At 40.1% G+C, this 144,179-nt stretch overlaps 3 protein-coding genes and 1 long non-coding RNA gene across 15 annotated transcripts; 2 read left to right on the forward strand and 2 right to left on the reverse strand.

The window, feature by feature from the left end:
- Positions 1–22,658: 22,658 nt before the first annotated feature.
- On the forward strand, positions 22,659–62,226 carry LOC148876497 (FAD-binding protein). 6 transcript variants are annotated; one of them, XM_088967003.1, is made up of 8 exons: positions 22,663–22,875; positions 24,016–24,102; positions 24,289–24,356; positions 24,439–24,579; positions 26,261–26,302; positions 36,870–37,006; positions 61,662–61,763; positions 61,863–62,226. In XM_088967003.1, exons 2-8 carry the CDS (start codon positions 24,029–24,031, stop codon positions 61,995–61,997), a joined length of 699 nt encoding a protein of 232 aa, XP_088823129.1. In that variant the 5' UTR covers positions 22,663–22,875; positions 24,016–24,028; the 3' UTR covers positions 61,998–62,226. The 6 variants fall into 6 exon arrangements, with proteins under 6 accessions (XP_088823133.1, XP_088823129.1, XP_088823131.1 ...); XM_088967005.1 differs by having other exon boundaries at positions 22,664–22,875; positions 24,021–24,102; XM_088967004.1 differs by having other exon boundaries at positions 22,842–23,030.
- Positions 62,227–65,783: 3,557 nt separating this feature from the next.
- LOC148876498 (uncharacterized) lies at positions 65,784–67,862 on the forward strand. The gene is made up of 2 exons (XR_016105955.1): positions 65,784–66,781; positions 67,313–67,862. It is a non-coding gene; the product is annotated as an uncharacterized LOC148876498 (long non-coding RNA).
- A 1,333-nt stretch (positions 67,863–69,195) lies between these two features.
- KEA3 (K+ efflux antiporter 3) lies at positions 69,196–112,896 on the reverse strand. 7 transcript variants are annotated; one of them, XM_088967010.1, is made up of 21 exons: positions 112,759–112,896; positions 112,453–112,625; positions 111,065–111,439; positions 110,709–110,810; positions 108,056–108,136; positions 107,038–107,139; positions 99,459–99,536; positions 95,799–95,867; positions 95,568–95,618; positions 89,452–89,568; positions 85,051–85,164; positions 84,851–84,952; positions 84,629–84,763; positions 83,363–83,544; positions 83,137–83,272; positions 82,638–82,709; positions 82,392–82,493; positions 72,135–72,296; positions 71,668–71,757; positions 71,404–71,568; positions 69,196–69,849 (listed from the first exon to the last, which is right to left on the reverse strand). In XM_088967010.1, the coding sequence occupies exons 2-21, from the start codon at positions 112,486–112,488 to the stop codon at positions 69,574–69,576; spliced, it is 2,547 nt and encodes an 848-aa protein (XP_088823136.1). In that variant the 5' UTR covers positions 112,489–112,625; positions 112,759–112,896; the 3' UTR covers positions 69,196–69,573. The 7 variants fall into 7 exon arrangements, with proteins under 7 accessions (XP_088823136.1, XP_088823138.1, XP_088823139.1 ...); XM_088967012.1 differs by having other exon boundaries at positions 112,762–112,876; XM_088967013.1 differs by lacking the exon at positions 89,452–89,568.
- A 15,562-nt stretch (positions 112,897–128,458) lies between these two features.
- Positions 128,459–134,378, reverse strand: LOC148876500 (phosphoenolpyruvate carboxykinase (ATP) 1-like). The gene is made up of 13 exons (XM_088967017.1): positions 134,148–134,378; positions 133,278–133,568; positions 132,885–133,057; positions 132,313–132,466; positions 132,126–132,210; positions 131,093–131,193; positions 130,484–130,782; positions 130,115–130,288; positions 129,943–130,008; positions 129,543–129,721; positions 129,195–129,364; positions 128,901–129,069; positions 128,459–128,779 (listed from the first exon to the last, which is right to left on the reverse strand). Exons 2-13 carry the CDS (start codon positions 133,550–133,552, stop codon positions 128,636–128,638), a joined length of 1,989 nt encoding a protein of 662 aa, XP_088823143.1. The 5' UTR covers positions 133,553–133,568; positions 134,148–134,378; the 3' UTR covers positions 128,459–128,635.
- Between the last annotated feature and the right edge of the window lie 9,801 nt (positions 134,379–144,179).

The raw sequence follows: 144,179 nt of genomic DNA on the forward strand, positions 1-144,179 counted from the left end.
GCGGATTTTTTGAGCTGAAATCACCAGTGCGTACGCTATTTTTTCTATCTGCGGGTATCTCGCCCCTGCTCCCTACAGAATTTTACTAACATAATAGACGGGCCGCTGGACCTGATCTACTTCCTTTATTAGTACAGAACTGACCACCTCGTCGCTCACCGAGAGGTATAGTTCTAAGACCTCGCCCTCCTCGGGTCTGGCTAGGGTTGGCACAGTGGCGAGGTAGGTTTTTAGCTCGTCGAACATGAGCTGGCAATCTCGGGTCCATTCAAACCCTTTGCCTTTGATTGCCTTAAAGAAAGGCAAGCAGTGGTCTGTCGATTTGGACATGAAGCGGCTCAGAGCGGCTATGCAGCCGTTTAACCTCAAAATCTCTTTTACTTTCTGGGGTGGTCTCATATCAAGGATGACCTTTATTTTGTCCGGGTTGGCCTTGAAAGAAAGGTAGGATCCATCTAATGGATGCCATAAAGGTTGCGGAATGGGTGGGCGAATTTCAAAAATTTCCTACCTTCTCCCAACTGGGAATCATATTCCCTAAATTTAGAATACAATATTCAAGGATCCTACTTGAACCATAATCAAACCAGATCTGTACCAAAAGATAAATGGGAGGATACCTGATCCGGAGAAGCTGTATCTCCCAAAGTTGGTGTTCACGCCCAAAGAATGCTCCAAAATCCGTTCCTGCTGAAAATGACACAGCTGTGGATGGAACAGAACCAGCAAGGTGCGTCCTACACACTAGATCCTTCACAAGAATCCTTTGGAAACACTAAACACTGAATCCTTTTAGTCTTTGTTGCAAGACTAATGTCAAGAACAGATTTCTTGACTTTCTTTTTCTGCAAAGATCTAATCTTGCAAAAGAGATGGCGGCGGCAGGAGGAGAACTCTAAAGGCGAAAAGGCTGAACTGCCTTTTTTCTTTTTCTGGAGTATGAAAAATGAGATCCTATCTTAATTCGCAGGAGATATCCTATATCTCTTCAAGGTGGTTCGAAATCTGATATTTCTCTTTCTTGGTTACGGTTTCTCCTCCTTTCTTCTTGATCAAGAATCCTCCTAATTAGGAGTTATCCCAATCCAAATCAGTATTTGGATAGGGGATAATCTTAATCCTATCTGCAGATAAAGTTAGCTTACTCCTGATCTTATCAAGAGGTTACCATATTCAAATCTAATTTGAATTTGGTCTCCAAGAGTGGATAAGGCTAAAGGCCCAATCCTTTTACTAACATTAATCTCAGATTCGCCCCAAGGATGGGTGATCATATCAGCCCACCTCGAAATGGGCTTCTGGCCCATTAAGTGTTCAGTGTCTAATTACTTTCCAATCTGCTGCCCAGTTGGGCTTCTTTGTATGGCGTGGAACCCAAGCATTAATCTACACACCAATCACATGGGTTCGGCCCAGCCTTTAATACAAGGCCCAGCCGAATTCATTGAAAAACTCAATGAACCCCTTGAGTCCATCATATGGACCCTATGGGCCCAACACTTACATTAAGTGGTCCCTGGGCCAAACCATCTTATAAAAACCCAGGGATTGTGGGTAGGTGCAAGATTAGCCCATCAGGTATTATCCTCAATGGTCTTACACTTAACCTCTCAGCCCTTTATGATCAAGCACTGCCCGACAAGAGAGGACCTCTCCCTCGGCTGCAAGGAACAGTGCCGCACTCTCCTCTCACATGGATCCCGGAAATTAAAACCATTTGCAAACAATTCGAAACCGTACATATATATATATTAATTTTGCAAAACAAAATTCCAACGATTGAAATCAACTGCCAGCAGTTTGGTTTCCATCAGAGAGAGTGCATTCCTGATCATTACCCTTTGCCCGACAAAGTGGCTGATTCTGTCCCTATGAACACCCACTCAGATGAATTCTCAAACTGCCCCAACATACCCAGGTTTTGATCCCCGTTAAGGATCTCACTGATTGGCATATCAAAGGCAGCCTGATCCAACACCTAGTGAAGTGTCATAATCGAGTCTAGGGGTCAGGTGTAACTTTCCAGTTTTGCCCATCTATCTCCAAGGTCCATAGCAATACTGGAAATCTGGTCCGGTTCAAGGATTCAAGTAATCCCATACTGCATGTGCCTCGGGTCTTACCCTGGTGGCTGAGACAGGCCATCCCAACACTTGGTGGCACACCAGTATCAGCCTTGGCAGGATAAATCTCCCCAGACTTATCCAACGGCTGTGAACATTTAAAACTAACACGAGTCTCTATAAAGGTCCAGTTTTAGGGTTTTACACAGAATTAAACCAAACAACATGAATCAAACATGCACTTTATTTATTTCCACTAAATAACAAAAGCACATCAAATCAGATTGAAGCTAAGGGCATACAAAAACTGTCTAACAGGCCTCAATACCACGTCGGTTGACAATGTACCCTAGGAACTTACCCGATGTGACACCGAAGACACACTTGCTTGGGTTCAGTCTCATTCTATATTGACGCAGAATTTGGAAGACGAATTATTAATTCCTGTGAGAACTGTGTTTTGACGACCATATCGTCTACATAACATTCTATTTTTGTGCCAATTAAGGGCTGAAAAAGCTTATTTACAAGTCTTTGGAAAGTCGTCCCAGCATTCTTTAATCCGAAGGGCATGACCTTGTAACAGTACAGGCCAAACTCGGTTATGAAGCTGGTTTTTTCCTCGTCGGATTGGTCCATCTTGATTTGGTTGTAGCTTGAGTAAGCGTCCAGGAAGCTTAGCAGCTCATGTCCAGAGGTCGCGTCCACTAGGCGGTCAATTCGGGGTAGGGGGAAGTAGTCTTTTGGGCAAACTCGGTTCAGGTCGGTGTATTCGACGCACATGCGCCACTTACCGTTAGCTTTTTTCACTAGCACCGGGTTGGCTACCTAGCTCGGGTAATGAACTTCCCTTACGAAGTCCGTTGTGATGAGCTTTTCCACTTCTTCGTCAATCGCCCTCCAGCGCTCCGGGGCTAAGTTGTGTTTCTTCTGTCTAGTGGGTCTGATTACAGGGTCTGTGTTAAGTTTGGGAGTTATAAGGCTAGGGTCAATATCGAGCATATCCGCTGTGGACCATGCAAAAATATCTAAATTTTGAAGTAAGAAACTCACCAGTTCGGTTCGTAGAGGCTTCTTAATGGAAGCACCGATCTGTAGCGTTCGCGCCGGATCTGTAGTCGATGTCAGGACTGTGACTGTTTCCTCAGTGGGCGAAGCTCGTTCCTCGCCCTACTCCGTAGGCCACTCTAATTTGAGGTCGTCAGCTACCTTGGTTTTTCCCTTTAGGGCGGCAACATAGCATTTGCGGGACTCAAGTTGGTCGCCCCGCGCTACCCCCACACCAAAGTCCATGGGGAACTTCATTGCCAGATAATAGGTGGAGACCACTGCATGCAGAATGTGTGTAATTGGCTACCCTATTATGGCATTGTATGGGGAGGGGGTCGCGACCACCAGGAAATCATGGTTGAGTCTTACCACGCATGGTCATGTGCTGACTTCCACAGGTACTGTTATCTTCCCCAGGGGCATGACTTCCTCTCCGTTGAAGCCCACTAGAGGAGTGTGCGCGGGCTTCAACTCATTTTTCTGCAACTGTAATTGGTCGAACGCCGATTTGAAGAGGATGTCCACTGAACTGCCTGAGTCCACAAGTATGCGCCGGACTTCGAAGCCACTGATCCTTAGTTTTATGATGAGCGCGTCGCCGTGGGGATAGTGAACACCTCGCGCGTCATCTTCTGTGAAAAAGATCGGTTCTTCTGTCTTCGGCCTCTTTGGAGGGTTCTGCTCCTCTCGGGCTGCCTCGTGAACTGGCGTCCGTTCTGCTCCACTATTATGTGGATGGTTCCCCGAACTGGCCTCTCTTCTGGGGGAGGTCGCTGCAAGGCTTCGGCCAGTCTGCTTCTCGACTCGGGGACATCCTTTCCGTGTTCCCCTTACCGACTTGCTTTATTATTATTGTCATTATGTACAAAATTTCTCAAGTACCCGCGACAAATGAGTCCCTCTATCTCGTCCCGGAGATTATTACATTGCTCGGTACTATGACCGCGATCTTTATGAAAACTACAGTATAGATTTTTGTTCATTTCGTTTGGATTACTCTTTAGGCGAGGTGGCCACTTTATGTAGGGGGCGTCCTTGATCGTCATCAAGATCTCGGTCCGCCTTGTGTTCAATGGCGTGTAATCCGTCCGAACTGCTAAGGGAGCTCAGGACTGCTGGCTTGGCTTCACCTCTCAGGTCTGGCTTCTTCTGTTGCTTGGGTTGGAGGGCTCGCCTTCTCTTTTTCTTTTTTCAACCCCGCCTTCAGTTCTTTGGTTGATCTCTTCCTCTGTTCTCATGAACTTGTCCACAAGTTTGAGGAAGTCGGCCACGGTTGCTGGCTGGCTGGCCACCATGTGTCATTTGAATTCTTTGTGCGTTACCCCTCTTTTGGCTGCTGCGAGCTGTACCGCGGGGTCTAACCGTGGGATCTGCAAGCATGCTTCATTGAACCACTTGATGTAGCTCCATATGGGTTCTCCTTCTCTTTGGATTACCCCGAAGATACTTTCCTCGGTTCTGGGGCACCGCTTGCTGGTAACAAAGTGTGCGGTGAAGATCTGCAACGAACTGGGCCTAGCTTCTTATTGACCCGAAAGCTAGGTTCCGGTACCAGGTGCGGACCACCCCCTGAAGATGGTGGTGAAGGCCACGCACATGCATGAATCGTTGGCCCTAGCGAGGTGCATTTGTGACTGGAATGCGTTGACGTGGTCATTGGGGTCAAAGGACCCATCATATTTGTCCAGAGATGGAAGTTTGAAGTCTCTGGGCAAGGGGACTGCCAGAAGTTCTGATGAAAGAGGGGAAGGAACTGAGAGAATTGGAACGGTTTTTATCTCGTCCGATTGCCACTCCTAATAGACTCCAAAGCCATTATTGTGATTAGAACAAGACAAAACATCACACGCCAACATTGTAACCTTATGATATCTCATTTCACCCATCTTCCATCATTCCAACACATAATTCATCTTCATTTTCTATATCAAGCGTAGACTCCTCCAAATAAATATTCAAAATAGATTTCCTTGATTGCACTTTAAACTTATAAATCTAATATTCCAAGCATTCATCCTATTTTTTAATCATTTTATTTTTCAAAATAGGTTCATCACTTAGGGAATTTATTGACATCATTAACATTAAGAGCTAAATTATGAGCTCAGTCGACTACCTACCTCCCCTCAAAGAGTACGTTAAACTTTTGGGAGAGTGACAATAGGAAACATCAAAAAGGTGAAAAACCATACTAAAGAATTATAATAATACCATTGGCAATCCCCCATACAAAGTACATGCAATGTCCCACCCAAGACACGTAGTTGGACACTTGGATGGCGGCCTGTGGGCGTGGTGATGGCACTTGATGGCATGGCAAAATTGTCCCTTGTGACATTCTCCCCCACTCAATCCTGTCTTCGTCCTCGAAGACCAGTTTCTACTCGTGTCTTGAACTTCTTGTTGGTGAAGGAATGTTCCTCAACTGCTCCACGGACAGGGTTTCTTCCAAGGCCAGATAGGTGGTTGGGCAGGTGGCTTATGGATGTTTTTGATGGTGGGAAAAACCTATGGCTAGGCCCTAAGTTAAGTCCCTGCCTGGCTGCTTCAAGGTAGGATTTTGGGTGTTCCCCAATGGTGGTAGGAAAATTGGTGGCCAAGGCTGGGTCAAAATGATGATTTGGATTTTTCGGGTATTGGTTCCCCTGCATTTTTGCCCAAGGATGACTACTCACCGTGCTACTACGTGGTTCGGTTTGAGAAAGGGTGATGATGTGGTTTCTATGTTGTTTGGGTGACACTCGCTCTTCCCAATGATTGAGGTAGTGGGTACGGTTATAGTTGATGTTGGCCTTGGGTCTTCTCTTAGGCCCACCAGTTGCAAGCATGTGCGACTTTTGCTGCAAGGATGGCTTCCGCTGCTGTTGCTGGTACTGTGGCGGCATTGGCACTAATGCTGGCATTGACTTCGTCCTGGAGTTGCTACGATCACTTCTGGATGCAATGGCGGTGGTTGTAGATCTCTTAGCCATCAAAGGTTGAGGTTGTTGTTGGAGTTGCAAGGCCGAGACCTGCTTCTTCTTGGTGCTGGCTGTGCGATCATGTTGACCATGCAAGGTGACTGCTCGTCCAAGATCATCAGGATGTCAAGGTGAGGTGTTGGTGCCACTTTCGCCTGTATCATAAAGTCCATTCCGAGGACAACATCAAAATCATCCATGTGAACGACGGAGAAGTTAGTCTCCCCATCCCAAGTACCGAGTTGTAGTCTTACTCGGTGAGCCATGCCTTCAGTAGGTTTGGCACCTGTGTTAACTGCTTTGAGCTAGTCGGGCTCTTTGGAAATGGCCAAATTAAGTCTCTTGGCCTCTGCAATGGATATGAAGTTGTGAGTGGCCCCTGTGTCAACTAGGGCCCTAGTTGGCCTCCCCCCAAGGGTTACATCAACATACCTCAGTCCTCTCTTAACTGAGGCGGGCTGTTTGGAAGTAGCCTTTTTCTTCATCATGGCATTGAAAAGTTGGAGGGCGCTCACTCTTGTCGCATGGGTACCCTATTCCCCATCGCTCCGCTCATCATCACTTAGCTTGGCAATGAGGGCATTCAGCTTCGCTCGCTTCGGGCAAGAGCATTATATTGTTTAAAGAAAGCATTCAAGGCTTCCATCACTTCATCTGAGCGTTGGTTAAAAGATTCTCTATAAATTTTGTCGAAACAAAACTCCACCAATTTTTATTTATATTAGGGTTCCAAAATAACAATAATGGATAAAATTACACTATAACTATTCTAATACCTTTGAAATTTCTTCAACATTGATTTATCCACATCAGCCAAAAATGAATTCGAGGTTGAGACATGTCTTAAACATGTATATAAAAAATTGCCTAAAAATATAAATTAGTAACTAGATAATTTGAGTAAGAAAACATGTTAGTTGAATCATTGAACACATTAAAGAAATCACATAAAGCCTCTCCTTTTAATTATTCTTCTTGAGATGTAGCAAAATGAAAGTTTGGATCATGAGATCGTATAGGATAATTTGGCAGTTGGATGATCTGTTTTTAACTATCACGTAGGATAATCGATGTGTATGTGTCTCTTTAAACCTAAACGATATTGTGCAACAATATCATTAAATTTTAAATACATGGCCCTAACCCATATTTTGGAAACAAAATCCTCTAACTCATTCACCTTATCTTTAACAGTGAGGTTCAATATATGTGTACAACAACAAACATGAAAATAATCACCATCACATAACATACCATCATTACTCATTAAATGACACTTCAACACATTTTTCATAACATCATCCACACTACAATTGTTTAGAGTAATAGAAACATTTTTTTATCAATACCCCATTTAAATTAGCAAGATATAATTGTTTGGGTTATGGTTGAACTAGCCAAAAATACCATGTGGCGGCCTCCGCGGTCATCCTCTCTCTCCAGCCATGTCGGCACAAGGCATGACGAAGAATCACGACCAAGAAGGAGTGTCTTGCACGAATGAAGAAGTTAACTCCACTAGGAAGAGGAGACATCCCAAATACCTTGGTGGGTAATCTCATCCCGACAAGCTTGGAAGCCTCATCCGTTTAGAATATAGACATCCAATTATAAATAGGTAATCCTCGCTCAAGGTAAGGGATTTTTTGGAAGCATATACTCTGAAAATACCTCTGCACTATCTCTTTGGCTCAGACCAGCATTGCTCTCACTTGCTCGGCCTGACCACTTGACTCTCTACTCGACTAACTTGAGCGATAGAGTGCCTATCCAGGGAATAACTCCTAGGGCCTCTGACTTTCCCTCTTGGTTGCAGATCCTAGTGCACGACTTCATCATTCCACCTTGGCTTCGTCCCGTTGGTAAAATTATCTGACTGTTTCCTCGGTTCAGAATACCTTGCATCAGACAACATCAATAATGGCATCATAAACAATTATACTAGTGTGTAAGTAAATACACTCAAAACATATAATTCTTTTTTTTTTGTAATTTCCATTAATCATTAATAAAATGTATTGTTACTATCAAATACTCATTTGCTGGCTTGCTGCCCTAGACTTCCACATATCTGCAATCAAACAAATCCTTACAAGGATTGAAGCCAATAAATCATGCAATTTCTTTATATCTAATTGGTAATAATTCATGATATCCAGCTTAATAACTTGTCTAGATGCCATGTTGAATTCTAGATGGGCAACTTTTGTGTACAATTTAAAACCCGAGGTTTCAACAAAACCAAATGGAAACTTTGTTGTTGGTAACATATGACCACTGCCGCTCTAGATTAAATATATGATTTGATAGCTTACTTGATCCATCTAGTTTATTTTGAAACATAAGCATCATTTATTGTATGTCTTGATTTTAATGTTTGGCACATATTTTTAAATGCCTACACAGATGACTTGTCCGATCTTTGTAATCAGCATAAATTGCAAACCTTACGTTTGCTTTTTGCTTAAACGTTCTAGTAGCAAAAATTTTTTCATATTGTTTTCACACAAAATATCTATATCTTTATTTTTGTTTTTTTTTTTGAATCGGGCCTCATGGCATCAAAATTTGTATTTTCATCCATATCATCATTAATGTCCACATCCGAAATAGGAATAGGCTCAATGTTGTTACTATTTCTTTCACTAGCCATTAACATAATTAGTAATTATATAAAAATTAAATTAAAGTATATAAAAAAAATCACAAATCATATCATTATTATCAACACTTTAGCATAATGAATTAGTGAGAAAAAAATAATTAATAACTAATAATGCTAACAAAATATCAGAGCATAGTAGAAATAGCTAAAAGGGTGAAAGCTAGAAGCCATCATCTGCATAACTAGCAAAATAGTTAATGAATTTATTTGCCAATAAGATTTACAATCCAAATCAATGTGTGGCAATGAACTAGAGAACATAACCAACAAAATTTTAATAATAAATCCTAACAAACCAAACAGAACCAATATGTGAACTTCATTAAGAAACACAAATTATCAATCAATTATGCATGTAATAACACAAAAACTAAAATAGAAAAAGAAGAAGAAGAGCATTGGTCCATGAGTCCTTACCTAAAACTGGAACCAATTCATCCTCTAGAGAAATGGCTGAAAGCAGAAAGTCTGATACCACCTCCACCCTTCTTCTTCTTCCTCACCGAGCACTGTTAGTCTATCACCAACTCAAAACAGAGGTGAAACTGCTGTGACAAATTAAAACTACAAGCACAGCTAGCCTTAAACTCTCAGGTATTTCGTATGCATAGTAGAAGCTAAAAGCCCAATAGGGTTTTTAAGTTAATATTTCCAATGTTTTTCTTTCCTTTGAACAAGCGTTTTGGGTTTTGCCATTTTGGCTCTCGAGTAGTGAATGCAAGAGTTCTACTAGGGGTGTTCACGGGTCGGGTTGGGTCGGTTTATTGGGGTTTTCCCAACCGACCCGACCTGGTCGGGTTACCTGAGGTGGAAACCAAAACCGACCCACTGATAGGCCAAACCGACCTGGTCGGTTTGAGTCAGGTTGGGTCGGTTTCAGTTTTGCTCCTGTACAAAAGGACACCTAATTGAATTCTAATTGTAATTGCCTAATGGGTTGCCTATTTGGTGTAAAAGATTATAGAAAGTTAGAAACTAGAATAGATTGCCTATTATAATTGTAATTGCCTAATGAGCCTTCTAGTTCTAGTAGAAGACTAGTTATAGTTAAGTAGGAAACTAAAACTAGGAACTACCAAACTAGTAGAAGACTAGTTCGGGTTGGATCGGGTTGACCCGATATATCGGTTTATATATTTGCCCAACCCGAAACCGACCAGTACTGATGAAAACCTGGCCGACTCGGGTTGGGTCGGTCCGGGTTGGTCGGTTTGGTCAGGTTGGGCATTCTTATGAACAGCCCTAAGTTCTACACTTTTATTTTTTTAGATGACTAGTTCACTTCTTTTACTTTTGGGAATTAGTATATATATATACTAGTAATTATGCACGTGACAATTAAAAATATAATATATATATATATATATATATATATATATATATATATATATATATATTAAAAATGGTGCCATAAATGGGATACAACATTAAAAATATGGTATCATGTCAAAAGAATAACATAACATGAATAAAAGCCTTAAAGACAAGAAATGTACACAAGAGTCTTAGCATGCCTTTAATCTCAACAAATTGCCCAACTTTGGTGATAAAACCTTAAATTATCTAAAGAAATGCACACATACAAAGGGAGAGGAACCAATTTGTCTGTTTCTTTTGAGGATTTACACAAGAGTTGATTACTTGATTAATTGCCTCCAAATAGAAAATTTTACTTTTGGAGGAATGAGACCATGTCAAAGAGCTTTGAATAGGGAAGGGTTAGAATTGGGGTTTGGGTGAAAGGTTCTATAAAAATATGTAGGCGAACCATCAAATTGGCATGAAACAATCTCACTTGATAATTTATTCTTAGTTAGGATATTCAACACAAATTTTATATGGGCTCAGCAAACCCAAGAAACATTCACTTGAGTGGATCACTTTCATTAATCATGGCAACATCTATCCTTAGGGAGAACCGTTATGTTTATAAAGAAACTCTCAAGGGATAAGAAATTTATCATGGGCAATGGATATCTAACGTATTTGTTGTTGTTTCTGGTGTGTTTAAGGGGATGTGGTTAATTGTTGCCTAAAGAAAGGTGAGGGAGATTTTGCTTTTGCTCTATCATTCTCAATGCTTTAGTAGTAGTAGTACTTGGGTGAATCGAATCTATTTTACAAAGGAGACAAGTTAAAGAAACCTAAAAACCCAAAAATAGTCACTAACTGAAGCAACGAATAATTAGCTTCAATTTACTGGTTAGCCTTATAAGGAAAGTGTTGGGAGGTATATTGGATAGTAAATTTGAGTGAAGAAGTATTGTTATGTCTTTAAGTCAAACGGGATTTTAAGTGTGTTCAACACTATCCAAAAGCCTCTATTTGTTTAGTATCTATACATTAAGCAGATAATTCTAATTGCACATTCAAAACCTACTTTCTCTAGAATCTTAATATCAACTTTAAGCATAGGATATATGGAACAACCCATATTCATGGACCAAAGGTAGCAATAATAAAGGATAGTTCTTTTGAGATTACATGTTAGATTAGAATGAAAATTGTATTAAATCACTACAATTTTGTAAGAGCTATTTTAAAATGCTCAACGATGAGTTTAAGGGTGGATACTGGATAGTGGATTGCTTCCACCTTTCCCTGAGTTGTTTATAGGTAACAGGGAACTTATTTTACTCTTTCTTGGATTCACTTCAATTTTATATAGATAGCAATTGGGTTGGGTGGTGTCTGGTTAGGATTGGGTCAAGACACCTCATGTCAATTTTCGGGTCGGTCAGCAAATGCTAGACCCTAATCCTAAATGTTCGGGTTAGGATTGACCCATGGATCAATTTGGATCATTCCTAAAAGTAACTAAAATTTTAAAAAATAAAGAAAAAATCATGAAAATGTGGGTTTCTTCTCTTTCACTTTCAATGTGGGTTGGGTTAGGCTTCACTTTCAATTTTATGGGGTTGGGCTGCATTGACAACGTGGGTTTCACCTAGACTTATTTATATGGGTACCTCCCTAGGATATAAGGCACTCACTTAGGCAGAACTTAGGTGCATAGGCAAAAAAATTCAAATTTATGAGCAAGCTCATAGAAAAAAACAAAAAACACACTTAATTCCAAATTGATCATAGTTTAGAAAAAATTGCATGACAACTTGTAATTGACCATATACATGTCTATAAGGAGATAGGTTATAGAGCAGACTTCAAATCATACATGGGATGATCAACCAATATGGTGCTGCCTCTACTTTGATTGTTTTAATTTCTATTGTAATTGGTGTTGGACAATATTTAGAAATATGGACTTTGCATTTTCAGTCAAAAATTTATGAAAAGGTTTTATGGTTGAAAAATATTTTGGATGTCTTATTCTTAGAATCTAGTGGTTGAATTAAAAGGCTTGTACACATATGGAACGTTGGGATGCATGTGTGCTACAGATCTGTACTTGGCTAAATTAATGAAGAAAGAATTTGAAGTTACAACTTTCCTTGGAGACTTGAGGTAGTTATATCGATTTAATTTCAGGAAATGTTCAATTGCTCTATTTAGTGTTTATTGCCAAAGTGCTAAGTTCCAACAATGTTATTGAAGCTTGTTAGTGGACCGGGCAAGGAACTTAAGCAGTGTAGCATCTTTTCTTCATACTTGTAACATTATTTTATTATTATTATTTTTTTTTGTATAAGGTGGCTCCCTCTATACTTTGTTTTATTTCTTTTTTTCATACTTGCACTTTTCTTTTCTTTTTTTTTTTTCCTTTTAATGAACTTTTGCTTGGCTATTCAAGATGAAAGAAAATAGTGGTTTGAATTGAGACTACATCTTTGTGATTTTATTAGTTTATCAGCTAGCTTTTTATATTAACCTCATAAAACAAGGTTTCCCTTTCCTAGTTGTAAAATGTAATGCCAATTCTTTTGACATAATTATTTTTAGTTGTTTATTTGTTGTATGCTCAAGATTTTGCATTTATGTGGTTTAGGATTTACCCTATATGTTACACTAAAATGTATTGATACTTTCTATTTTTCCTCAGTTTTATTTGGTTTATCTTATTTTACCCCTCTTGGGGATTACATGAGATTTATGGTGTTTCTGTCATGCTTGTCATTAGATTTTTTCCTATGTAGGGGTTTGTTATTTTCCAGACTTAATCTTTCTCCAGGAGTCACTACATCTATTCTTTAGTTTTCACTAATTTGAGTGCAAATATCAATCAGCTAATTAAATGTAAACTGATTGGTTTTAGAAACAAAGCTAATGCAACCTTCATGCTTTTTACTAAATATATAATAACATGAGAAATAAAAATGGGTAAGAAAAAGGGGAAAGAGGATAAGATGAAATGCAAAAGAATTCTCCTTGATTACACCTACCTTTGCAACTTCCATCTGCTTAGATTTTGTTGATTGAGATTTGTGTGAGATACTCCTACAGTTGTGCAAAATCCCATCGTACACATTCTGGTTGTTTCCATATGGTTTCATCTCAGGAAATGAAAAAAGTTCTAATTACTCCTCAGAGGGGGAGTCAAATAGTGCTCGTTTTTTATGATAATCCAAGAGGCTGATAAACACAAGACCCATGATCAACATAACCATTGTCATTTAGGAAGCTTCTGATGAAGGCATTATCAATAATCAATCTCCTCAAACGTACAAAGCCTCTCAATCTCCCATTCTATCAAGGACAAAAAAAATAGTTCACTTCATGTAGCTTGCTTAACTCTAGAAACTTGATCCCGTGTTCCACCATGAAAAGTTAGCAATCCTAAACGACTGACTATTATTATAGAAACATATCTAGGAGCAATAGAAAGAGACCCAGTAAATAATAACTGACTCAACGAATTTATTCTTTCTTTTATTCTTGTAAATGGAAAAAAGATGAGGATGAATAAGCATTGAAAATCCATGTCTGCCGTTTCTTACCCAAAATCGAAAAGTCATCATCCAAACTGAAAGCCTTAATTGCATGCATCAATTATTGCGATAGCATTTGTTTCTTGGCCAAAAATGGAAAGACATCATCCAAACCAAAATCCGGCTATATTAATTCATTAATCATTCTTCACCTGCATCAATTACTGTTGAAGGATTTTTTTCAAATTACAATAACATGCATGCCCTCCAAAGACATCAAGATGTAGGGGTAGAAGCTGCCCAATAAAAATTTTAGAAGCTAAATACCCCATTCACACTTTTATAACTAGTATATATATATACCCACGTCATGCCTTTCTCCTTTACCCCAATCTAGAACTCTCACACACTCTTAATTTTAGCCTTTCTTGCTCCCTCATGAAGCCACCTCATCACTTCCTTCTCCCTCTCTCATAATGAATTATTTAATTTATTTAACTAATTATTAGTATTAATTAACATTAGTTTATTTTCTTTAATTATTTAATTTATTTAATTAATTAACAGTATTAGCAATAGATTATTTAACAATATTTATTAATTAATTATGGTATTTATTTAATTAAATATCATAATTAATAAAAAATACTATTACAAAAAGTACATCTAATATTGTTATATCATTTATTAATTAAATTAATTAAATAATTAAATAAATACTATAATTAATAACAAAAATATCATAACTAATTATGGTAATTAATTAATTAATTTTATGTATTTTGGTAAGCTCAAGGAGTATTTTAGTCAACTTGGATCTAATGGGGCCAAAATAAAATTCTAATCTAATGGTGGGTATTTTTGGTTAAAAAATGAAGGGTGGAAATGGATTTGAGTATATATAGTGGTTTTACATGCACGGGCCAGTGAGATTGGCCAAAATGAAATATTTTTATATAGAGGTAGAGGTGTAAATTGGACCAGGCTATGGGTGGCCCGGCACGAAATTGGCCTGGCCCAGCATGGCACGAAGGCCCACAGGCCGTGCCAGGCCCGACACGAAGGTCCATGTCGTGCTGGGCTAGGGGTTCGAGGCCCACGAGGCCTGTAGCGGGCCGAGCGCGGCCCATCCGGAATATAGCCATTGGTAAGGGGGATCATTTCAACCTGACCCAAGCCCACATCAGGCCTATAAATTTTAGGGCTGGGCTTAATACTTCAAGCCCGACCTGGCTCACATATATTTAAACTTACACATTTTGTGTATAATGCATACATATGTATGCATGTTATTTTACATTATATTATATATTTTATATATAAATATATACCATTATATAACATGACATGTATAATTTATATTATATGTAATATTTTATATTATATAATGTATAAAATAAGTTTATATGCATGTTATGTTGTTTTAATATATAGATATGTAATGTTTTATGTATGAGTGGCATTGGCTCGAGCCCGTATAAACCTGGGCTTAGGCTTATGTTTCAAGCTTGGAACCCTAGGCCGGGCCGGGGCCGGGGCCGGGCCTAAGCTATAACCCTTATCATAAGTGCAAAGCCTAGCCTGGGCCCGGCCTAACCTGGCCCATGATCACCCCTAGCCCAATGGCTAGTTTAAGCTTTTATGGAGGGGTTTACAGAAATACCCCCCAATAGCTATAAACAACCATATTATGGGGGTATTTGTGTATTTTGCATATGAGGGTTAAAAAAATAATATAAATGCCCCCTTACAGCTATATAACAACTAGTTCAGTGGGCTTTTTGGGTAAAGTTATAAATAACTTTACAATAACCAAAATACCCCATCCCAACAACTAAAAACAATTAGTTTTTAGGGTATTTTGGGCAGTTGAATTATTTTCAATTCCTATAAATAGCCCTATCCTCCACCATTCTTCTCATCACACCAATTCAACAATTCTCTTATTAAGTTATTTTCTTAATTTCTTCAATCTTCCCTCTCCCGCTCTCTTAGCCTCTCAGTTTCTCATACATTCTCTGCATTATGACTATTTGAGTAAACTCTGATAGTCTCATAGTTTGATTGGCTGATTGTCTAATTCTCCAAGTTTGCAATTTGGGAGGCAGAGGCTTGGAGCCTTGGATGTTGTTACGTTGAAAGGCTTTAACCGTTGAAATCAAGTTGGGATTCTAAACCAACAATCTGGGACCGGGGTAAGTCTAATTAAATTACTTTTATTTTTTAGAATTTGAAAAAAAAATGGCCAGATCTTCCCAAAACCCCAAGTTTAGTAGCTCAATTTGGAAAATATTTAAAATAGAGGATATTGAGGGAAGGGGAAAAGAGCAGTTTGCCAAAAATGTAGAAAAGACTTAGCTATTGTAGCAGGTGGTACTGGCCATTTGACCAGACATTTTCTTACACATGAGAAGGAAGAAGAAATAACCCACAATTTAAATGAATTGTTGAAATAAAGGAAAATGATCTACTAACCCCTTCGGTGTCTACAGGCTACAGTTCCATTGGAGTCTTGATTAGTTGTTTTAGTGCAGGACCTACAGGTACCACTGTACCAGGGTTGGCTAGATTGCAATTATGAAGTATGTCTAACCATTCTATATTTCATAATTTCAATATTTGTATGTTTTGTAATTTGTATCATTATTCATTCAAATTTAAATGAAATAAAATTCATATTTGAATTATTGTATACTTTTATTTATTTATTTATTTGGGTAATCGACAATCATAAATTCGTTATTCATATTTTGATATGAGATATCCATTCAGTCTAGCCCATTTTGGCCCAAGCCCAAGGCCTGTCCTGTGGCCTAGCCCAGTACGGCCTACAGCCCAACTCGGCCCAGGCCCGCGGCATGACACAACATGGCTTGGGCCATACTAGGCCGGCCCCCAAAATTTTCAATAGGGAGGGTGGCATAGCCTGTGATGGCCTGCACTTTGCACGGGGCGCTTTTCACCTCTATATAAAGGGCAAACAAGGGTATTTTTTATTGAATTTTTATATGATGGTGTTTTTAGGCATTTTGATTCAATTGGTGGGGTCAAATTGGCCTAAATAGGCTCAAATTAGGCAGATACAGAGGGGTAGTCATTCGATTATTTTATTAATTTTGAAACATAATCTTGGTGTGATGGAGGTGAGAACGAGGGAATTTTTTGTTGAAATTTGGCAGTGTGGTGTTTTTGAGCATTATGGGTTGATTGGTAGGGTTATATTGGCCCAATTATGCTGAGATCGAGCAGATTTAGAAAGGACTTGATCTAGTCAATGCGAAGCTTTAAAACAAAATCTTGGTGTAATAGAGGGCCAAACAAAGGTATTTTGGGATGAATTTTTGTGAGTAGGGTTTTTAGGGTGTTTAGGATCTTATGGAAACATCTGATTGATTTTGGAGGGCCAAAATCATGGAAATTTGGATCAACAAGAGCATCCAAAATGAAATATTTGTTCCATAATGGGGCAAATGGGGGAATTTTAGGTTGAAATTTTATGGGTATATGTTTTGGTGTGTTTAGGGTTCAATTATATGATTTAATTGATTCAAATGTGTTAGGATCAAGGAGATATGGGTTATGGGTGCTTCGAGCTAACGAGAGGGTTTGAAAGGGAATCTTGGTTTGATAAAAATAATAAATGGAGGGCAATCTTGGGTTAAAATTTCAGGGGTAGATATATTAGGAGGTCCTAGGTCTGATGACAATGTTCAGGGATTTTTAGGTACTTCGAAAGTATTAGAACAGTTTGATGAGGTGTTCGAGGTAAATTGGGGTTTTGATGGTGAATTGAGCAAAAATCAGGTACTAACAATGGGGTTTCTAGAGGTATTGGTTTATTGGATCATTTTTTGGGGTTTGATTGGCCCATAAATGGTATGATCAGGGGCATTTAAGAAATGAATATCTTGGTCACTGAGATAGCCTAAATTAAAACCTTAGTGTGATGAAGGGTTAATTGGGGGATATCTATGATGAAATTTTGTGGTAAGGTGTTTGTAAGTATTTAGGGCTCTTTAAAACCCCATTATCTCTAATTTGCAAGTCAATTAAAATATCCCATGCATTGCATGGATTTCGACTAATATATATATATATATAGTTTTTTTGTTTTCAGTTTTAATATACCATTTTATTCTAATTGTATCGTAAGGCTTTTAATTTCATTTATTTATTTCATATACAAACAATTGTATACGTAAAAAAATCATATAGAATAAAACTTTAAGAGTTTTTTCAATTTCTTGTCTATTTTTTATTTTATTTTAAAATTTTCATTTTTTTTATTTTTTTAATATGCCTCTCACGGTCCAACCCGATTTGGGCATGCTTGGGCTCGTGTCGTGGGCCATGCTGGGTTTGACCTTTGAAGGGTTCTAGTCCAGGCAAGTATGACCCACCTAGGCCTTGGCATGACAAAACCCACTAATGCACATGTGACCCACAACATATTAAAATATTTTGTATTAATATAAAATATACAATGTAAACATAAAATAACATAAATATATATTATATGTGTCATGTTATAATTTTTATATATAAAAATACACATATTTAAATATATGGGTTGGATCAACCCTAAACACAAAACCCATGCCAAAACCTGGAATTTTCAAGATGATTATTAAAATTTATATATTAACAAATATTAAGATAAATTATTTTGATTTTCTAAAAATTAATATAAAGTACATATGTACATGTTTTAGTTTTCTCATCAATTTCCATTAGTTGCCGAATGTCTTGATCTCTCATTCTTTATGTAAACATTAAAGTAAGGTTTTTTTTTATGTTTAAATAAATTATTTATGGTAATATATAGTATGTTATTGGTGTTATTAATATATTTTTTAGGATTTATTTGTGTTTCATATCATATCCATGCGTATATAGGTTTTTTGTTCTTCTTTATATGTATCAAAAACATATCCCAATATGTCTCTTAAAATTACCTTTTCGATATATTTTGAGTTTCTGATTCTTTAAACATTGGTAGGAGATGCATAATCAAATAGTCAAGATAGAGGTATCAATGGATTGGGTTTGGGTTGTAACCCATCCAAACCTAATGTGTTTGGACCAGGCGGTCCAAAGAATTGAATGGAGTTGGGCTAGTTGAAACATAATGGTCCATACAAACATTGGAATGGAATTTGAACAAAATTGATGTGTCCAAAGCAAGGTTTTAAAAAATGGATCGGACATGGACCATTTTGGAGACTGGTTCACGAGTCAAATGGTTCAACCACCTATTTTGGGGACTATTTTGATATAAAAAATCTTACCCATTAATAAAAATAAGAATGCTTCATTGGTTATTGTCAAAAGGCCCTGATTTCATACTTCCACTTTTACCCCTGTTATTAAAATTTGTTTTCATTTTTACCCCTTGTTAAAACATAAAAAAAGTTGGTTTATACATGTTAAAACAACTATAGAATGGGCGAACATGAGAGATAAAGATTTTTCTTTTGGCACTTGTTGCCATTGGAATACAAAGTGTTATTCTACTTTAACTTTGATAAAGGGTCGATTATGTTAAGAGGTTTAAATCGGTTTTGTTTCTTTTTCATCAAATTCGGTTTTGTCGGAAAGCATAGTTGAATGATTGTTGCTTAGGTAGGACAAATAAGATGCCACTAACGTGGTGATGAGACTGAAAAGAACCCTATTTTTGTCCCCTAATTTTTAACTTTTTACATTACTTTAGCACTTAAATGAATTCATTACTCTTGTATTTCGATTCAGGGCAATTGGAAGAAAACAGGGCAAATCGGGTGATTTTGCACAGCTTCGGCGATAGTAATCTAGGCCTAACTCTCAATTCCGGACTTTGAATTGGACAATTCAAGAAGCATTAGAATTATGAAAGGAAGACCCACAACTTTTATGTTTTGGGTTTTGAAAGATTCGGCACGCATCGGGTACGAAAACGAGCCCAAAGTCGGAGCAAGTTTGCAGCCAGACCCATTTCATAACTGAAGCCCAACTTGCAAAAGTACCTTGAAGCAGCCCAAGTTTTAAAGCAACCCAACTCGAATTCAAGAGTCAAGAGTCCCAATTTCGAATGTAATCTCCAAGGAGAGAATCTTATCAGATCTAAAGTCTTGAATGTAATCCTAGAGAGATAAGAAGATTGAGATTAGATCATTAGATAAGAGATATGATATGATTAGTTCAAAGAAGATCAAGACTCCCTGAAGATAGGATGATCTCCTAAAATGAGTTGGAAAACAGCCATCTCCTTTGGCTATATAAAGAGGGGGGCGAACTAATTGTCACGAATTAATGTTGGTGTTAATTAGTTTGACAAACTGAATTAATGTTGATTTTCCTACTGCTATCCATGATTTCGGTGATCCATAATTGTCACGAATAATGGTACAAGTAACAATTAGGTTAATATCTTTTTGGGTCAATTGTTCGTAACAGCCTTTGACCAATGTTTTAACATGGTTCAACCTAAAGGAATCGATGGAACAAGATTCAGTAATTGCAGCTATCTCAATTATTGTTATTTTGGTTTAACTGTTTTCACAAATCTTAATGCTATCACTGTTTAACATGTAACACTATCGTAACCAGTTGAGTGGTGATAAGTATTAATCGACTGTTGGGTTTAGTCAACTGAATTAGAAAAACACAAGGTTTATTATGACTATCCTAATAAATCTAAGGTTAAATGCTTGAATTGCAAGAATGCTGAAATTTACCTAGGATCGATGGCCAATCGATTCAACCCGAACCCTTGAACCAGAATTCGGTAAGACTGATTTTCTCTTGTTCGTTTAATTTGTTATTGCTTTCTCATTCTTTTAATTTTAGTTATTAAATATTTCCACTCAATTACTTTATCCATTCGGCTAAGAGATTACTAATTTGCTCCCTGTGGGATTCGACCTAGTACCACTTTTTACTGCAATTATTTGATTGTGAGACCAATACTAATTTTGAGGGCTTCGACAAACCCATCACGTGGTTTAGGCATCTAGCAAATAAAGTACTTCTACCTATTGTATTTTTAATTTTAATTATAATTTTTCTCTAAAACTAAAGGATGTTGTAGAACCCATCGAATTAAATTTAGTCATGCATATTCAGACTTCAACGAAGTCTTGCATGTTCTTATTTTCTTAAACAAGTCAATTTTAAATGCAAGACATTTTCCTTTAAGTTCTGATGACACTCTTTTTAGAAGATAGACTCTATATGCTAAGTAGTGAGTTTATTCAATTTATTAACTGAAAAATCTAGATGGAGTCTAGATTAGGTGGCTATTAAAACCCACTCCATGTGTTTGGTTGATTTCTCCATAGACATTATATGGAAATAATCTATAATTCTGCTACTAAGGCTTACTTTGAAATTTATATTATTTGCTTTGTAGATTTTAGCGGGTTGTAATCTTCTATTTTATTTAAATTAATATTTGCATTTAAATTAATATTACCTATTTGAGTATGCTGATTATAGGACTTCAGCTCTTTGAATTGCTTACTTGAAATTTTTATTATTTGAGTTTGTTGATTTTATGAGACTACCGTATCCTGTTTTGCAAAATAATATATGAATTGGTATTTCAACATTCAAATTTATATTATATTATTTGTTAATTGGCTACATGATTTTATCATTGCTCTTTAATTGCTATCAATTGTTATACTTAGGAATTTTAATACTTCATTTCCTAATTTATTTTGAATACCTTAGTAGTGTTCTTATTACTGTGAGGCTAGAGCAAACAAATTTCTCCCCTTCTCATTCGACATCTCTTTTTATGATTGTCTTGAATAAAAACTTACTAGCTGAGAAGTAGTTAGAGTTACCAATTTCTCCCCCTACACTAAAACCCATTCTAAAGAACACAAGCCTTGCATATTTAATTAGTTCAAAGGAGCTTAAAATCAGTTGATGCATAAGTGGAAAATGTTGGTTAAATCATTAAATTCAGAGGCTCTACCAAGAGTCAAGTCATCACAAGTGCTTTTAAGTGCCTTTTTAGTCTTCAGATTTGTTTCACTATCAAGATTTGCAGTTTGTGGTAGAGGAGAAAAAACACGATATGCCATATAGAAACAGAGATATCCTTCGGTCTTGTTTATGTTGAACTAAAAACTAGTAAATAACTTTTTCAACTAAAAGAGATGAAGAAAAATCTTAATGTAGCAAACATCATCTGGATTTGTATTTGAATGGAACAATAGATATTTAGGAAAGAAGCCATCATGCTTAACCAGCAATGATGCAATATGTAGCTAAGATCTTATGAAATGCATGCCTCAAGGGAAAAAACAAGCTTGGTAAAGTACAATGCTATTTACCTTTCTCATTCCCTTGAATAAATTTATGGAGTTAGAAAATTGATATTGGAATTTGACATCCTTGATCTCCTAATAAAGTCAAATTAAATTTTGATGGTTGCGGTTATGGAAAGAACATAGGTATTGGATACATGCCCCTTGGATCAGTGTGTTATTTTTACATATCCCTTGGACCAGATTGTGTATGTAGTTAGAGTGGGAATGGATTTGATCGATTTCTAATATGGAAGAATAGCTCCTTCATTTTGTACTTTATATTACTTAGATTTTACTAAGTGACTCTGAAATAGATAAAACTATATCTTGTCCTAACTTCAAACTCTTTTCTCTTTCACGTTTGTTTGTTAGTTAATAAGCTTTATGCTGAATGCTTGTTTGATTCTGATATATTAAGCATGAGAACATTGTTGCTCATCATTTCTAAAGGCAGGAATAAGTTTCCACATTATGTCATTTACTTCTTAACCCTATTTGTTTACGAATCCAATGTTTGAAATGGTGAACTTCCACGTGCAATGCACGTTGCCTACCACTAGAAAAATGACAAAAAACCGTTATTCAGGTTAATGGGTCAGCGGTTTGACCGCTCAGGTCAGTGAATCGCTGACCAAATCATTGGTTTTGGCCCAGTAGCGATTTTAGGGTGAAATGAAACCGCTTGTCTGACCGTTCTCGGTTCAACCGGCCGACCGTCCGATCCGCCCGATTTTCAAACCCATGGTCCAAAGGTCCTGGTCCTCTCGTTTGTATAGCGAATCAGCGATTGAGTTGGAATGGGGTTCTCTCCGGTCTCCAGTCTCCAGCGGTTGAGTGAACAGCGAACAGCCAAAAAGGGTTCTCTCTCCTGCGATTGATTTTCTCTCTCACTCTCTCCAGCGACAGGCCATGTCATTCGCTCACTCAGATATCCTTCTTTGTTTTCGATTTCTTTGATTCTCTTTGGTTTCAATAATATCCTTATCATTCTTGAGAGTGATATCTAGAAAGGTGCGTGATGGTGTCGATGTGTGTGCGCACCATTCAGGCTCTGTTGTTTTTTTTTTTTTTTGGGTTAAATAATCATTTTTCTTATTTGATTGGAAAATGAATGGATGATTAGAATCAAGCGATTTCTGAATGCATTGAACTTCAGGAGTGACGATGTGCGTGCTGTTGTTGTTGTTGTTTTTTTTTTTTCTTTTTCTGTTGTGGTGTCGTTTTAATGTTGTTTGAGAGGAGAAGAGGTCAAAAGGTTACTTTCAATCAAAAGTTTAAATATATTGTCTCCAAATTAAGTGATATGTTACAGAGGAGCATAGCCCTCTTGAATGCTGTAGTATTTGAAAATGAGCTTAAGCGGTATGTTACAGAAGCCAAACCTGGCAAGATCAACTATACCGTAGCAGATGCTTTGAAGTATCTAAATGTCAGAGATGTTTTGTGGTCGGAATCACATTCAGATTAGATCCTTGTTGATCTGATACAGTTATGGTCTCATATGGTTGAAGAGGAATGTCCACTAGGTTATAATTTTGTAGTTTCTTTGAAAGGAATGTTTAGGTGAACATGTGATTTTTTTTTTCTGATTTTTTTCACTAGGTTTTATTTTTCTGCAATACATTTTTGCAGAAAAATGTATTTTTTAAATATTTTATGGTTTTTTCATGTAATTTTTGAAGTGTCATTTAGTTTAGATCAGATTGGACCCAATCCAGTTCACTCGCAATCCAATTGGACTGAACTGGACTTGGTTTGTATGGGTTTGGACTGGATTGGGTCCAGTCCAGTTGCATATGGATCCATGTCAAGCCGAGCTCATGTTTATAGCTCGAATTGAGCTTGAGCCCAAACTTGAGCTTCATGTTTTTATGCCAAGCTGAGCTGGAATAGCCAAATATTTGGTTCATCTTGGCTCGAATCCACCCTTAAGTTGTGTTTGAGATGAGTTGGTATTCAATCCACATCCAACCCAACCCAACCCAACATATCCATTTGCCACACAATGCAAAAGTCCTCCCAAATGGGCACAAAATGCTTGGCGTCTGTTACACTGGAGTAATAGGAACTTTAAATACAATTATGTAGTAACAATTTTGGTTATTGTTTAATGGCATCAATGAGCAAACTTGGTCTTAACCTTTCATACAGTGCAGTCAGAGGAATGGAGGAAGAAAACACAGCATTATTAGAACTGAACAGTAAGGCTTTCCACATTTTCTCAGATTTCATGACGAGGTAATCCATATGAACAAGAAACAAAGCTTGCTTTTTTTTTTTCTTAAATTCCCAAAACATGCTGATCACTTTCATGTATCTTCCCAAAACCTTTTTCTATTGCTATATTTCTGTTTTAGCTGTTTTAAATTTGTTTGTTGCCATAAGTCATAACTTATTGGGTTTCTTGCTGTTCTGTAATTTCAGAATTACACAGCTTGAGGAGTTGGTTTCATTAGGAAGCAAGTTACTTTGTGGGTTACAGGAATCCTTAGGTGGGCACATCAGAGCTATATTTGACTTGGCATAAGTTCTGATACATTGTTCATCGTCATTGATATCATGTGTTTGAAACAGAGTTGCTTCGAAGGCCTCTGGTAAACAAGAAATCTGAAGTTGTTGATGCCATCATTAAAGCAAATGAAACTACGAGGTTAAAAGCATATCTTGAAGCTGGATGTATAACTGCAAATGATGGTGTACAAAGTATAAGAAAGTGTAAGGTGCAATGTTTTTTGATTTAGACTATCTGTTGGATAACTTAGAACCTGAAGACATAGATGAATTAGGGTTTTCCTTTTAAGTGAAAAACCTTGTCTTATTATTAATATTATTTTTTTTTCAAAATTGGTGCATTTCATAGTTGTTAAGGTGACTAGGTGATAGTGGGGTGCCTAGTTGCTTAGGTGACACCTAGGCAAAAAGAATTTCATAAAATAAAACTAAGATATTCCTAGTTCTCTAGCTTATATACAATTCCACATGGATATTAATTGGAAAAATAACAATTTTATTTATTAATAACATTAAATTTCCTCTCAAAAAATCATGGCAAATCAATATATCTGGAACGAGTATTTAATAGAGCAACTTCATATCAAATTAGAAACTAATGAAGGTTATAATTTTATATGATAAAATTCAAGACAAAATAAGTAAAGAGAAAAAGAACAAGGACGGGGATGCTGTTTCATTTAATGAGAGAGAAAGAGAGTAAAAAAAAAAGGAAAGAAAGAAGCTTCTTTATATTTCTATTCTTTTTTTTTCCCTTTTTCTCTTCTCAAAATCTTTCGGTCTTTTAGACTTCAATGGTAAAACTTTAAAACACAGTATAAATGGATGAAATAACATAGTAAGATGTAGCAATATGATTGGTATTGTAATAAGGTGCTAGCTTTGTCATTTTAGTTGCCTAGGTGGGACTGTGGGTGCCTTATCGCCTAGGCAGGTGCATAGTTGCTTAGATGGGCGCCTAATTTCTATAAACAAGGTGTTTTAGGTGAGTCACCTAGTCGGCTAGTTAACACCTAGGCAGGTGCTTAGATGATGCCTTGATGACTATGGTGCATTTTATGTAACAGACTATCCTCTGGTACATTGTTATGAAAAGATATATGTCTTTCATTTTGGCATGTTTTGGGTTTTGATAGACATAGGTACTCCTTCCCGTTCTGGAATTTTCATTGCCTACTTTGCTATCTTTAGTGGTAAAATACTTAATAGCATTATTCCTACCCAATAATAATCCTGGTTACTAGGGTCTTAGGAGGGTTGGATTGGACATGAACCTAACAATTGGCTTATTTTTTGGTACAAATTGGCGGTTCTCATATTTGAGATTCATTCTCATGCATGTTAGCCTGAGGTTTTAATATTGCACCGAGGCCTCTCACTATTTAACTTCTCACCATGAAAAATGAATTGAAATGATCATCTTCAGTGTGAACAAGGGTTGAAACAATTTGGTAGTTTATTTATTTATTTCTTCTTTCTCCTTTTGGTGAGTAACAAAGTAGTATTTTTTTTTTCCATCTAATACCTATTTTTCTTTTTTGAACTATCCTTAATTCTAGTTATGCAGCAACTTGCAGGAAAAAAAGTGGTTTTCTTTTATTCCTCTTTGAAAGGCTTCAGTCATGAGGAGGACTATTATTAATTATTTCATTTGAGGCATGGTTATTGTTGACAATTGCTTTTTCTAAGCTTCTATTGTCATATGTGAATTATAGAGTTGTACCATTTGTTAACGTAGCTAAATTATCCAATTTAGCTAGTTGCCTCTCTTGGTTTATTCTATCTCATATTAATTTTCTTATATTATTGTTTTTTTACTTTTACTATGAATTAACTGACAAGTTGGCCTTTTTTTCCCTTTCTTGGTAAATAATGCACACAAAAGTACATGAATGCAAACGAGGACTTCACGATCATTTGAATAAAGGTATTTCCCCTGCAAACACTAATAATTTTATAGTGAATATGGTTGCTAGTATTAGACGATATGACATATAGTCATAATTGAGCAAAAACAAGAGAATATAAAAACAAATTGTTTGCTAGGGGTGCAACTTGGGCCAGGCAATGTTTTTAAATTTGACCTGAAAATGGAACCATTTTTCCATCTAGGTGGTGGACTAGTGGTTCAATCATATGAGGGGTGCAACTTGGGCGGACTCGGATTGTGTTTTTGTCAAAATTTGAATGGGCCTGGCCAAAGGCCGTGAAATGCTAACATGGGCCAACTGGGATTGTACCACTCTTTGGGTCAACTAGGTCAACCTATGACATCATCATTTAAGTAAAATATAAATAAGTGATTTAAAAGGCGTGCCTAGGCGCATAGGTGGGGTGCATTTTAGGGTATGCGCCTCGCCTAGGTCCTAGATAGACCTGTTCATGGGTCGGGCCGGGCCGGGCTTTGTCTATGTATCAACAGAACACATTCAGGCCCGAGCCCGAGCCTGGCCCGACCATCGGGCCTAGGTCTTGAGCCCGAGCCCGACCATAAATTTGAAAACAATTTTTTTTTCTTTATTTATTCAATAAAAAAGTGTTTTCTTTATATTAAAAACCTTCAAAACTCAAAAATAATAAACATCTCACTATTACTTGAAAAAAAGAGAAGAACAAAGAAAAAATATTGTATATATTTTATTAAATAAAATATATTTTTTATTATTTAATATATAGTATCATATCGGATTCGGGCTTGGGCCGGGCTTTTTTGAGAAAGCCCGAGCCCGACCTGAAAAAAATTTGGGCCTGGTGCTTTAGGCCCGATCCTGAGCCCGTGGGCCTAAAATTATGACTAAGCCTTACTTATAACGGGCTGGGCCGTCGGGCTACCCGACCCATGAACAGGTCTAGTCCTAGGCACAACCCTTTCAAAAGGCGCATGCCTGATTCACCTTGTGTCTCAACCCAGTCCTAGGCACAACCCTTGCACCTTGCGCTTTTAAAACACTGATATAAATAGATAAAAGTATAGAAAAAATGTAGAATGTTACAAATTAATTAGGCATGTTTCTAATATTATATATTCATCATATTAAATGAAAATAAGTGCGATAAATGATAATTTTGTTACTAATGATGGAAATGGCTAATTACTACAAAAAAGAGAATAAATGTCTAATCCACCTGTTGACCAGGTCAAATGGTTTAGAGGTTCAACTAGATGCTTCACCTAGTCCTTGGTTGAGTCAATGGTATTTTGTAAGTGAGCAGTTCTGGGGTGAAACGAACTGGAGAATTTGTCCTGGTGACTGGTCAACCAGTCCAATTGGATGGTTGAGTGGTCGTTTTGGCCTGTCTTGGTCTTTAATCATTGTGATGGCTACTTGGTTCCTAGGCACAAACTAGTCAATTAAAAGAGATATGTTCTAAATTTACAAGAAAAAGACAATAACTGTCTAATCTGTGACCTGTTGACCAGGTCAAATGGTTTAGGGAGTCAAGTGGCCAAAACCCAATCATCCACAAAAGACAATAATTGTCTAATCTTTGACCTCTTTAGTCTTTAGTTATTTATCTTTTTTTTTTAAAGATAAATAAAAAAGAGCAGTGCACTGGGGTGATAAGCTATCATCCACAAAAAGCCAAAACCCAATCTTAACCACCAAACCCACCGACCCAAGAAAATGAAAAAAGACTTTTCCAAATTTTAAAAGGAAAAACTTCCCAAAACAATTGCCCCTAGAATCCCCAAACCAACCAACCCTACCAAATCTCACTAAACCAAATTCCCTTAAGATCTTTCTCCAACTGGATTATGTCTCTCTTCCAATTCCCAAAAAACGTTTCTTGCAAATTCTTCCCCTCCTAAAAAAGAAAGCCCTAAGGTCTTGCTTATTTCAGTTTCCAGTACCATTTCCAAATCCACTTTTTGTTGTTTTCCTCTTTCAACAAAAAATCACCTCCTTGTTTTCCTCCTCCCCTACATTTTCCTTTTCCTCTAAATCTTCCTCCACTCCCTGAACCTCCTCCTCACCTAAAGAAAAACTTCCTTTTGATCATCTAAAGAAAGAGCCATTTCCTTCCTTTCCACCCTTCTCCAACAACTTCGCACCAATACCGTTTCTTGCACTACTCTGTGTTCTAGTTCTATCCTTAATCCTCTTCCCTTTTTTAAACTCTTAGACTTGATGCAAGGGCAAGTATAAGAGAGTTCAAATGATGAAAATTAATCCTTCCTTCAAACGATAAAACACTTATGTGACACGAATCAACTGGCCAACATTAGATTCTTTGTTTTTATTTTTTCAAGTTTACTGAAGGAAGATCACATTTTTTGATTTATTCACCCACACTAACATCTTTTTTCTCCTTAATTCCATCCCCAACTTTCCATTAAAAACATTTGACAAAGATCTATTATCCTCCTTTTTTTAGAGGAAAGTAATGTATTATAACAAGCAAAACAAAATATACAAGGCCCTACTCAAAAAGAATTTGAAACAAGGAAAAAAACTGAAAAGCTGATTACACTGTAGATCTAGATACAAAAGATTCCTAGAATAAAAAAAAAAAAGAGTTGAAAGGTATATCCTTTAGTGTCTATGTGAACTGCAGCCCATTATCCTCTTCCTCGAAACTGCAAGAGCTCTAAGGATCTTTTGAAGGCTCAATTTCTTCTACCCCTAGCCAATCATTCCTTCTTCCCTTCCTGATGTTACAAATTCCTCTTGTAAAACAAACTCCTTAAATAGTACTGCCCTTCACAACCTATTTTCCGAAGTTTGAAAACGCTTTCTCTTCAAGAATATGGTCCCCAAGGGGTTGATTGCAACGAGCACTACCATCGTCCACTCCTAAACCCTGTAAAACTTCCTCTATAATGTGCTCATTGATTACTGGCGCAACCCAACCTGACCCTAATTAAGAATAGAGATCATATCCCTTGAGCACAAAATCATGTCAAAAAAAGTGTTGTTATCCAATCCCATAAATCTCCTTACGCCAACCTTCATGCTTCCTAGTAGGGGTGGATTCGAGCCGAACCGAGCCGAATAGTACGGGGTTCGAGCTCAACTCGCCAAGGTAGTACAAGGCTCGAGGTAGAACCTTGAGCTTGAGCTTGACTCAAGTAAAAAAACTCGTAAGCTCGAGCTCGAGCTTGGCTTGGCTCGAGCTTGACTTGAGAAAAAATGTTCTATAAAAATAAAAAAATTATATATAAAAATATTTTTTATTTGATATTTAAAAAATTAAGAATTATAATTAGTTATTATTATATATAAAAATAAAAATATTATATATAATATTTTTTATTCTATTATATATATTATTTTCAATAATTTTATATTTTATTATTATTATTATTATGTAGCTATTAGTATGTATGTATGTATATACATATGTAGCTATTAGTATGTATGTAGCTATTCAAGCTCGGATCGCAAGCCTCACGAGCCGAGCCGAGTCAAGCTTTTCACGAGCTGAGCTTGAGTAGCTCGTGAAGAGCTCGACTCATGGCCACCCCTACTTCCTAGAAAGATGTTTTTTTTTCTTTTTTTTTTTTTTTATTTAACAACCTTCCTACCCTTAACTAAACTTGAAAATCTAACTTTTCTCCTAATTCCTGTAGCATTGAAGGCTTTGAAAATATTTTTGAGGAAGGCGATGCTAGATTATACCTGTGATCTTCCACGTTCTCAAATAAGTTATTAAGTGACATGAAACAAAATCCCTTTTTGGTGGACCAAGCAAATCAAGGCCCATTACATGGCTTAGGTTCGACCTAGAACAATTGAGCCAAGCCGAGCCGAACTTTGGCATGTCTTGGTTTGGCTTGACTCGACTAATATACCATTAGGTTTGAGCTTGAGTTTGGGTTTGATTTGTATTTTATTTTTTATTTCGAGCTCGATTTGATTAAATATTCAATGAGCTCGAGTTTGGCTCGAAAGCTCAAACATGAATATATTTTTACATTTTATAATGTATAGTGTATTCCAGAAAGACATGGTATCGGAAGAGTTTTGACCAATCAAAGCATTTATGTGAATATTGATTAATACCACCTGATTGGTCATCTCTTTTAGGAGTGTCAATGGTATTCGAAAGTCTGATTTTGAATTCGAGATTCAACATAATCAAATCGAACTCGGATAATTCGAATATCATAATTGGTCGAATTCGAATATCTATTCATACCATTTAACTAATCGAATCAAATTCGGATATGACTTGATTCGATTCAATAAATATTTGAATTTGACCGATTATTTAATTCATATAAATAATATATAGACTATTTAAATACTTTATATAATTTATATATAATAAATATATATAAATAACTTATATACTTACATACTTTATATAAATAAAATATTTATTTTATATATTTATTAATTAACTAAAATAATTAATCGGTTGATTTCGAATTCGAATTGAATATTCAAATATTTAATTGAATTCGAATTTGAACATTGATTTTCAATATCCGTTAGATATTGAATCGAATTTGGATGTTGAATTTTCTAATCGGTTCCGAATTCAGATATTGCGTGATTTGATTTGAATTTGATTTGTTTACACCCCTAATCTCTTTTATGATACCAGTTGATTGGTTGTGAGATTTTTAGATATCATGTATATATATGTGTGTGCACACACAAACACACACCAGGCTCGTGAGCTTTTGAGCCGGATTTTTTATTGGTTGAGCTTTGAATAACTAGCCGAGCTTACCCTAAGATTCGAGCTCTATTTGAACTTGATTAGAATTGAACTTGAACTGAGCCTATTTTTGAACTCAAGCCCAAACTATTCGATTAGAGTTTGACTTGATTGCACCCCTACCACTTGTTTCTTCCATCACGTGATCCTTAACAAAACCCCTGTCGGTTCAACCGGTTTGAGCTGAATACCCACAATCCTAGATGCCCTCAACTTTGGGCCGTCTAAGACATTGGTATGTGTGGGATACTGATCTTCAGCAAAATCCAGCTGTCCTTGTTCCGATCTTACACACAACTGTCTGTCCATCTTTCTCTGAAGACAAAATTGCTAAGGCAACATTGGGAACCTCAGTCGATGCTTTGAACACACTTCTCTTCTTTTGAGGTTTTTTGTAGCCTATCGACTATCACTAGAATCGTGGACTTGCCCTTGGATTTTGGTAATCTGGAAATAAAGTCCATGGCAACTTCATCACATACCTTTTCTGGTATCTTAAGTGGTAGTAGGAGTCTTGCTGGAGACTGAGCTGCATACTTTTATTGTTGACAGGTATGACATGCTGCCACATGTCTTAATGGCCTGCTTCATTCCTTGCCACTAATAGTGGGAAACAACATGCCTGTAGGTTCTCAGTATTCCAGAATGACCTCCTAGTAGGGAGTCACGGAATAATTGTAGTAGCTGTGGTAAATACTGAGAATTTGCTGCTATGACCAATCGGCCCTTATAAAAAAGTGTTATCATTGGTTTCAGTATAGCCTGGTACTGATGCTGGATCATGTGTCCATTTGTCACGAATGGCCTGTAGCTTGGAATAAGCTGAGGGTTCACGCTTTATAAACTCCACTAGGGAATAAACTGGTTTGGATACTGTGGTCATGTGAAGTTCATGGACCTGAGAGATGGCATCAGCCACTCTATTAGAGGCTCCTGGCTTGTATTCGATGACATAGTCAAACCCCGTTAATTTGTAGGCCCATTTTTGTTGGTCTACAATGTAAATCTCTTGTTCTAAGAGGTATTTTAAACTTTTTTTATCAGTTCTTGTGATGAACTGGCATCCTATCAAATAAGCCCTCCACTTCTGCACCGCCAACATGAGTGCCATGAACTCTTTTTCACAAGTAGATTTGGCCAAAGCCTGACCCACCAAAGCCTTGCTAAAATAGGCAATGGGCCTCCCTTCTTGCATGAGGATTGCCTTCACTCCACCTGAAGCATCACACTCCAAGACAAATGTCCCAGAGAAATCAGGTAATGCCAATGTGGGTCTGCTGGATACTGCCTAATTAAGCTTTTCAAAAGCTTCTTGGGCTTCCTTAGTCCAAATGAAGGAATCTTTTTTCAACAATTGTGTCAGCGGCCTGGCCAAAAGTCCAGAATTTTTAATAAATCTTCTGTAATATGTCGAGAGTCCTAGCAAATGTCTTAGACTCTTGGTTGAATTTGGTTCTGGTCAAGAGTGGATGCATTCTACCTTACTAGGGTGGGCCATGGCAGTCACTTGGCTTACCTTATGTCCCAAATACTGAATTTGTGTTTTAGCAAACTCACACTTTGATGATTTAGCAAATAGTTGGTGTTGGTGCAACAAGGATAATGCACTACACAAGTGTAGCATATGTGATCTTCAATTTGGACTACAATATGAATTTGTGCATAAATGGCCGAAATACCTCATTCATCAATGCTTGGAAGGTGGATGACGTGTTAGTGAGACCCAATGGCATGATCAGGAATTCATAATGGCTGTTATGTGTTTGGAAGGCCGATTTGTTGATCTCATCTGGGTGCAATGTGAACTTGATGATATCCAGAACTTAGATCTAACTTTGAGAATATGGTGGCTGATTGCTACTCATCCAGTAGCTCATCAATGAGTGGAATTGGAAAGTGACCTTTAACTGTAATTTTGTTGAGCGCTGTGGTTGATGCAAAATCTCCATGTGCCATCTTTTTTCTTAACGAGGATAATTGGTGAAGAAAAAGGTCTGGATCTGGGCCGAAGGACTTCTGGAGGAGTTCTTGTACTTGTTTCTCAATTTTAGCCTTTTGTGAGTTAGTGTAATGGTAAGGCCTGGCATTTGCAGGGGGTGCACCTGGCATAATTTCTATGTGATGTTCCTTCACTCTGTGTGGAGGAAGCTGTTGTGGTTCCTTGAATACATCAGCAATTTGATCTATACTTGTTTCAACTGTTGCTGGCCCAAGTCAGATCTAAGAACTGGTCTGGTGGGATCAAGCCCCAACTACATGAATACATTTGGTTGGGCTTTATGAAAGCTCCTCATGATGGTTTTCAGGCCTTGGGCTTGCATTAGGGTTGGTTGCAAAGGAGAACTCCATTGTTATTTTTTGCCAATCATAGAGTACTAGGCCCAACTGTTTGAGCCAGTGGATCCCCAGTCTGATTTGTAAGGGGTATAAGTTGGCTCTCACCTTGTAGTCCTGAATTTGAATTGGTACAACTTTCTTGACCCCCTCACACCTTAGGTGGTTGCCATCTGCTACATGCATCTCAAATGAAGGGACAAATTGTGGTTCAAGGCCCAGCTGCTTGGTGAGGGCTAGGGTAACAAAATTTAAAGTGCTGTCCCTGTTCATTAGTATAGAAACATGCCGGATTAGCAGCCCGACTACCCACATTGTTTGGGGTGACCCTTGACTTCCTAAGGCTTGTGTGGATACCTCTGCTGTTGTTAATTCCATGAGGTTTTCTCCTTCATAACCATCTGTTAAGGGACTGGAAGAGTCTATCTATCCCATCATTGGTTTGTAACAAAAAAAATTTGCTGGATCTTACAACGATGACCTGGTCCAAATTGTTCATCACAATTATAACATAACCTGCGATCTTGTTGAGCCTGCATCTCGACCCGCAAGAGTCATTTGTAAGGGGATCGCTTGTGTATTACTAGTTCGGTTCTTTAGTGGGCCTGCCTCAATTCTTGGTGGTTATTTGAAAATTGGGCCTGGTTGAGGTTCAATCTTGGGTGCTGGTGGTTCAACTCGAATGGTTGTGGGTTTGGTTCTGGTAAACCGTCCCCTTCTTAAACAGTTGAGCCGTTCTTGTATCTGCATGAGACCCACGACAACTTATATGGTGGTAGGCTGCATTGCTTTTACCTCCACTCGAATTTCCTCCCTCAGTCCTCTGATAAAACATCCTAACAGGGCTTTTTCCGGCCAACCTTGCGTCCTAGTTGCTAGTCTTTCAAGTTCCAGTTGATAATCTCTGATAGAGCCTTCTTGTCGGAGTTTTGATAGGGCTTCATCAAAGTCCTCAAATCCCATTAGTCCAAAACAAACACATAGGGCTTTGGTGAAGTCAGCCCAAGATACTTGTGGGCGGGATTGCCGGAATCATTGGAACCATAAAATGGCTTCCCCCGCCAAGTGGAATGAAGCAACAGTAACTCTTTAATGATTGGGAGTATCATGAAATTCGAAGTTCCTCAACTTTAAAATCCACAGGGTGGGATCGTTGCCAGCGAAGGTTGAAAACTCTAGTCGCGCAAAAAATGGTCGGTGCCTTCCAGTGTTGCCTCCTGACCACCGTCTCCACCAGTTCCCTCCTGTTCACCGTCACAATTGGTTGTCTCTTTTTCCAACTGTACCACTACTGTTGTTAGGGTCTCCTTGAGGGAGGGAGGGAGAAAGTACATGCTTCCACTTACATAGACTTCATTCTTGGTTAGTTACAATCTCAACAGATTATTCAAATTCTTTGTCTACTTGCTAAATTGCTAACTCATGCTGATGTGGCCTTTTCTTTTTCCTTCTAGAAGTGGAAATTAAAAGTAAACCATTCATCATCAACTAAAGGACTAAATTTGCTTCCTGGTAAGTCTCCTCTCAATTTCCTTCAAGTCTCAACATCCATTCACCTTTTCTAGAGAGGAACTTTTCTCTTTAAATCTTCCCTATGAAGCCTTAGCTGAAACCAGATTTGTTTCATCCATCCTCCATATCTAAGTTTCCTTCTCATCCTAGAAAGCAATTTTCTAAAATTCCCACTAGTAGTAGAAACCTTAGTTCTCAGGAGGATTAGTTCTGTACCATGTTTCATTCACCTGCTACTAATGGTAATGCATGAGACTAGAGTTTGATTTTCAACCAAAGAAAGTGGTTTAAAACACATGATTCAGCATAAATGTTGTATGCTTCCAATTTGATGGAAATTGATCAGACTGCCTTGCTTCCCCTGTTCCTTTTGGATGAATAAGGGGTAACTACTAGTGTAGTTAGTCAGTGTACATGCTATATTGTAGTAATGTAGTTAGTCGGTGTGCTATACAGCTTTTTACTTTGCTATATGACTATACTTTTTACTTTACTAATGTAGTCAATCACTGCTCTATAAGTCTCTAGCATAGTTAGCCATAGCATTCTACTTCTATTAGTGTAGTCGGTCATGTAATTAGTCCTAGTGTATTAAATCATTGTACTATACATCTTTCGCTATGAAAGTTAATGGTCTGATTCCTTTGGAGCTCAAGGGCCTAAGATCCGTTTGAATTAGTTCTTTGTTTAAATTTTGCATTAGCACATGAAGACCAAGTTTATGGTGGGGATACAACCAATTTAAGAACCTTTTGTGGTTGCAGATCAAGGTGAATATGCTTCTTGTAGGAAGGCATTTTTGTGTGCATGAATGAATGGTATTTGTCCTTTGGTGGTAATCATTCTCAGGCTTAAGAAGTTTCAATGTCCTGGAACAGAGGCTTGGTAGGCTACTTTTTGATGATGAATCACTTGAAATTCCTTTTTGTTCCATGACTACAATACAATCTTTGCTCTGGACAGATGCTTTTTCTGAAGAAATCTGTTCCAAAATCTGTCTCTTCTGGATCTTCTGATTTTGGAACAGGCTGGTTGTGTGGTTCAAGTCTGATTTCTAGATCTAAACTAAGGCAGTAATAATTGAGCATAGCAAGGAATCCCCTTTGCTGATCCTATGTTCTCCTGGTGGAGGGTGCTGCCTACTGCTGCTCATCAATTGCTGGAGCATCCAGTAGCCATCCTGGATTCAAAGAGATAGCATATGGCCAAGCTACTATGATCCCTAGGACAAGTAACTGGCTTGGGGTATGCCACCAGAGTGAGTGCATGAAGAAGAGCATTTGGTTTGAGCCACTCACTGAACCTTTCCTACTCAAAGGATCATAGGTTCATTTTACTAACTTGTCTATTGGTTGGATTGACAACTTGTAACTAGAGTTCCTTTTATAGTTAAAATGGTAGCCAAATTTTATTTGGTGGATTAATGGGACAAAAATTTGTTTGAATTGGTTTATGATTTTTCATAAAGCTAGCAAATAATGCTAGGGTAAATCTAGTGCTGCTACAGACATGGTTCCCCATGAAAAGAAGTTTTAGAAGACAACATTCAACTTTTCATTATTCCTACTATGTCTGTAGCAGTACTATATATACTTTTGCCTAATGCTTGTTTTTGTTTCTGAATTGCTATCTTGTCTCTTGTGGAGGCTGTGGATGGCCTTATCACTTAATTTTGTTTGTTGAGCTATGACTTATGGATTTATTGGAATGCTAAAAAAAATTTAGAACATGGTTTGCAAGTCATGCATTTTCTACAGTATATATAGTGTTCTGTTTTTCTTTTTGGTACCTTACATGCTTGACCTAGGTTTTCACACACTGGCATATGTATGCCTATTTGTATATTGAATATTTTTTTTGCCTTCATTGTGCTTTGGCTTCATTCCTGCATTCATACTTTCTACCTGCAGTTTCCTATAACCAATTTCTTTTTATGGACTTGAGTCATATGTTGATATTATTCTTTTCCACCATTGCAGCCAAGAGTCTTCTGAATGAACTTGAATCCCTCATAGGGAATATGGTTGATGTAGTTCAAGCTGCAAATGAAATTATTCCAGATTTTGGGAAACATTCTCGTGATGAATTGGTCCATCAAGCAACAAGTTTTGAAAAGGTTATTAAGTTCTGCCACTTGTCTTTTATTTATCTGTATGTCTTTTTTTTTTTTTTACCAGAGTAGACATTCAGGACTGCTATCAGTCTTGAACCCTAATGGATTTCAGGTTCGAAAATAGAAGAAAAAGTATAGAAAAGAGAGGAGAAAGAGAGAAGAGAGAGCAGTAGAACACAAGAGTTGAAAGGAGGAACAGAAGCATCATATTCTGCCGCTGCCACTTTATTTAGTATTTATAGGTTATGCTCATTACATGGAAAGGACAGATCTGCCCTTAGTATTTACATAACAAATAGAATAAAATAAGACTGAAATAAATAACAACTGACATAACTAACTGACCACCAGCTAACCCTAGGAAGACTAGAACACCTTCTACCCTACGAACACATTGGGACCGTAGCTGTGGGGCCCACATCAGTGTTATCTACAATCAGTACATAAATCCATTTAATTAATTAAAAGTTACTTTGAAAGTACAAGGCAAGTCATCTTTAAATGACCGAGGTTACAATATATTACAAAATTGCCCAAAATAAAGTGGGTCTATCAGCTCTCTGCTTTGCTAGAGTATCCACCAAGCTATTTACTTCCCTTTTGACCCTCTTGTCCAAAAGCTGAAGTGAAGAGAAGAGAGAGAGAGAGAGAGAGAGAGAGAGAGAGATCAGAGAACAAGAAGAGTTGCTGGCGATGCCAGCTTTTCAGTATTTATATTAGGGTGACTAAAACATAACATAAAGAGAGGGGAATTACAATAGTACCTCTGTGACACTAATAGAAATAAAAAAACAAAGAAAACAGCTTATAAACAACCTTTTAACACTCCCCCTCAAGTTGGGACTAGACCTGTTCATGGGCCGGGTAGCCTGACGGGCCGGCCCGACCCGACCCCTAGACGGGCTTGTGCATAGATATTAGCCTGCGGGCTTGACCTCGGGCATAAAAGCCCGGGCCCAACCGTTTTACGGGCCGGGCTCAGGATTTGCCACAAAAGCCCTTTCTTATTCCCTAGCCGAATAAGTACCCTTTCTTATTCCCTCTCTTCAGTCTTCTTCTTCTATCCTCACTCTCACTCTCAAGAACCAACGCAAATCTAGATAGGTAGCCACCATTGTTAATCTCAGAGGCGACACGTGAGCTCAGACGCTGGCGATTTCAGGCACCGGTCATCTCTCTCTCCAGCGGTGAGTCTTCTCTCTCTCTCTCTCTCTCTCTCATCTCTCTCGCAGTTCTCATTCTCAATTTCTCACTCACTGTCGCATATTTTCATTTTCTCAGGAATCGGCGCCACCAGTGAACTGCGACGATGAGTTTGCCATCTCTCTTTCTCATTTAAAGCTATTAATTCAAAATTCTTTGAATTAAAGTCAAGCTATTTAGGTGGCCCTTCCTATGCTGACGTGGCCAGAAGGGGAAGTAACTCGGTGGGTCTCAACAGAGATACTCTATCTGAACCGGCTATAAGAGCGGGTGAACCAAAATGTGGACCACATGCCTCCACTAGTGGTCCACGTGATGACTTAAGGCGTCATGTGGGGGCGGGACTCGAGAGAGACTTAGAGAGATTGTAGACGAAAACTCTCGTCTATCTTCTTCTAGAAAAGGGTCGGCCGAACTGAATGAGTCACAGAAAATGCTAACAGAAGGAGGAAAGCGTCCCATGAGTTGGACCCATCGTCTGGACTTTGACGAGCAGGCTCTCATTGTAGTTGATTGCCCAAACCTGCGCTACATTAGAGACAAAATAGAAGAAAGAGAGGACGAAGACCAAGGGTGGATAAGCTATAGTTTGAAGAGTGATATAGAGGGGAGTTCAGAAGAAATTGCAAGTATTGATGGTTCGGTAGAGGAAGGTTTCTATGAAGGCCAAATCAGAGAGACATTAAACTTGGAGCATCTCTTTCTCGGAGATACGGCGGGAGTACATAAGAAAGACTTGGAGGCTCCGGTGAACATGAACAGGGTGGGCCAAAGTCCAAAAACGGATAAGCCTTTACCAAGTTTTAGCGCCATGCAAGTAGCTGAAAAGGTGCTAGCTCAAACTAACCCAGATCTGAACAAGGGTACATCACAGAGAAGTGGACAATTGGGTAAGGGAAAAGGTATTTGTGTAGACCATTTGATAGGGAATAGTTCCCTCCAATCCAAGGAGACAAAAAGCTCCAATTGTTCTTTATAGGGTTTGAAAATCAACCACCCTCATTTGCCCCTATCTCACAACCCTTAGTCGAAACTAGGTAACTCTGTCAACTCTGTCAATTCAATTTTTGCTACTGATGAGTGTTCTGTGTCCCTTGTTCTAGATTCCCTTTCCAACCAAGAGTCAAAGGCCCATGGACAGGAAGCCACAATGAGGATACAGGGGGAGGAGGGGGAGACAGTAGTGGGAATAAATTGCAGGGATAAAAGGATCTGGGGTATCATTGAGAGAATAATGGGTGAAGTGGAGAGGAATGAATTGCAAAGGGAGGGTACAAGTGGAGCAAAAAGAGTTCTTGGTGGAGAGAATGAGATAAGGAATGAGGAGAGGATTAGAAGTGGAGAGCTTGGAAAACTAGATAAAGGGGAAACTTGTAGGGAAGATTCAGTAGCAGAATTTGTGGGAAAGTTGGGGTGTAAACTAAAGAACCCAAATGATTTAAAAGCATTTCTACAAAAAAAAAAGAGGATAGAAAGATTAAGAAAAGAAAATTGAGTGACGTTGAGAGATTAAAAAGAGATATTGAGGGGGATAAGAAGTTTGGGGCAAGAGGGGACAGAAGGAAAGGGTTTAAATAGATTTTGGTTGTGATAGGGTTGCTTTTTACAAAATTGAAATGAGAATCCTAAGTTGGAATGTGAGGGGGCTGAGTAGTGCTAGGAAGAGAGCAACAATTAAAGAGGTGATTAAGAAGTTTAATCCAGATGTGGAATTAATTTAAGAATCCAAAAGAATGGATTTTGATTGCAGATGGGCAAGAAGTGTTTGGAGAGCTAGGGGGATTAAGTGGGCAGCTGCTCCGTCGTGGGGGTCCTCAGGTGGGATTGTGACATTGTGGAAAGAATATGTGCTAATAGGAATGGAGGAGTTAATAGGTGATCATTCTGTTTCTTTAAAGTTCAAAAGCAGGTGGAAGATGGTTTTGAATGGGTACTAACAAATGTTTATGGCCCTAATGACTATAGGCAGAGAAAGAAATTGTGGGAAGAGTTGAGTGATATTAGGGGCCTTTGGGAAGGACGATGGTGTGTGGGAGGGGATTTTAATGTAGTGAGATTTACAGAGGAAACCAACAACCCTAGACAGAGAGTGACAACAAGTATGAGGAACTTCAATCAGTTTGTGGATTCTTTTGAGCTTAAAAAATTTCCACTGCTAAATAATACCTTCACCTAGTCCAACCTCCAATCAAGTCCAATATGCTCTAAGCTGGACATGTTTCTATTTTCTACAGATTGGAAGGAACATTGGGGTAGTTTAACATCTAGGGTACCTTCCTAAACTTACCTCGGACCACTGGCCTATAGTGATGTGTAAGGAGTTAATGAAAGGTGATGGTCCTACCCCTTTCAAGTTTGAAAACATGTGGTTGATCCATTTGGGCTTCATTGAGAAAATTAGGGAAGGAATGAGGTTCCACAAAAAAGCTTCAGTTCTTAAAATCCCAAATAAAGGAGTGGAATAGGTTGGAGTTTGGGAGAGTGGAGAAAATGAAACAATTCCTGTTGGAGCAAATAGAAGAGCTGGATATGAAGGAAGAAAGGGGATCTTTTGGAGAAGAAGACAGAGAGAGGAGATGGAGTTTAAGGAAGCAAACGGAGGATTTGTTGCTTAAGGAGGAAATAAGCTGGAGGCAGAAATCTAGATGTAAATGGTTAAAGGAGGGGGATAGAAACACGGGTTTTTTTTCACTTAGTGGCAAATGGTAGGAGAAAGAAGAACTTAATCTCAAAATTGGAAGTTGAAGGAGCAATCATATCCCACCCGTAGAAATACCAGAAGCCTTTGTAAGTCATTTCAAATCTATTTTCAAAAGACCTTTAAATGAAAGGATTTGGTTGGAGGGTTTGGATTGGCTGACTTTAAGTACAGAAAACAGAGAGTGGTTAAAAAAGAGATTTGAGTTGGAGGAGATAAAGGAAGTAGTTTTTTCAATGGATAGAACAAAAGCTCCAGGTCCAGATGGTTTCACAATGGCTTTTTATCAAGATTGTTGGGATATTATGGAAAAGGATCTTGGGTTAGTGTTTGAGGAATTTCACAAAAGGGGAATAATTAACCCGGGTCTGAACTCCACATTCATTGCTCTGGTTTCAAAGAGGAAAGAGGCATCACAACCAAGGGACTTTAGACCTATTAGTCTGGTGAACAGTCAGTGCCTGAGGCGCAAGGTGAGGCGTTTTTGAGAGTAGGCGCCTCGCCTAGGTCAAGGTGGCGATACTTCAGTAAGGCGCTCGTCTTTGCGCCTAAGGCGTGCGCCTCAGACCAGGCGCGCGCCTATGTTTGGTTGCCCTTTGTTTTTTTATTTGTTTTTAAATTGACTTTTATAGATAGATTATAATCATATATGTATAGATTATTTCCTTTTATGTGCCAAAATGGTTGGGATATGGTATAGCAAATACGAAAGAAAGAATTCATGACCCTCTCGAGAGAAAAAACCTGCTATGCAAGGCTTCTTAGGCTCCCAGTATCAGTCGAAGTCTCGAGCCCTCAGCCCCCAGCCCCCACATTCTTCTTGGATCATCAAGTTCAGGCCATCTTTCAATCGAACAACCACCTTCAAAGTTTTATCAGAGGCCATCTCTCAGTCGGACGACCAACTGCAACGTTCAGGCTTTCAGCAATCAGCATCAGGTATTTGTTTTTTCTCTTTTTACACTGAAAACAGGGGTTCCGCCCGCCCCCTTCTTCTTCTTCTTTTCTTCTTCTTCTCCTTCTCCCTCTTCTTCTCCTCCTTCAGTTCTTCTTCTTGTTCACAGAAAAACAGGGGCTCCACCCACTCTTGTTTTTTTTTTTTCATTGTCTTTCTTTTTCTGAAATATTTTTACAGTAAAACAGGGGCTCCACCCCCTTCTTCTTCTTCTTCTTCTGAAATATATTTACAGTAAAACAGGGGCTCTGGCCCCCTTCTTCTTCCTCTTCTTCTTCTTCTTCCCCTTCTTCTTCTGAAACTGTTTTACACTAAAACAGGGGCTCCGCCCCACTGTTCCACGATATTTTTTTTATCAGCAGCAAATATTAGTTTGAAAACAGTAAAACTGGGCTTGACCCCTTTCCTTTTTTTTTTTTAGTTTTTTCTTTGCTTCTGCTTCCCCCACTTATTCCTTCATCATCATCTTCTTTCCTTGTCTGTTTCACACTAAAACAGGAGCTCCGCCCCACTGTTGCACAATATTTTTTTTTATCAGCAGCAAATATTAGTTTTAAAACAGTAAAACAGGGCTCGACCCCTTTCTATTTTTTCTATTTTTTAGTTTTTTTTTTTAATTTTGTGCATTTGGAACTTGTCGCTTTTTGTGCACCTTTCGCTTTTAAAACACTGTGAACAGTTTGTATAAAATAATTGCAAAAGTGTTGTCTCTAAGGGTAAAGAAGGTTCTTCCTACCATAATTGCACCTAACTAAGGTGCTTTCGTGAAGGGAAGACAGATTACTGATCAAATCTTGATTGCAAATGAGAGTCTGGAGAGTTTTAGGAAATCCAAGAAGAAGGGAGTGGTTTGCAAACTGGACTTGGAGAAGGCTTATGATATGGTTGATTGGTCCTTCTTGTCGGAGGTCTTGAAAAGTTTTGGATTTGGTGACAACTGTGTGTTAGGAGTTGCCACCACTCTATTTTGGTGAATGGAACTATGGTGGACTTCTTCCCAAGGTTTAAAATGTCGATGTCGATGGAAATGTTGCTTACCAAAATATAGGCATATGTCGGAAATGGCGAGGGGAAATATTGTAAAAATTAGAGACATTGTGGAAATATTATGGAATATGTGGAAATATGCAATGCTATTTTGTAAAATGATAAAAGAAGCATTAATACACATTTCTAGACTATTATCTTATTCCCAACCATTATATAAAGCTAAGAAACTAAGATCGATAACAAATTAGTAAATGACGATTTACTGATTTATTATGCATTTTTATGTTTTTACAAGGTTATTTGATATTTTCTTTTCTTATTTTTAATTCTGATTTATTATAAATTCTAATATATTTATTTCACACTAGTAAATAGAAATACATTTATTCTGATTTTTTTTTAAATATTTAAGTTATAATACATTATGTTTTATTATAAATTTAATAAACTGATTCTCCTTTTTGTAGTATTAAGATTATTATAATTCTGATTTCTTATAAAACTAAATGAACTTATTATGATTTTTATTACTAAACTTATAATAAATTATGATTTAGTATAAAATTTAATAAATTTATTCTGATTTTTTATGTAAATGTAGAATATGATTTATTATAAAATTTAATAAACATTTTCTGATTTTAATAAATATTTAAAAAAATACTAACTACTTAATATTTTATTACTTGAAAAACATTTTATGTTTTATATTATAAAGTAATTAATTTATTCTTTTGTTTTTATATTTTGTTAATTTTTTTATAAATATTTTATTTGAAATATTAAATAGAAATTATTAATGGAATAATTTGGACCGACATAATAGGAAAAACTGTTTTTTTTTTTTGTTTTGGTTATTTGGACCGATTTAGTCGACATTTCCGAAATATAGGAAATGTCGACCGAAATAATGTAATTTTTATATTTCCATCCACTTTCATGTCGGTGAGCCTCAACATCGACATATGTCAGGCGTCATTAGCGACATTTCACAACATTTGAAACCATGCTTCTTCCTCGCCTTGGGAGGAATAAGACAAGGAGATCCACTATCCCCTTTTCTTTTCACTATGATTGCTGATGTCCTTGGGAGATTGATCCATAGAGTGGACTTGAGGAATTTAATGATAGGCTGGAGAGTAGGAAGGGAGGAGGTACCACTTACACATCTATAGTTTGCAGATGACAATTTTGTTTTGTGAAGGTGGGGACACCAATTGGATCCAAAATTTAAAATTGGCAATACAACTCTTTGAACAGATGTCTAATCTCAAGGTGAACTTGGATAAGAGTAGTATGGTGGGTGTGAATTTGAAGGAGAGGGAGCTAAGTGAATATGCAAGTGTGTTAGGTTGTGAACCTTGGTTTGGCTTATGATTTACTTAGGCCTCCCCTTGGGGGATAACCCTAAGAAGGTAAGCTTTTGGAGCCCAGTGGTGGAGAGATTTGAAAAAAGGCTTGATTCTTGGAGAAAATTTATCTTTCCTTGGGGGGTGGGGGAGAATCACTCTGATTAGGTCAACCCTAGCTAACCTACCTGTTTACTTCCTATCGGTGTTTAAGATCCCCACAAAGGTTTCTAACATTTTGGAAAAACTTATGAGGGATTTCTTGTGAGAGCCTGGAGAGGAAAAGCGGGACCATAGGGTGAGATGGGAAGTGGTAACTAGATGTAAAAAGCTAGGAGGTATTGGGATTGGGAATATTAGGAAAAGGAACATGGCATTGTTGGGGAAATGGTTATAGAGATTTCCATTGGAAAGAGAGAAATTGTGGACAAAGATTGTGGCTAGCATACATGGGTTGGAAGACAATGGTTGGGAACTTGGAATTTTGGCAAGGGCTACAGCTGCCTCTCCTTGAAAAGCCATATATAAGTTGCTTCCAGTCTTCTCCCCTTGGATCAGGTATGGTCTTAACTCCGGTAGTAGAATAAAATTTTGGGAACAACATTGGGTTGGGGACTCACCTTTGATGGACCAATTTCCCTCTTTGTATGCTCTATTAGATTTGAAAAGTGAACCCATATCGTCCTTCTTAAGCCCTTTAGACTCTTCTTCTGGTTTTGGGTGGAACTTTGGTTTGAGAAGGGCAATTAGGGATATAGATTTGGGCCACATCATGTCTTTGTTAGCCATCATTGAAAATGTTTTCTTGGACCTTAATAAGGAGGACACCAGATTTTGGGTTCCTTCCTCATTAGGTGTTTTCTCTTGTGATTCATTTTTTGAGACATTAACTCAGCCTTCTGATCCTATTGGGTTGTCTTTCCCGGTTAAAGAAATTTGGAGTAGGTCCATTCCTCCTCAGGTTGGTAGTTTTTGTTGGGAAACTTTCCTAGAAAAAATTAACACAAATGACCTACTTCAGAAAAAGAGACCCAATTCTTGTTTACTTCCTAATAGGTGTACTCTATGTAAAGCTAATGGGGAAATTGGTTACCACCTTATGGTTACTTGTTCGGTTGCTAAATCAGTATGGGAGTGGGCTTTTTCCCTTTTTGGGTGTGTTTGGATTCCCCTTGGGAACACCCAAAGCTTGTTCTCTTCGTCTTTTTTCAGATGGCCGAAGAAGAGAGGGAAGATTATGTGGAGAAGCATTAGGGCAGCAGTGTGTTGGACCCTTTGGGAAGAAAGAAACTCACGAATATTTTTAGACAAGGAAAGAACCCTTGAAGACTTATTAGATCTAATACTATTAAGGGTGTCACATTGGCTGAAAACTATGTAGCTGTTCTTAGATTATTTTGCGGCTGATTTGGTAAGAAATTGGAAAGAGATAGCTTCCTCTGCCCTATGTAAGAGGACTTGTAGTCCTTCTTGGTCCCCTCCTCCTTCTGGGTTCATAAAACTGAATTTTGATGGTAGCTGCTTAAGGAACCCAGGGCCTTCTGGGATTGGGGGAGTGTTTAGGAATGAGGATGGGGCTATCATTGCTATGTTCTCAGGCCCAATTGGGGAAGGAGACTCTCTTAGGACTGAGATTCTTGCAGCCCTGGAAGGTATCCAAAGAGAAAGGGAGTTGAAAATCAGATTTTGGTCTTTGAAGGTGACTCGGAAGTGGTGATTAAGCGGCTAAAGGATGAAGACAACGGTTTGTGGAGTTATAACAATGAGAAGGAAAAATTCAAATGGCTGAGTAGGGATATTGTGGTGCATTACAACTGGGTGAAGAGGACTACTAATTCATTTGCTGATGGGTTAGCCAAGCAAAGGGTAAATAGGAAATCTATTTTTTGGGCTAACTTTTGACTTTCTTCCATTGTATTCTGTTGGTGGGGAGTTAAGACATTTTACCTCCCCCTTTTAAACCTTAAGTTTCACATAGTTTCATATCATTAATAAAGTTTATTGTTACTGATAAAAAAAAAAAAAAGCAATGTCTGGCCGAGTCATGGAGAGATATAGCAGTCTTCCTACAAGCCTTTGAAATTGCTTCACATCTTTGATGAATTCATCTGGACAATCACTTAATTTATGATTAGGATCAATAGGAGAATCAATGGGTTTCACTCCCAATTTTCCTTTATCTTGTAACAGATCTAGGACATACTTTCTTTGAGAAATGAAGATACCCTTTTGTGAGCGGACAACTTCAATTCCAAGGAAGTATCTCAAAAGACCTAGATCTTTTACCTCAAACTGAGTAACAAGAAATTCCTTCAATCTTTGAATTTCATCTTTCCAATCACCAGTGATAACTATATCCTCAACATACACTATTAGGGCTGCAATTTTCCCTTCCCCCTCTTTTCACAAACAATATATGATCAGATTGACATTGCTTGTAGCCCTTTTATTGTACAACTACCTAGAATTTGCTGAACCAAGCTCTTGGTGATTGTTTCAGGCCATATAATAACTTTTTTTAACCTGCATACATTTTGTTCATTACCTTGAGCCCGGAAACCAAGGAGTTGTACCATGTACATTTCTTCTAGATCACCATTTAGAAATGCATTCTTGATGTCCAATTGGTGAAGGTCCAAATCAAAGTTAACAGCTAAAGAGAAGAGAACCCTAATGGAGTTCATCTTAGCAATTGGTGCAAAAGTTTCTGCATAATCCACCCCATACACTTGAGTGAACCCTTTTGCCACTAGACGAGCTTTATACCTCTCCAATGTGCCATCAACCCTATGTTTCACTGTAAATACCCATTTACATCCAACTAGTTCTTTTCCCTCAGGAAGATCCACCAATTCCCATGTACAATTTTTATGTAATGCATTAATTTCTTCCTTCATTGTATCTATCCATTCAAGCACTGAGAGAGCTTCTGCCACATTCTTACGAATAGGAACATTGTCAATGGAAGAGAGGAATGCTTAAAAGGAAGGTGAAATGTTTTCGTAGGAAACAAAATGGGAAATGGGGTGCTTGGTGGTGCAAGACCTAACAGCTTTTTGGTGAGCAATAGGAAGGTCAAGATCATCAACATTGGAGGTATCAATAGCAATAGGGTCAGAAATATCAATGGGAACTAAGGTACCTGGCTGGATAGGATCCGTCCCCGGAGAATTTGATGGCATTGGTGGTACAACTTCTAGATGCTCCATAGCTCTTGAACTTGGATGGCCTTTATGACGACGACAGAAAACACGAAAGGGGGGAGGATCAGGTAGAGGAGGGAGCTGAATCTGAGGTAGAGGAGGATTTTGAACCTATTTGTCCTTATGCCTACACTCCCCCTAAAGAGAAACAGGAAAGAAAGGTTCACTCTAAAAAAAGGAGACATCCATGGAAACATGATATTTCCGAGAGACGGGATCAAAGCACTGGTACCCCTTCTATTTTGTAGGGTACCCCAAGAATATGTAAGGAATAGCATGATGATTCAATTTCCCACGAGTGGGTAACAGTTTTGAACAAAGCAACGTCAACCAAAAACACAGAGAGGAATAGACAAAAGAGGAGCCTTGGGAAACAAAAGTTGATGTGGGGCTTTGTACTCTAACCACCGAGGGGTCATGCGGTTAATGAGGTAGGCAGCACAAAGGATAGCTTCAAGCTAAAATTGTTTGGGGACATTCATATGAATCAATAATCCCCGAGCTACTTCAAGAAGATGGCAGTTCTTTCTTTCAGCAACACCATTTTGTTGTGGTGTTCGGGCACAGGAGCTACGGTGGAGTGATCCCCGTGAAGCAAAAAACTCCATAAGATCATTATGGAAGTATTATTTGGCATTATCAGATAGGAAGATTTGGATTTTGGTTTGAAATTGGGTGAAAATTATTCTTTGGAAATCTTGGATAATTTTTGGTACTCCATCCCTAGTCTGCATGGGATATACCCATGTATACTTGGAATAGTCATCAATAAAGGTAATAAAATAATTGTAGCCACTTTCAGATGGTAAAGTAATTGGGCCCCAAACATCGGAGTGAACAATATGAAAAGGAAATTCAGATTTATTATTCTTTGAAGAAAAATGAGTTCTACAATGTTTATTCAACTGACAAGTTTGACATATCAACTCTGACATTGACATTGACTTAAACAACTCTGGAAATACAATCTTTAAGGAATCAAAGGATAAAAGACCAAGACGACTATGCCATAAATAGACCTGACTCTTACTAGATTGACTCTTAGATTCTATGACCACCAATCATTTTCCTCGAGGCCAAATCCTGAATCACACAATAAGAAGGGAAGAAGGCTACTAAACAGTTTAAAGGATTGGTTATACTACTAACAGAAAACAAATTAATAGGGAATTGAGGAACATGTAAAACATTAGAAAGGGTAGGACCAAAAGGAAGAGAAATGATTCCTTGATCAGCTATGGTAGAGAATGAACCATTAGTTAGTCTCACTTTGTCTCTTCCAGAGAGAAGATGATAGGTCTAAAAGTAGGTAGGCTTATTGGTCATATGTTTTGACACTCCAAAATCAATTATCCAAGGAGAGTTAGAGGAATGAGACGATACACGGAGAGCTGTGGTAGAATTACCTGATGTAGATGCATATGAAGTTGATGGAGGAGGAGCATCCATCTAGCGAATTGCCCTACCATAAAGTTCTAAATGATCATAGAAGGAATTAATGATATCCTCCCTAGGGTCAGAACCGGTGGTGTATGTCTGAACTGCAGTAGTAGTAGGGGGCTGGTTCTTCTGAGTAGCTATGTTTGCTGTAGTGAATTTTCTTGAACCTTGCTGTCCTAACTTTTTATTCAGATCTGAACCCTGTTTCTTACTCAATTCCTGAGCCCATTTCGGCTTCCCATGAAGGTCCCAACATGTGTCACGAGTGTGTCGAGGCTTCTAGCAATGGGTGCACCATAATTTTTCTTTGTCATCCACCCTTTTTTGAGAGCCCCCCTTCTTAAAGGGATTTCCCCCACTTGTAACAACATTTCCTTTTGTTTTCAACACAATTGCATCTCCCCTAGAATTATTCATCAAATTTCTTCTATTTTCCTCTAACTGTACTAGAGCATATACTTCTTGGATAGATGGGAGATCCTTGCTGCCAAGGATTTGCACACTAATGGATTCATATATAGGGTTTAGGCCAAGGAGGAAGGCAAAGACTCTCTACTGTGAAACAAGAGACTTATATGATTTAGCATCTTCATCACACTTCCAATCTACACTCTGATAGTGATCCAACTCTTTCTAGATGGAAGACAAGTCTGAGTAGTACACAGAAAGACTCCTCTCCCCCTATTTTCAAGTAGAGGATTCTGCCTGTAACTGATAGATTTTTGCATAGTGTCTCAATTCAGAATAGGTTGACTTGGTTTGTTTCCAAATCTCATAAGCGGTTTCAGCCTACATAAAATTTCTTCTCACTTGAGGTTGCATAGACACTAAGAGCCATGACATCATGCTGTTCTCTTGGTTCCATCTGTCATGCTTAGCACTCCCAGAATTAGGTTCTTTAATTCTTCCATTTATATATATCCTATTTTTCCCCTTGCAGTAATGTATAGCCTATTCCCCTTCAACCATTCTAAGTAATTTAAACCATCAAGAGGTATGACAGCCATAGGGAAGGATAAATCCATACCCCCACTCAGTCTGTTCTGCATTGAGGAAACACTGGAAGTGGCTGAATCTTCACTATTCATGATAGCTGGTTTAGATCAAACTAGAAGTGGTTGAATCTTCACCAAAAAAAAAACACCGTCCGACCTGCTCAACCTATTTTACCTTTTGCACATTGTATTATATTTGAAAAAAAAACTGCACCAGGAAACTACAGGCAGCCACCTTCTAGATCGACCATAGTACTTCAGTCACTCAGAAAAAAAAATACTGCTGTTACAGTACCTATAGGTCATCACCGACCTACAAACTACCCACTGCACTGCTGTCACAGCACACACAGGTCATCTCCGACCTGCAAACACTCCACAAAGCTGCTGTCGCAGCACATACAGGTTACCTCTCACCTACAACCACCACAAGGATCACTTAATCCTACAAAAAGGAAGGTACAGGTGCTGATAACCTCACATCCGTTGATTTTTCCCCCTTTTTTTTGGGTCTGTCCTGATGTGATCAGGAAAGAAATAAAAAAAGGAGAAAGAAGCTTCTGAGATCAGTCCAAAGATCTACCTTGGTTCTTCAGAGAAAAAGAAATTAGCAGCACGATGAGGGAGAAAGACAAAGGACTCGATCTCCTTTTCAGATCAAATGAACCCGCTCTGATACCATCTTGTCCAAAAGCTGAAATGAGGAGAAGAGAGAAGAGAGAAGAGAGAAAGAGAGAGAGGAGAAAAGAGAGATCTGAGAGCAAGAAGAGTTGCTGGCGGCGCCAACTTTTTGGTATTTATATTAGGGCGACCAAAACATAACATAAAGAGAGGGGAATTACAATAGTACCCCTGCGACACTAACAGAAATTAAAAAAACAAAGAAAACAACTTATAAACAGCCTTTTAACAGACCCAATCAAAGCTGGAACTGAATTTTTTTGCTAGTGAACCAATTTTTCTAATGATGAACTTGAACTTCCAAGGTGCTAAGTCGATTTGTTTTGCCCAATTTATAACTAATAGCTAATCCCCTTCAATTTCCAGCTCTCTTACTCCCAACTGCTCAGCAAGTTTCATACCTTGTTGGAGAACTTGAGTTTCAGCCTGAATTGAGTTTTCAAACCCAAGTGGTCCAGAGAACAATAGTCCTTGATGATTCTGAATATCGTTTCACTTTTGTTTTAGTTTATTTGAAATTCTTATTTGTAGTGATAGTTGTTAGTGTGTGGTCCCACACTTTATTTTTGTTTATTTCTTTATGTTATTTCATGGTAGTTAGGCCATATTTATTTGTTTTGTTTTCTTATGTAGTTAGTAGGGGTATTGGAGGGAATTCTACCTATTGTTAAGTTACAAGTATAAATAAGAATTAGTGGGGCGGCTAGATATAACTAACCACACCCTCTCTCTTTCTTTTTTCTTCTTCTCTTCTTCTCTCTTCTTCTCTTCGGTTCTGGGTTAATCTTTCTTCTTTTTCTCTCTGAATCACATCAGAAAACAGATCCTTTTTGTTTCTTTTTTATTCAAGTTAGTATCAGAGCAAGGTTAGGACAGATTAAGGTTCTCATGTGAGCTTGATCTGGTTGGCTCCATGAGAACTCCTTAGGACTAGAAGTTCTGCAGTAGTGCCTGATTCTTGGAGGTTGCTGGAGTATTGGAGACTGCCCAAGGAATTGAAAGATGCTTGGAGATTGCCCGGTGACCAGGAAGGATCAGAGAAAACAGGTGAGTCCAAGATTAGGGTTTCAGTTGAAGCAAGATTCAATTTTTATTGAAGTAAAAGGTGGCGATCAGTGTTCTTCTAGGAAAAGTACATTTTTTAATAAGGCCGACCTTGATTAGAAGCAGTTTAAGCCACTCTATGAGCAGCGGTTGATAGATCTCTGTCTTCCCTGCTGGTTTCTTTAGGTTTTTCAAATCCTACGATCAGTTTTGGATAATACTGGGTATTACAGGCGATTCATTAAGAGGTATGACACTATGACGGCCCCACTAACAAACTGATGTGGGCGTCGGCAGCAGCAGCAGTAATTTAGTGCAGCAGTAGCAGTAATTTAGTGTTCTCAGCAGCAGCAATTTAGTGTTCTCATCCTATCTTATCGATTCAGTATTCTTACCTTATCTACTTTCAGTAGCAGGGATTAGTAGGAGTCTTATCTATTCAGTGTTCTTATCTTATCAGTTCAGTAGGATTGATTAAGGGAGTCTTGTCTTATCTAATTACAATTCTTATCTTATCTTATCAGTTCAGTAGGATAGATTAAGGAAGTCTTATCTTATCTTATCAGTTCAGTCTTATCTTATCAGTTTAATAGGATAGAGTAGTAGATTAGCAAGGAGTCTTCCTAAAAGTAGGATTCTACCTCTTGTAATCTCCTATTTAAGGAGCTGATATTATTCAATAAACATATCGAAAATTTCAGTCAAGAAGAGAGTAAGGAGAGTTAGGTGATCTCTTGGACAAATCACCATTAGGGCGACCAAGATAGGTTCATCAAGAACAGGGAGGAACTAGGGAAAACAGGAGGTTTTTCCCGTGGACCGACCCGTGACGAGATCCTATTTGTGGGCCCATAACAATTTGGTATTAGAGCAAGGCGTCATGGGTGACCTTGAGCGATTGACGTCTAGGGTTCATGATCTGGAGCACAAACTCGTGGAAAACAGCAAGGAGGTGCGTGAGATCAAGGACGACGTCCGAGAATTAAGGCGCTTGATGGAGTTGTACTTTTCTAGCAAGGAAAGGAACCCGGAAGGGGCTGCAACCACAACCGGCTGCCGATCAGACATGGTAGAATCGTCCAGCGAGCAGCAGGTCGTTGCCCTAGCGCAGGTTAGCAACACCCAGAATGTTCCGATTAAGTAGGAATCCGGTGTCATTGAGGATTCCATCGATGAGAGTTCAAATAAGAATAAGAGCAACTACTCCAAGGTCGTCATCGCTGGTAAAGGAGCTTGTATGCCTCATGTTGCGGCTGCAAATGTTGCAAAAGAGTGTTTGTTAGCTACAGTCAGTTCAGATCCTAGGGCTGCACATATCTGGGCGAATCTTGCTAATGCATACTATTTGGCTGGTGATCATAGAAGTGCTGGAAAGTGCCTGGAGAAGGCAGCAAAACTGGAGCCTAATTGCATGTCAACTCGATATGTTGTTGCGCTTCATCGTATCAAGGATGCAGAAAGGTCTCAGGATCCCACTGAACAACTTTCATGGGTTGCGAATGAAATTGGCTTCAATACTCAGAGAAGGGGACTCTGCAACAATTGAGCTTCGGATAGCATGGGTAGGACTTGCCATGGTTCACAAGGCTCAGCGAGCTCTGTACGCACTAAAGCAGGCAATAGAAGAGGATCCAAATGATGCTGTTCAGTGGCACCAGCTTGGCCTTCACAATCTTTGTACTCTACAGTTCAAGACATCTCAGAAGTATGTTAAGGCTGCAGTTGCCCGCGGCAAAGAATGCAGCTATGCATGGTCAAATATTGGTATCTCACTGCAGCTGTCTGAGGATGAACCCTCTTCATTGGAACCCGATCCAGGAGGGCAAAATCATCCCACCAATCCGGGATTCCTTTGACTGTGTTTCAAGACACCCATCCTGAATTCAAGTCATGTTATGTCATTTTTGTTTGGGTCATCTTTCCTTTTCTGCATTAAGTCATTTATTCCCAGAATTGTTTAAGGAAATTAGTTTGTCCAGTCTTCACTGTGAGTCTTGTGAGTTGTCAAAACATTGTAGAAGCAGTTATCCTTTGAGTAATAAAAGATCTTCTCCATTCCATATTGTTCACTCTAATGTGTGGGGGCCTTACCACTTACCTTTTATGGGTGGCTACAAATATTTTATCTTGTTCATTGATGATTTTTCACGGTTCACTTGGATATTTTTTATGAAGTCTTGTGATGAAGTTCCCAGACTTGTGAGGCAATTCCATGAATTTGTTCTAACCCAGTTTGATACTAGAATTAAAATCTTCAGATTTGACAATGCAAAAGAATATTTTGAGAAAAACCTGACCTGCTATCTCACTGATTTGGGGGTTATTCACCAAAGCTCCTGTGTTAGGACCCCAGAACATAATGGAGTTGCTGAAAGAAAAAATTGGCATATTGTTGAAGTTGCAAGAAGTATCCTATTTGCCCCACATGTCCCTACAAAATTTTGGGGTGATGTTCTTCTCACTGTAACCTGCCTAATCAACCATATGTCATCCAGGGTTTTGGGGTTCAAGTCTCCCTTCAGTCTTCTTCATCCGAGCAAGGACCTTTTTCCTATTCCACTCCATGTCTTTGGCTGCACTTGTTATGTACACATCCCAAGTGTCCAGAGACAAATTTGAACCAAAAGCCCATGTGTATTTTCCTTGGTTATTCCCCCACACAAAAGGGTTATTGTTGTTTTGATCCGAAGACTAGAACTCGGTATGTCTCAATGGATGTCACCTTTGATGAGCTCTCTTCTTTTTATGATTCTTCTCAGGAGAGGCATTATCCAAAGGGGGAGAATTTGTCACAGTTGTTTGCTCTCCCCCTTCCTGTCCCAGTTGAGTCTTCTTTTGAGACTCTTCCTCCTTCAAATGAGTCAAGTGAGGATCAGTCATTTCATTCTCATTCTAGTGTTCCTATCCCTCATTCTTTACCTCCTCGTCCTCTTTTTAATCCCAGGTTGTACCAACGACAGAGAAACAGAAGTGAGCAGATTGTTTCCCCTACACCACATGAGCTTCCTGCACTTCCAATCACAGAAGAGACAACAAGTACTGGTATAGCCCCTTTGGAGTCATCCTTTCCAGACCTTGATATCCCTATTGCTATTAGGAAAGGAAAAAATGAAGTGTGTTGCAATTGCATTTCCAAACACCTTTCTTATTGTTTGCTCTCTCCTTCATATTTTGGCTACCTTTCTTCTGTTGCTTCTAACCCAATTCCTAGGTCTATGTCAAAAGCTCTTACTATTCCAGAAAGGAGGGATGCTATGAGAATAGAAATTGATGCCCTGCACAATAATGACACTTGGGAAGTGGTTGATTTACCTGAAATGAAGGATCCAGTAGGTTGTAAGTGGGTTTTTACCATCAAATATCATGCTAATGGCACCATTGAAAGGTACAAGGCTAGGCTGGTTGCAAAAGGTTATACACAAACATATGAGGTTGATTATCTAGAGACCTTTGCTCTTGTTGCCAAGATGACTTCTGTGAGAGTTCTACTATCTCTGGCTACACACTCAGTCTGGCCACTTTACCAACTGGATGTAAAGAATGCATTTCTGAATGGAGAGTTACATGAGGAGGTCTATATGTCTCTTCCTTCAGGGGTGTATGAAACAAATATGAAAGGGAAGGTCTACAAGCTGAAGAAATCTCTTTATGGACTTAAACAGTCCCCTAGGGCATGGTTTGAAAGGTTTAGGGCTGCCCTTGTTAACTTTGGCTATGTACAGATTCAATCTTACCATACCCTCTTTGTGAAGAGGAGAGGATCCTTGGTAGTTTATCTGATTGTGTATGTTGATGATATTGTTGTGACTGGTAACGATGTATCAGGGATTAATGATCTCAAATCTTTCCTTCATACAGAATTTGAGATCAAAGATCTGGGGGAATTGAGATACTTTCTTGGCATAGAAGTTGCTCAATCCAAGGATGGGATCCTATTTCTTAGAGAAAGTATGTACTTGCTCTCTGAAACAAGGAAGATGGGTGCTGGACCCGTTGCTACTCCTATTGATATGAGGTCATAAACTCTTTCCTTTAGATGGAATATTGTTGAAAGACAAGGGAGTCTTCCAGAGGCTACTTGGGAAACTTCTCTATCTATGCATGACTCGGCCAGACATTGCATATGCTATCAGTTGCATTAGTCAGTTCATGCACCTCCCAGGGACACTCACATGGCAGCAACAGAGCGGATTCTGTGTTATTTGAAGGGTTCCCCTGGAAAGGAATTCTATTTGCTACCGAAAAAGAACTACATCTCTATAGGGGGTAGAATGACTTTATTGAGAGCTACCCTAGCAAACCACCGGTCTAGTCTATTTTCTCTCCATTTTCAGGATTCCTAATAGGGAAGCTAAGAAGTTGGAGAGATTAATGAGAAATTTCCTTTGGGAGCCAGGGAGGAAAAGAAAGACCACCTAATTAATTGGGAAATAGTTTGTAGGAGTAAAGAGGAAGGTGGCTTGGGACTAGGAAGGTTAACTCTCAAGAATAAAGCTCTCTTAGGAAAGTGGTTGTGGAGATGGCCTAGAGAAAGGGAGAGGTTGTGGCACGAAGTGATAGCTAGTATACATGATAGACTGGAAAATGGATGGGATGCGGGTGTATCACATCAAGCTACGTTGGCTTCCCCATGGAAAGCAATCCAGAGTATCCTCCCTTAGTTTCTCAACTTTGTCAGGTATGATGTTAATTCCGGTACCTCTGTTTTATTTTGGGAAGACATTTGGGTGGGTAATGTCGCCCTTAAGGACTAATTCCTGTCTCTCTATTGTATTTCCCTTTACAAGGAAAAAGTTCTCTCTCATTTTCTCCCATCTCTTATATCACCCCCCTCCTTAAGTTGGGACTTTGGCTTTCGGAGAGGCTTGAGGGATGATGAACTTAGCAGTGTTTCAGATCTGTTGTCCCTTCTTGGCCGTGTCTTTTTGGACCCCCTTAGTTTGGATGTGAGATTATGGTCCCCTCACCCAAAGGGTTACTTCACCTGTGCTTCCTTTTTTAAATTCCTTTGTTCTTCCCAAGGGCAGTGGGGTTTTCCAACCAAGGAGATTTGGCCTAGACTGGTTCCACCTAAAGTTATTATTTTCTGTTGGGAGGTGTTTTATAGAAAGATTAATACCTTGGACTGCTTGCAGAGGAAAAGGCCTTCTTTGTGTTTGTCCCCTAACTGGTGTGTACTTTGCAGGGCTTGTGGTGAGGATTGCTCTCACTTACTTGTATCTTGTTTCCTTTTCTAGTGCTATTTGGAGTTGGATTTTCTCTTTGTTTGGGTGCAGGTGGAATCTGTCCACAGATTTAAGTCGGCTGTTCGATCCTTCATTTTTTGTGTGGCCTACAAAAAAAAGGAAAAATAATGTGGAGATGTATTAGAGCAGCCGCCTTGTGGACAATATGGGAAGAAAGGAATGCGAGGGAATTTAAGGAGGAAAGAAGCACTCAAGCTGTTGAGGATTGTATCTTAGCTAGGGCCATTCATTGGTTAAGAACTATGGACTTATTTCATACGTTCTCCTTTGATGATTTTTGGAGAAACTAGATAGCGGTGGCTAACAGCCATACAAGGAAGGACAGGAAATCTGTAGTGTGGATGCCTCTACCTGAAGGATGGGTAAAGCTGAATTTTGACGGAAGCAGCTAAGGAAACCCAGGCCCATCGGGGATAGGAGGGGTGCTGAGAGATAATGAAAGCAAAATATTAGCATTGTTTTCAGGCCCCGTGGGAATAGGAGACTCCAATAGAGCTGAGATATTAGTGGTGGTACAAGGTATTCAGATTGCAGAACAATTAGGAATCCAGCACTTGGTAGTTGAAGGGGACTCTGAGATTGTTGTGGGATGGCTGACAGAACCAGCTTCAGCTATGTGGTGACATAGAGATATGTTAACTTAAGTCAACTGGATCACAAGAAACATGACCGTTACCTTTCTTTGGGTGGGAAGATCAGCAAATGCCTTAGCGGATGGGTTAGCTAAGCAAGGGGCTTCAAGGGAACATTTATTTTGGGCTGCTTTGTAATTTTAGTTCTGGTTAATTCTGGTCGATTCTGTTTTAATTTGATGTAATACTTGTTAGAAGAGGTAACAACTCGTGCCTCCTCTTGGGTCTACTGTATTGCCTCATATTTCTGAATTAATAAATTATATTCATTCATAAAAAAAAAAGTATAAATAAGAATTAGTGGGGCAGCCAGATATAAGTAACTGCACCCTTTCTCTTTTTTCTTTTCTTCTCTCTTATTCTCTTCGGTTCCGGGTTAATCTTTCCTCTTTTTTCTCTCTGAATCACATCAGAAAACAGATCTTTTTTGTTTCTTTTTTATTCAAGTTCTTTGTAACAATGATGATCATTGTGTATTTGGTTTTCATAAAGTACTGGGTATAAAGAGCACTGCATTCACAAGCATGCCATGTGATCTTGTCAGTGCAAATATTTTCTGGTTACATTGGATTCTCGGTGGGGATGACAAGAGAATTTACCTTGTTATGAGGCTTTTATGAAAGGAACCTTGAACTTATCTATCACGAACGGATTTATGATGATTAGTTTTTGTTTTCTTTCCTGCTAAGCAATTTATGCTGATTAGTGGGGGCACATGACAATACAGAAGTATTCCTATATGTACATCCTAGAAAAAACAAGGGTTGCTTCAGTACATGGTAATCACTACAGGTGAGCAATGTAAAATTGTCTTGTGAGAACCCTGTGACAGTAATTGGAGCACTCGAGGTTTGACAGTTTCATCTTTTCTGGTGTCTTCCTATGGTTGATGGTCAAGGTGTTAAGGGTAGAGGAACTATAGACAACACTATTGATTTTTCTAGGGTTTAGGTCTAGAGTTTGGGTTTGTGGGGCTTGGGAGTGGTCTATGGAAGGGAAGTACATCCTGATTCCAAAAAGATCCAGTATTCTTCCCCAAATCCAATATGAATCACAATGTATCAATAGGTGATTAGTGGTTTCCATACTTCTACTACACGAGGTATAACCCTCTCAGCCTATGTACCTCTTTTAACTAGGTTGTCCCTAGTCAGAATCTTGTCTAGTACAACTTACCAAACAAAAAAAGCCAATTTCGATGGAACAACTCTGATCTGTATCCTTTCACTTGGAAAATCAAAGTTCTCTTTTGGAAACTAGGGTTCTTAGTGGGGATTTTGAAGGCTATTTTAATGGGAAGAAAACGGTTGCTAATTCAGCTTTGGTTTTTACCAGGTCTAGACAAGGGGTTTTCATCCAATGCTTAGGGATAAGCAATGGTTCAAAACCCAATGGTCTTGAATGCTGGTAAAAGGAATTTAGGAAGTGATTTAGATTTTTTTTTTCTTTTTAAATTTACTGAAAGCAAAGAAATAGGAAATTCGACTGTCTTTGGATTCTAAGGAGCAAAAAGTGAAAGAGGATTCTGCTAACACCTGAATCTGTAGGTTTTGATTGACTAGCCCCCTTGCAGAAATATTTCTACCAAACTGAGGAAAACAAGGCAATATAATCTGTTACTTTTAGGGTTCTATTAAGCCCTATTTTGTAGTTGTACAATAAATCCTTGAAAAAGTGGAATATAAGGATTCCTGTAAGTGCAGCCATCACTTCTGCCTTAGTAGAGTCAGCTATGCCTATTGGCCCACTGTAGACCCAGCAATGTTCCCATTTTCATCCCTTAGTACTCTTCCAATACCAGCAGCTCCGGGGTTACCTGAAGCACTTCCATCAAAACTTAGACTCCAAGTTTCTTCCCTCCTGAGGAATGGCCCCCTGTGGATGGGGGTGGGGGGAGGGGTTGAAAGGAAAAAACCAACATCCCTGTTAAGGTCATTTATGGAGACTCCTTTAAACTTGTCTGAGCTGGAAGCCCACTGATTACAGAGGTAGGTGATGTGAGAGATCCGATCAGTCAATTTAGCCTTATTCTCAAACAGGCGGTTATTCCTTTCTTCCCAAACTCCCCAAAGTAGAGCATGCAGTACTATTTGCCCATACACAATGCTTTGCCTTGCCACTGATGGAGCAAATCCTGGAGGTGATTTGGAGCAACCCATCTATACCCAGGTAGCTGTAGAAATTGGCTCCAAATGTCACTGGGTTCCTGGTAGTGGTTGAAAAGATGATCAGTTGATTCCCCTTCCCTCAGCAAAGGATGCAGACATGAGGGGAGATAAATAGTCTGCCAAAATTCTCTCAGGCAAAGAAGCACACTCTGGAGGGGATGTAGTTGCACTAGACCTTCTTGAAAGGGAAGTTACAGTCCTACTGTTCTGCAACCAGAACCTTGAAGAAATATTTGGAAGAGAACTCACCTACAGGATGGGGTTTCCAGACACAAGAATCTAGGGAGTTGGGGGAGATGTAGACTTCTCTGAGGGAGAGGAGGAGTTCACTCACTGATCTCCGAATCCCTTGAAGGTCTTCTAAGGCTCAAGTTTATATTGCTCAAAGTGAGGGAAGAGGGAAGGCATTGGGAGATGGTTTCTTCTTTTAAAGGGTGAGGTTAAAGAGTCTAGGGTAGGAATCTGCTAAAGTAGTATTGCCCCACCACAGATCAGTCCAGAATTTTATTCTAGTGCCATTGCCCACTTTAAACCTTACGAGTGGAAATAAGCTGTTATAAGTTGAGATGATTCCTTTCCAAGGGCTTGATGAAGCTACACGGTTTGTATGAAGGTTGCAGTCCCAACCGTTAGTGTCCAACCCATACTTACTGGTGATGACAGTTGCCCAAAGAGAGTTTCTCCGTAGGGAATCTCCACAGCCATTTTCCAAGTAGAGAGGTGTTCTCTTTCAAGTGACCAATTTCTAGCCCTACAGCCTCTTTAGATTTACAGGTCTAAGCCAACTCACTAGATGACTTCTTTTCTCCCCTCCACCTTCCTAAAGGAAGTCTCTTTGAAGTTTCTCAATCTGTGTTCTGATTTTGGGAGGAATTGTAACACTGAGAAGAAATAGATGGGCAGATTTGCAAGAAAAGTCTTAGTGAGTGTAAGCCTCCCCCCTTTAGATGGATAACAGCGTTTCCAAGTGGCTAGCTTCTTTTCACACTTTTCCAATACCAGCTCCCAATATGCCAAGTTTGCCATATCTTTCATATGATTTTGTATTATGTACATGGTCTATAGGGCAGCCCATTGATGGGCTGAGGCTGTTCTTGGCACTTTTTGGTGCACCAGGGGTTTGTTCTCAATTTGTAGTTTGTACAGTTCATACTAGTATATGCATTTCCATTGCTGATAAAACAAATACAAGTTCTTTATGCCATTTCCACTCTCTTCTGTTAATGTGTGCTTGCCCTTAATTTTAATTTGTCTAATTGATTTATAAACTATAATCATCCAATGTGTCACTATAATTTTGAGTGGCAACTTTTAGATATGGTGAGTAGACTTGTTCACGGGCCGGGCTTTGCCTCTACATTAATAGAAAATGTGCAAGTCCGAGCCCGAGCCCGCCTCGACCATTGGGACTAGGTCTTGAGCCTGAGCCCGGCCAAAAATATGGAAAAAATATTTTTTTATTCAATTAAAAACTATTTTATTTATATTAAAAGACCTCAAAACCTAAAAAAATAATGAAAGATCTCACTATTACTTGAAAAAAGAGAAGAAAAAATATACTATATATTTATTATATAAATATATTTTTATTATATAATGCATTATCAAGTCGGGCTTGAGCTCGGGCCAGGATTTTTTGAGAAAGCCTGAGCCCGGCCTGAAAAATGATCGGGCCTGATGTTTTAGGCCCGAGCCCGAGCCTACGGGCCCGAAATTCTATCCAAGCCCGACTTAGATCAGGCCGGGCCGGCCTTTCAGGCTACCTGGCCCATGAATAGGTCTAATGGTGAGTGGCATGGTGAATTGGTTATAGATTGGACCAATAGGAACAAAGATAGATTTGAATGGAAAATTTCCCCTTTGCCTTGAAAAACTCTTAGAAGGGGAGTTGTTGAGTGGTGGTAACTGATTCATGTAGCCGTATGTTCATTCATCATGGGGGTTGGGAATTCATTCTTAAGAACACCTTGGTTTTCCAATTATTTCTGGTTGTTTTTATTTGGTGAGGTCATTTTAAACTTATTATAGCTTACAAATTTCCATAATGGTCACAGGGGGAATTGGAATCACATGATATTCATAAACCTGAAGTTTCAGATTATGCTGCTACAATGGGAATCGTATATAGTATGGTGAAGCAAGACTACACAATGCAGGTTTTTGACCTCATATGCTTTTGGATTGATCAATGGCACATCAATTGTTTAGTTATTTTTTTTTCTCGAGTAGAATATGAAATTGCCAACTCCATGCAGGAAAAGATCATTTCATCTCTAAGTCTTAACTCATCATCAGGAGAACTCGAGAGCTACACTTTGATGTGGTCTTTGCGACCTTTCATAAATGAAGATATCATGCATCAAGCTTGGAGATTTATTCCCCAACTGTGATTGTGGAGCAATTGGCGCTTAGAAAGAAACGCACTTGGTTTGGTTTGCATAGAAATTCATATTTATCCCAGATTATTTCTGTATTTGCTTGGTGGGTTGTTCTTCAGTGATTGTTTTTTGTTTTTCTTTTGACAAGTGAGAACTTGTACTGTTGTACAGAACATTACACAACCAGGAAATATTGGTAAACAATTTAATATTTAGTATCCAGTATCCACTTCACATCCAATATTAGACTGTCTGGACACCTTGATGAACATTGCCTTAATAAACCTGCCATACTGAGAATCTATGGATTGGCCCATGAATTAAAAACCCCAAAATGCTCCTTCCTATCTTTATTGAAAATCTGAACCTGGAAACCCCTGCCCAACAGTTTTCTCTCTCTCTCTCTCTCTCTCATGCACACACGAGCTTCTCTTCCTCTTTTGCACCACATCAGACTCGTCACTGTTACTGTGCCTTGCTGCACATCCCTCAATATTTGTTATGTTGCCATACAAGTCCACAAGTCTGCTTCCTGTTGGCTGTTGTCTCTGGGTAGAGTGATTTGAAAAGATATATTTACAGGTGTTGTTTCATTCAAGGGGATGTCCTTTGAACATGGAAAACCCCATCATTATAACTTGTCTATTCCTACGTCTCCTTTTGTCTGTACATGTAAATGAAGAAAACCATTAGAAAACGTAAGATTAGTTACAATATGTATATAATGATGTTTGATCTGTTGCATTTGCTTGCATATAACTTTTCATGCACTTGCAATCAGTGTGTAACAGATTAAGTGCCAGTATAGAAGATCCCGACTCTTGGTTCCTGCCTACCATTTTCATTTTCTAGAAATAACTTAACAATGTTCATACTGTGATTCTTTTCAAACTTACTAAGTTGTATTCTTTGTGTGCCAGAACAAAAATTATTTTGTTGTCAAAACTTATCAAATACAATCTATTGGTTAGCTTGTAATGACTCTATATTAGCTACACTATGGCTCTTCCCTAGAAGTATTAGTAGATCATATTTGAACCCAATGTGGAGAAAATGGTAAAGTGTAATTTTAGTGGAAGTTTCTGTTATTCATAAAAAAATAGGTAAACTGTGACAAAGATGATTTTCATCCAAACCGTTCAGAGTTATTTAATAGAGTTGTACGACCCATTTGAGAAAGGGGAATTCTTCTTTTTGCATCCCCTTTTGGTTCCAAAAATTGGAGTCTGAACCCACTGAACCTGCTACAAGTAGTGACTAGCTAACTATTTTATTTTATTCAGTTTGTTTGTTTAGCTTGTTGGCTCGTTTTCCCTCTTTTGTGGCACTAGTTTCTTTCATTTGCTTGTGTTTGTCTATGTGGTAATTTCTCTGTTGTGCTGTGCTGATATCAGTTTGTGGCTAGTGTTTTCATCTTGCTGTGTTTTGTATTTATCTTAATGAAAGTATTTGATTGCACCCAAAAAATAAAAGTAGTTTCTCTGTTGTTCTGTGCCGATGTCAGTTTGTGGCTAGTATTTTCCTCTTGCTGTGTTCTGTAGTTATCTTAATGAAAGTTATTTGATTACACCCCCTAAAAAAAACAACCCAGTAAGTTTGAAACAGGATCAATACTGTAGCTATTCCTATAAAATGAAATGGTACAGCAAGAAATGCCATCTCTGTTTACTCTGGTATAGAGATAGTAGGAAATATCAGGAATAGATTAAGATTATATTGACGGTGTTACCTTATAGCCATAATATCTTTGTGTATGACTTCTCTCTATGCCCTTCTCTAGTTCTCTTCAATGAACTGATTTCAAAGCAAGAGAAGGAAGAGAGGAGAGTAGAGTAGAGAGAGGTGGGCTATAATAATTGGTCTTGTGGTGGGAAAAAAGAAAAAAAAAAGAGAGAAAGCAGAAATATAAAGAAAAAATAAAGGCAATGCACGCCTAACCTCCAGTTTGAATTGGATTTGCAAGGTTGGCCAATTGGTAGACTTGGGATCAAATCCTGCCTGCACCAGGGTTTGGGGAGGGGGGGGGGGGCGTTTGGGTTTGGGGGATGGGCTACCTCTGTTGTGTTGCCCCATGGAGCCAAAAAAATTGTGAATTGGATTTACAAAAAATAATTGGAAGGATATGAAAAAAGTCATAGAATAGTCATGTAATTGCCTCTATTATAGTATATAACTAGCGGAAAGGGGGGTGTTTGCTTTGCAAGGGCTCACCTGGTGAGCGCGTAAGAATTGTTATAGCGAAAAAAATGAGTTTTCTTGTTTCGCTGAAAGTTATTATATAATATTATAGTAATATGTTGTTGATATAATTAGATCTATATATGAGTGTTTATTTTGCTTAGTGTAACTAGCCTCTAGTTACAAGTGCCTAATAACTTGTTTATTTTAGATTAAGCATGCACTCTGTTACATGGTTTTAAAAAACGACCTGGAAACGAAACTGTTCTAGTCACCGGTTTCTGGGTCGACGGTTTGGCCGTTCAGTTTGAACGAATGGCCTGTTCTGACAAAAAATTTAAAAAATCATTAAAAATAAAAAACGGCTAAAAACTACTGAACAAATCGATGGTTCGACTGCCCGAATCAATAAGTCGTTGATTGATTCAACAGTTTTTAGCCAAGGACCGGTTTTGTGGTAAAACGGAACTGGCTGTCTGAACGATTCTCAGGCCGAATGGTCCAGCTGTCCGGGTCAATGGCAATTCGAAAACCATGTTCTGTTATTGTCATGGAGATGGACAAAATTATGATGGCTGGGTTATTTTTTGGTTAGGAAACAAAATTATGGTTCTTGTGTTCATTTGGCTCTATATATCTCTGCCTGATACAAATAACTTTTGGAATGGGAATAATCTTGAAAAAGATTGGATGACAGTGACAGAAAATGGCATGCAATGTTTGCATCAAATAGAAGCCTCCTGAGCTTATGAGTTCACTTTTGCTCATACATTTGTCCGAATGTTTCATCATACCTATCAATGAGATGATCCCGCATAAAAGGGTGGTCCATCTCAGATTAAGAAGTAAACTAAACTGTGACCAAGTAACAGAGACAAAAGATTAGATTGACATTGGACATCAAGTTTAGATCGGAAGGAATCTATTTCTCATTCATGGTTAACTTTCCTTCTTAATCTGATTAGGACCACCCTTCTTAACAGATCTTTCACTGAATAGTATTCAGAATGTGTTGATAACCTCTTCCCGTCGCCGGGGAGAGAGCTTTGAGTTTCCCCGAGCTATGGGATGGCCAGAAACGTGACCTGAGAGAAAAGCCAATGATTGAGGTAAAATTCAATACCTCACTATTCATTATTCAATCATTTATAATCATCGGTGGTCCGAGACCGTTACAATAATGATAAGTCACTCGATACGGTTCCAACGGCCTGTACGACAAATTAGGTGGTTACAGCGGAATATTCGATGCAGGCTATCGTGGCTACAATGGCACAGCAGTGCCCCGCATCATCCCCTCCTCGGAAGGCATTTTCATGGGTATCGACGTTGCATCTGGCTGAGAGCTTCCCAAGTTGCGTTGGCTAGGCTCGTCCCTTCCCACTGTACCAGGATTTCAGTGATCGGACGGTTCCCCCGTTTTACCATACATGTGTCAAGCATGGCCTTCAGGTGGGGAAGGAGGTCTCCTCTACGAGTAAGTGGTGGTAATTCAGGGCGAATACAGGTCGGATCCCTAATCCAACGTTTGAGCTAGGACACGTGGACTACCGGGTGTATCTGACTATCTGCGGGAAGAGCCAATCTATAAGCCACCGGGCTGATTCGTTCGGTGATGGTATAAGGGCCGTAGTATTTGGCCGATAGCTTTTGTGATGACGGAGGTCTGTGGATACGGTTGCAATTGCAGGAAGACCTCATCTCCTACTTCAAATTCTCATTCTGTCCTTCGTCAATCCGCTTGCTTCTTCATCCTTTCCTATGCCCGGGCCAAGTTCTCCTTGAGCTTCATCAGAGTCGTTTCCCTGTCCTTCAATTCTTTGTCCACCGCTTGTACCTTGTGGTCCTCGGGATGTAGGTGAGGAGATTGGGAGGGGGACACCCATAAATCGCCTGAAACGGGGTGGTGCGAATGGTGGAATGGTATGAGGTGTTATACCACTACTCTGCTAGTACCAGCCATTTGGTCCAAGCTTGTGGGCTTTGTTCGACGAAACAACACATATATGCCTCCAAAGTCTGGTTCACCACCTTGGTCTGCCCACCGGACTGGGGATGGTAGGCCGAATTCATATGTAATTGTGTCCCCTGTAGACGTAACAACTCCTTCCAAAAATTCCCAGTGAAGACTAGGTCCCTTTCGCTCACTATACTGCTCGGCATCCTGTGAAGCTTGAAGACGTTCTCCATGAATGTGTGAGCTACTCCTCGGGCTGTATAGGGGTGTGATAAAACCACAAAATGACTTATATTTGGTCAATCGGTCGACCACCACCACGATAGTTGATTTTCTATTGGAAAATGGTAGCCCGTCGATGAAGTCCATTGACAGGTCCCTCCAGACATACTCGGGTATCGGTAGTGGCTACAGTAGTCCTGGAATGGGGACGTTTTCACTCTTGTTTCGCTGGCAAGTTTTGCATTTCCATATCCACTTATGCACTTGTTGACGATACCCCTTCCAGAAGCAGATCCTCCCCAGTTATTGCATTGTTTTGTTGTAACCTGCATGTCTTCCTAGGAGACTCAAGTGGGCTTCTACAAATAGCTTCCAACGGTATTCAGAGGTCGGCTTGAGAACCATCCGTCCCCTTCGCCACACCAGTCCATTCTTTAAGGTATATTTTATGCTAGAGACCTGACCCCATTTGATCTTCTGCACTAACTCCTTCACCCACTCTTCAAGGTTTAAAATGTCGATGTCGATGGAAATGTCACTTATCAAAATATATGATGTCAGAAATGTCAGAAATGTCAAGGGGAAATATTGTAAAAATTAGACATAATGAAAATATAATGAAATATGTGAAAATATGCAATGATATTTTGTAAAATGACAAAAGAAGCATTAATACATGTTTTTATACTATTATCTTATTCCCAACCATTATATAAAGCTAACAAAACTAAGATCAATAACAAATTAGTAATGCATTTTGATGTTTTCACAAGGTCATCTGATATTTTCTTTTCTTATTTTTAATTCTGATTTATTATAAATTCTAATATATTTATTTCACACTAGTAAATAGAAATACATTTATTCTGATTTTTTAAATATTTAAGTTATAATACATTATATTTTATTATAAATTTAATAAACTGATTCACCTTTTTGTAGTATTAAGTTATAATACATTGTGATCCAGATGCTCCATCAACTCGGAGAACTTCATGTGCATCTCCTCACAGGACCTTTCTAGACTCCCTACGCGATCCTCCATCTCCAATACCTTGGTTACCCAAGGGTTAGATTGCTCTGATACCAAGATGTTGATAACCTCTTCCCGTTGTCGGGGAGAGAGCTTCGAGTTTCCCCGAGCTATAGTGAAACACCACTCAAGGTAATGGCCAGAAGCGTGACCGGAGAGAGAAACCAATGATGAGGCAAAATTCAATATCCCGCTATTCATTATTCAATCATTTATAATCATTGGTGGTTGGAGACCGTTACAATAATGATAAGGCACTCGATACGGTTCCAATGGCCTGTATGGCAAATCAGGTGGTTACAACGGAATATTCGATGCAGGCTATTGTGGCTACAGTGGCGCAGCAGCGCCCCGCATCAGAAGGTGCACTTTAATTTACAACATTACATTTGTTCGTCAAGGATTTTGTGGCTCCATTTTTAAATCATAAAAATCAATTATTGTCAAGACGTGAATATTGTTTTCAAGTGGGTACATTTCCTTTTTACAAGTTTTTATCTCCCTCTTCCACCCAAATATTAACAGAATAAATAAATTTTAAAGGAAAGGAAACGGTTATACTTCTTTAGATGATCTGTATATCTAGTATCTCTTTCATAACTAAAGTGTGATTTGTTTTTCTTGAATGTTCAGATTCTTCAGAACCTTTCTTTTGGTTCAGTTCCTATAACATGGAAAATTAGAAAATTATTTTTCCATGACATGGCTTCTTTCTGCAACTTAAACCTATTCATTACATTTGTACCATCCATTGCAGGCTTTGCAGCTACTCTTACATGCCGATGCCATGTATAATGTTTCTCCTTATTCTGTTGTATGATTAGCATTTTATGGGTTTTTGTGGTAGTTAACTTAGGGCCATAGATGGTGTCCTCATCTGATTCCTCAAATTTGTCTGTCCTTCTTACTCGTTATGTTGGTCTTCTGAACTTGATATCATTTTGAGCAGAGTGGAAATTGTGGCTAATGAGGGGGCTAGGGGAAGAAAGCAAATATATTCTGGCTATTGTGAGTTGTTACGCTTAAACTTGTTATTCGAACTCAGTGTCTAGCCCTGTTTACTTTGAAGGGACAAACTCTAGAAATATCTTAATCTTTGTGTCGCATGACTTGCATGATTACAGCTCTATATGTTTATTATTTGGTTCAGAAGGACCATTTCAATAGTTGTTCTAGCTGCTTATAATCTCACATTTGATATTGCAGCAAATTGGATCTGTAATTACTATTTTTGAACAAAAAGTAGTTAACCTATTATGTTCATTTTTTTCTTTTTTTTTTCATATTTTTTTCTCATTATATGTTAATTAGATTGTGTTGGATTTGGATTTCTGTGGATTTTTATTTCTTTATATGTTTTTTATTAGATGAACCAAACAGCAACAGTCGAAATCCGATTCTGATACTTGTCTGAATCAAACAGGTAGGGGGAATAGGCCATTCCGATTCCCATTAGAATTCCCAAAACCCTGAGTTTTTTTGGACTTGGTTTATGTCTTTATGAAGTCGAACAAAACCCCAAATCCCGAGCTGCTGATGAATCTAGACTACTTGGTGCAGAATTGTGAGAACTCCGAGTATAATGAGTTCATTTCCTGCAATGGATTGTGCGCAAATCACGATATCAAATATTTTTACACTACCGTATTTCAATCATCGTGTTGATTGTCATCCTGGAAAAACAGACATCCGCGACAGATGGTTAAGTACTCAGTTACTGATATCTACAGCTGACTTGCTCCCTGCATATGATATAATCCTTATACCGTTCAGTCAGATTAGCTTCTTTTTTATTAACTATATTAGTGTTGATAATCAAATACGACAAGAAAGCACTGTGACACTGCTATTTATGCTTTATAATGGCCAAAATCGGCTTGCCTCTTTACATTTTTGTAAACCAGTAAAGCTCCTTTCTCAATTAAAAGGAAAAATAAAAAACAGATTATTCACAAATCATAAATGGAAAATAATAGAAAATTGATCAAATATGATCACATACATGCTGTGATCTTCCAGAGATAGTAACAACTTCTTGGACACCATCATGCAGCTTTACATATTCTCCATTTACATCTTGTCTTCCGCCAACAAAAACTTCCAAAATATTTCTCTGATACTTGGAGGACCACAAAGAGCACTAGAAGTATTGACGTTGGAAGACGATAAGAGAAGAATGTATTAAACCTGATAAAAAATCATGGTCTTTCACCCGTTGCACAAGGTATTGAATGGTCTATTGTACTTTCCTCTCCTTTGAAATCCTCATTTCCAGCTTGGGAACTGTTCTCGGAGTCCAATTCACAATACAAGACACCTTTGCCATCCCCATTCTCAAATTGTTCCAAAGTTAGTTCATGTTCAGATTGATCTACTTCTGTCTGAATATTGGACTCTTCTGAATTTGTTGAGCTTTCTTTGGATGAGCTTGAAGAAATTGGGGACCGTGCTCCCATCAAATCTGCAACCCTTACCTGCTCCAGCATTATTCTTTTTTCAGTTGGTATATCTCTGAGGCTTCAGATAAAAACTAACAAAATACATGAATGTCAATGTAGACTGGGCTATATTTAAATTTTAAAATTGATTACTAATAAGTATAATATATATAGAAAGCTCTCATCTTCTGCAAATCAATATATCCGCAAGATATTGGTGATAGTTTTCCAAATGAAATTTGAGCAAGGAGAGGTGTTTACAAGGTGCTTTGTTTCAATTGCTTACAAATAAAACCTAAGAATCTTTTTGTAACATGTATACATTGGTCATATATGGGGTTGGCTACATTTTTTTTTTTGATAAATGGTAAAATGATTGTATTAAATATAAACTATAAAGGAGGCTGAGAAATCCTCAAACATGATTCCTGTTTTCCCATTCCATTCTGTTAATTGCCATATCCATTGTTAAATTATGGGTTCTTATATTGTCTCTTATTACTTCTACGGTTCTACCCAAGTCCTTTTCAGCCTGCCCCTAGCTCTTCTAGCCCCTTCAATTTGTAACAGATTACCTTTCTAACAGGTGCTGTAGATATCTTATATGCATGTGCTGTAGATAGTCTTCCTTCGTATGACTTATTTCTAATCCTATCTTTCCTAGTTTTACCACACATCCATCTAAGCATTTGCATTTCTGCAGACATTTATTTTGGACAAAGAAAAGACAAATCAGCATCCACGACCATAAGAATTTGGCAAAGTAATAGTGCTAGATGCCAACCTGATGCAACCCTTCTCTTTTATCCAGGCTTGGGACAGGCAGTGTAAGACAAGCTCATACTGGTGGAGTTTTCATCTTATTCGTCATTAAGATAAATTCTCAGATTTTAGTTACAGCACTAGATTAAAGATTTTATTGCTTGATTTGTTCCAGTCCGTGAATTCATTCACAGTGAAACAAGAATTGATTCAGATATATCATATAAACATAAGACAAGTACGGTAAATCCAACAATCCCAGGCATAAGAACCTTTGTTTATGGGCTCTATTAGGAGACCACATATGACAAAACCAATCCAATCTGAGGACATAACCATCTAATCCTTGATTGTTCTTCCAATAGTTAGAAAAGATATAAAGGTCAAAGAGAAAAGCCTCTACAAGGAAATGATTATGATCACTCAGCTTTCTTGCTTACAGCAGTGGAGGTCTGTAGGTGGAACATTGTGAAATGAAAATCCCATATTTATGCACATTGCAGTTTGAAGGACCATCAGGACCTATTTGTCAATGTTGAGACTCTATTTGTTTTATTTATATATTTTTATGTTCTTTATTATTGCTGGTTTGTTCTCTTTTACATTATTGGAGTGGCCAGGGGCATATTGGTCTTTGTACATCCTTTATTAAATTGAAAAGGGGACAACTGCGTATCTTTTAGCACCCCTTTTTCTTCTATTCTTCTCTTCTCACATCTTTCCTCTTAATCTTTCATCTTTTTCATCTATTTTTCCTTGCTGTTTTTGTTCTCTCATTATTTTATAAAAAATCCTAGTGTCAAATTTGCAGTTCATATTATGGTGTACCTGCAGTGGCTTCAGAACATCATACTCCCTGTCATCAGTTCTATTATTTAGTGCCTCTTGAGCTTGAAACTCCATGGAATCTCGAACAAGCTGACTGAGAAATGTTACATCATCAGACATGACACCAAGCCCTTTCAAAAGCTTAGAACCAAGCTGTAAACTAGTCTGCAGATATAGATTGAACAATTTATCAGAATGCATAAAACGTACGGCTAGTTTGCTATCACAGTAACCAAGAGTAAATGGGAATAAAGTTGATGCAACCTCTGCATTTTCAAGAATAGCATCTGTTGCACCTGCTTTCTTTAGATCCAATAGGTGGATTGGGTCTTGAGCTCGGGCATATATAGGAACCTGTCAAAAAGCATTTTGAGTGAAATTGACAGAACATTGATGGCATTATATGCAAATTTATGGCATAATAAAGCATGGCACCAGGGGTTTCTCTATAATTAAATTATAAGGTCAATAAAAGAATACACTGTAGGCTTCCTTAATTCAATGCGGAAATTGGAGTTTGGTTTACCATGGCTTTTTATTCTATAGATTTTTATAATAGAAAATATTTAATTCATTCTTTTCTCAAAATGTTTTGATCTTTTGACATTCTGTATTCATGAGAACAGCATAGCCTATTATATTTGTACCTGTTCAATCTTGGGAAAGAGATGGTAGTAACTAGTAAAGAACAAAAAATGTTGAGGGAAATTATAGGAAAACTTCAAAACTACCGCAGGGAAGGCAAGTCGAATCCTTTGTACAGCCTCAATTGTCCTTTTCTTCCCTGTATACATAACCATCACGGCCTTTGGAGAAGAAATACCAGCTGATTGCAGAACTGCAGGGCGTGATCCATCACCATAGAGGATTGGAAAGCCAAGCTTCCTGGCTGCCTGCAGACATGGAGAAACATTTGTATTATGTCAGGAAAACATTGTATATATTCAACATGGCAGCACCAGAAGTCAGAAATTCACTTGTTATTCTGGCCAGGAGGAGGATATGACAAGTTAACATTGTAAACATGTAATTTAGCAGTTAACATTTGAATGTGTGACACGGGGTATGGTATCCAGTTTCAATTGTTAAGGCAAACATACTGGGGGTCTATATTAATTAGGCATTTGAATGGAAGTTGATACATCAATACTTGGCAACACCAATCTTCACTAAGGAGTAGATGGCTAATGACTGTATTTAATAATTTCTGTTCAATAATTTGTAGATGAATAGTTAATAAAATGTGGAGAAAAGGGGGTTTCATATTGATAGATGGAGAGGGGCAAGGAAGTAGTGTCACATAAGTAACAGTAACCCAGTATCCAATGAGTGTTTACACGGTTGCTCAGTAATCATAAAAGAATGGTTTTAAAAGGTGAGAAAATGATTGATGTAAAAAAAAGGAATCATGTTAGGGACCCAGAGAGAAAGAACAAAGAGCTGAAGGTTTATTCTAGAAGGAAAAAGAGAAAGCCATCTCAGCAGCAGGGACAGCTCAGCATAACTGACCAAGAACCAGCTGGCAACCAACCATGGTTCAGTTACAAGTAACAAACTAAGAAATCAAGATTAGTGTAATAAAATACTACATTACTGAGATATAAAAAGAGGTCATGTACTTACTCGGAGAAATAAGATAAGTTTATTGAATTTCCAATCCAATTCCTACTTCCCCTTTGTTCACTCCCACCATCTTCAACCTAGGAGGCAGCTTCTCCCTCGAAGAGAAGCCTGTGTTGAGGCAGAACCTCAACAATTGGTATCAGAGCGAGGAAAACCTGAAGACGACAGCAGGATGCCGAGCACCAGATCTGGGACTGTCAACGAAATGGTAGATCGCATGGAGATTCAAATACACAAGGTCACTGGTGATTTGCAAGATATCAAACAATCACTGGCAGCGGTCATGGTACAACTGGAAAAGAACGCGTCAGCAGGAAATCTTGAAAATGAGAACAAAGAATCCAGCCAAGAAGTTGAAGGAAATAGGAGAGAACCAGGAGCATCTATGAGAACAGCCAAGCTCAACTTTCCCAACTACGCCGGTGACAACCCCAGACCTTGGATTTTCAAAGCTGAAAAGTTCTTTGAATATCACAACACACCGAGCCATCACAGAGTCTCCATAGCCTCCTCCCATCTGGAAGGAGAGGCTATACTGTGGTTCCAATGGTTCCGCAGGTCTCATCCTTAGGTCTCTTGGGCTGACTTTATGGAAGCCTTGTTCATAAGGTTCAGACCAGTTGGCTTTCATAGCTACGATGAAACCCTATCGAAGCTGAAGCAAACGGGCTCTGCGAGATTATCAGGTTGAATTTGAAAAGCTGTTGATGAGGGTACATGGATGGCCGGAGATTGCTCTTCTGGGGTGTTTCATCAGCGGCTTGAAGGAAGAAATTAAAATGGAGGTGAAGGCCCTCTAACCTCCGCCATTGCTCACAGCTTTCAGTCTCGCCAGAATTCAGGAAGAGAGACTAACTCAGCTCAATAAACTCAGTCGGCCCTCTCTTATAGCCTATCCAGGCTCAAACTGGACCCCGCGATTCACTCCAGCTATCTTGAATGAACCAGTCAACCACCGGCCTATGTCTACTGGAAGGAATGGGTCGGCCCAACATCAAGAAGGCCCACAATCCAGATCTACAGTGGTAGTACCTGCACCAGTTCCTCTCAAGAAACTCTCATGGGCTGAAATGCAAGCGCGTAGGGACCGGGGCTCTGCTATAACTGTGAAGAAAATTTTGGGTCGGGCTATAGGTGTAAAGCCCAACAACTATTCATGCTCCAGACCAAAGAGATAGAAGAGGAGACCCAGACTGAAGTCATAGTCGCAGAACAAGGTGAGCCCGTCCGACCCACCGGAAATATCATTGCATGCCCTCACCGGAATAAAATCCAAACCATGAGGGTTTTCGGGTCTATAAAAGGCCGAAGAGTTTCTGTCTTAATTGACAATGGTAGCACCCTGAACTTCATAACTAAGGTTGCCACCAAACAAATGGGCCTTACTATAGAACATGTGGATCCATTCACGGTTCACGTAGCAGATGGTAACCAAATAAAGTGTGAAGGTATTTTTCGACAAATCACACTTAAAATACAGGAGCAACATTTCGTAGTTGATTTGCATCCTTTAATCTTCAGTGGAGCTGATATGGTACTAGGACTACAATGGCTGAAAGAATTGGGCCCAGTCATTTGTGATTGATCACAATTAACAATGGACTTCACCATAGAGGGCAAACAATGCCACTTAACAGGGGTGGAACCATCATCAAAACGTGCCAGGATGAGGACCAAATAATCTTCATGAAAATAGGGGTGGAACCATCCAGCCCCGTTACTAACAGAAGAAGAGCCCATTCTAGCAAAAGCCCAGCAAGAATTACAAGAACTTCTCAAAGAGAATTCAGATACATTCCAAGAACCAAAAGGCCTACCACCCCCAAGGCACGCAGACCACCGAATTGAGATAATTCCAGGTGAGCCCCCATCAAATGTAAGGCCATACCGGTACCCAAGATTCCAGCAGGAAGAAATGGAAAAAATTATCCAAGAATTACTGGAGAAGCAATTTATTCAGCAAAGTTCCAGTCCATATTCAGCACCCGAGTTACTAGTCAAAAAGAACGGAACGTGGAGATTTTACGTGGATTACCGTGCCCTAAATCAGATCACAGTCAAGGATCGTTTCTCCATTCTTTGATGAGTTACTAGATCTACAAGCAGCCATGGTATTCTCTAAACTCGACCTTAGATCGGGATATCATCAAATAAGGATGCACCCGGAGGATGTATACCCAAGACAGCGTTTCACACACATGACGGTCATTACGAATTCCTATTTATGCCATTTGGGCTCACCAACGCCCCACAAACATTTCAGGCCATCATGAACGAGGTATTCCGACCACACTTAGATCACTTGATACTAGTCTTCTTTGACGATATTCTTGTGTTTAGCGCTGACTGGGTATCTCATTTAAAACACTTTTCTATCACTTTGGAACTCTTGAGGCAACACCAATTGTTTGCAAAGCATCCAAATGTGTTTTCAGGCAATCACAAGTACAATATTTGGGCCATGTGGTGAAGGCAGGACAGGTCATGGCGGATCCAGACAAGATTAAAAGCATCCAAAATTGGCCACCACCAAAGCCTGTCAAAACATTGTGCGCCTTCTTGGGCCTTACAAGGTACTACCGGAGATTCATCCCTCATTATGGGTGGATAGCCGCACCACTCACACAGCTGCTGCGTAAAGATGCATTTCAATGGTCAGATGAAGCACAATTAGCATTTGAGAGGTTGAAAAAAGCGGTTTCCACACCACCAACATTGTCACTATCAGATTTTTCTGAGCAATTTGTGCTGGAATGTGACGCTTCAGGGTGTGGTATAGGTGCTGTACTGATGCAAGAAGGCAAACCCATTGCTTATTTCAGCAAAGCTCTATCTCAGCAAGCACAAGCCAAATCCACATACGAGAAAGAACCCATGGCAGTGGTGTTGGCTGTCCAAAAATGGAGAGCACATTTACAGGGACATCGGTGTTAGACAGTTTTTGTATGCCCTTAGCTTCAATCTGATTTGATGTACTTTTGTTATTTAGTGGAAATAAATAAAGTGCATGTTTGATTCATGTTGTTTGGTTTAATTCTGTGTAAAACCCTAAAACTGGACCTTTATAGAGACTCGTGTTAGTTTTAAATGTTCACAGCCGTTGGATAAGTCTGGGGAGATTTATCCTGCCAAGGCTGATACTGGTGTGCCACCAAGTGTTGGGATGGCCTGTCTCAGCCACCAGGGTAAGACCCGAGGCACATGCAGTATGGGATCACTTGAATCCTTGAACCGGACCAGATTTCCAGTATTGCCCTGGACCTTGGAGATAGATGGGCAAAACTGGAAAGTTACACCTGACCCCTAGACTCGATTATGACATTTCACTAGGTGTTGGATCAGGCTGCCTTTGATATGCCAATCAGTGAGATCCTTAGCGGGGATCAAAACCTGGGTATGTTGGGGCAGTTTGAGAATTCATCTGAGTGGGTGATCATAGTGACAGAATCAGCCACTTTGTCGGACAAAGGGTAATGATCGGGAATGCACTCTCTCTGATGGAAACCAAACTGCCGGCAGTTGATTTCAATCGTTGGAATTTTGTTTTGCAAAATTAATATATTTATATATATATGTACGGTTTCAAATTGTTTGCAAATGGTTTTAATTCCCGGGATCCATCTGAGAGGAGAGTGCGGCACTGTTCCTTGCAGCCGAGGGAGAGGTCCTCTCTTGTCGGGCAGTGCTTGATCATTAAGGGCTGAGAGGTTAAGTGTAAGACCATTTAGGATAATACCTGATGGGCTAATCTTGCACCTGCCCACAGTCCCTGGGTTTTTATAAGATGGCTTGGCCCAGGGACCACTTAATGTAAGTGTTGGGCCCATAGGGTCCATATGATGGACTCAAGGGGTTCATTGAGTTTTTCAGTGAATTCGGCTGGGCCTTGTATTAGAGGCTGGGCCGAACCCATGTGGCTGGTGTGTAGATCAATGCTTGGGTCCCACGCCATACAAAGAAGCCCAACTGGGCAGTAGATTGGAAAGTAATTAGACACTGAACACTTAATGGGCCAGAAGCCCATTTCGAGGTGGGCTGATATGATCACCCATCCTTGGGGCGAATATGAGATTAATGTTAGTAAAAGGATTGGGCCTTTAGCCTTATCCACTCTTGGAGACCAAATTCAAATTAGATTTGAATCTGGTAACCTCCTGATAAGATCAGGAGTAAGCTAACTTTATCTGCAGATAGGATTAAGATTATCCCCTATCCAAATACTGATTTGGATTGGGATAACTCCTAATTAGGAGGATTCTTAATCAAGAAGAAAGGAGGAGAAACCCTAACCAAGAAGGAAAAAATATCAGATTTCGAACCACCTTGAAGAGATATAGGATATCTCCTGCGAATTGAGATGGGATCTCATTCATACTCTAGAAAAAGAAAAAAGGCAGTTCACCCTTTTCGCCTTTAGAGTTCTCCTCCTGCCGCCGCCATCTTTCTTTGCAAGATTAGATCTTTGCAGAAAAAGGAAAGACAAGAAATCTGTTCTTGACATTAGTCTTGCAACAAAGACTAAAAGGATTCAGTGTTTAGTGTTTCCAGAGGATTCTTGTGAAGGATCCAGTGTGTAGGACGCACCCTGCTGGATCTGTTCCATCCACAGCTGTCATCTTCAGCAGGAACGGATCTAGGAGCATTCTTTGGGCGTGAACACCAACTTTGGGAGATACTGCTTCTCCGGATCAGGTATATTCCTCCCATTTATCTTTTGGTACAGATCTGGTTTGATTATGATTCAAGTAGGATCCTTGAATATTGTATTCTAAATTTAGGGAATATGATTCCCAATTGAGAGAAGGTAGGAAATTTTTGAAATTCGCCCACCCATTCCGCAACCTTTATGGCATCCATTAGATGGATCCTACCATTCTTTCAATCGGTTCATAATCCGTACTGACCAAAAGAGCCTGAAGTACTTGTTGGAGCAGAAATTCCTTACCCCATAACAACAGAAATGGGCCCATAAGCTCCTAGGTTACAACTACGTAATTGAGTCAAGCCAGGCCCAGTCAATCGTGTAGCGGATGCCTTGTCGCGCATGCCTGAAATGGCCCAACTAGTAGTATCTCAACCCAGCTATCCCTTGCTGGAACAGCTCAAGCAAGAGGCACAACAGGACCCTACATTAAGCCAAATTCGAGCTAAGTAGGCCCAGGACCCAGGATCGACCCCAGGATATTCAGTTCAGGCCTCTACACTCTTCCACAAAGGTAGATTAGTCATTTCTGCTAATTCTGCTCACATACCAGAATTACTAGCACTATTCCACAACTCTATTATAGGAGGCCACTCAGGAATTTTTAAAACATACAAGAGAATTGCAGACCATTATTTATGGGCATGTATGAAGTGGACCATCAGAGATTTTGTTACCTCATGTCCTGTGTGCCATTACACATCCCTAATGAGATCTGCAATGAAGTTTCAATAGACTTTATCATAGGACTACCACATCAAAAGGCAAGTCAGTTCTGTTAGTGGTGGTTGACTGCCTCTCAAAGTACAGCCATTTCATCCCTCTAGCCCGCCCATACACAGCAGCAAAGGTGGCTGAAGCATTTGTAAGAGAAATTACAAGATTACATGGCACACCCAGGGTCATTATATCCGACAGGGACCCAGCCTTCCTCAGCAACTTTTGGAAGGAATACTTCAAGCTGCAAGGAAGCAAACACAGCACATCAACAAGTCACCATCCACAACCCGATGGTCAAACTGAAGTAGTCAACTGATGCATTGAAACCTACTTGCGTTGTTTTGCAAGTGAAAGGTCACGTCAATGGACTCGGTGGCTGCCATGGGCAGAATTCTGGTACAACTCTTTTCATGTATCAGCCAGAAACACACCATTCAAGGTTCTCTATGGTAGGGAATCCCCAGCTATCCTACCATATGAGAAAGGGTCATCGGCCAATGCAGCAGTAGATGAGTGCCTCACTTAGCAGGATGAAATCATAAGTAACCTCAAGGTCCACTTGAAACATTCTCAAGAACAGATGAAGAAACACTATGACAGGAAACATAGACCATTGGAATTTCAGGTTGGTGATTAGCTGAGCTCAGATTACAACCATATCGACAGTCCTCGGTAGCTACAAGGTCCTACAATTAGCTGGCCCCCAAATACTATGGACCTTTTAAAGTGGTACAACGCATCAGCCCTCTAGCATATAAACTAGAGCTACCACAGTCCTCCAAGATTCACCCAGTATTTCACATTTCATTTCTAAAGAAAGTAGTGGGTCAAAATCAACTACCATGCACCACCTTACCAGACTTCACAGATGAAGGCAACATTCATTTACAACCCAGGAAGATACTGGCATTCAGATGGGTGAAAAATAGTCAATCATTCTCTAGAGAAGCTCTAGTCAGTTGGATGGGGCTATGATGTGGGCGCTGGCAGCAGCAACAGCAGTAATTTAGTGTTCTCAGCAGCAACAATTTAGTGTTCTCATCCTATCTTATTTATTCAGCATTCTTATCTGCTTTCAGTAGCAGGGATTAGTAGGAGTCTTATCTTATCTTATCAGTTCAGTAGGATAGATTAAGGGAGCCTTATCTTATCTAATTACAGTTCAGTAGGATAGATTAAGGAAGTCTTATCTTATCTTATCAGTTCAGTCTTATCTTATCAGTTTAATAGGATAGAGTAGTAGATTAGCAAGGAGTCCTCGTAAAAGTAGGATTCTACCTCTTGTAATCTCCTATTTAAGGAGCTGATATTATTCAATAAAGGTATCGAAAATTTCAGTCAAGAAAGAGAGCAAGGAGAGTTAGGTGATCTCTTGGACAAATCACCATCAGGGTGCCAAGATAGGTTCATCAAGAGTAGGGAGGAACAAGGAAAGGAGGTTTTCCCCGTGGACCGACCCGTGACGAGATCCTATTCCCGGGCCCATAACAATTTGGTATTAGAGCAAGGCGTCATGGGTGACCTTGAGCAGTTGAAGACTAGGGTTCAGGATCTGGAGCTCAAGATCGTGGAAAACAGCACGGAGGTGTGCGAGATCAAGGACGACGTCCGAGAATTAAGGCGCTTGATGGAGTTGTACTTTTTCAGCAAGGAAATGAACCCAAAAGGGGCTGCAACCACAACCGGCTGCCGACCAAACGTGGCAGAATCGTCGGGCGAGCAGCAGGTCGTTGCCCTAGCGCAGGTTAGCAACACCCAGAATGTCCCGATTGAGCAGGAATCCGGTGTCGTCGAGGTGTTGCAGAATCTTGGGATTGCATATCTTCAAGTTGTTGTAGGTGCTGGGCCAAGTGCTAGTGAAGGAGCTTGTATGCCTCATGTTGCGGCTGCAAATGTTGCAAAAGAGTGTTTGTTAGCTGCAGCCAGATCAGATCCTAGGGCTGCACATATCTGGGTGAATCTTGCTAATGCATACTATTTGGCTAGTGATCATAGAAGTGCTGGAAAGTGCCTAGAGAATGCAGCAAAACTGGAGCCTAATTGCATGTCAACTCGATATGCTGTTGCGCTTCATCGTATCAAGGATGCAGAAAGGTCTCAAGATCCCACTGAACAACTTTCATGGGCTGCGAATGAAATGGCTTCAATACTCAGAGAAGGGGACTCTGCAACAATTGAGCTTCGGATAGCATGGGCAGGACTTGCCATGGTTCACAAGGCTCAGCATGAAATTGCAGCAACATTTGGAACTGGACTTAATGATTTGACGGAAGTGGAAGAGCGAGCTCTATACACACTAAAGCAGGCAATATAAGAGGATCCGGATGATGCGGTTCAGTGGCACCAGCTTGGCCTTCACAATCTTTGTACTCTACAGTTCAAGACATCTCAGAAGTACCCTAAGGCTGCAGTTGGCTGCGGCAAAGAATGCAGCTACGCATGGTCAAATCTTGGTATCTCACTACAGCTGTCTGAGGATGAACCCTCTTCATTGGAACCCGATCCAAGAGGGCAAAATCATTCCACCTATCCTAGATTCCTTTGACTATGTTTCAAGACACCCATCCTGAATTCGAGCTTGAGGACAAGCTCGTAGTCCAGGAGGGGAGTAATGATGTGGGCGCCGGCAGCAGCAACAGTAATTTAGTGTTCTCAGCAGCAACAATTTAGTGTTCTCATCCAATCTTATTTATTCAGCATTCTTACCTTATCTGCTTTCAGTAGCAGGGATTAGTAGGAGTCTTATCTTATCTTATCTTATCAGTTCAGTAGGATAGATTAAGGGAGCCTTATTTTATCTAATTTCAGTTCAGTAGGATAAATTAAGGAAGTCTTATCTTATCAGTTCAGTTCAGTCTTATCTTATCAGTTTAATAGGATAGAGTAGTAGATTAGCAAGGAGTCCTCCTAAAAGTAGGATTCTACCTCTTGTAATCTCCTATTTAAGGAGCTGATATTATTCAATAAAGGTATCGAAAATTTCAGTCAAGAAAGAGAGCAAGGAGAGTTAGGTGATCTCTTGGACAAATCACCATTAGGGCGCCAAGATAGGTTCATCAAGAGCAGAGAGGAACAAGGGAAAACAGGAGGTTTTCCCTGTGGACCGACCCATGATGAGATCCTACTCCCGGGCCCATAACAGGCTACCTATGGAAGACGCCACATGGGAACCTTGTTCTGACCTAGCACTCCAATTCCCACAGTTGAGCCTCAAGGACGAGGACAATCTCAAGGTGGGGTGGGGGGGAGATGTTAGGGACCCAGAGAGAAAGAACAACGAGCTGAAGGTGTATTCTAGAAGGAAAAAGAGAAACCCATCTCAGTAGCAGGGACAGGTCAGCATAACTGACCAAGAACCAGCTGGCAACCAACCATGGTTCAGTTACAAGTAACAAACCAAGAAATCAAGATTAGTGTAATAAAATACCACATGCCCATTACTGAGATATAAAAAGAGGTCCTGTACTTACTCGGAAAAACAAGAGAAGTTTATTGAATTCCCAATCCAATTCCCACTTCCCCATTGTTAACTCCCACCATCTTCAACCTAGGAGGCAGCTTCTCCCTCCAAGAGAAGCCTGTGTTGAAGCAGAACCTCAACAAATCATCAGGTAGAAGAAGAGGTTGAAAGTTTTCCCTACTAATGCACAGCATGGCAGTATGCCACAAAGTGTGAACCTTTCACCCTAAAATCACCAAAGCCAAAAGCACACAACTAAAACAACTTTGAAGATAAATTCTAGAGATACCGACTCTTCATCTAACATCAAAGAGAATTTGATAGCTTATGTAGTTAGGATCAATTCTTGTACCAAAGATTTTTCCCAATTGACAATCCAATTAGCAGTTTGATTCCAACTTCATGATCACATGTGCATGTTAAGGTATCTCTGCATATATAAGAATTCAATGAACACTAATATGTGAAATACTTTTCACCAACCTTAACAACTGCAGGATCAAGGTCAAAAGCAACATAAGGCCATCCCACAAGCTTGCCATCTATCCCAGAAGCTAATGGAGTTGACAAGAAGTTTGCAAGTACCTGTATCTAGGAAAAGTTAAATGTCTTGATAGGTACTATATATATATATATATATATATATATATATTAGATAGATAGATAGATAGATAGATGTGTAGCTCAGGTACAATGAGAAGTTACACACACACAAGTTAATTGATATACCTGACCCATTTGTCCAAATCCAAGAATGACAACTGGTTCACTTGCTTCAAAGTTGACCATGTCAACAATTTTCTGTGAAGATTTAAAAATGCATTTCAGATTAAGACAACATTCAATTTCAAGCTAACAGAACAAGAGAATTTAGGAACGAGAATATCCTAGATACCTATCCAATATGCATAACCATAAGCATGGTATACCAGTACTTAAGCAGTGGGTTAATCTCATTATCCAAATGATTTCCACCTAAACAATCCCTTTGGCAAAAAAATTGATTGGCTTATATAGTTCTAATCATTCAATCTATTAATGTCTCCTTAATGTTGTGAGAGAATCAAAACTAGGGCTTTTAAGATGATCTTATCAGTCAATGTCAGTCTGGCAGATATTTTAGTTGACAGCCTTTAACTAGTTAAAGATACTAATCATCCTTATCATCGTTATCTTTTCTATTTAAAATTCTGTAATCCATGTAAAAGGGCTTGGTATTGGTACATACGTCCTCTGCATTGGACTTATTATCAATGAAATCAGCAGCCTTCCTTCCAACTTCATTGAGCAAGGGTGTTAGTGCCATTGACAAAACCACAACAATTATGAGCAGTTTGTTCAGCTCAAGTGGTAGCACACCAAGCCTGATGAGGAAAAAGTTTATCAGACCAACAAACTCAGAAATTATAGGCAAATGGAAGATAAATCAGGGAGAACACATATTCACAACTAACCTGTTTGCTAGAGAAAAGACTACAAATCCAAACTCGCCTCCTTGAGAAAGAAGTAGTCCTATTCTCACACTTTCTTGAAGTGTTAGCCCAACACGGGGACCTATCGCTGTAATTATCAGTGTCTTGATAACAATTAGACCTGCCAAGAGTGAAAGTACATTTGGCCACTCTCGGAAAAGGAGCTGCATTACAAAAAGGATTTATAAAGTACAGGCAACAAATTGAAATGAAATGTATATTGAAGAGAAAAGTTCTTACTATGTTCTTTTTATTTAATACGACGAAACTAAGTTCCATTATTTACTATATATGTTCAGAGGACTCTCCCAAAAGTATATCCAGTCTATTTGAGGGTCAAAGGAATGCAAGAAGACAAAGAATGGGCACCCCATTCTTGAAACTGTCTTCATGAAAATGGATTAATGCTGTACTCCGATTTGCATTTGATATTTTATACTATCCACATGTTCAAAAATGATCAATTAATTGTAGCAGAAGAGGTCATCATCTTGAAATGCTACTTTTATGTGGCACTTTGAACAATCCTATTCATGTAATATGTGACTTGTCCTAGTGCCTCTGATACGATCAGCATATGCATATGGAGCATGTCGGAGTGAATGTGAAAATGCGGCAAAAACCGTAACATTTTCACATCGTTAGCTCTATAGCTAAGATATCAGGTAAAGAGCATGCTCAGAATTATTGTTTGAACATCACTTGATACTAACATTGGTACAAGATATTGCACATATATTTTAGGATATAGTTTTCTCATTTCTAAATGTATCATTGATTTTTTTAATACTCCTAAGTTTCTTGTTTGTTGTGTCAAAAAAGATGTATATAAAACGCACATTGCAACAAATCTTCATTTAGATATTTAGTATGATATTATTTAAAAACAAATATCGTCTGGTTTGGTATTCAGAGCCCTTGAATATTCCTTGGCACAGCTATCCAAAACTTATGATCACAACTATCTAATTAATTGCAGCTATTTGGTTGGAAATGAACAAATAAATAAACCTACATACCATTTACTCTATAGAGAGACCACCAACCTCAACTCTTGTATTTGTGAGTGTTAGATAGGTTTCCTCTTATTGGTTGTGTTTAATATCTTTTAGATGTTACTGTTTTAATCCTAGGTTGCACACCAACTACAAGCATAGCTACATGCACATAGACAATGTAAGTGCAAATAATCTAACCCAATGATCACCAGACATCTTAAGAAATTGTAAGACTAGATCTTTTACATACCTGCATGTCAACAGATGTCCCTGTTGTCACAAAAAATAGTCCAAGAAGTAAGCCTCTAAATGGTCTAATGTCAGCTTCAATCTGTGTCCGGAAGTTTGTTTCTGCTAGAAGTGCCCCAGCTAGAAATGCTCCCAGCTGTACAAATGAGAAATAAATTATAAAGTATGTCAGCTTGAAGAAAGATATGTAGATATTCTCCAACCTTGAGGAAAGATATCAAACCGTGTCACTGAAGCCCAATTTCTGGGTAAGAAGGGAAGTCCCAGCAACTGTAAGCAGACAGAGAGCAACAAAAGCTTCTGAACTCCTTGTTTCTGCAACAACCTGTATTTTATTGATTTTCCCTTAATTTCCTCCTTGTAAGATTTTGAAGTCATAATTACAAGAAGAATTGGATTTATTTAAAAGAGTTTGATACCAACTTCAAAGATACGCCTGAGTAAATACTTTCCTCCAAGAGAAAGCAGACCAAGTCCACCTAATGCCTTTAAGCTTTCTGCTGCAAGCATTGGCCAAATGCTTTTTTCTACCAAATTCTGCATGTGTGAACTGAAGAAAGTCAAGACCATGGCTTAACTATGTCTAACAAGCAAAAATATATTGAACATTAACCTAAACCTCTAAATGATGCAAGTAGTTGTGGAAAGAAAAAAAAGAAGAAGAAACTCGATTACCATAAAATATAAATTTTGATCAGAACCATCAAATGACATTATATCGTAACAGAATTGTTTAATATGACTGAATCCTAATGCATTCTTCTATAAATCCCACTTCTTCATATTGAATAATCAGAACCATGTTGATCTCTTTTTTTGCTAAAAACATGGCATGGTTTCAAGTATTTCATAATCAGTCAGGATCCACTACCAGATTATGAACCACATGGACAATAAGCTTTGTGATCAAGAATAAATTGATAAGAAATTCTCTTGAAGAGATTGTGTTAAGACCCGAGTAGCAGCAGACCCAGAAAGAAGGATCCAGGCCCACTACACTTGAAGCCCAACTCAGGCCTCTCCAGAGTTCATGCACACCACGCCTCCACTGCGGTTCGTGTATTCACGTCGTCCATGTCAGGAGGAATGAGTGGATTGTTAGTTATTCAGAGGACGTGCTCCATGATAAATATCTGTATGAGCTCTTGAGAGCAACAGAACATAATAAAATAAACGTCTTCTCTTAATCTCTCTCCTCTCCTCCTCTCTTCTTCTCCTATCTTCTCATTTCAGGAGGGTGAGCTCCCTCGGAACAGCTCCAGTTCTCCCTGTTCCGTTTTGGTTCTATCAACTGGTATCAGAGCCTAGCAACAATGCCAGTTACCAGAGCTACAGCATATGAAGAAAGGATGGATCGTATTGAAGAGGAAGTGTGGCAAACCTCCAGTAAACTCAGAGATATCAAGCGAACCCTCTCCACATTGATCAGACAGTTCGAACATCTTTCATCGGCATCAAAAGCATCGGAGGCCGAAGTATCAAGTAGCAACAGAGGCAGCTGGCGGGAAGGAGCCATCCCCATCAAAGCCGCCAAGATCGACTTTCCGATCTACTCAGGTAATGACCCTGTTCCCTGGATCTACCGTGCTGAGTGATAATTTAGTAGAAGACCAAGACTGTAATCAGTCTTGAATCCGAATAGGTTTTAGGTTTACAAAACAGAAGAAAAGTGAGAGAAAGGAGAAAGAATAGAAGAGAAACAGGAGAACACAAGGGGTTGAAAGGAGGGACAGATTCTAACTAATCTGCCGCTGCCACTCTCTTATTATTTATAGGTTATGTTCAGTACATAATGGAAAGGACATATCTGCCCTTAGTACTTACATGATAAATAAAGTAAATAAAAGCTGAAATAAATAACAACTGAATTAACAAACTGACACTACTATAACTGAAACAAATAACTACACATGCTGTCCTACGAACGCAGTGGAGCCCACTGCAGTGGGGCCCACATCAGTGTTCTCTACACTCCCCCTCAAGTTGGGAGTAGATATCTATCATTCCCAACTTGGATAGGTCTGTCTCTAACTTCTTCCTTGGTACAGCCTTGGTGAAAATATCCGCGAGCTGCATATTAGATGTGATGTACGGAAGACACACTTCTTGTGATGTGACCCTCTCTCGCACAAAATGTTGATCAACTTCGATATGTTTAGTTCTGTCATGCTGCACTGGGTTGTGGGCTATATTAATAGCTGCCTGATTATCACAATACAACATTAGGGTCTTTTCATAGTCAATACCCAACTCTTCAAATAGTGACCTCAGCCATAATAATTCAGCCACTCCGTTAGCCATTGGCATATATTCCACTTCAGCACTGGAGCGGGAAACAACACTCTGCTTCTTACTCCTCCAAGAGACAAGGTTACCTCCCACAAAGCCACAATATCCAAAGGTAGACCTTATGTCATCAACACTCCCAGCCCAATCGACATCTATTTAGACTTCCACCCTCATGTGATTATTGTTCTTGAGCAATATACCTCTACCCAGGCATCTCTTCAAACATGCTAATATTCTCTCTGCCACAAGAAGATGAGAAGTTCTAGGGGAGGGCATGTACTAGCTAACAACACTAACTGCATAGCTGATGTCTGGCCGAGTGAAGCAGAGATATAGGAGCTTTCCAACCAACCGTTGGAACATAACATTGTCTTCAAGAGGCTCCCCGCCCTCTGCACTAATCTTGTGATTTTGTTCGATGGGTGTATCAGCCGGCTTAACACCCAACTTTCCAGTTTCCGCCAACAGATCTATAACATATTTTCTCTGAGAGATAAAAATCCCCTGCTTCGATCTAGCAACCTCAATACCCAAAAAGTACCGTAGTGCACCAAGATCTTTCACCTCAAACTCTTGATGAAGGAGCTGTTTGAGGGACTCAATCTCATGACTGTCATTTCCTGTCTCCACAATATCATCAACATATAATGCAAGTAGTGTTAGAGAGGACTCCACCCTCTTGATGAATAGTGTATGATCTGACTGGGCCTGTACATAACCAAACTTTCCAAGGGCTAATCTAAACCTATCAAACCAGTCTCTAGGTGACTGCTTCAAACCATACAATGCCTTGTTCAGTCGGCAAACCTTCTTACCTATCTCTGTATCATAGAATCCAGGAGGCAACTGCATGTAAACCTCTTCCTGTAAGTCTCCATTCAAAAATGCATTTTTAACATCCATTTGAAACAAAGGCCAAGAGTGATTTGCTGCAAGGGATAACAGAACTCGGATGGTGGTCATCTTGGCTACTGGGGCAAAGGTCTCCAAGTAGTCTATACCATAAGTCTGAGTGAACCCCTTTGCAACCAGCCGGGCTTTGTACCTTTCAATAGAGCCATCAGCATTATGCTTCACAGTGAACACCCATCTGCATCCCACCGGTTTCTTTCCTTTTGGTGGGTCAACCAGTGCCCAAGTATTATTCTTCAACAGGGCATCCATTTCGACTTGCATTGCATCTTTCCTTTCTGGAACTGATAAGGCTTCTTGCACTGTTCTTGGAATAGGGACATCGACAATGGAAGTGAGATAGGACCGGTAAGATGGAGATAGACGATCATAGGATAAGAACTGTGAGATGTTGTGAGCTGTAGAAGTGGTGCAATGTCGTTTCCCTTTGCGAATGGCAATAGGGAGATCAAGGTCATGCACAAGAGGGGAAGTGGCAACAGTGGGAGGTGTCTCAGTAGGTTCTGGATCTGGAGCCGCTGAAGGAACTGGAGCTGGCCGGGACTGCCGAAGACTAGGATCAACCTGCCTGCATCGCCTATGATAGACTCTCAACTCCGGCTCCCTCTGACCACCCTCACCACTACAGCCTTCATTACCTAGTGGAATAGGTAAAGGAACAGCCCCACTTCTACCAACCCCACTTCCACTCTCAATGCTCTCCCCCTGAGGAAAGAACTCAAAATAGCCCCACTCTCACTGCTCTCCCCCTGAGGAGAAACCCTAGGATAATAGGGTGTCTCCTCAAAGAATGTGACATCCACGGAGACAAACCGTTTCCCTGAAACTGGATCATAGCAGCAATAACCCTTTTGAGTTTGTGCATAACCAAGGAAAATGCATTTGGAGGCCTTAGGTTCAAACTTGGAATGATGAGGCCTAAGAAGCTGAACGAAACATGTACAACCAAAGGTTTTAAGGGGAACAATGAACAAATCCTCGTCTGGGTATAGAAGGGAAAAAGGGGTTCTCATATCAAGAACCCGGGAAGGAACTTGATTAATGAGATAAACTGTCGTGAGGATAGCATCATCCCAGAAGCGAATAGGTACATTGAAGGTAAACATAATGCTTCTATCCACCTCCAAGATATGCCTATTCTTCCTTTCGGCAACGCCGTTCTACTGTGGTGTATAAGGGCAAGTGCTCTGGTGAATAACTCCATGGCTAAGAAGGTAGGAGGTCAATGGCTGAGCAAAGTATTCCTTTGCATTATCAGATCTAAGGACTTTGATTTTGGCCCCAAACTGAATGAGAATCATCTATGGAAGTTTTGGGTCAGAGAAGGAACCTCATCCCGAGAACGCATAAGATAGACCCAAGAAAAACGGGTATGGTCATCAACAAACAGTAGAAAATATCTATACCCACCCATAGAAGAGATATGATATGGCCCCCAAACATCAGTATGCACAATATCAAAAGAGGAATTACTCCTTTTATTACTTAAAGAATAAGATGTTCTACAATGTTTGGCAAACTCACAACTCTCAGAACCTCAACTTTGATAACTCAACAGACTCAAATAAAGCAGGAAATAGATTCTTCAAAGACTTAAAAGACAAATGACCTAATCGAACTCACAGACTGGGAAACAAAAGACTTCTTATCCACTGACTCCTCCCGACGAGAACTCTCTCCAAGCAGATAGATCCCTTTCGTCTCACGGCCAGTCCCAATCACCTTCCTCGTCTCCAAATCCTGAAAAACACATCGGTCAGGGAAAAAGGTTACTGAACAGTTCATGTGTTTGGTAATACTACTAACTGAAAGCAGGTTAGTATCAAGCTTAGGAACATGCAAGACAGAAGATAAAGAGATAGTATCCGATAGCTTGATGTCCCCCTTGCCCGAAATGGGAACAAGAGAGCCATCAGCAAAGGATACCCTATCTCGGCCAGAGGACAAGTGATAAGAAGTGAACAATGATGGCAAGCTAGTCATATGGTCAGATGCACCTGAATCTATTACCCAGCAGTGGTCAGTATTACCTGGAGCTGAAGCATGGTAAGCTGAGGCTCGAGTACCTAAATGTGCAAATGCAGATGTGGCAGGAGTTGATGGTGACTGAGATGGTTGAGCTGAACTCCCAACTTCCTTTTCCAACTGTATGAAGGCAGCCCGAACAGCAACTAAAGTCTCTAGGGATGTGCCTAATGAGGATGTTGAATCAGTGTTCACGGCCACATGAGCATTACCCTTCTTATTTCTTAGTTTTGCTGGGACCAAGTGAGGATGCAGCTTCCAACAAGTATCTTTTGTGTGCTTGGGTTTCTTGCAATGTTCACATACCAGATCCCGTTTATCTTCCTTCTTCCGGTCCCTTTCTAAATCACCCCCTGGCTTAGGTTTAATAGTTGTCAAGGCTGGGAAATCTGAAACCCAGTTTTAGATACACTACCATAACTGTTGTTTCCAAAACTACTTTCTCCCTGACCCTTAAACTCCATCTTTGATCAAGAATCAATGGCTACAAACTGTTAGAGCCACTATACCAGAAAACAGAGTAAAACAAGCAGGTCTGAAATCTGTTCTGAAACCAACACAAAACTGATTTGAAATCTGATCTGATTCGAAATCTGATCTGAAAACAACCCAAATCTGATCTAAAATCAATCGCCTATCACAGTATATGCAAGAAATCAACTCAAATCGGATCTGAAATCAATCGGCATGCATAGTACCAGGCAGCCTGTCAATCTGAGATGCTATTTTCTGAAATCACTACTGTGGGGCCCATTGCTGCGAGAGCAAAATTAGGTTTTCAATTGTAGGTCTGAAATAAGTGCTAAGTTGCACTCTCCAAGCAAAATTAGGTTTCCAATTGTAGGTCTGAAATAAGTGCTAAGTCGCAAAATTAGGTTTTCAATTGTCGGTTGGGTCATTTACCTTTTTCTGCTTTAAGTCATTTGCTTCCCAAACTGTTTAAGGGAGTCAGTGTGTCCAGTCTCAATTGTGAGTCATGTCAGTTGTCAAAGCATTGTAGAAAAAATTACCCTGTGAGCAATAAAAGATCCTCTTTTCTTTTTCATATTGTACACTCTGATGTGTGGGGGCCTTACCACTTATCCTCTATGGGGGGCTACAAATACTTTATCCTGTTCATTGATGACTTTTCTAGATTCACTTGGATATACTTAATGAAATCCCGAGACGAAGTCCCGCGACTTGTAAGGCAATTTCATGAGCTTGTTTTGACTCAATTTGGTACCATAATTAAGGTTTTCAGATCTGACAATGCAAAAGAGTATTTTGAGAAGAGCTTATCCTTGTATCTCTCTGACATGGGGGTTATTCACCAAAGCTCCTGTGTTAGAACCCCTGAACAAAATGGAGTTGCTGAGAGAAAAAATAGACATATTGTTGAAGTTGCAAGGAGCCTTTTATTTGCCTCACATGTTCCCACAAGATTTTGGGGTGATGTTGTACTTACTGCTACCTATCTCATAAACCGTATGCCATCCAGGGTTTTAGGGTTTAAATCCCCCTTCAGTCTTCTTCATCCAGATAAGGATCTCTTCCCAATTCCTCTTCGTGTGTTTGGTTGTACCTGTTATGTTCACATTCCAAGTGTGCAGAGACACAAGTTTGAACCAAAAGCCCACAAATGCATCTTCCTCGGTTACTCCCCCACACAAAAGGGTTATTGTTGTTTTGATCCAAAGACTGGCACCAGACATGTCTCTATGGACGTTACCTTTGATGAACTTTCTCCTTTTTATGGTTCCTCTCAGGAAGGACATTGTCAACAGGGGGAGAGTCTGTCACAAGTTTTTGCTCTTCCCCTTCCTGTCCCAGTTCAGTCTCTTGACAAATCTGTATCCTCACAAAATGAATCAAAGGAGGATCAGCCACTTCATTCCTCTTGTCCTAATGCTCCTATTTCTTTACCTCCTCGTCCTACCCATAATCCCAAAGTGTATCAAAGGTAGAGATCCAGGAATGAGCAAGTGGTTTCCCTTACAACAGATGAGGCTCATACCCTCCCAATCACAGATGAGATAACAGGTATTGCTTCAGCTCCCTTGGAATCCCCCTTCCCATATCTTGATGTCCCCATTGCTGTTAGGAAAGGAAAGCGGAAGTGTACTGCACACTGCATTTCCAAACACCTTTCTTATGACCTACTTTCCCCTTCATATTGTGCCTACCTCTCTTCAGTTGCTTCTAACCCCATTCCTAGGTCTGTATCAGAAGCTCTTGGGATTCCAGAATGGAGAGATGCCATGCAGGCTGAAATGGATGCTCTACATGAAAATGGTACTTGGGAGGTGGTGGATTTGCCTGAAGGGAAGGATCCAGTTGGATGCAAGTGGGTTTTTACCATTAAATACAGGGCAGATGGGACTATTGAGAGGTACAAGGCCAGACTTGTTGCAAAGGGCTACACACAGACATATGGGATTGACTATCTGGAGACTTTTGCCCCTGTTGCTAAGATGACATCTGTGAGGGTTCTTTTATCTCTGGCAGCTCACTTTGATTGGCCTCTCTATCAGTTAGATGTAAAGAATGCATTTCTGAATGGTGACTTACATGAGGAGGTCTACATGTGTCTTCCTCCAGGAATGTATGGGAAAGATATGCAAGGAAAGGTATGTAAACTAAGAAATCTCTTTATGGCCTCAAACAATCTCCTAGAGCCTGGTTTGAGAGATTTAGAGCTGCACTTGTTAAATTCGGCTATGTTCAGACACAGTCTGATCATACTCTTTTTGTGAAGAAAAGTGGGTCTCTAGCAGTGTATCTCATTGTGTATGTTGATGACATTATAGTGACTGGTGATGATGCCTCTGGCATTCTGGGCCTTAAGTCTTTCCTCCGTACAGAATTTGAGATTAAGGATCTGGGGGAGTTGAGATATTTCCTTGGCATAGAAGTTGCCAGATCCAGGGATGGGATTCTTATTTCCCAGAGGAAATATGTCCTTGATTTGTTGTCTGAAACTGGAAAATTGGGTGCAAGACCAGCTGCAACTCCTATTGATATGAGTCACAAACTTTCAGCTTCGGATGGAACTTTGTTGGAAGACAAAGGGGTCTTTCAGAGACTTCTTGGGAAGCTTTTGTACCTGTGCATGACTAGGACAGATATCGCGTATGCTGTCAGTTGCATTAGCCAGTTCATGCATGCTCATAGAGATACCCATATGGCAGCAGCAGAACGGATTTTGTGCTATCTGAAAGGCTCTCCAGGAAAAGGAATTCTATTTGCCAAACATGGTCATCTGAAACTTGAAGCCTATACTGATGCTGATTGGGCTGGAAATATTGATGATAGAAGATCTACTTCAGGGTATTGCAGTCTGGTGGCTGGTAATGTTGTCTCTTGGAGGAGTAAGAAACAAACAGTTGTGGCTCGATCCTCCGCAGAAGCAGAATATAGAGCCATGGCACATGGAGTCTCGGAATTATTGTGGCTAAGGTCCTTAATGGAAGAACTTGGGGTAGATCATGACAAACCCATGATGTTGTACTGTAATAATCAGGCTGCCATCAACATTGCTCACAACCCGATACAACATGATAGAACCAAACATATTGAGGTTGATAGACACTTTATTCGTGAAAGAGTCTCCTCCGGTGAAGTGTGTCTTCCATTCATTACTTCTGAAGGACAACTGGCAGATTTTCTCACCAAGGGCATTTCCAAGGCAAGGCTTCAACATGACACTGGCAAGCTGGGCATGATTAACATCTATGCTCAGCTTGAGGGGGAGTGTAGAGAAGATGGGCCGAATGGCCCATAGACTGTCATTTCATGTTATGTTATGTTTCTCTCTGTTGTGGGCCTTATTCTGGGCCCATAGTCTGTAATATTCTGTTTTTTGTATTTTCCTGCTCACTCAAGGGCCTCTCTGTAATTTGTCAAAGATTAACTTATTAATAAGATGTTTAGAGTGTTAGAGAGTGGTTATGTTCGAACCTCTTACTCTCTAACACTCATTGCCGCCAGCTCTCTCTTCTCTTCCTCTCTTGTTTGTTCATTTTCTGGTTTGCATCTAATCTCAAACAGTTCCATACATCAAGTGGGCTGTTTTTCAACTAAAAGCATAGGCCTGAGAGAGTGTCACACCCTTCCTAGAAAGAATATGTTGCCTAGCAATGTCAAATTCAAGGTTCAGCCCTACCAAGAACTCAAAACCCTATTCCTCTCTACCAGTTTGTGATAAGTTGCTGCATCATTTACACTTTCCCATACCACAATTTCTAAGTGATTTATTTCCTGGCATAGGGTTTTCAGCATGGAGAAATACACAGCAAGAGGTTTCTCTCCCTGTTTCATACTTATCAGCTGATTTCTTAACTGATAGGCCCTGGCTTCATTTTGCTTCTGAGAGTAGGCTTCAATCACTCCATCCCAAATCTCCTTAGCAGTATTAGCCCATAGAATTTTTTTGCAATATGAGGTAACATAGAATTACACAGCCAGGACATTACCATGTAATTCTCTTGCACCCATCGGGAAGAGTCTGTATCAGGTTTCTTCTCCTCCTAGTGAGATACCATAATTTTCCACGGGTACCAATAGCCATCTTAGCTGATTGTGCCCATTCCAAATAATTTGTACCATCAAGTTTTACTGTAGTAATGATCCCAGACCCAAAAATATCACTACTACCTCCAACACCTAGTCCCACAGTATCGGTAGATTTCATCTCGATATTCCAACTCTCCATTTTACTTCAAATAGTTCAACAGTAAGAAAAAATAGATTGGAGACCTTCAAAAATAATTTAATACCACACACACAGAAACCAACCCTTCCGGAAGAAGAAAACCCTAGCTTGAGGGAAATCTCTCTCCTCCCCATGCCTCCCAACAGAGAGAAAAGTGAATCGATCACTCCGGGAGGCCTAGAAAATTTCAAAAACCAAACCGCCCTCTTCAGAAAATCAAAAGAAAACTAACAATACCTGGGCGCCCAAGATCAGATCAAAAACAAAGAGTCCAACTTTTCTGAGACTCTTCCCCGTACTCCAATTCTTCCTGATTTTGATGCCAAACAGTAAATCACCTTCCCGATGTCTAGATCCCACCAAAAACTCCAAGAACTGGGCAATCTATAGAAGATCGATCAGCCCTTTACTACTTCATGCAGTCGAATGATATAGGGCTGCATGAGAATGCTTCAAGAAACCCTAGCCGACACTCTGATACCAAGTAGGAATCTGCTGAATTAAAAAAAAAATATGAAAGAAAGTAGTTTCTTGAAGAGAAAAGGAAGAGAGGAGAAAAAGAGAAAAGAAGTTGAAAAGAAAAGAGAGCAATAATCTGGCCGCCCCCTTTACTTATTATTTATACTAAAATAATAGAACAATACAAAGACAACTATGCCCTTATAGGGCGGCAAAACACCTCCTATCTAACAACTAACATAAAACATCTACTCAGAAAAACATCATAAAACTAATTAATCTTCAACACCGATATTGGGTCTCTTGTTATGGACTGGTTGGTGGCTCATCGAGAGTTTGAAGACGTTGTGAGATCTTCCTTGGTCTCTTATTTGTGGTCAATGTTGGACATAATTGTTGAAGAATAGGCATTGTCTAACAATTGTTGATGTATAGGAGTACTGTATATTGTGCATAGTTGCAAGGTGTGAGACTCTAGGGTTCTGTGACCTTATTGTAATCCTCTTTTTTTTTTCTTTTTTTTTCTTGGAAAACAAAAAACTCTAGAAACATTTCCACATACCTGACTCTCCAGTATAGGGAGTATGACTAGGAGAGGCACAACAGCTATGTCCTGCAAATTATCAACCAACAGGGATCTAATTAACTTGATACGTTTTTATGTAAAACTTCACATAATTGATCGCATTCAAATTCGGAAAAGTGAAATAGAACAAAATGTAATAGCATCACTATTGACTAAATAAAAAGAATAAATAGAAATAAGAAAACTTGTATACATGACTGAAAGAACCTGTAGAAGAAGTATCCCCAAAGTTGCTGATCCAAATCTTGTTGGCAGTTCACCTCTTTCTGCAAGAAGCTATATATCTTCCTTGGTAAGCAACAGAATCACAACCAACATTATAGCATTACAACCATTGCATCAAATTAGAAATAACATCTAGGAAAAAAGGTAAAAAAATCATTTTTACATGTAATGTAAGTGAAATGATCATATGTTTAGCATGTTCTTTATTTGAATAAATACATATTTATTTATTTATTTTTCCATGCCTAATTTTCTCCTGCAGTAAATGAAGAATATTTGGAGTTGACATTAATCAAAATATGCCCCATCTACAACATACTTTTCTTTTCACTTCACGTGTCTATTGACCTAGGTGATATTATTATGTCTAGCACTTACACTGTGAATGATATTCAATAATACAAATGAAAAAGACAATGACATTTATCCCTTGCAAATGAAAGGCCAGACATGTAGACCTTCATATTCATAGGTGTTAAACACCAACTAAAAGGGCTGAGACTATAATAATTTGTACTAAAAATGTTTTTTCTTTTTTCAGTAAGGCAATGTTTTTTTTTATCAATAAAAGGAAATTTCATTGATGAAAATAGAAATTACAGGGGTTACAGTTTATGAGTAGCCTCGGCTACCCCACTACAATGTAATATATCCACTATTAAATTGATTTTTCACTCTTACAGTTTAGCCCAGAAACAGTGGTTCCTGTTTACCCCTTGTTTCGCTAGCTGGTCTGCAAATCCATTTGCTGCTCTATGGGTCCACTGAATTGAAAGCTGCATGTCCTTGGATAGACTTTTAATCTTCTTCATGTCATTTCTAAATATCCAGGGTGTGCTGTCATGCTGTTTTAGCCAACTGATAATAACTTTGGAATCCCCTTCCACAACCAGCCTTTCCACCCCCATCTCCTTAGCTTTTTGTATCCCATATACCATTGCCTTCAGTTCAGCTGTAGTGGAACTTCCAATTCCAATGGGACCCGAATACACATTTCCTCTTTCATTTCTTATAGCCCCTCCAATTCCAGATCTTCCTGGGTTTCCAAAACTGCTGCCACCAAAGTTTAATTTGATAAAACCTGGTTCTGGGGGCACCCACTCCTTCAGGACCTTCTTTTCTGCCAAGGAAGAGATAGCAACTGTCCTCCAATTCCTAATCATATCATCCACTGAAATTTGAAAATAAATTCAGTGTTTTCACCCATGAGATCACTTTCAACATAATACTTTCTATAGTTCTGCCTTGCATCTTTCCTTATCTTCAAATATCCTCCGATTTCTTTCCTCCCATAGTACCCATAGCACTGCTGCCCTTGTGCCAGTATTCTCCCTCTTCGCTTTGGACATCTAAAAGTAGATGGCTCAAACAATCTTTCCAAGCTCACCAGGGTGTCCCGCCTGCATCCAAATAGGTAGAAAAACCAATCCCAAATACTACTAGCAAGAGGACAGGAGACAAGATTATGAAAGGCATTCTCACCATTTGACTTACATAAACAGCCCCAATTTGGTGAAAGGCACCAACCAGGTCTTTTCCTATGCATCAGATCACTAGTGTTAATTGCACTATGATAGACCTCCCAACAAAAGGCAATTGGTCTACCTTTGAGAGAGGAGAGAGCCAAAATTGAAGGGAATAGGGTTTTTAAAGAAGAGTCCCCCACCCATGTATATTGGATACCACTTTGTGCCAAAGCCTGTCTGTCTCACCTGGGAATCTCCATAACCACCTGCCCAAGAGAGCCTCATTCCTCTCCTTTAGTCTTCCAATGCCCAACCTCCCAATTCCTTCCTTCTAGTCACTACTTCCCATCTAACTAGATGACCTCTCTTCTTCTCATCAAGTTCCCACAGAAAATCCCTCATTATCTTCTCTAATTTCTTCCCAATAGCTTGAGGCATACTAAACACCAAGAGATAGTAAACTGAGAGATTTGCTAAGGTGGCCCTAATAAGAGTGATCCTTCCCCCCAATGAAACATAATTTCTCTTCCATGCTACCAACTTCTTTTCAAACCTCTCCAGTACCGGTTCCCAGAACCCTATGTTTTTTGGGTTTGCACCTAGAGAGAGTCCTAGATATTTCAAAGGCCACTCGCTCCGCAGACAACCTAATTCCTCTGCCCAAACATTGACCTCTTCTTGGGTTAAGTTAATCCCAGCCATCACACTCTTGTTGAGGTTCACCTTCAGATTTGTCACTTTTTCAAAAAGGTTAACCACGCACCAACCTTAGGTCCCTTGCAGCCATCTCATCTCCATTTTCACAAAAAATGATGATGTCATCCGCAAATTAAAGATGAGTTACCACCACACTCTCCCTTCCTACTCTCCAGGCCTTTAAAATACTTGCCGCATCCGCCTTTGATATCAATCTGCTAAGCACTTCTACTAAGATCGTGAAAAGGAAGGGGAATAGAGGATCTCCTTGTCTAACTCCTCTTTTAGCGTTAAAAAAGCCCTTTACTATTCCATTGACTAATACTGAGAAATGACAGGACTGTAGATAGCCTTTAATCCACCTACACCATCTTGCTCCAAATCTGCACTTCCTAAGAGCCTCCAACAAGAACTCCCAATCCACAAAGTCATAGGCTTTCTCTAAATCTAATTTGCACACAATGCCTTTCTTTCTAGATTTCCTAAAATTCTCCACACATCTATTAGCTATTAGGATTTGATCAGAGATTTTGACTTTCTTGGATGAAAGCCCCTTGAAACTGAGAGATAATTGCTAGTGGTTGAATGTCCACAAAGTCATAGGCTTTCTCTAAATCTAATTTGCACACAATGCCTTTCTTTCAATAAGACAACGTTTCATAGTCAAGATGTCTTGTTCTTGAATAATTTGTATTCGAGAGCTAGGTGGTTGAATGCATACATGCACATACATTCAATAACTAGACATTTACGCTACTTGAAAAGAGACAAGCATAATCCAATTTCTACAAGTTAGTAAAAGTGAAGTTAAGTGATTAAATCATAACTTACAAGAATGAACTCTTAATGAAGGCCGGCCTTTGGGATTAAGGGGCACAGATGTAGGCGAAGAAAAGTCCACATTACACTTAACGGCTAATTGGATAGGCTTCTTGCTTACCCAATCCATAGGATGAAGTCCAACTTACTATGGATCTATTTATTTTAGGTGGGTTAAAATTTTGGACTGACAAGCATTAGAATATGGGTTCAAGTCTGAGACTAGCCACTTTGTGTACCAAATGCCAAAGGTTAAGTCCATATATAGTCCGCCTCTCTCAAGACCCCAGATAGGCAGGACCACCATTAGGAAATGGTCCAGCATCGTAGAAGTTCTAACTAGTGATAAATTTATGATAAGAAGGAAGGGAGGTGCATACTGCATGCCATATAGTTTATACTTCTCCGATATCTACTGGGTTTCTAATTTTGATAGTTCACCTGTGAAAATAAAAGAGTTCTTCAAATACAATTAAGACCAAGAAAATCACAGACATTAATCTATAGGACATCTATACATTCCAAAACTGTTATCTTATATGGCCTCATATTTTATTAAAAGTTTGCTTTTTTGCAAAATCATACCACCAAACAGTTTGCAAATCTGGTAATCAATCCCATTTTGACTACAAAGTCAAGCCACAATATCTAGTCAGCATACCTGTAGAACAAAAGCTGAAGATGACAATGAGAGAGCAGCACCAATCACAATAGCTTCATCAATACTTCTAATATTAACCTGTGTTTCATTCAAATGAAAAAATAATAAGGTGCAATTTACATGCTTAGAAGTTTGAGGAGGAGAATATTAAATGTGTGCAAGCCCACCAAAAAGAAAGCCTAATGCATGAAATGTTTCCTAAAAGCAGTGGCAATGCATCGGTTAAGTGTCAAATGAATTAAGATACAGTTACACACCAATTGAAAGAATTTCCAAATGGGAATCATTGAGGATGCTGGACAAATAACATATATTTAGCTCCTTATAAACCAAATAAATCCAAAGAAAATACTAGAGACTTTGCTTAGGCAACACATGTAAGTTCCTTGGGGAAAACATCCATAAAGGGGCCTTTATGGATTGGCAACAGGATTCCTCCAGTTGGCCTAATAGGTCATTCCTCTTGGGTATCTTCATTATTCATTGCTTCTCTCTTCCATCTGACTTCTATACATTTGAATTTTGAAGAACATGAAGCATTGGCATAAGGTTTTCATTAGGGGTGAGCAAGAAAACCCGAAAACCGCACCGAACCAAAAACCAACCGAAAATTCGGTTAACCAAACTGGTCAGTTCAGTATTTTTAAAATCCAAAGATACCAGTTCGGTTTCAGTTAACCAAAATAGAAAACCGGCGGTTAACCAAACCGACCAGTATACATATATTATATATATTTTACGTATATTTATGTATATTGTATATATTTTCTATATATTATAAATTAATAAATATGCATTATATATTTATAATTTATAATATATTATTTATTATTTAAAATACAATATTATATATAAATATATATTTTTTTTTCTAGTTTTTTATTATATATTTATATATTGTTTATAATATATATTGAAAATATAAAACTTACAAACCGAACCGATCAACCGGTTAACCTATCGGCTTTGGTTAACCTCAGTTCGGTTTCAAAAATAGGCTAACCAAACCGTGAGCACCTCTAGTTTTCATATCTTTATTTTCCTTTTGTAGAGAACACTTATGTGGGCCCCACTGCAGTGGTCCCCACAATGTTCGTAAGAAAATAGTGTAGTTTTTTGTTTCAGTTATAGTAGTGTCAGTTTGAGTCAGTTTGTTAATTCAGTTGTTATTTATTTCAGCTTTTATTTACTTTATTTATTATGTAAGTACTAAGGGCAGATGTGTCCTTTCCATTATGTACTAAACATAACCTATAAATATTAAGAGAGTGACGGCGGCAAATCTATTAGAATCTGTCCCTCCTTTCAACCACTTGTGTTCTCTTGTTTCTCTTCTATTCTCTCTCCTTTCTCTCACTTTTCTTCTGTTTTGTAAACCTAAAACCTATTAGGAATCAAGACTTATTACAGTCTTAATCTTCTACTTGGTATCAGAGCCTATCTAGGGCTTCTCATGTGTGTCTAGTCCAGCCAACCACATGAGGACTAGCTAGGGCTGGAAGCTTTGAAGAAGTTTTCGGTGGCTGAATCTTGGAGATTACCAGGAGAGGTTCGCAGCAGTTGAAGACTTGCCGCGGCTTGCAGAGAGTTGATAATCAGGAAGAAGCAGCGAAGGTTAGGATTCAGGTAACCCTAGAAGACAATAAACCAAAGGGGAAAACTGTTTCAGATTACAACTATGAGATTTGATGGGTCAAATTATTTGGAGTGGGATCAATCAGCCATGATGGCTATTGGAGGAAGGGGAAAACTGGGTTACCTCTTGGGAGATGTGAAAGAACCTTCCAAGGAGGACCCAACATACACCAAGTGGGTTCAACAGAACTATTTGGTTATGTCATGGCTGTGTAATTCTATGCAGCCACATATCATCCGAAATTACTTGTGGGCAAAGACAGCCAAAGAGATAATGAGGTGTTGTGAAAAAAACATATTCCCAACCCCTTAATGTTGCTAGAGCCTATGAACTGAAGTGTGAGGTGAACAGCCTTAAACAAGGAGAGAAGCCAGTTTCTGTCTACTTCTCTACCTTGAAATCCTTGTGGCATGAGATTGACCATCTAGAGACCCTTCAGTGGGAGAGTCCCAAAGATGCACAGACTCACAGAAAGCAAGTCGAGACGAATAGGGTATTTGAGTTTCTAGCTGGTTTGAATTCAGAATATGACATTGTGCGACAACAGATATTGACAAGAGATAGTTTGACCCTTTCTCAAGCATACTCCCTGGTGCATAGTGAATAGACCAGGAGGAAAGTCATGATGCAGCCTCAGCCCTCTTTCCCAGCCTTGACAACTATTAAACCTAAGCCAGGGGGTGACTCAGAAAGGGATCGGAAGAAGGAAGATAAACGGGATCTAGTATGTGAACATTGCAAGAAACCCAAGCACACAAAAGATACTTGTTGGAAGCTACATCCTCACTTGGTCCCAGCAAAACTAAGAAATAAGAAGGGTAATGCTCATATGGCAATGAACACTGATTCAGCATCCTCATCAGGCACATCCCTAGAGACTTTAGTTGTTGTTCGGGCTGCCCTCATACAGTTGGAAAAGGAAGTTGGGAGTTCAGCTCAGCCATCTCAGTCACCATCAGCTCCTGCAACATCTGCATTTGCACATTCAGGTACTCGAGCCTCAACTTACCATGCTTCAGCTCCAGATAATACTGACCACTACTGGGTAATAGATTCAGATGCATCTAACCATATGACTAGCTTGCCATCATTGTTCACTTCTTATCACTTGTCCTCTGGCCGAAATAGAGTATCCATTGTTGATGGCTCTCTTGTTCCCATTTCGGGCAAAGGGGACATCAAGCTATCGGATACTATCTCTTTATCTTCTGTCTTGCATGTTCCTAAGCTTGATACTAACCTACTTTCAGTTAGTAGTATTACCAAACACATGAACTGTTCAGTATCCTTTTTCCTTGACCGATGTGTTTTTCAGGATTTGGAGACGAGGAAGGTGATTGGGACTGGCCGTGAGACGAACGGGATCTATCTGCTTGGAGAGAGTTCTCGTCAGGAGGAGTCAGTGGATAAGAAGTCTTTTGTTTCCCAGTTTGTGAGTTCGGTTATGCCAAAGCATAACCAATTAGGTCATTTGTCTTTTAAGTCTTTGAAGAGTCTGTTTCCTGCTTTATTTGAGTCTGTTGAATTATCAAAGTTGAGGTGTGAGAGTTGTGAGTTTGCCAAACATTGTAAAACCTCTTATTCTTTAAGTAATAAAAGGAGCAATTCTCTTCTATAGGCGGTTACAGATATTTTCTACTGTTTGTTGATGACCATACCCGTTTTTCTTGGGTCTATCTTATGCGTTCTCGGGATGAGGTTTCTGCTCTGACCCAAAACTTCCATCAAATGGTTCTCACTCAATTTGGGACCAAAATCAAAGTCCTTAGATCTGATAATGCAAAGAAATACTTTGCTCAGCCATTGACCTCCTACCTTCTTAGCCATGGAGTTATTCACCATAGCACTTGCCCTTATACACCACAACAGAACGGCGTTGCCGAAAGGAAGAATAGGCATATCTTGGAGGTGGCTAGAAGCATTATGTTTACCTCCAATGTACCTATTCGCTTCTGGGGTGATGCTATCCACATGGCAATTTATCTCATTAATCTAGTTCCTTCCCAGGTTCTTGATATAAGAACCCCCTTTTCCCTTCTATACCCAAACGAGGAGTTGTTCATTGTTCCCCTTAAAACCTTTGGTTGTACCTGTTTCGTTCAACTTCTCAGGCCTCATCATTCCAAGTTTGAACCTAAGGCCTCCAAATGCATTTTCCTTGGTTATACACAAACTCAAAAGGGTTATTGCTGCTATGATCCGGTTTCAGGGAAACGGTTTGTCTCCATGGATGTCACTTTCTTTGAGGAGACACCCTATTATCCTAGGGTTTCTCCTCAGGGGGAGAGCAGTGAGAGGGGGGTTGTTTTGAGTTTCTTTCCTCAGGGGGAGAGCAGTGAGAGTGGAAGTGGAGCTGGTAGAAGTGGGATTGTTTTGAGTGGAGCTCTTCCTTTACCTATTCCACTTGGTAATGAAGGCTGTAGTGTGAGGGTGGTCAGAGGGAGCCGGAGTTGAGAGTCTATCACAGGCGATGCAGGCAGGTTGATCCTAGTCTTCGGCAGTCCCGGCCAGCTCCAGTTCCTTCTGCGGCTCTAGATCCAGAGCCTACTGAGATACCTCTCACTATTGCCACTTCCCCTCCTGTCGATGACCTCGATCTCCCTATTGCCATTCGCAAAGGGAAACGACATTGCACCGCTTTCTTATCCTATGATCGTTTGTCTCCATCTTACCAGTCCTATCTCACTTCCATTGCCGATGTCCCTATTCCAAGAACAGTGCAAGAAGCCTTATCAGTTCCAGAATGAAAAGATGCAATGCAAGTCGAAATGGATGCCCTGTTGAAGAATAATACTTGGGCACTGGTTGACCCACCAAAAGGAAAGAAATCGGTGGGATGCAAATGGGTGTTCACTATGAAGCATAATGTCGATGGCTCTATTGAAAGGTACAAAGCCCGGCTGGTTGCAAAGGAGTTCACTCAGACTTATGGTATAGACTACTTGGAGACCTTTGCCCCAGTAGCCAAGATGACCACCATCCAAGTTCTGTTATCCCTTGCAGCAAATCATTCTTGGCCCCTGTTTCAAATGGATGTTAAAAATGCATTTCTGAATGGAGACTTACAGGAAGAGGTTTACATGCAGTTGCTTCCTGGATTCTATGATACAGAGACAGGTAAGAAGGTTTGCCGACTGAACAAGGCATTGTATGGTTTGAAGCAGTCACCTAGAGACTGGTTTGATAGGTTTAGATTAGCCCTTGGAAAGTTTGGTTATGTACAGGCCCAGTCAGATCATACACTATTCATCAAGAGGGTGGAGTCCTCTCTGACACTACTAGCGGTATATGTTGATGATATTGTGGTGACAGGAAATGACAGTCATGAGATTGAGTCCCTCAAACAGCTCCTTCATCAAGAGTTTGAAGTGAAAGATCTTGGTGCACTACGGTACTTTTTGGGTATTGAGGTTGCTAGATCCAAGCAGGGGATTTTGATCTCTCAGAGAAAATATGTTCTAGATCTGTTGGCGGAAATTAGAAAGTTGGGTGTTAAGTCGGCTGATACACCCATCGAACAAAATCACAAGATTAGTGCAGAAGGTGGGGAGCCTCTTGAAGACAAAGTTATGTTCCAACGGTTGGTTGGAAAGCTCCTATATCTCTGCCTCGCTCGGCCGGATATCAGCTATGCAGTTAGTGTTGTTAGCAAGTACATGCACTCCCCTAGAACTTCTCATCTTCTTGCGGCAGAGAGAATATTAGCATGCTTGAAGAAATGCCCGGGTAGAGGTATATTGCTCAAGAACAATAAACACATGAGGGTGGAAGTCTATACAGATGTTAATTGGGCTGGGAGTGTTGATGACAGAAGGTCTACCTCTGGATATTGTGCCCTTGTGGGAGGTAACCTTGTCTCTTGGAGGAGTAAGAAGCAGAGTGTTGTTTCCCGCTCCAATGCTGAAGCGAAATACAGGTCAATGGCTAATGGAGTGGCTGAAATCTTATGGCTGAGGTCACTACTAAGAGTTGGGTATTGACTATAAAAAGCCCTTAATGTTGTATTGTGATAATCAGGTAGCTATTAATATAGCCCACAACCCAGTGCAGCATGACAGAACTAAACATATCGAAGTTGATCGACATTTTGTGCGAGAAAGGGTCACATCACAAGAAGTGTGTCTTCCGTACATCACATCTAATATGCAGCTCGCAGATATCCTCACCAAGGCTATACCAAGGAAGAAGTTAGATAACACTGATGTGGGCCCCACTGCAATGGTCCCCACTATGTTCGTAGGACAGCAATGTAGTTTTTTGTTTCAGTTATAGTAGTGTCAGTTTGAGTCAGTTTGTTAATTCAGTTGTTATTTATTTCAGCTTTTATTTACTTTATTTATTATGTAAGTACTAAGGGCAGATGTGTCCTTTCCATTATGTACTAAACATAACCTATAAATATTAAGAGAGTGGTGGCGGCAGATCTGTTAGAATCTGTCCCTCCTTTCAACCACTTGTGTTCTCCTGTTTCTCTTCTATTCTCTCTCATTTCTCTCACTTTTCTTCTGTTTTATAAACCTAAAACCTATTAGGATTCAAGACTGATTACAGTCTTGATCTTCTACTCCTTTAAAACCAAATATCCATTATCGTCCAGTTAACCATGAGAACTAAGACAATTAATGGACTTATATAAAAGTATGTAGGTCTTTTTAAACCTTATTGAGAAAATAAATAGTGCAAATCACTGGTACTCTTATCGATTTTTCTCTCAAACTTTTTCTTCTTTTCTTTCCCTACTACTACTTGTACAAATTGCACCTTAAACCAACTTCAAATTGCAATACATTTGATAATCTTGAACCAGAAATAAACACCATAAGGTCAGATTGGTTTGATTATTAGACCAATTACTCAATGGGTTAATCCTAAACAATAACCTTGGCCTGCTTGATTGACAACAACACATGGGTGCCCCTAAGTAGGGAGATTAGCTCAATCCCTAAATATCTAACAAGATCCCACTATCCAATAAACATTTGTGTGCATGCCATATTCTGAAAGACTGCATCAGATGTGCTGGTTACCCTTTTGGCTGCTTTAGTTCAGAAAGTAGTGAACTCATAATGAACCATGAGCCAGTGTCATTCTAGAGCATATGTATCAGCACCTTTGGATGTGTACAAGTTTTTGTGGTCAATAACCAAGTATAAAGTCAGTGGTATCTGGTTCCACTTCCTTCAATTATTTCAAAGGCAGTAGCGCCCCCCCCCCCATCTATGGCTGATATGCTGTCAAGTTGGAAGGTGGGTGGTCTCTCTTCTAGGGACAAATTGTTATGGAATTTCTTACCTTTTGTCATCTGCTGATCTATATGGAAGGAGAGGAATAGCAGAATTTCTGAGGCCAAGGCTTCACCCTAAGGCTATAATTAGCAAAGCCGAGTGGCCTTTTATTGAGATGGGCATCATGGGCTGGTTCTGCATCAGTTTTCAGGAGTTCCAAATTATTTATGATTATTATAAGGATCACTGGAACTCAATTAATTTTTTATCAATGATCTGTAGATTAGTCACACCTATTGTGAATGTTGAGGGTTTCTCACCCTCTTTATAGTAATACAATACTTCTTTCCATTTATCAAAAGGGCAACCTAGTGCACAAGATCAATGTGGGGTCTGGGGAGGGACAGATGTACTTTTTTCCATTGATAAAAAAAAGTATAAAGTCAAAATTGAAAGCAACCTCAAATTATCACAATAATAAGATTATAAGACCAGTAACAACAGAATAAATGCTTGGCATGGTGAATCACTGAAAAATAAAGTTCCATCTCGTTCTAGATAATTAGATTTCAACTAGAATGAATGGGAAAATAACAATTTCAAAATTGGTTAGAAAATTAAATTATTATAGACAAAAATGATGTGATGCAGGTCTGGATTGAGAATGATGTCATGCAAATCACATTAAACAAATGTTTGAAAAGAAAATGTTTCTCACTAGATCAGGTCTTGAGTGGAAAAGAATCTCCAAAATTCTTGTGCCAATAGCGCCATTTGGTGGGAGCTCGAATGCTGTAAAAGCAAGAGTAGATAACACAACCTTCAAACAAGAAATTGCAACATATTAGTATGTGTTTAGCATCCATGAAATGGTTAGTTACCATATTTCAAGAAAAGAAATTGCAGAGAATCCATTATATCAAACAGGTATACCAGATGGAAAGAGCAAAATGTTAAAAAAAATGAATAGAGATTCTAATACAATTGCAAGTCTATAAAAATCCATTAAGTCAATTTTTCTTTTGATTTTTTTATCCCCCAATAATTTAACCTTTTAAGATCTGGTTGAGGTTCAAAAGGATTCCACTCCTGAATAAACAACCAAGCCAAAAGGATGAACTATTTTACCTGGCTTAAAACTAATAAAGCATGAATTGCAGTTTGTACTACTAAACAGCAATTCCCAAATAATTATGCTAAACGAAATTGATCAGGCATCTTAGGGAAAGAACATATAAATTATAGTTGATGCTATGTATGCCTTTGAAATGAAAGGAAGAATCTTGATGTTAACTCTATTTGTTTAACTAAGAAATAAAAATGAATAAGCACACATCAAGCAAAGGGAATCATATTCCTTCTATTCATTTTCTTTCTAAATAGGCACCAAACCCAAAGTCTCAAACATGGAGTAATGCCAAGATAGGAAGTGACAGGAAAATGGAAATGTACCTGCATATGTGCAAAAATAAGTTATTTATCCCATATGAAGGCTTTAGATGATTGCATATGCTCAAAAATTAAAGAAACTTTCTTAACCATTAGACAAATACCAAACTATTCTAAGAGGGTAACTGAATTTCAAGGAAAAAGGAAGACATTTGACATACCATACTGCATTTATGGTTTACATTTACAGCAGCATAGAAAGGGAAATACATAAACAAACAGAATACAAATGGCATCTACAGTCATCCCTATGGACAATCATACCTCAGTTTTTGCCAACAGTGTACCTGAGTTAATCCCATGCCAAATGCAAACTTGGCAAGAGCTTTTAAGCGTGCCAATGAAAGCTCTAAACCCATCTCAAATAGCTGAAAAAAGTACAAAATTAGTCAGCAGTAAATAGAATATTCTAATGCAAGTTATAGTCCACAATGTCTAACAGCATGGAAAGACCATTGTAGGTAACTCATCAAATGTGGTTTCAATCTTCATCACAACTGGAACCTACCATTACGAGTGATATATGACCATGAAAAGGGAACTTTTAAGGACATGAATTATATCAAGTGGCTTCTAACAAACAAATTATATCAAGTGGCCAAAACCAAATTTATTATCCAGAATTTCACAAAATTTCAATGTTTTCCATTTGCTAAATTTCAAGTACCACTTGACATAGGATCCTGTATCAAATTCAGATGAAAGCAAGTTTTACCATCACAAATAGTATTTCTAGACAGACATCAGTAATAATGTTTCCAAAGATAAGACAAAGCAATTCGTAAATCAGATATACATTGTCGATGGCACTTAAATAATCCATGAAATTGTGAATAAGAACTTAGTAAAGAAATCCACATGTGACAGAATGAAAGAAGCTTGGGCATGCAAACATGACCCTATGTCGAGTAAGTTTGTAAGAAATAAAGTAATGCAACAAGGAAATCAAAACTCTTCCAGGCAGCTGGAATCCTGATAGAAACTATAATGTACTTTAATCATCATGGAAGGTCAGGTTTCTTAAAGAATACAAGGAAAAGAAAACCCTACAAGGTGCTTATTAGAGCGACATTTGGAGCTGGATTGGATTGGATGGTTGAATCATATGGACTGCCAACAGGATGGAACTACATTTAGGGATGTAAACGGATTGTACCGGATTCAAATCAGGGTATATCCAAACCTGACCGATACTATAAACCGTGCTCACAAACATCGGTTTGAATCCAAATCTGTTAAGGATGCCAGATATCCAAATATGATCTGATCCGATTTAATTTTTAAAAATATAATAAACTATCTTCTTAAAAGGCAATTAAAATTATAAAACCATTATTTTTTGTGTGAGACTTAAGAATTTAAGACCCTAAGATAGACTTGTTTGGGGTTGCCTCAAGGGGCATGGTACAAAGGCGGCACATAGAATCAGGAACGCAATATGTTTTACATCACATTAGCTACTTGAAGTAATGCAATTGAGGAAAAAAAGATATTGTAGGTTTTACATGCTTGAAAATGTTTTATATGTTTGATTTTATTAATACACTTTACATGTTATGTTTATGTATTTCAATTTTAGATAATAGGTTTTTTAAAGCACTTATTTTAAAATTTAAGTTTATATTTTTTATTAATATTGTTTAATATTTTTATTTTTTGCATCTTTTTTAAATTTTTGGCATTTTTTGAATTTTCTGATTTTTTATTTTGGCATTTTGGCATTTTTTGCATTTTTTGCGCCTTGCTTCAAAAAGGCGCACGCCTCGCTTGCGCCTTTAGCCTCGTGTGCAAATTGCCCCTTGCGCTTTTAAAACACTGGGTAACCCCTAGTTCGGTTATTGCTCATCACCACATCCATGGAAATTAATCTTAATGAGTTAATGCCAAGTGATGCGGCAAGAAATTTCATTTTTTCCATACAACTAGATGGTGCTTTCTTCAGTGTTCAGCTTAAACTCCCAAGAATTAAACAAACCTCTGGCCATTTTCTTATAGAAGCAACTAAAAGTTCTCTAACGAGCTGATTTCAGGAGCAAGACAACCTTTTCAAAACTTTGTTGAGCTCAATAAGTTGGCCTTTGCCTTAATATACCCAATGAAGAACCCCTTACATCAAGACCAAGAACTATATAAAGTTATACACCTCACACTAAAGACCACAGATCTACCTAATAAGGCCTTGATAGAAAATTCAGTTAACTAAGAACGAGAATTTTGGCGCATTGGATGGATAATCAAATAACTTTCTGAATGACACCAAAATCAAGCTATATATGAACTGGTAACAAAATTTTGACGCATGGGATACAGATTTTGATTCTGTGTTGCAGCTCATGATAATCCACTTTTTCTCTTGAATTTTCTTTCATCCGTTCAATTTATGTTGGCTACTTTTGATCATTAGTTTTTTTTTTTAAAGGTATTAGGATAGAACCAGATTACAGAATACAATAGGCCCTTCAAACAACAAATCAGAGGCCAATAACCCAGGAATAAATGTTTGAAGGCATAATTTATTCAAATACTTCAAGTGGAGCCAAGCCATTGCAACTAAACCCTAATGCTTTAGAAAACTATGTAGTTTTTTCTCTTTTTTGATAGATGAAAACTATGTGGTATGTGCTCTTCCTAAGTGTACAGGAAGTTCTTAAGGTCATGTTTTATAACTCTTTGCAATTACTTCTCCAACAAATAGTAGAATATGCAAAATGAAGAAACAATGCTATCTATTTATCAATCTTTCACATCAAAATCGGTTTAATGAAAGTAGCATGAATTGTTCCTGCAAATTATTTGGTGTTTAAAATAAAATGTGGATGCTTTGGTACCTGGTGTTGCAGTTATCAACAATGTATTTGGAATAAAAGGAAAAAAAAGTATTTGAAAGAAAAATACTAATAAGAAAGGACAACAAAAGAAAAAGAATATGTACTCTATTACCAAGAAAAGGATCCCCCATTCAGAAAGAACTTTAACATCCGTCAGGTTTCTAATCAAGCCAAACTGGTTAAGTACAACTCCTGCAAAAAAGAAACCAAGTATCTGCAAACAAAGAAAAATCATAACTTTGCATTTCAGAAACATGGGAATGAAATTTATAACATATTTTCGTGAACACGTCGTCCACCTATTTTCACAAACCAAGTACCAGTTGGGAGAAAGAGGAGCACAAGATTGTTGCAATGCTGACACACCCAAATACAGGGGGGTAGAAATGGAGCACAAGGCAAGAGCCTCACATTCATACAGAGAAAGTAAAGCCAAAACAAACATAAAAGTAGAAAAGTTAGTCTTACAGGGCTAGCTCTGATGATCTTGAATGCAGGAACAACCATAACAGTCACAGCCAAGAATGTCAAAGTATCCAATCCTAAATCGTTAATAACATCAATGGCACTGGCAACATCAAGTTCTGCATATATCCGGAATCTTTCCCAGGAGGGGCAGCTACGTTTGGAAATCTCAAAACCTCTCAACTGAAAAACTGAGGGAGTTAAGAAATGCTTTCTGTCAAAGTTACTCCTAGAACTAAAAGAGCATTGACTTATTCGAAGATGTTTTGTGTATGATGGGGAATCCTCTTGCTGCTTATGGGAAGACAGCACACGAAAAGAATGCCTGTTCAGATTTAAAAAGGCATGAGGGCTAATCTGATGCACAATGGCATGTCCCTGCAAGATAATAACCATAAACTGTAGATGAGAATTTCCAGAGCAAGATTTATATTTTGATGTAGGTTAATGATGTTATTTTATTCTTAAAAGGAAATATTGGGCTTAATAAACTGAATGATAGAACATATAGAATCAAGTTTTATCAATCATTCACTACACAAGTACATCCATAGAATGTGGACATAAGAATGTCCCGGAAGCACTAAACAAATAATAGAGAGCATAAACAGAAGCATATGTAGGTTAGGAGTTGAAGGAGGTGATATCCAGTGAACCAGGGCTTGGTATGTATTATAATTAAAGGGGAAGAACATTTTCACTTTGAAAACATCTATGTTCAAAAGAAAAGCATATGAATTGTGAGAAGTGATTGAACTAATCATCTGAGGACCTCTTGTGATTCATAACAGTAGAACACAAAGCATCCAAGTAAGGACTGATGAAGAAGAGGCCACGCTAATTTAAGGCCAATTGCAGGTTAAAGTCACAAGGGCATAATAAGCGTAATTTTATGGGGTGACAGAATAACTAAGCACAACGTCAGCCCCCTGCATAAGTCATTGAACTAGAACAAAAGAAAGGAGTCCATTCAGATAAAAACACTAATACTTCTAGTGCACCCAAACAGGACGACAGGTAAAGCTTTTCTACCAAAAAAAGAAAATTACATAGAACTAAATACTGAGACAAATGCGACTCAAATAATAAGACTAAACTTCCAGAAAAAAAAAAAAAACGTTAGAACTAAATACTAAAAATAACTTCTACATCTATCTTAAAAAAACAAATTAATAAACCAAAGGCGGGACCACGACAAACTCATACTCGGGTTAGTCAACTAACATTTAGTAAAACCCAGTAACTGTAAACATACCAAACCACCATTAATAGAGTAATTCATAAGCTTCCTTGGCAAAAGTAGCCATTTAAGAAGCCGAAGTTTCGTCACAATAAATAAGTAAACATGAAATTCAGCAAAAGGCTAATTCAAAGAATAAAAAAAGAAATACCTTAAAACTTTGGCAACAAGCCATTGCTTCCAACATACTACAAATAATTCGAATTGAAAGCTTTCAATGACAATAGAAGGTATGGTGGCTTCAGGTTCAGGAAATCTATGTGTAAGGCTTCCAGTGTTCATAGTCTGAGAAATTCAAAAGCATCTGCTCGTGCTCGGATAACCCTAAAAAGAATCCACAGAGATATGAGATAGGGTGAGAGAGACCAGAGCTGAGATTTCTGCTCACTTTTATTGATATTTATATTCTTATGAAAGAAAAGTAAAATAAAATAAAAACGAGGGAACGATGAGAGACCACATGTTCAAGGGTTGAAGCAAAGAATGGGAAGATTTTCGGGCTGTATTGTGCAGGGAGACGAGACGAAGCGTGAGAAACAGAAATTTTCTTCGGTTCGTGTGGAGGAAATTTTTTCAATGAACACGCAGACTCGATGCAATTTAAAATGGCGCGTGTAATGCGTACGTGGCATCTTCTCGATGATAATTTTCGTTTTGTGTCTTGTCCGAGACATCTTTTATCCAAAGCTGATACGGCGGTCGGCGAGTTCGGCCACGGTGGATTTGCTGCGAACACAAGAACCAATCACAGGCGAACACGTCAGTGTTGATAGCAAAATTGTGTTCACGGAGTCACGGAACAAGCCCAAGACTAGGCCTGTATTCGGATCGGACTCGAATCGGATTCATCTAAGTCCGAGTTCGATTCGACAGGCTGTTAGCTACATCGGATTTTAGATTTTAATCCGACTCTAACTAACATTTGAGCAGAAATCTGAATTCAGACCATTTATGAGTCCATATCCCAACTTTCAACTAACATTTCTGTATTTTCTTAAGAGAAGTATTATAAATTGTAGGATGATGAATGAAACTCATAAAACCAATAAAAAAGGTTCATCCTACATCAAAACAAGATCAAACTAACAAAAAGAAGAGAGGGGGAATGACGAGAATGAAGAAAACTTGGGCGAAAAAATAACAGTGACAGCGAGAGTCTTGTTTGTTGGTTGTTGCAGAGAGTGAGAGTTGAGAGAAGAGAGAACGACAACTTGGCAAGGCGAGTCAAGCGACGGCAAGAGAGAAGAAAACCTACGCTAAGAAGTGAGAAGAAAATATTGATTGAGGGTTTAGGATTTTGGCCGGCCGACTGGGGGTTTGACGAACAGATTTTCTCATTTACCCCTAACCCCTAAGAGATTTTATTTATTCCATTTGTGTATAAAAAGTATATAATATATAATATATAAAATCTATTTATATTAATAAATATATTGGAATCGGATTTTTATCGAATCGGATGGGGTGAATCATAGTTTGACCCGATTTTAATCGGATTTTACTTCTACCATCTGAATCCAATCCGATATGACATTTACCCCATTTGAATCCGAGATTATCGGATTGGATATTGGATGGCGTAACAGGTTTATGGGTATTGCTAACAAGCCTACCCAAGACATCCGCACTTTCGCAATTATCTCCGTCCAAAATGAGTTGAGATTTTCTGCCAAAATAACACGTTCCAACCCTCTACCAACTAGATTTAACATCGCACACCTCACCATGAGTTTCGGACGCACCATGTATGAGATGTGCAGTATAAGGTCATGTTGGTAGAGGGTTGGAACATGTTTTGTTGGCAAGTGATTCAGACTTGTCCAAAACCTAACCAATAACCATGGGCTAAAATTCTTTAATTGAAGCCTGAGTCGGTCCGGTCAATGCCTAGCAATTCAATATAAAAATGTAAAATGGTAAAAGAATATGGACAAATTATAGGACCCCTATACTTGAAGGGGATGTGATACTTATCCCCTTGCTTTTTCTATAAATTTTTATTTGTTTTGCGCTTATCATTGTAATTTTATTATTGAACCCAATGACTAAAGTATCGGCATCGGGTATTGTATCAGACAACCTGGATACGGATACGGATACATTTTGAAAATGCATGGATACAAATGAAAAAGATGAAAACACATGAATACGCTAGGGAAATATATACAAATTTCATAAATACATTAATAACACTAAATTTAATATCAAAATGATCACAAAATAGTATATGAACACATAGAAAATATAAATATTAAGGATATATATATGAAGAAATATATTACGATTAATGTACCAAGATGCATAATTTTATTTATAGTGCATCAATCAAGAGTCCGAGACACTAAACACATGCACCTATTATATTTTAATTATTATATTAATTATTTTTTATTTTACTATTTTAATTTTTTTAACGTTAAGAAAAAGTCAACTAAATATTAAATTTTCAAGTGCAAATTAAAATATCAATTAATAATTTATAAAAATATAATCTTTACTTAAATATATCAAATTTGTTAAAATTTCTAAGATACATATCATATACAAATTCATAGTTTCTAATTACTAAATTAATTATTTCATTATTAATATTTATTTCTATAAATTGTATAAAATAAAAAATCATTTTTTGAAATAAATGTAGATTAGTGGATTTGATAGATTCAGTTTAATATTATATTCTTCAATACTTTGTATATAATATTTTTATTTTTGTAAATAATAAATATGTTGTTATTACTCGTTAATGTAAATTAAAATATTAGTTAATAACTAGTAAAAGTATATACAAATTTTAAAATTTAAATCATGTGCAAATTTATAAATTTTAAGTATTAAAATAATTATTTTAATATTAATATTCTTTTTGTACAAATTTCTTGATATTAAAAACCATATTTTTTATATAAATGTGGATTTGATACATTATTTATTTTATTAGTTTATAAAATACTATTTTTAAGTATTATTTTTTAATTTTTAATTAGAGTTGTTAAATATAAATATGTATTTTTTATTTAAATTGCATGTGAATAAAAAAAGTTAATAAAATTTATTTTATTTCACTTTTTATCATGAAATGAAGTGTGGCGTAGTGGTTTAGAATTGTAGTGAGTTCTAAACATGTTAGGTGATATGCATTCAAATCACCTTATTTGCATTTTTTAAGAAAGCTGATAGGTGCAATATGTATCATGTGTATTGTATGGTTGTAACGTTGCTTTTGAAGTTGATAACACTTGTAACGTTATAGGATTGATCCAATACAAACAAACTTATCAATTCAAAGCCTCTAAAAATTAGAAAAACAGTTATGCTTCTTTTCAGATTTCAGACACAAATAATATCTTTTTAGCTTTTCAGATTTCAAATTTATCAAACACCACCTAAGCACCATTAGTCCTATGGGTGATGCTGGCCACGCTACGCCAACATAATGTTGGCTGATGTTAGAGAGATTGTATATTGTAATATAAAAACTCTTAACACATCATTTGCATAGCTACATCCGTTGATTTATTTATAGATAGCATTTTAATAAACTGGATCTCTGGTTTAATTTGGTTACATTGATTGAATGGACAAGATTGATCCATTCAAGGGTGGAGCTAGGGGGACCCAGGGGAGCCATGGCCCCCTCTAAGGTCCAAAAATTTGCACACTCAATACATTTTTTATGGAGGGTGATTTGGCCCGACATCGCAGCACGGGTACACGTGGGCGTGACCTTGCTCAAACTGTGACTTAGCGTGACAGCACAACTGACATAACCACAACTCGGGGGAGGGTCTCATCGAGTTGAGCTTGGAAACTGGGTAGATAAACTACTCGCCAGAAGTCGTCTTGCCTGCATCTCCGCCCTGGGGTTAAGGCACTTCGGGGTACCCCGAGGTCGGGGTACCCTGACCTTTCTCGATACCCGAGCTCCTCCCGATGGACTTCGGGCCACTCCCCAACAGGAGCTCACTGACCCACCTCTAGACACCGCGGGGTGAAAACACTTTGGGCCAGACAGCTCGGCTTAGCTTGCCACAGGCAGCTCGCCACCCATGGGATAGCCCGACATAGGGTAACTCGCGAAAGGGTAGTTCGGCATACCGCCAAAAAATCTCTTGCCTGATCACCGTACCCGACAAATATGAGAACAACAGCCATGTCCCTCGTCAAAAGGTGCCTTACACCTGACAGGCACATAGCCTATGATGACGGCCCCTCGCGTGCCACCTCAGCCTTGCCTGTAACGGTTGTGGCAGACTAACAGTGGCGGTTATACCTGCCCTGTCAGAAGCCAGAGGGCCTGATGCAACGGAATTCTGTTATAAGGGGCTTATTCTCAAGGAGCAAGGTATCTTCGAACCATTTGCGCAATCTGCACTCTTAGCCTTCATCTTCCCTTTGCTTCTCACACAGAATACTGACTTAATCGTCGAAGCGTTCCCGCCGGGCAAACCCCCCGGGGATTCTTCTTCTTCTTCCTCGTTTCAGGTACCTCTCAAGAGCCACGTGAGTGCCAGTTAGGAGTGACCAGATCACGCTACACCATTTGGAGCCATCTGTGGGAAGCGCTTCGAAAAGCCTTTCTCCAAACTTTCACGTCTCTTTACTCTCTAGAAACTCAACACTCATGGCTTCCTCTAGCAACATTGGACGAAGCACGAAGATGGATAATTCCAAGGAACAACCCCAGCTTCCTACTGTCTGCATTGGACAGTTCACCGTCCCCCTCTCAACGGCCCCGGCTTGAATGTGCCTCTTACAGTGGCACCCATCGTCGTGCCGCTCCCTACTACAGTCGGAGCGACCTTCACCGAACCTTCGGTCGTGCCCCTGGCGGCCGGTCCGAGCCAACTGGAGGACTTGATGCAGTGCATGCGGGGCATGCAGGCCCAAATGCAACAGTTCCAACAATTTCAGCTCTATCAACAACATGTGTTGCACCAGGTCTCCCAGTATCAGTATCAACAGCAGTTTCCCCAGTTATCTCAACCTCAGCTCCAGCAATCGCAGCTTCCCACTTGGCACCCAATCTCGCAACGAGCTAGGTCTCGCCGTCAGGAGGAGCACCCATCTCGCCAAGGAGAGGCCCCCTAGAACCCTCCAAGGAGTCAGGCCTCCTCCCGCGGTAGACAAGAAAGACCGGCTGCTCCGACCTCGCCACGAGTAGTCAGGTCGGAAGGACCCCAGCTCGCCAGGCCCACCTCGCCTTAGCCCTCTAGGCCTGGTACCCCGTTCCTGCAAAACCAACTCGAAATCCTAACCATAGGCTCCAAGCAGGAGCCCTCTGTCCGTAGCCATCACCAGCGGCCCGAGCTGCTTCTTGCATACACCATTCTTGACAGTACAGAAGTGAGCAGCACGAATGCCGAGCTCGTCAAGAAGTAGAGACGTCGCTGCTGAGCTCGCCGGTCTGCCACCCGCGACCTACCCGAGCTCGGAGGCAAAGAGGAGGTAAGCTCGGGCGAGGTCAAGGCACCCATCCTTTCAGTTCAATCCCCCCCATCTTCCGAGCTCCTGGCAATTCCAATGCCTAAAGATTTCAAGCTCCCCCCTCTTGATAAGTACGACGGGCCGTTCGACACAAATGATCACATAGATGCCTTCCAGTCGCAAATGCACCTAACAAGAGCAAGTGAGTCGTGCATGTGCGTGGCCTTCTCCACCACTTTCAGAGGTATAGCCCGCACATGGTATCAGAACCTGGCGCTCGGATCAATAAAAAGTTGGGCACAGTTCGCGCAGGCTTTCACGTCCCACTTTGTTACCGGTAAGCAATGCCCGCGAACTGAAGAAAGCCTCCTCAACATAGTGTAGAGAGAAGGAGAATCCATCAGGGGCTACGTCAAGCAGTTCAATGATGCTTGCATGCAGATACCGTGCCTGGACCCTGTCGTGCACCTCGCAACAGCTAAAAAAGGCGTGACGCACAAAGAGTTCAAATGGCACATGATCATCAACCAACTAGCGACCATAACTGACTTTCTTAAGCTCGCGGACAAGTTCATAGCCACCGAAGAGGAGATCAACCAGAAGGGCGAGAGTGCGCCCGAAAAGAGGAAGAGGGAAGGAGAGCCTTCCAGCCAAGGGAGCGGCCGAAAGAAAAGGGATGCAGCTCGGGGGGCAAAACCAGGTCGATCATTCCGAGCTCCTACAGTGGACCGAACTGATTACACCCCACTGAACACAAAGCGGGCCGAAATCTTGATGGCGATCAAGGACGCCCCGTATTTGAAGTGGCCACCCCATTTGAAGGGAAATCCCAATGAGAGAAATAAGAATCTATATTGTAGCTTTCACAAAGATCTCGGTCATAGTACCGGAAATTGTAAAAATCTCCGCGACGAGATTGAAGAACTCATCCATCGCGGATACTTAAGGAACTTTGTACAAAACAACAATAATAATAATAAACAGGTCGACAAGGGGATCACGGTAAGGATGCTCCCGAGTCCAGCAGCATGCCGACCAAGCAGTCACAAAGGCAGCCTCCGGAAGAGAGGCCGGTCCGGGGCACCATCCATGCTATAGTGGGAGATTCGATCGTCGTGGGTTGCACTTCAACAACAGCTCGGACATCAGTTCGCGAAGCCGCCCAAGAAGAACAGAATCCTCCGAAGTGGCCGAGGATAGAAGAGCCAATCTTCTTCACAGAAGATGACACGCGAGGGGTCCACTACCCCCACGATGATGCACTTGTGATAAAGCTGAGGATCAACGACTTCAAGGTCAGGCGCGTACTCGTTGACTCGGGCAGCTCGGCATATATCCTCTTCAAAGCTGCGTTCGACCAGCTTCAGTTGCTAAAAGCGACTTGAAACCTGTGGACACTCCTTTGGTGGGCTTCAGTAGAGAAGAAGTTCGGCCCCTTAGGAAAATAACAGTACCTGTGGAAGTTGGCACATGGCCCGGCGTAGTTAGACTCAGCCACGACTTCCTGGTGGTCGCGACCCCTCCCATACAATGCCATAATAGGTCGGTCGATCACCCATATCCTACGGGTGGTGGTCTCCACTTACCATTTGGCAATGAAGTTCCCTATAGACTTCGGTGTGGGGGTAGCACGGGGCGACCAGCTCGAGTCCCACAAGTGCTATGTCGCCACCCTGAAGGGAAAGACCAAGGTGGCCAACAACCTCGAACTGGAGCGCCCTACGGAGCAAGGCGAAGAACGAGCTACATCCACAGAAGAAACAATCACAGTTCCGACCTCAGTAGCAAACCCAGCTCGGATGCTTCAGATCGACGCTTCCGTCCAGGAACCTCTACGATCCGAACTGGTAAGTTTCTTACTTCAAAATTTGGATATTTTTGCATGGTCCGTGGTAGAGATGCCCGGTATAGACCCCGACCTTATAACTCACAAGCTGAATACCGGTCCTGTAGTTAGGCCCGTTAGACAGAACAAACGCAACCAAGCCCCGAAGCGGTGGAAAGAGATCGACGAGGAGGTCGAGAAGCTCCTCGTAGCTGGCTTTATAAGAGAAGTCCATTACCCGAACTAGGTTGCCAACCCCATCCTGGTAAAGAAGGCCAACGACAAGTGGCGCATGTGCATCGACTACACCGACCTAAACCGGGCTTGCTCAAAAGATTGCTTCCTGCTCCCCAGAATTGACCGCTTGGTGGACGTGACCTCAGGGCACGATTTGCTAAGTTTCCTGGACGCCCATTCAGGCTATAACCAAATCAAGATGGACCCGGTGGACGAAGAAAAGACTGCCTTCATCACGGAGTTCGGTCTATACTGTTACAAGGTTATGGCCTTCGGGTTGAAAAATGCAGGGGCAACATTTCAAAGGCTTGTAAATAAGTTGTTTGCGCCATTAATTGGTAGAAAAGTAGAATGCTATGTAGACGACATGGTCGTTAAAACTCAATTGTCACATGAGTTAATACAAGATTTGCATTCTGTTTTTGAAATTCTGCTAAGTTTAATATGAGACTGAACCGAAACAAGTGTGCATTCGGTGTGACCTCGGGCAAGTTCCTAGGATACATTGTTAATCGACGTGGCATTGAGGGCAACCTGGATAAGATTAAGTCCATCTTAGATATGAAACCACCCCAGAAGTTGAAGGAGGTTCAGAGGTTGAATGGCCACATAGCCGCCCTAAGCCATTTCATGTCCAAGTCTGTGGACCGCTGTCTGCCGTTCTTTAAGAAAATTAAGAGCAAGGGTTTGAATGGACCCATGACTGCCAGCTCGCATTTGAGGAGCTCAAGAATTACCTCGTTAGTGTGCCAATCTTAACCTGGCCCGAGGAGGGCGATGTCTTAGAACTGTACTTCTCGGCGAACGACGAAGTGGTCAGTTCGGTACTAATAAAGGAAGTAGATCGGGTCCAACAACCCATCTATTATGTTAGTAAATTATTGTAGGGAGCAGAGACGAGATACTCAGAGATAGAAAAGCTGGCATACGCACTGGTAATTGCAGCTCGGAAGCTCCACCCGTACTTCCAAGCTCATACTGTTATCGTCCTCACCGACAAACCTCTAAGGCAAGTCTTACTTAGGCCTGAGGTCTCTGGTCGGTTGACGAAGTGGGCCGTTGAGCTCAGCGAGTACGACCTCTAGTACAAGCCGTAAACTGCCATTAAGGCTCAAGTTTTAGCAGATTTCATCGTCGAATGCACATTCAGCTCCGAAGTTCTCAGGCCGATTGAGCATGAGGTCCCCAGTTCGGGTGAGCCCGAAGCTCCCAGGCCGGTTCAGTTCAAGCCCTGTAAGGTAGCAACTAGTGTGGCATCTCTCCTAGCTAGGCCAAGTGCGAATCGAGATGAGGAGCCTTGGATCCTTCATGTAGATGGCTCATCGAACCAACGGGGCAGCAGAGCCGGAATAGTTATGCACGACCGAAGTGGCACAAAATTGGAGGACGCACTACGCTTCGAGTTCGCGGCATCTAACAATGAAGCATAGTACGAGGCGTTGATAGCTGGACTAGCCTTAGCCAGAGAAGTAAAAGGCAAGCACATCATGATTTGCAACGACTCCTAGCTTGTGGTCAACCAGGTCACTGGCGAGTACAAAGCTCGCGAGCCTACCATGGTCGCCTACTTAGCCAAATTCAGAGAGGCCCTGCTCAACTTCCAGTCACACTTCATCAGTTAAATCCCTAGGTTGGAGAACGCTGAGGCCGACGCCCTGTCTAGGTTAGCCAGCACCAGTGACATCACCATGATAACTGTGTACATAGAGGACCTGCCTCGGCCTAGCATTTTCGGGGGGGGGGGCAAAGGAGGTCGCTCCCATCGTTCAAGCAAAGCCGAGCTGGATTGACCCACTTGCGAGCTTCTTGCTACACGGGACCCTCCCTGCAGATCGCAATGCAGCCAGAAGAGTGCAGTGCCAGGCAGCCAAATATGTCATGATAGATGAACGGCTATACCGGAGATGCTACACGCTCCCCTACCTGCGTTGCATGCGACCTACCGAAGCCGAGATCGTACTCCGTGACACTCATGAGGGTCTGTGTGATGGACACTTAGGGGCAGGGCCCTCGCCCAAAAGGCACTTCGACAAGGGTATTATTGGCCAACAATGAAGACAGATGCCATTGAACTCGTTAGGAAATGTGACAAATTCCAGAGACATGCCAATATTCACCACCAACCCGCTGCCGACCTCAAGTATCTCACCAGCCCGTAGCCCTTTGCACAGTGGGGCATCGATCTACTCGGGCCATTCCCGCCAGTAACGGGTGGAAGGAAGTTCTTAGTAGTAGCAGTGGACTACTTTACCAAGTGGGTAGAAGCCGAACCCCTCGTAACAATCACAACCCAAAATGTTCAAAACTTCTTTTGGAGGAACATCGTGCGCCGCTTCGAATTACCTCGGGTATTGATTTCCAACAACGACAAGCAGTTCGAGGACATCAAATTTCAAGACTGGTGCCAAGGCATGGGAATTCGACAGAATTTTACTTCAGTCGCACACCCTCAAGCAAATGGTCAAGCAGAAGTCATGAACAGAGCCGTCCTCCGCGGATTAAAGGCACGGTTGGACTGACCTAAAGGATTGTGGGCAGATGAACTACCCAGTGTTTTATGGGCATACCGGACCACGGAGAAGACTGCCACGGGAGAAACACCCTTCAATCTCACCTACGACACCGAAGTAGTGATCTCCGCAGAAATTGAAGTACCTACGTTGCGACTAGAAGCATACAGTGATCAGACAAACAAATATGAGCTACGTACCAACCTCGATCTACTCGACAAAGTAAGGGACCTCGCGTACATCAGGACCGCAGCCTACCAGTAGAGAGTAGCTCGGTACTATAACGCCAAGGTCAAGAGGCGGAACCTCCGCGTTGGCGACCTGGTCCTTTGTAAAGTTATGGTACCTGAGTCTGGCGCTGGCAAGCTCGGGTCCAACTGGGAAGGTCCCTACCGAGTGAAGTGAGTGCTCGGGGAAGGAACGTACGAGCTCGAGACCCTCGAAGGGAAACGAGTACCTCAGGCATGGAATATTGTCAACCTAAGACAATACTATCTGTAAGAATTGAGTAGGCCACGAGCCACTCCCAAAGCCTAAGGGCCAGAATACCGAGCTAATATGACCTCGGCACAACAGGACCCAGTCGCCTCTATGACATGGGCAGACCCCGAGAGTGGGCCACGAGCCACTCCTCTAGCCTATGGGGCTGAAATGCCGAGCTAATGAAGAAACCTCTGCAGCATGCAAAACTAAGTTGCCCCATCAGCATGAACTAAGTACTTGTAGTGCCTGAGGTACAGGCGACTCGGGCACGAACCTTACAACAAATAGCCCGCCCTGGCACACAAAGGGTTGGACCCGTTAAGGATAACAGACGGCAACCTACCTCGGGTGCAGACAAGTCGGGCATGCGCCCTAATATGTCCCTCACCCCGCCGTACACAAGGCTACCCCTACTAAACAGTTCGAGGCCAGATGGCCATTAAGGAACACCCACTTCGGAAGTTCAACTCGATAGGTTAACAGCTTGGGGTGAGATAACCATTTTGACAAAAATAAATCGCACAAACTTTTGACCAAAAGAAAAAATCTCTTCATTGCAGAAGATTCATTACATGAATTCCATTAAGAATGTCTTGATTACAAGAAAGAAAAAGGAAGAAGATTAAGTTTACAAATACAGGGAGCAAACTACTTCGGAAGCTCGTTGCCTCTGTTGGGGACCTCCTCGGGGGCAGTAACTGGACTAGCATCCTCTGCTTCATCTTCGACGCCCTCATCTTCGGAATTTGGATCATCTTTTCACTGACGCACAATGTCGTCAGTGATCCGTGAAGTGGTGATGGCGCTCGTATCCAGGTCGGGGTAGAGGTGCCTGATTAGCCACCGACTGAGCATGAAGCCCTTGCGGTAGGCTTCGGTCATCACGTCGTCAAACCTTAAAGATTTGACATAGTCGATGATGGCCTGAGTCTTGGCCTCCTTGAGAGCACCCTCAAAGATCTCATCCTTCTCTCTCTTATATCTTCTTGGAGGTACTCTACCTCGTGCTTCAGCTTCCCCTTTGCCTCCTTGAGGCCTTGCATCTCGAGCTTTAGGGCATCCCGCTCAGCCTTGAGGCTGTTCACCTCAAGCCCTAAGGCCTCTTGACCGACCTTAAGCCCGTTTACCTCGGTCCTCAACTTATCTTTGTCTCGGGCCAGCTCCCCCTTCTCTGCCATTAACACCTCGATGAAGCTCTTCTGAGCCGAGGCGTCACTCTCCAAGCGGTGGACCTGACAGCAAGCTGCCCTCAACTTCGTATGGGCTGCGCGAGATGACTTCTCAGCCTCCAGAGCCCGCCTCAGGTGCCAATCTGATTGAAGGGTCAAGGCGTGAATGGCGGTGTTCACCTGCAAAAAGGAAATCAGTCAAGAGGGAAATCAAAAAAAAAAAAAAAGAAGAAGGGGGGGAAAAGGAGACTCACCACCATAGTATGGGTGGCAGCTCGGGCACCGAGCTGACCAGGAGTGAGATCATCCCACTCGCTGACCTCCCCCGGGTATGCAGCCAGCTTGCTCTTCTCCAGGCTGCACTGGGGGTTCAGGACGGTTTGACTCCCTTGGCCCTCCGCCTCCATGGGACCTGCAGCAAGATACGGCATTAGCAATCCGAAGCAAGCATACATGCAAAAGGCCGAAGTAAAGCAAAACCTACCTGAGCTCAAGCTCGCTTGGACAAGTTTCTCTTTAGATGTGAAGTCTTTATAATTTAGCCCGAGCTGAGCCAGCATCCGGAGTGCCTTCTTGGTCTTCCCATCTATGATGACACTGGGGTCTTGAATAGCCACCCTCCAGTCAGTATGGAAGGGCCACCCCGTGCTGCTCCGAACTACAAAGTAGTCCCGCTTCCAGGTTGGGACTTTACTCGGAAGTCTGTGCATAAGCTTGAAACTTGGGCAGGGAGACAGGTAGTAAGACCGTCTGTGCCTGGGGAGAGTGCCCGAAGCACTCTTCTTTATGGCCAAAATGGAGCTAAGGATGTCCAGGTCAATAGGAAGAGAACGGTTGAAGCAGAGAGAAATGGTCCCAACTATATTCCGTATGGAAGTCGGGTGAAGTTGGTCCAAGGTTATGTTGAAGTGCACCAGCACCTTAGAAATTAAGTGGTGGAGAGGGAGTCGGAGCCCGACTACTAATTGCTCCCTGAAGACCACGATCTCATCTGGACCGTGCTCCCATGGGAAACTATCGGTAGGAAGACTGTAAGAGTACTCCCCAAGAAGATGGAACTTCTGTATGAGGTCCTGGAGTCTCTCCACAGTCATGATGGAAGGGCCGAACTGATCTGGCACCCGACCTTGGTGGGAAGTGGATGCCAGATGACCCAAAGCCACCTGTACATCGGATGGCTAGGCGGCAGAAGGGACACCCCGAGCTGAGGTACCCACTTCGGGCTCCTCGATGAGGTTGTCTACGCTAGACGACATAGCAGACTGAAGGGAAAGAAACAAACTAGAAGGGAAAAGGAAGCTCGGGAGGACTCACCAAAGAAACTCAACCGGACTGGGAGAACAGGACGAACTGGAAGACCCGAGCTAAGAGACCTCTGGCGCGAGCTCAAACACTAACGACAAAAGCTTTGTGGTGAAGAAAATGGCCAATGGACCCCCTATTTATAGCCACAGCTACAAGTTCATCGAGGCGAAAATGATTTAGCACGTTTTTGACATCCGCGAAGTCGAAGTCGCGTGAAGTCCGTGCGTGATCTGGACGCGACTCGAGTCTTTTTTCGATCGAACCGGGCACTAGACCGGTCTAGCTGGACGGAGCATGCGACAAAGCGGCATAAATACCGACGCCAAATCCACCCGACGCGTCATGACCTCCCTGCGCTGGGTCATCGCTGCCAATGCAGGGAGTGGGGGGCAATTGATGGAGGGTGATTTGGCCCGACCTCGCAGCACGGGTACACGTGGGTGTGACCTTGCTCAAATCGTGACTCAGCGTGACAGCGCAACTGACATAACCACAACTCGGAGGAGGGTCTCATCGAGTTGAGCTCGGCAACTGGGTAGATAAACTACTCGCTAGAAGTCATCTTGCCTGCATCTCCTCCCTGGGGTTAAGGCACTTCGGGGTGCCCCGAGGTCGGAGTACCTTGACCTTTCTCGAAACCCGAGCTCCTCCCGATGGACTTCGGGTCACTCCCCGACGGGAGCTCATTGATCCACCTCTAGACACCCCGGGGTGAAAACACTTCGGGCTAGACAACTCGGCTTAGCTTGCCACAAGTAGCTCACCACCCATGGGATAGCCCGACACAGGGTAACTTGCGAAAGGGTAGTTCGACGTACCACCAAAAGATCTCTTGCTCGACCACCGTACCCGACAAATCTGAGGACAACAGCCATGTCCCTCGTCTGCCACCTTTAGAAGGTGCCTTACACCTGACAGGCACATACCCTGCGACGATGGCCCCGCGCGTGCCACCTCAGCCTTGCCTGTAACGGTTGTGGCAGACTGACAGTGGCGATTATACCAGCCCTGTCAGAAGCCAGAGGGCCTGATGCAACGAAATTCTATTATAAGGGGCTTATTCTCAAGGAACAAGGTATCTTCGGATCATTTGCGCAATCTGCACTCTTAGCCTTCGTCTTCCCTTTGCTTCTCACACAGAATACTGATTTAACCGCCGGAGCATTCCCGTTAGGCAAGCCCCCCTATCATGGTTTTTAAAACCCAACCGGTTAGAGGTCTGGTTACCGGTTCGAATGGTCCAACCATTCGACCCAAACGATCAACCCATTTTGACAAAATAAATAAATTAATTAAAAAAATGGTCAAAACTGTTCTAACAGTTAACCAGCCGGTTCAATGGTTTATTGACCAAAATCAATGCTTTTGGAGGAAAATGGAACCGATTCCCGGTTTTTTTGGTCCGGTCTGATTTTGAAAACCATGCCCCCTATGGCCCATCCATAAGTTTTGGCCCCCTCATAAAAAAATCCTAACTCCGTCCTTAAATGCCATCTTAGTTGAAATCTTTTTAATATTTAAATGGTTAAGACTAACCCATTGATGTTAAGAGACCATTACTTGGTGCTTAGATCATTAGATTGGTTATCTCGATCGGTTAATCTCATTAGAATGGAGCAGATTAATTGAGATTTTTTTTTTTATTTTTTTGTAAAAGGATTAATTGAGATCTTGATACACAATGGAGATTGAGATTATTGTTTTGATGATCTAGGTCTTAGGCTGGGCCTAGGATTTAATGCAACTTAAAATTCTCCCACTGTCTGAATTTTATGTAATTCAAATTTTAGAATTTCTACCCTGACGCACAGTCTGATATATGCCTTGTGACCAAATGCATTTCTAAATTGAAGTATAATGTTTCGTGCCAAAATCTTTGTAAGAAAATATTTGACAGGGAAAATATTTGACAGGGATAATATAAATATAACATGACATAGGCAGCAAGACTAAATCGTTTCAAACTTATCTTTTTGGGCTTAAATATTGAAAATTGGTTGAACCAATTTACGGATATAATTTAAATATTTTCCAATTCATGCTAAATGAAATTTAGATAACTGGTTCTTGAAAAGGACACAATTTTTTTTGGTATTAGAGTTGTATTAATATAGCATGAGGAGAGGAAGATTATTATTATTATTATTATTATTATTATTATTATTATTATTATTGTCATCATCATCATCACCATCATCCAAGATTTATCTCAAAATCAGGATTTGCTCCTCACAACTGATCCCAATTATTGTTGCAGTCGTCGTCGTCATCTACTTCTAATTGTGTCCTTGTTATGCCTCTGCTTCTAGTTTTTTAGCCTTTTAACTTACAAACATATCATTTCTTATGTGTGTTTCTAATGGACTTGCTTTTTTTTGCGTGTTGCTAATGGTCATTTATATGCATATGACCAAATCATATGAAGGGTAAACTTACGTATGATTCATTGATTTGCATGAATTATGATTACATGCATTTTGATTAGGTTTATGTTTAGGCAGTTAGGATCGAGATGGTTTTCATTAATGCATTGGGTCAGACTGGGTTGCTAGGATGGACCTCCACCTGAGCCCACCTCTGAATTTGAGAGAGACTAGACCTGATCTAGAAAAAAATTGGGTTGGATTGGATTGGGTCTGAAAAAACATTGTTAGAAGTTTTATTGTTACTCCTTAAATTATTAAATGTTAAAGTTTTTTATCTTATATTTGGATTTTAAAATTAATTCCTTTAATTTTGGCATTTTCATGTAATTTTTTTTTTATTTTTTTAAATTTCAGTTATGGGTCAATCCTAACTTGAACATTTAAAATTAGGGTCTAACATTTGATAACCCAACCCGAATCCGACCCACCCAACCCAATTGCCAGGTCAAGCTGTGACGCTTGCATTGCTATACTGCTGACTGCTTTAGATGGAAAGAATCCCGGCCATAGCATACTGGAACTAGTTCTCGTCTGGTCAGTAACTTGGTTTTCAAAACGTTGTCAACAACTCATTCACTCTAATGCCTTTCTAGTTAGTTCCTATGGTCCTTACCTGTTACCTCCCCGACGGTGACGGGATCTGGCTCCTCACTCCCGTATGTGAATGTGCATGTGAGGCGCAGATCCGGTCTCTCCCAGACGCCTACTTTCAACTTTAATGCGTAGATAATAAGCTAATGAGACTCCTCTGAGCTTGAGAAGAGCAGAGGCCCCATATTTTAAATGCTTCGATGATTGCATTAAACAGATTTTTGCCAGAAGTTGTACATTATAATATATATAAAACTACTGCCTAAAGAACCTTTTGCATTTGAACTAGGCTAGATAACATGAATTACACATCTACAGGCAACTTTGGGTTGCCAACTACAATTAACTCCCTTTTTGTGCATCAGAAGATAGGACCAGCAGCAAGGATCTCCTCAGTCAGTGAGTTGTCCTTGCCAATCTTGTAATTCACAAATCCCTCAAAGTTTTTCTTGAACAGGCCTGCAAGCTTCAGCAGGGTGTCGTTGTATGCTTTCTTGTCTGTCCACTGCAATCCAACGCTCACATATATTAGTAAAACACAATTATCAAATGTACCTACCAACTAAAGGTCGAGTAGAAGAGTTAAAAAGAAGCAAAAGAGATAGGGGAAACAAGGGCCAACTAACAGTGTTCATTGGATTCAGGATTTCCGAAGGGACGCCCTCAACTTCTGTAGGGATCTCAAGCCCAAACACTTCAGTCTTGGTGTAATTAGCCTTGAGGAGGCTACCGGAGTGTATGGCATCAATTATCTTCCTTGTATACGGCAACCTGATTCGGTTACCCGAGCCATAGCTGCAAGGGAGAAAATTTTGTTTAATCAATCAAGATTCAAGACCCAAAATATATTATTATATGTTGAGACTTGAGGGAAGAGGGACAAGGTATTTCCTAATTGAATTCCTGTAATTTGTATATACCTTCCACCTGACCAGCCAGTGTTGACCAGCCATCCAGTGGCACCGTGCTTCTCCATTTTCTCGGCTAGCACTGCTGCATATTTAGTAGGATGCAGCATGATGAATGCTGCTCCAAAGCAGGCGGAGAATGTCGCTTGTGGCTCCTTTATACCATCCTCTGTTCCGGCCACCTGTTTTTATTTTCAGAAAAGAAAAGGCCATCAAAATGCTTCTCCCAGAGTTTACACCGGTACTATTTCACTATATAATTAATTCAACTAGCCAATGGACCCATAATAGCATAGAGCATCCCATGGTTCCTTAACGAACACCAATCATAATAGTAGCACTTGAGAATTATGCGCATACCAGAGCTGTGTAGCCGCTGATGAAATGGTACATGGTCTGGGCCAGACTCAATTTGCTCACAGGTGGGAGAACACCGAAAGCATCACACGCTAGAAGGATGACATTCTTCGGGTGTGGGCCTACACATGGAATCTTTGCATTTGGAATGTACTCAATGGGGTATGCTGCTCGAGTGTTTTCTGTACAAAAAGAAACAAAGAACATTAAAATCTCTCACACCCAATATTAAAATTACTAGTGATGATAGGGATTTATCGTTATTGTTATTGGGCAAAGGAATCAATCATCTAAGAAACTATATGAGGATTAATTTCAGCAGCCAAAGCTAATAGCCACCAGATTTTGCTTTTGGAAGGGATTCATTTCGGAACAAGTAAACAACCGTGGAGTCATCTTTTACCTGTAACAGATTTGTCCGAATAATCTACCTCCCGACTGTGCTCGTCGAACACCACATTTTCCAAAACTGCAAACCACAGGCAATTAATTGCCGATTGAAAGCAACATCCAAATCAAGGGATAGTGGGGAGTGAGTGAATTACAAAAGTAGCGAGGTCAGATTTTATTAGTACCAGTCCCAAACTTGATGGCGTTCCAGATATCAGGCTCCTTTTCCTTTGAAAGATCAATGCACTTGGCATAGCAACCACCCTCAATGTTAGACACACCATTCTCACTCCAGCAGTGTTCGTCGTCTCCAATTAAATACCTATTATGATCCGTAGAAAGTGTTGTCTTCCCCGTGCCTGTTACAAATACAATACAATTAATGCATGTTGATCAAACTGGGAGTGATGACAAATTAAGCAAATAGAAGCAAAAATAACAAAATCCAGTTAGTTTCGGTATCAGATAAAAGGAAGGGGGGGGGGGGGGGGACAAAGGAGAGACAAGGGCAGGCGATGATGGCGTGGTAGTACAACGATCCATTGATACAATACCTGATAATCCAAAGAAGAGGGCGACATCGCCATCTTTGCCCATATTGCAGCCAGAATGTAAGGACAGGATTTGACGCTTAGGCATGAGATAGTGCATAACGCTGAAAAGACCCTTCTTCATTTCCCCGGCGTACTGCGTGCCAAGGATGACCATTTCCCTCCTAGCAAGATTCAGATCTACGCTAGTAGAGGATGTCATGTAGTGGGTGTATCGATTACACGGGAATTGCCCAGCATTGTATATGGTGAAGTCCGGAGTACCGAAATCCTCCAGCTCTTCAGGCGTGGGTCGGATACACCTGCCACCCACGCGGTTATCCATTTTGTACACTCACTAAACTAATTCACTTGTTGAATTTCTGCACCAACCTTACACAACACAAAGGGACCTACCATATATATATAACCTGTGGAAAATATATATATTCTATACCAATCCACCATGCATTCATTATTTCAGCGTTAGAAACTTAATAACTGAGATAGCTAGATAATCATATATTCACATTCACAGTGTTTGAGTGTCGGCAGTTGGAGAACTTATCTGGTACTGTACTGTACAGCTGATTAAATTGTTGTTACTATTACTAATCCTATTCTTTTACTTACATGTTGTGCATGAACAAGGAATGGTACGCTCTGGCTGAGACAATCCGGACTTTGATTCGGTTCGCTGGGTCCCAGTTTAGAAATTGATCGTTCACATACACCTGCAAATGCAAAATTAAATACCATTATTATCTCAACATCCAAAATGGGTAAACAAATATACCAAGTATTTGGGTAAACAGATCCATAATACAGTCACTGGCTTGTTATTGTTACTTAGCAACCTGATCTATATCTTTATGGATTTTCTTTTAAGCCCAAACACTGTGATCAGTTCTTCTGGAGGGGCAAAATCAAGTAATCTCACTCACACTGACCGTGTAACTAGAGCCTAGACAGGGGTAACTAGGGTGGTGGGTCCCATATATCGACATAACACACATACGAAAGCGTCTCGGAAGGGTAAGTGAAACGACAGTCTGGCCAGGGCAGGACACACTCGACACAGTCCAGTGACACACCCTCAGAAGTCAGCAATAAATGGTAGAGTGTAAGGGACAGCAATAACATAACGTGTCACAGCCGTAAGATATTTTCGAGTTTGGCTTTCGCTCCTTTTGGGGAAAAGGAGGAAAGGCTCCTTTTCCTCTTCACGGTGAATAATAATAAAGTTAATGACATCATCACATCAAGGTCAAGAGAATCATCAAAAGTTGGGGCCCATACTTTATCCAACGGACTGGAGTTGTTCTTGTCAACTCACACAAGACGTCAAGAAAGATACCACCACCGAACCCCCGAAAGTTTCAAAACAAATAAAATAATGGTGACACGGCACCAAATTCGATGAATTTCTAATGCAAAGCCTGTAAATGCCCGGCCCCATCATGTGCAGCTAGGATACACACATAACACGTTACGTTATCATCTTCAAGCGAAAAAGGAAGGTATCATGATAATTCGTTATAATAATTTATTTATAGAATGAGATTGAGACAGATGGACGAGAATGATGATAAATAATTAGAGCAGTAAATTGTAATTTACGATGATAAGCAAACTGGATGGGTTAGAGCAGTAAATTGAGAGAAACCTTGTCCAGCGAGTTCAAGTAATCGACGGCTCTCTCTCTGTTCACCAAGAAGCTGTGCTCGTCCATTTCAATGTTGGGTGAGCCCCTGGTTAGTCAACAAGAAAAGTCGAGTTCGTGACGAAATCACAGAAATGGCTAAAATAGCTAGAAAATGGAAACTGGAAAGATAATAGAGCAACGGACTTACTTTCCCCACCAAAGTTCATCTTCTGTTGTTTCGTCCCTTACCACACGCTTATCCCTGGGGGAGCGACCTGTCTTCGCTCCCGAGAGCGTGGCTAACGCTCCGCTCGACGTTATGAACGATCCATGCTCATATTTTATAGCCTGTTCGTACAACTCTGTGGAGTAGAAGATAGAAGAAGAATGACATCCAAGATCAGTAAATCTGGGGAAAAAGAAAAAAGTATAAATGAAAATCAGGCAAGATAGGTAAAGTCGAAAGCCTCCTTAAAACCATGCAATTAGCTTTGAAAACCTGGGACACGTGGCTTTCTTATACACCGTGAAAAGGTAAATCTCCTTTAAACAGAGGGGAAAACATTTTCTCATAATCCCAGTGATGTGAACAAGTCAAAAGAAGGCAACTTTGCGCCTTTGTTTACACCGTTTCTTAGGTTTATCTACTTGAAATGTCCTCAATAATTAATTTGACAATGCAAATATATGCAATCTAGCTAGGTCCCTTTCTCCGGCAGCTGCAAGGAATCAAAAAAGGAAAAGGACGCGGGTTGGTTTGGGAGTTTACGAGTATTATACCTGCAGGAGAAAGATTGTAGAGGACGTGGGTGAATTTCAAAGCGCTGTCACTAACGACGATGGTTGGTGTATGCTGATGCGAATGAACAACCCTGGGCGTTTCGGATTTCCTGGCTGGGTCTCCTTTCACCACTTTTGGCCCCGTCTCCCTCGTCAGCGATGCCAGAGATGCACTGTTTCAAAAAGAAGGAGGACAAAAGTTATAAACGTACTCTCATAAATGAACCGCAGGGTAATTTCGTGATGCCACACACACGTTGCTTTGATTCGCTAGCATTAAAGAAAAAAGAAAACAAGCAAACAAAAGTTCATTATTTGTTTTGAATCCGTGCGATTCGCGGGCAAGGGGCAGCTCCCACTGCAGAGAAAAATCTCTCAGAAACGGGACTCTACCTGATGGACTTGAGTTGCTGTTTTTGGCGCTCATCTTCGGAAATTGTAGCAAAAGCGCCTTGCGTTCCTTTGATCGGCGTAGTGGGCGCGGATTTCTTCTTCTGGAGTGAATGCAGCTCATCAATCGTCTGAGCTTTAACGGGAGAAGCACTGTCGTCATGACAGATTCCGTTTTGCTTCTTCTGAGTTTGGATCCTGGCAAGCCCGTTGCGAGCAGTTCCAACGCCCGTGAAGCTGAACTCTCCGTTACCGCTACCGGTTCCGTTCGAAGCCATCTCTTCTCTGCAATTTCTGTTTTTTATTACCATGACAACACGTATTATATCAGATACTGAACGAACGAAAACATTTATTTGAAGAAAAAAAAAATAGAATAACACAATAAGAGATAACTGTAAAAAATCCAATTTCTGAAAGTAAAATTTAGGGATAATGTTATCTATATTTGCTCAACAGATCAAAACAGAAATAATGGGTATCCATAACTTATCGTAGAAATTAAAGGAAATCCGAAATCTATTGTAAAAACTATGTGAATCGATTTTCCGTGCGTATCGGCGTTAAATATTAACATTTTAAATGTCTTGCGCTAAAAAAAAATTATCTGCATAAAATGCTCTTATCAAGCATTAGCATTCATTGCAAAAGTTCCTGAATTCACGTAGATTTTGTCCATGAGCTCATGATAAACAAAAACGTAGAAAGCACCGGAAACCAGACTGAAAATTTTAGATATTCCGAGAACAAGGTGTTGAAATTGAGAAAGATGATCAAATTCTCAAACATGGAACATGATCAGCAGAGCCCATGAGGAAAATACTAAAACAGAGGATTTGGACGAGAGGGGGGGGAGGAGGAGAAAGAACTTACCAGAAACCAGAAGATCAAAAGAAGAAAGAAGGACAAAAAAAACCCTAAAACAAATGAGAAACGAAGGGACAAACGGATGATTCCACCATGCAATTTCAGTAAGGAGTGAAGGCTTCAAACAACAACGGGAGGGATGCAAAAGCAGAGCAGCGAGGCCTCCCTTTTAAAGGCATCATCCCACTTGACCCGAGCTTAACCCGACCCTAACCCAGAAGTCGCAATTCTAACCATGGTTGGATCTTTAACCCCTACGGTTAAGAAACCCAAAAGGGGGAATGAGACAAAATCGAATTAAACGCGAAATAGAGACCCGACTCGGAAAAAAATTAATACACTCTTTATTCTTTAATTTCTCCCCAAACAAAAAGAAGCCTTCCCCAAGTCCTCACGAGTCCATGACTCATATTTTTAGGCGCTGTTGATTCGTCGCGTACAATGAGTTCCTGCCAGACCTGATCTATCTTCGCGATTGATTAACCCTGCACCGTAGATCCAGATCTGATGAGTTCCGTATGACATTAGCCCAATGGGCTTAAAAAACTCATTTCCAGTTTCCTCACCTTTTCAGAAAAATTAAAGAAGAGAAAAATCTTTCATCCAATGGGTGACGAACCTATCACAGTCACCTCCGAAAAATAGATACCTGATCGTTGAATTGGAATCTTCTGCCGTGGGATATCGTGAGATTATATTTATATATAGGTATAGGTATAGCCAGGTCCGAGGCCCTTTGCTGATTATGTTGTGGCAAAATGGTAATTATGTAGATATCGTGAGAAATTCCTAAAATATCGAATAAATATACCATATACATTTGAAGTCTTTGACTGATTCCTGAGTGGCGCCGACCTGATTAGTCTCTTACAACTTACATCTTCACGTCCACGTCAGTGGCTTATCGCTCGCCTATTACCTACAAAGTACGTTCTCCCAATGGGCCAAATCACATGCCACGTCATATATTCCAGCTAGGAAACTGTCCGAGGTTTAAGCACCTTCCACCATCCCGAAGATACCGATGCTTTCACCTGCGCAATCCCTAACTCCGTTATCGTAATCTTGTTAGATGCCGTCAAAACATAACGCCCCTGTTACGGCGGCGACAACGAAGGTCGAGGGACACGTGCTGCGAGGTCCCTTTTATGAGTTTATCAACATCGCTTTTGGAACATTTTTCAACGAAGATAATTTTTTCTTAATCCCTTTTTTTTTTTTTTCTAAAAAAATTCTTGTCCAACGACAACGAGAACCAGTTCTCTCGCTCGCACACACTTTTCTCTCGTGAATAGGTGGACTCAACATATGACTAACGCCTGTTGTAGGTTATGATCTCCTTTAAACTACTGAAATTGATATTCAATTTGGATAGATAAGATCATCAGGTCATTGCCGTATCTGAATCCGAAACGGCTAGTCAGTAGTCAATACCTACCCTACCCATTTTGAGGGTCCACAACCACTGCTGACTGAACCACCAAACCGAGTCAATATTGCCGCAAATCGGTGTGTAGTGGAAATTGGAAAACATCGCGAAACGTTACGATAAGTGGGCGCAAGCGCAAAACGGCAAAAGTAGTCAGTAGGTACAGTTTTCAAAGGGCGCCGACTCATCATCCACAAATACGAAATATCTAATCGTATCGGATAACAGTGTATATGAGATATGATTCTCATGGGACCGCGAAAAAAGCGACACGGTCCTCCCTCTTTGTACCGCTTTGGCAATGCGTATCTCTTTTCAGTTTTTACCATACCAATCCAAACAGGTGAAAATAAAAAATGGAAGGTGTAAACAGAGAAAAGAGAGGAGGTCACGGGAGTGGTATCGGTTTCATGTGTGTTGCTGTTAAAAGTTGGAAGGAGAAAAAATAGTAACAAGTGGTGAGTGATAGTGGTATGGTTGGATGTGGTGAGCGGTAAAAAAAGGAGGAGAGAGGAGCTGGGGGAGGGGATACGTGGTAGAGGAGGAAGCCTTCCTGCTCTCATGATTCATGACAAATTGACGTTGATGTAGAGATGGAGATGCGAGTGAGCGTTTTGTCTGGTTGGAAGAAGGTGGGAAGTGAGAATTTGGTTGAAGTAATAAGGGAATGGTGGGGGGAGTTCCAAGCTTGGTGGACAATAGCCACGTCTGGTGAGGGCATTGGCTACTAGCTATTTAATAATAAAATGATGGAAGAATATTATGGAAAGCTCTCGCCAAGAAAAAATATCATAGCTAGGGGTTATTTGCTTACCCCCACACCCACCCTCCCTTAAAAAGAGTTCTTGTTTGATGTGTGGTAGTATTTAATTGGTAGAGTGCAGTCACACGAGGGGAGGAAGACATGCAGTCAAATAAATTTTTTACTCTTCCTCCGGTGTGGAGGGAATAGTGCTGTACTCGGGTTGGATCCACTTACATCCGAATCTCATTCATCATAAAAAATGTTATATTTTGCATTATTTTGTATGTATTTATACAGTATATATCTGCATTTGTATTCTTTCCAAACTCAAACTCAGCTTATATAATTTTTTTTTGAGCTATACAACAGGGATAGCCCATCCCCAGCCCCCAATATTAGATGTCAAATTAGGTATCATAATTTTGGAGTCTATTGACAATCCTACGAGATATAGAGATTATTTTAGTTGGTATACTAGTGAGGATGAATACACTTCTTTATTAGAAAACATCTTACACTATTAGGGTCCGTTTGGTTTGCAGGAATAGAGGTTTGGAATCGGAATCGGAATGGGCTGTTTCGATTCCAACTATTTGGTTGGGCGGAATTGGAATCTCATTCCCATCCCTACTGGAATGGCATTCCCCATTTGAGGGAATGGCCATTCTTGCCCCTCCCTTAGGAATGAAATCTCATTCCAGCTGATTTTGATTCCCATTCTCATTCATGTCTGAGTCAAAGAGACTATGGGAATGGACCATTCTGATTCCGATTCCAATTCTGACTATGAACCAAATGGACCCTTAGATCTTTTATAGCTTTGAGTTGATAAAAAACATACAATGCACAAAAAAATCATGAAAGAGAGAGAAGGGTATTGCAATCCAAGAGAGGGGGTGAATTGGGTATTAAAATAATTTCCTCCAACTAAAGACTTCTAATATGATAAATGTATGATTATTGGAAGGTTGTGTGTGTTATAAAAATGCAAGGGATAACAAAAACAATCAAAAAATGAAACTAAATAAGTAAAAATAAAATTTTGCAAGAATGTAAAGCACACATTGATTTTTATAGAGATTTGTTCAAACCTTAACCTACATCCTCTCTTTAGGCAACTTCTTAAGAATTCCGCTAAAAATCCACTAGACTTTTGGGTGCCAATCAAACCTAACAACTAATAGGTTTGAAAAAAAAAAAACATCCAACAATATAAGTTGATAAGCCCCATTTGATGTATCAGCTTGTATCAATATATAGAACCATGCTAACTATCGACTATTTTCTCCTGATAGTCCACTAGTAACTTAATCTTAGTTTTAGTTGTGAGACATACTTAACTTATGATTTGTTGTAGTCGACTATTAACTTAATCTTAGTTTTAGTTGTGAGACATACTTAACTTATGATTTGTTGTAGTCGACTATTAAATAGTGTTTATTCAAAACAAGTATTGACTATCAATGTTAGTTGACTATAGATCTATGGGTAGTCAATTATTAAATAGTGTTTACAAAACACTAGCCTCGGTTATCAAGGGTAGTCAACCAACTACTCAGACTATTCACAATTTTCAGTTTTAAAAACTTGGAGTTTTTCATTGTAAAGGTACGTAAATTGTTTTTTTAGGCTTTTAAGCTTAAATTAATTACTTTTGAGTCTAAGAAGAACTAAGAACCAAACCTAATACTTATTATTGCTCTTTAAGGTAGATTAATTGAGATTGGTCAAGTTTAAGGCCATAAAGTGCATTTCATGCATATGATTTACATCAAATCCTAAAACATAAAACAATGAAGACCAATAGACTTAGATGCTTTCTCTTTCCAACTCTTGGCAGTAGTCTTCTTCTTTGGAGATATTCAAGTTTATTTATAGTTGTCTAATGCATTTCTTTCATGCTTTGGTTCTTATAGCATTTTGTTAAACACTTTTAGCGCAAAGGATATAATTGTACCTGAGGAACACCTATTTAGGTGAATTCACTTATCCATGTTCTTTCAATTCCCATATAGTTGTATAATGACATTTTTAGCCATAAAAAGACAATGTTAGAATGGACAAACTTGTCCCATCCAGGTGGGAAAGTTACTTATCCACCTGGGAGATGGACGATGATACCCAAATAAGCTAACTTTACCATAGACCCACAACTTACCAATAAAGAACACGATAAAATTGGTCAATAGGAATCATTTTCCCATTGACCATCATTCCCCCCATCTCCTTAAAAAAAGACAGGGCCTTAGTAATTTTCATGTTCCCACAGTGTTCTGGATTTCATAAATTAATAGATATTAATATAATAAATCATCACAAATTTCCTTCTATTTTTTACAAACTCTATAATTGGATGTTAAAATATGCAATATGAGAGTTGTGGCCATTTGACAAATCTTTTTGGGAAGATATTCCGATAGCTCTAACAGTTAAAAGATGTATTGAGCTTTGCATTAAGATCTGAGCGGCCTGAAGCCCATTTTGTTAAGGCGTGTCTTTTGTGCGTCTTTCCGCATAAAGACAAATAGAAAAAAAACTCAAAAGTCTCATTTGAATCTTTCCGAAAATCACCCAAATCGTGATCTTTCGGACTTGTAAATAGTCGATAGACCACACAAGAAGAAGCGCCAAACGGGATATTGGGCTATCCCTTATTCTTGTTGAAGGACAAAGAAATATCTCTTTGAACTGTGGTAGAGGCGACAGTACACCTAATATGCCAAGCTTCGGTCTAGACAGAAAAAGAGACCTAGGCAACACTTTTGCAGTAAATGATGCCTTGGGCAGGACAAGGCATACTTCATTACTTCGCCCAAGCAATTAGAAATGTTTATTTTCGCCTTCTAAGCAAGATATCATCCCTTTGCTGTACTCTCATTCCCACTTTCTCCTTCCCCCTTATTCTTTCTCCTTTATTTTTCTGTGTGCTGGGGGAGGCATCAACTAGTGCGAGCCTGGTGGGTGTTTGATCAGCTATTTGGGAAGTTTTCCGGTTTTGCAAAGCAGAAAGACAAGACACATTGCTGAATGCTGATGTTTCTGTCGCTGAAAAATGGTTTTCTGACTTTTCTCAGGGGGAGAGCGGGAATTTTTGTTCATTGTTCCTAAAAATACCTATTTTTGTGGGTTATCCGAATCAGCCCAGAAAAGCCAAAAGGCCTACTTACTTTTCAGATAAATATTACGGGCCTCCACACCCACATTGGAGAATTATTCTTTTAAAAACAAATGGCAATGATTTATATAAAGAACATATTCGAACAAAAAACCAATGGGCCTTGTAAAATTGTTGAAATGGGGAAATCCTTGTGAAACCTGTCACAAGAATTCTGGACTATTTGCTATATATATCACAAAGAAGAATGGATTCGATCATCTTTCAAAAGTTGATTTTTCAGTTTAAATCCATGCAATGCGAATGTGGAATTTGGAAATCAACCTCCATATAGCTAGTTGGCCATTCGGCAAGTTAACTGGCACCCAGCTAGACCAGTGGAGTCTGTGGATATAGTTGCCCATGAAATGGACCAACGACGAATGCTTGTGGAATCACAATTCTGATGTGGAGTGTGATTCTGCCTTGCTTTGGTGGACTTGTTTGGGAGATGGGTGATTCGAGTCGTCGTTGCTTTATTGATTAATTGTCAGAGGGAGTATATTTCAAATGGTGGTCAATGGTTGTCCAAACAAATGTGCTCTATGCACCGCAAAAAGACAGTGGTGCCTTTTTGGCGGAGAGAACTAACAAGGCAGTTGACTTCCAGAATCCAGATAGATGCCGTGACAAATGGTGGGCCGTGGAAAGGTATCGGGGGTCAACTTGGGCTGGGTCACTAGTAGCATCTCTTTGTAACAAATTCCAGCCCGACGGGCCTCGGCCAGGCAATGTTTGAAAGTGGGCAGGCCGCTGGTCTCCACCTCATTCCTCTTCTGTTGAAGGCTTATGGGTTTGCTTCTTTTTAGTAAAGAAAAATTGAGACCAAATCAGCCCCCCCACCCCCACAACATCTCATAGAACATTTCCGCCGTGTATTGGAAATTATCTCCCGATGATAATCCTATGATGTCATCATCAAGAGATGCTCTCTATACACGGCGGAGATGTGCTATGAAATGTTGTGGGGGGCACAAAATTGTCCCTCAGTCGAATTGACTGCTGAGAGAGAAGCTTTAGCTTGTTGAGGCATGTCAGTCACATTTGACTTCGTCTAAAATTATTAATAGTGGACCATTTGGATAAACTTGAGATCAAATCAGGCACCCCACAAGATTGTCCCCCACAACGTCCCACATCACATCCCTGTCATGTATTGGGAACATTTCTCGATGATAATACTATCATTTATGCGATTATCATTGTAAGATGTTCTCAATACATGGCGGAATGTGTAGTGGGACGTTGGGGGGGTGATTTGGTCTCATAACTTGAAGCACATTTGATCATTTTGATGTGGAGGAAAACCACATGTATTTGTCTTGCTTTGATCATATGACAACTACTACTCCAATCTAATTGATGAAGGGTGATTTGGCCTGACCTAGCAAGAAGGAGACACGTGGATACGACCTGATTAAGGGATGACAATTCATTCTGACAAGCCTAGTTCGCAATGCTTGAGCTCGGGTTTTCAGCCACTTCGGCCTAAAACTCACCTCGACATCTAATCCAATTCAAAACTAAAGAACTGAAGTATCAACTCGGGGCTAACAACCCGAATCGCCACGTAACCAGCTCTAGAGGCCTCTCCAACGGATCCCGAATCTATCGAGATCACAATGAGCTAACAGATCCCGAATCTCTCGAGATCACGATGAGGTAACAGATCCCGACTTTTCCGAGGTCACGATGAGAACTCATCCCGACTCCGCCAGAGTCTAAAGTGGAACGATAAGCCTTATCTACATACTGCTTCTTCGGAAGCGGAATGAACTCTATCTCCACACCCCGGAGATCCCAGAGCTCTTCCGTGAGACTCACGAAAACTCCAGTATATAAAGACGGGAACATCAAGGCAAAGGTACACGTGATTACTCTACTCTCTAGCTCTCAAGCTCTCAAACTCTCAAACTCTTAAAGCATTCAGCTCGTAGTACAGTATACTAAGTTAAGCATCGGAGCGACCTCGCCGGGTTAGCCACCCTGGATTCTCTAATCCACTGTCTTGCAGATAGATTTAGCTCGCTGCTCGATTGGAAGCCAATCGCCATTCTTCAGTTACCAACCTTGATTTCTATGTCAATGGCATCTTCCAATCATACCGGGAAAAGCAGCGAGATGAACGTCTTCGGGGGGCAACCCCAACCCTCTACGGTGTGCATCGGCCAGTTCACCATCCCGCTTACTGCGTCTGGAGTTCCAACATTGACCGCACCACCAAACACCACACAGGTAAGCGCTCCACTTCCCCCAGTGGTAGGCACAACTTTTTCTGAGTCTTCTGTGGTTCCCCTCGGAGTCGGGCAGTCCCAGTTCACGACTTGGTTCAATGCATCCGAGCTATCCAGATCCAGATGCAGCAAGTCCAGTAATTTCAACAGTACCAGTAGCACTACTTCTACCAGCAGTACCATCATCAGTTCCCTCCACTGCCACAAAATCAGTAGTCGGTTCCACCTCGGCACCCAGGGGCCCATTAGAATCAGAACTGGCCTAGGATTAACCAGAATATCAGCTGATCTCCCCACCGGGGTGAAGAGACCTCCCAAGTTCCGATTCCTCTCAAGAGTCAGGTCTCGCCCCGTGGGAGAAGAGACGACCAACTTACTCCACCGGCCTCGCAAGGGAACCTTGGAAACAAGTCCGGGGATACTCAGCCTAACAGGACCAATCCTCCTCAGCATTCACAGCAAGAAAACAACGGTTCACTAATAGGTAACCAGTTCAGGGTTCGAGGCGCGAAGTCGAGACAGGGCCTCTCCGTCCGTGATAGTCAACCCCAAAATCCCACAAGGAACTAGGAGTTACCTCGCGACAGAGCGACACCGGAGCATATTGAAGTCAACAGCACTAATGTCGAGCCAGTGAAGAAGCAACAGCGGAGACGCCACAAGGCATGCCGTACCTTGGCTCAGAACAGCCAACTAGTAAAGCCAAGCCAACAAGGAGGGCGAGCCAAAGGTAGGGAAGAAGCAAGCTCGGTGGCTACAAAGGCCGCTCCTCCACTACTTTGCAGGTGGTCTCCCCTGTCTCCCGAGCTCTTGGCGACCCCGATGCCTAAAGACTTCAAGATGCCTCCTTTAGACAAGTACAATGGGTCCTTTGATCCTAATGATCATGTGGACTCTTTCCAGTCCTAGATGTACCTAACCAGGGTTGATGAGTCTTGCATGTGTGTAGCCTTCTCCACTACCTTTAAAGGGGTAGTTCGAACCTAGTATCGGAACCTCACGCTAGGATCAATCAAAAGCTAGTTGCAGTTCACAGACTTATTCATCTCGCACTTCATCACTAGCAAGAAGTGCCCGAAGTCATAGGAAAGCCTTCTCAACGTAGTTTAGAGGGAAGGAGAATTGATCATAAGCTACATTAAGCGCTTCAACGACACCTGCCTACAGATACCAGACCTCGACCTGGTGGTAAGACTCATGACAACGAAGAAAGGAATAACCCACAACGAGTTTAAATGGCATGTAGTGGCCAACAAAAAAAAGGACATCACCGAATTCCTTAAGCTAACCGATCAATTCATTGGTATCAAAGAATAAATCAATCAGAAGGCTGACAACCCATCAACAGACAAAAGGAAAAGAGACAATGAAAAAATAGGTAATGGTGGACAAAAAAGAAAGAAGAGCAAGTCTCCGAGTAGGGGAAGAAACAAGTCTAGAAGTCGGTCTCCCTCGCGAACTCGCAAATCAGGTTGGCGCTCTAGGACCCCACCTATTGAAAGAACGAACTACACGCCATTGAACACTAAGCGAGGAGAAATCCTAATTTCTATGAAGGACTCCTTCTTCGTCAAATGGCCTCCAAGGTTAAGGGGAGATCCTGCAATGAGAAACTAAAATGTCTACTGTCATTTCCATAGAGACCATGGGCACAACACAGAAAATTGTAAGAACCTCCGCAATAAGATCGAGGAACTTATCTGTCGTGGATACTTAAAAAATTTCATACAATGAGAAGAGAGGGGCCAAGAAGATCGGTAAGAAGACCGACAGGGGGACCAGAGAAGGAATTCCCCCAAGACCAGTAAGTAGAATGAGCAATCACTAAGAAAGTTTCTCGAGGAAAGACCGATTCAGAGGGTAATTAACATGATTACTGGCGGGTCCATCATCGCGGGGTGTACATCAGCAGCCGGTCGGACCTCAGTCCGCGAGATAGAAAATGTAGAAGAAAACTCGCCAAAGTGACATCATCTTGAAGAACCAATATACTTCACGAAGGATGATGCACGCAGGATTCAGTACCCTCATTACAATGCCCTAGTGGTAAAACTAAGGATCAACGATTTCAAAGTGAAGTGCGAGGTGGACTCAGGCAGCTCGGTGGACATCTTATTCAAGGAAACTTTTGACAAACTATAGCTACAATAGAGCGACCTAAAACCAGCGAACACTCCTCTAGTAGGCTTCAGCAGCGAGGAGGTCAGACCTCTCGGACGAGTCACGATACCCGTAGAGACTGGCACATGGCCAAACATTGTGAGGTTTGAGCACACATTCTTGGTGGTCGCAACTCCCTCTCCCTACAATGCCATCGTAGGTTGACCCATTACGCATGTCCTACATGCAATAGTATCCACCTACTATCTGGCGATGAAATTTCCAACGGACTATGGAGTAGGAGTTGTGCGAGGTGACTAGCTCGAATCTCTTAAGTGCTACGTAGCTGCTCTCAAAGGGAAAGCAAAACTAGCAG

This window comes from Nelumbo lutea, chromosome 1 (assembly GCF_056320005.1).
Source record: "Nelumbo lutea isolate HS-2025 chromosome 1, American lotus-T2T, whole genome shotgun sequence".
In the NCBI taxonomy this organism is placed as follows: Eukaryota; Viridiplantae; Streptophyta; class Magnoliopsida; order Proteales; family Nelumbonaceae; genus Nelumbo; species Nelumbo lutea.

Excerpts from the sequence above, each read along its gene's own strand:
- LOC148876500 (XM_088967017.1), bottom strand. The coding sequence starts at position 133,552 with ATGGCTTCGAACGGAACCGGTAGCGGTAACGGAGAGTTCAGCTTCACG. Across the intron at positions 131,194-132,125 it reads ACTTGAACTCGCTGGACAAG|GTGTATGTGAACGATCAATT; the intron begins GTTTCTCTCAAT and ends TTGCATTTGCAG. Across the intron at positions 130,783-131,092 it reads TCCTTGTTCATGCACAACAT|GTGTATCCGACCCACGCCTG; the intron begins GTAAGTAAAAGA and ends CGTGGGTGGCAG.
- LOC148876497 (XM_088967003.1), top strand. The coding sequence starts at position 24,029 with ATGGAGGAAGAAAACACAGCATTATTAGAACTGAACAGTAAGGCTTTC. Across the intron at positions 24,103-24,288 it reads TTCTCAGATTTCATGACGAG|AATTACACAGCTTGAGGAGT; the intron begins GTAATCCATATG and ends CTGTAATTTCAG. Across the intron at positions 24,580-26,260 it reads TGTACAAAGTATAAGAAAGT|TACATGAATGCAAACGAGGA; the intron begins GTAAGGTGCAAT and ends TGCACACAAAAG.
- KEA3 (XM_088967010.1), bottom strand. The coding sequence starts at position 112,488 with ATGTTGGAAGCAATGGCTTGTTGCCAAAGTTTTAAG. Across the intron at positions 110,811-111,064 it reads AGATCATCAGAGCTAGCCCT|ATACTTGGTTTCTTTTTTGC; the intron begins GTAAGACTAACT and ends CTTTGTTTGCAG. Across the intron at positions 99,537-107,037 it reads TCCACTCAAGACCTGATCTA|GTTAATATTAGAAGTATTGA; the intron begins GTGAGAAACATT and ends AATGAAACACAG.